The sequence below is a fragment of the Zosterops lateralis genome (assembly GCF_965231275.1).
Source record: "Zosterops lateralis genome assembly, chromosome: W".
Lineage (NCBI taxonomy): Eukaryota > Metazoa > Chordata > Aves > Passeriformes > Zosteropidae > Zosterops > Zosterops lateralis.
In genome coordinates, this window is record NC_139801.1 from 415,012 (window position 1) to 546,407 (window position 131,396).

Sequence of the window (131,396 nt, forward strand, 5' to 3'; positions counted from 1 at the left end):
CATCAACACGATTAAAATTACAAATGGAAAAGTCAGTGAGGTAGCCTCTTTGGTTCTCACTAGAAATAGAAAGGTTTTTTATGGATTTTTTTTTTTCTTTTTTTTTTCCTTTTTTTTTTTTTCCTTTTTCTTTTTTTTTTTCCACACACAGAAGTTCATTCTTGGAAGCAGCTAGTTTAAGGGTTTCTCTCTTTTTGCTTAGCATGGATTATTTTCCCCCCAGTTTAAGTTTTAAGAAGCCACAAAGTTCAGGCAAAGTATCCCAGTGTCTTTTTTTTTTTTTTCCTATTTTTCTGAACGCACAGTTTTAGGCTGAATATTCTTTGCTTGTCCTCAAAGTTCGCTCTGCTGTTCTTACAGGAAATCAGCTGTAGTGCTTTATAGATAATTCTAAATAAAAAATAAAAACTCTACAAGGGTATTCATCCCCGGGTGGTGATGAATAAGTTAAATAAATAAGTTATATTATGAAGGCTTCCTGTGCCATAATAAAGGTGTCACACTTTCTAATCAGGAAAGAAGAGATTAACTTAAATAATTTAAACTTTGATATTTAAACAATTAAAGCTAACTAAAAGAAGGAATCAAAACTAGACTTCTGTTTTAAGGAATGAGTTGTTGCTCCCCTGTCTGACAGAACCTGGCTGCCCTACAAAGCAACACCAACTCTGAGGTGTGTTTACTGACAGGCTTCGCATCCCCGATGCGCTACAACAGTCCTATGGATAAATAAACAGAATTACTCCCAAATGAACTCACAAATGGCTGAATTAAATAGATACAAACAGCTAACATCAGAGCCTGAAACCCCCCCCACCTACATTCAGGCAAAACTCCCACTGAAATCAAAAGCTAAACCGAAACACTGAACAGAGATCTCAGGACCTGCCCTAAGACTAAATTAAATAAATTACATTATCCATAGATAATATATCGGGTCAAAACCCACAAGTGTCTGGGAAAAAAAAATTAAATAATAAAACCATTTGAAGCTTTGCCTTCTTAAAAAATTTAAACAATAAAAATTCCCTGTAATAAATATAAAGGAGGCCAAGTAGAAAGTTCCCCCAGATCATAAAAATACTTAGGGCCTGTGACAAGCAAGGGCAGCACTGGCTGTGCCCGAGGCCAGCGCACTCTTTGCAATCCCATGTGGTTCCCGTGCCTTCCTCAGGGAGAGGAGAGGACAGCAGAGCCCTCCCCTCCCGTGGGGCTGAGCAGGGTTTGCTGGGTCCAAGGTCTGAGTCCTTGAGGTCTTTGGGTTCAGCTGTAGGTAAGAGAGATCCACAATAAAGCTTTGCAACCGAAGGCAGTGAGCACATTCTTTGTTCCTGCACGGGAGATCCAGCAACATCTTGAAAATTGAATTCATCTTGGCTGTGCCCAAGGCTGTGACTGGGAGTTCCTGCCCCAGGAGGTGCTGGGATACTCTCTGTACACACGAGTCTTTGGCAGCACAATAAATAAAGCGACAGGTTACAGACACAGCTCTAGAGACTCATCAGTGCGTGGCCCAGAGAGGAACACGACAGTCTGGGGCTGTGGGCAGAGCACGGCACAGACTCTGCCCACACAGACAGAGAGCTCCACCACAGGCTCTGGCTCCCAGGGAGCTGCTACATAAAAGCCAAGAGAGTGGACAGTGGAAGGGAAGACGTCACACACGGGGCCATGAGAGATGCAGGGATAAAAAATGCAGCAGGATTTTCAGGTGAAAAAATGGATTGTGACTCTTGATAGATTTGAGGCCCCAGCCCAGAGAAGCCTCGTGTTTGAGAGAAGCCTTACACACTTTGGAGAGAATTTCACTGTGGGGAAATTTGTAAGTCATTCAGTACCTGATTTAACTCCCTTTGTTGGGACTATTGGATGAGCTCTGAGCAGGAGCAAAAGGCCCAGGTCTCTGCTCCCAGGCTTCACCAGAAGCTGTGGGCAGCTCCCCTCTGCCTCTGGGGAAGGTGGGAGGCAGAGCTGTGGCAATCTGGACGTCCCTCAGGTGAGATGAGCCTCAGTGAGGTGTCCCAGAGTGCTCACAGGATACCTGGGGCTCACTCCCTGTGGGATACAATTCCTGCCCTCTCCCTGCAGGAAGGGGAGGTGAGGAAGGAGCCCTGGGGGTTTCACTGCTCCTGTGTCATCCCCTGCAGATTTCAGGGGCACATTTGCAGCACAGCTCCCCTGAGGGCAGTGCCCAGTTCATGATTCACCAGGGGCTGGGCTGATGGACACGGGGGTGGGAATGGAAGTGAAACTTCACTGTGAGCACATCGCCTCAGCTGGGCCCTGCTCCACAGCCTGCTGGCTCCAAACTCCACACTCAAATATCCTGCATTTGGGTGAGGAGCCTTCAGAACACATCAGCCCAGACTGGGACCTTTTTTTGGCAACTTTATTCCATGTCTGGCTACAAGGATTCTCCAAATCTCTTTGGAATCTGCCTGGAAATCTCTGCTAAAGGACCCTTTGATTCCCAGAGCAGGCACATGCTGTCAATTCAGCTGTGAGGATCCTGAATTTGCTGTCCAGAAACCTTTCCTGTCCTGAGCAGATGAGGCTTCTTGATTAATTTTCTATTTTAGGTGCAATCACTGGGAAGTGACTGCAGCAGTTCTGCAAAGCAGTTAAAATGAAGCCCTTGTTTAAAGGCAGAGAGGAGCAAGGTGCACTCCAGCTCTGAGGATAAATTTGGACATGCCATGATGTGGATCATCATGACCTGGATCAAACAACGGGGTTAATATGTAATATTACAAGGCTAATCTGTCAGAAACACCTGCCCCAGGAACTGCTGAATGCTTGGGTTTGGTTCAGGTGGAGGTTTGGAGCTGGGCTGTGGCGCTGCTCAGCACTCACAGTGACAGAGATGGGAACACACATGGCAAGATTTATCCCTGGGAGAGGGAAAGGAGGGGTGGAGGTCACTGAACTGATGTCACACACAGGAGGGTGGCTGTTCACAGCTCCAGACACACAGGAGACCAACACACAAGTCACAGCCAACCCACAAGTGTTTCCTGGAGGGAGGAGACGCACCAGCATCCCAACATCCTGCACCTGGAGTCCATGCAGCTCTTGGAGAGACCGTGGGGGGCAGAAACAGGGAAAACAGAAATACACCCACCCTTCTGGCTGCACAGAGACTCACAGGAGGTTACCTGTCCAGAGATCAGTGGGCTTATGTGCATTAGTCGTGCAAGAGGAGAAACAAACAGAAACACAAGTAGTGAGAATTCTCATCTTTGGTATGGTAGCTGTTGAGGTTTTGGTTGCTCTGTTCCTTGTTCTTTTGAAAAAACTGCATAGGCACAAATTAAAGACAATCTTCAACTTTAAGATGACTTGAGTTGTCAAATGAAGCAGCAATTGTACTGGCTTTGCTTTGTTCTCATTCTTGTCAACCCTTTCTTTGAGATCTGCTTCCGAAAATGTCCAAGATGTCTGTAGAACACAGTGTGGGACTCGTTTGCTTCCTGACATGCTTCCTTGGTTTGGTTTTTTTTATTATTTTTTTTTTTATTTTTAAATTTTCATTTTATCTTTCAATGGAACAGTTTGTTGCAGAAGAAGTAGGTGCAGAAAAAACGTTTCTTTGGTTTCGATTAAGTAGCACATAAAAAAAAGTCTCAAGTGTCTCTCGCGGAGCGCGGCAGCGGCCGGCGCCCGTTCCGCCGCCCCGCGCCGGACACGGGGCTTGGGGCTTGCCAGGCTTCCCCAGCCACGACTAAGAGAAATGGCAAGGTATAAACATCTTTGGCTTGCAGAAATCCTGTCTCTTTGGTGTGCTGTGTTCCTGCCGGCTCGGGGAGCTGGCAGGGAATAAAGGAACTTAGGGATGCGATAGAGCGAAACGCGGCACGTCTGAAACGGTTGGTGGCATCTGAAGGGCTCGTTTCTGTTGCTTTTCCTGCTTGGAAGTACCATAAAATACTGATAAAATTAACAAAAATACACTGAAGGCTGAAAAAGGTTTCGGTAACAGCCGTTGCCAAGGAGAAACCGGACCCCCAGAAACTAAAAAGGATGTAATAATGCAAATTAATCGAGATCTTCCAAAACATTGTGTTTGCTCCGTGAACTGCAGCAGTTCCATCGACCTCCTGAGTGTGCATTAGGTACAAGCACGGAGCTTGTGAGGAACTGCCAGCTGTGCTTGAGGCTCATGCCGTCTCCGTGGTGTTCCTGGGATGTCAGGCTGCGGCTGGCACGGCCGCCCTGGGCAGCCCAGGGCAGGACCACGGCTGTAGCTACCGGCTTTGTGCTTGATACTGTGAGCTCAAGAGAACTGAACTTTTCTGATCCGAGAACAAGCTGATCAAATTAAACTAAAAAAAACAACCAAAAAAAAATCTTAAATCTGACTTTTTTTTTTCCCCGAAAACACTTAACAAAACCATGCCTGAGTTTAAAAACGGGAGTGTTGGGATTTTAGTATCCGACTTTGTGCTCCGTTGTGGCGTGGCCGCGGGGTGGTGTGGCCAGCACACGGTGGGCGCCGGCCACGGAAACCTGGGGCTCAGGAGAAACCTGCCTCAAGAACGCTTCAGACCTGCCTCGCCTGTCCTGAGCATTGCATCGTGTGGGGAGAGAGGTGAAGGTGGAGCCTGCGCCTGCCCAGAGTGACGAGAAGCCGTGGGGGTGTCCTGGGGAGCAGCCGGGCTGGGGTGGCTTGCGGGGGGATTGTGCTTTAGGGGCCCTGCGGCGAGGCCGCCCTCTCACGCCTTGGTGCAGGTGCTGGGCGCCGACGAGGAGCCCCCGGAGCTCAGGTCGTCCTGCCACTTCTCCAGGCTGCGCCGCCGGGCGTTCATGAAGAAGTTGCTGACGGTGGTGAGCTCCAGGCCCAGCTGCTGGGAGATGGTGATCTGCATTTCCTTGGAGGGGCGCTTGTTCTCCTTGAAGATGGCGAAAAGCGTTCGGCGCTGGAGGTCCGTGAAAACCAGGCGGGATTTCTTCTGGGAGTTGTTCCGCTCTTTGTTGGGCTCTTGCTCTTTGCGTTTGCAGGCTGAGAGGGGGCGGCAGAGACAGAGAGAAAGTGTCAGGGTAGGCACTGTCACACGGTGGGGGCAAGTGTCACCGGCTGAGGCAGCACCACTCTGGCACATGGCACCAGAGGGCTCCCAGAGGAATCCAGTGGGCTGCGCTGCCTTGACATCCCCAATAGCCAGGAATAACAGCTGTACCTAAGTTCTGTCCCTTTAAACAGCCCAAAGCAAACCCCAGCTACAAAACAACTCTGTGTGACCACCAGGAGGAAAAACCCCCTGGGCCTGCTCGGCCTCCCAGCGCAGGGCTCAGGCACCGGCTCACCTGGTCCTGCCCTGCTCCTCCCCTGCCCTGCCACCACCCCAGGGCACCTCTCCCACTGCCTGTCCCCCTTCCCAGGGCATGTCCCCAGGGTGAAGCCAGGCAGAAACACCCGTCAGAGCTCAGGTCAGGCAGGGCAGCAGTGCTGGACCATCGCTGAGCCATGCTAATGGATCCTAAAACCCATCCGTATTAATAGCTGCTCTGTATTTATTAGCAGAGAGAGAACAGCAAGTGCTGAAACCAATACCACTGCCGGAGCACACCCACACTTAAAAATAGCCTGCCCAGGCCGTCTGCACCGGGCACAGAGAGAAAATCCATATGTTGACATGGTTAGGTAATGTGCTGGGACAAAATGAGCCCAGAGAATTGATAAGCGGGCGGGATTTTAAGCAGCCCTGTTAAATAATTCTGCAGGTCTGGAATGCAAAATGAAGCTGGCCCAAAAGTAAAAGTCAGACTGTGAAAATGTCTGTAATTAACCCAGTCAGGGCTGTAGCTGTGTGGAGCCTGGCTCAGGCACTGTGGCACTGACTGCCTCCTCTTGTGCAGGGGCAGGACCTCCCAGTATTTCTGCAGGAAACTGGAGGATTTTGTTGGAGTGCCTCACCCCGACCCCTCCCAGCTGCCAAATTGCAGTGGCTGCAGCAGAGCTGCCTCTGGGAGGGAGGTGAAGGTCAGACCTCAAAATACCCCAAAGCAAAAGAGAAGGCTGGTCCTGAGAGTGGGGCTGAAAGCCAGACAGGTTTCTCCCAGACACTACCCCAGAGGCAGCAGGAGGGAAGGACCTGGGCTCTCTGACACTGCACAGATAACACCCCACTGCCTGTCTGAGCTGCAAAAGCAGATTTTAGGCTGGGTTTACTCGGCCACGAGTCCAGAATCCACGTGGTGATGTCCCCAGTGCTGGGGACATGATGAGCACCAGCATCTTTGCTGCAGCTTCTAATCGGTTCCGGGACACTGGGACGAGTGGAGTGTTTCCTACCATCACTAATTTATGTCCTGAGATACTCTGCGTTTTACAGTTATTGGTATCTGATAATAAATAATGCAGAGGTAGGTGCTTTTTGATGCATTCAGTAAATACTTTCCTTGAACTGTTGAGTTTGCTCTTGAAAAGGCCCCACAAAGGCAAAGGCTGCACCTGACGTGCATCTCTCAGCAGAGAAAAATGGGGTGAGCACTCTAATAAAATCAAGTGATTTTCCGGGAAGAAAGAGAAAGGTTTTAACAGCAGAGGGAAGGGAAGAGACCATCTGGATTCTAAGCACAATTTGATTTATTAGCTGCGGTTGAACCTGAACACATCCTATGGAAGAAAATGGACAACCAGCAAGAACTGAAAGCCATACTGTGGACAAAAACCTCAACATAAAAGCATAAAAATAAACAAAAAAAATTCTTCTGCATTGGATTAAAGATGCTCTGCCATAGAAACTATACAGGAACTGCTCAGAACTGGAGTCAGTGCTGCCTCCCTTAGTGTGGACCAAAGCAGAGCCCCACGAAGGGCATTAAGAGGGTGCTGTGCTGTGACACCCTGAGTATCATCACACTGAATTCCCTGCTAACAGTTCATTTGTCTGATTGCCTGCAACAATGACTCTGATTTTCCATTTGCCTCCCCACAAGAGAGGAACTTAGCCAGCCCAGGCATTCCAAACAGCCACAAATCCTGAAAAATATCCAGAATATCTAGTGCTCAGCTCAGGGCCACCCTCTGAGCCCTCAGGCACGGAGCAGGGATGCTCCAGGGCTTCCCTTGGGCTCCTACACTTCTCCCGGAGGGAGACAGACATGAGGACATGAATGTCACCAGCATCAGGAGGAGGAAGAGGCCAGGGAGGAGTCCCAGGGAGAACTGGAGCCACTTGCCAGGAAACTGGAAACACCAACACAGCTCCTGTGCCTCTCTGGTTCTGGATGATTTTACTAATGGCTGAAGTGACTCTGCAGTCATGAGACAAAGAGCAAAGGTAAGAAGGAGCCAAGCAGAGACCAATATTCCCTTAATCCAGGAGAATGTCCTCACTCTCCATCGTTCCTAAGGACAAGCCATGAATATTGATCCCACCTCAGTGGTTTGTGTGGGTGCAAAGTCACCCAAACCCAGTTATGTGTCTGATGGAACTAAAACTGCTCCTCAAAGCCACCCAAACCCAGTTATCTGTCTGATGGAACTAAAACTGCTCCTCAAAGCCACCCAAACCCAGTTATCTGTCTGATGGAACTAAAACTGCTCCTCAAAGCCACCCAAACCCAGTTATGTGTCTGATGGAACTAAAACTGCTCCTCTATTGCATTTTGGAGAGGCCTCAATGTGAGGGAAATGTAATTACTCTGCTAACACTGAACACAATGAAATGACCATCAAAACGTTTTCTAAAGATTTCAAATGTTTTCCTTTTGCTGTGATCCACTTAAAGCAACCCTTTGTACATCCCTGTTACTACAATCTCTTAAAAACTAGGCCTCAGAAATCAATCTGATTACCTCTCTGAATTAAGTATGCACGAATGAGAGCGATTGAGATCAATACAAATTAGGTTAAGTACTCCGCTGTGTACAAAATCATTATGGAACAAGGAGCAATCAGAATGAAGATGCAAATAATCACATTGTCGGGGTGGGCAGCCAGGGCTGCTCATCCCAGCTGCTGCACACACATCAAACTCCTCGTTTTTTGAAACCCTAGGAATGCCCTTGGTGGCATTTATCCAGAAAAAACAGATTGGATGTGTAGCACAAAGTTAATTCTGCTCGCTCAGCCATTGCAATGCTGAGGTGTTCCCTGTTTGGAGATCCAGGGATTCCTGCAGTGCCCACAGGAAAGAGAAGCTCACAGCCTGGCTGTGTTTGCAGCCAGGAAGGTGTTTTCTTGGTACCCTCTCAATCCTGTCACAATCCCAGGGAATCCTCTCCCCTCCAGGCCCTACACCCTGCAGCTCTCTGGGAAGAAAAGATGAATTGTTTTGGGGACGTGGCTCCTTTATGTTTCTTCCTGGCACGCCAGAGCTCTCAGGCTGTTAGTCTCCTGTAAATCTGCTGGATGGCTGGAATTGGGCTGTAAATTCTGCTGTAAATTCTGCAACACCCACCTCAGCACAGGAGCCTCTGGGTACCACTGGAACCGTCCAGCACAGCACAGCCCTGGATCCTTCCAGCTGCACTCAGAGAGTCCTTCAGGGCCAACACCTGGGAGATTTATGATTCGTCTTTTGGTGGAGATTCTCCCTTTTGAATCCCTAAATAGTTTCCAGCTGAATTATAGCACTTTCCAGTGACAGGGATTTATATTCCCCTTGCCAGAGCAGAGGGATGAAGCCAGGCCTTCCCCACGCTGAGTGCTCTGCCTGTTGGAGCAGCATCTCCAAGTGATGTGCCAGCACATCCCAGAAATACACAAACACAGCTGTGTCCTTCTCCTGCGGAGACAGGGAAGGACTCTGGGCATCTTTTCCAAGAAAGGGCTGGGAATTTAAAGCTGGGGTGGGTGAGCAAGAGCTGAGTAACAACAGCATGAAATGTTACTGCAAGGGGAAGGACAGATCTAGTGAATCCTTGCTGTTGCTCCTGTTTTCAGGAATTCTGACCCATGGGAGAAAGAAGGACATGAGCATTTCCTTTTACTGCCTGTTATCCATAGGGTGGAGTTAGGAAGAACAGGAGAGCACAGGAGCAAAGCTCTGGAAAGGCAGACCTGTGCTGCCCTCTGAGCTCTCCCTGCACTTTGGCTGATCACAAAGCAAGGGCAGCCCTGTTTCTCCACACACTCAAGTCCCCATTCCCTCCCTCCCGGGGGTTTAGGAAAGCTCAGCTTTAGCAGGAGAGGGTCTCTCCTCCCTCTGGGGCTCCAGAGGGGTGGAGCTGGGGAAGGGAGGGGAGAGGAGCCACAGGAAGGAGTGGGCAGGACAAGCCCGGGGGAAAGGAACACGGAGAAGAAGAAGAAGAAGAAGGTGTGTGGGAAGCTCTCCGAGGGAGGAAGACTTCCTCTGCTCTTCCTTCACCTCCTGCAGCCAGCCCGGTGCTGCTGCCAAAGCTTAATGCCTCGGCTCAGGCCCCGTGCTCCCATCCCATTATGAGGGGATGAGAACTGCTGGAAAATCACCGCTGCTCATAAATATGTTCCCTGCTTACTGAGAGATATTTTGGTCTTGGAGACAATTTGTGTTTTGGGAACCTGCCAGCCTCTATCGCTTGTCTAATAATTCCTCTGTGCAGCATTTACCAGTGGTTTGAGTCTCTTTCTTTTTTTCCACAATGGAGCAGTTTGATTTTATAGCTCAAAACCCCCAAACAACCCCCAAACGCTCCAATTTCTGTTTTGATTGCATTTCTCTCTGCCATCAGCGAGTTGTCTGGCTGATGTTATCACCAAACCCATTTGAGATTAGTCTGTTTGGTATGATTTCTGTGTGCAAACCCCTCTATAAATCACAGAGCCTTTTATGCAGAAGTCTGCAAGATTGATAGAGCTGGATACAAAATCTTTTACCTCGGAAAAAGAGATGTATCATCTGTCCCCTTGGATATAGTGCTTTCCCTGCATATTCATCGCCCAGGTATGACGGGCTTTTTCCAGAGGAGACAGGAGACAAGATGGGAGCCTTAAATACAAACAGGTTGCTATCAGAAGGAAGGGAGTGCTCTTTTTTTTTGCTGTGCCTAGTGGGGATAAGATGAGAAGCAAAGGATTTAAAAGACAAAAAGTGAGATTAAGGCCAGTCATTAAGGGGGTTTTTTGTACCTGTAAGCCCTGAAAGAGATCGCTTAGGTAAAAAATCCCCCTCTGGAGATTGCTGAGGAAAGGGGCAGGCTGTCAGGACAAGTGATGTCGTTTCAGGCCTGCCTTCCCTCTGAGAGCCATTCTCTGCTCACCTGCAGAGCCCCGTTCGGCTCTGAAGGCAGCTCCAGGGGAGCCGCAGTGATGAGAGGAGTGTGAGCTGCCTTTAGCGCTCACAGGCTCGGCACAGCCCTGCGGGTACTGCAGGGAGCTTCTCATCCCCCGGCACGGCTAATTGGGAGGGAAGGGAAAGCTCCGGCAGCTGCTGGATGGCAGCAGCATCCAGGACAAGGGGTTGTGGATAATCCAGCACCGAGGATGAGCAGGGAGCACAGCAAAAACGCCCCTACACAGTGTGGGAAGAACCAATAACAGTTACTGGGAAATAATTCCTTTTGGGAAAAAAATGTTCTCCCCTTTTTGCATTCCTCGCTACAAATAAATTGTGGTGATTTTCAGCTGCAGAGGGATAATTGTGTTTGGGATATTTCAGTTCAAACAGTGATGGGCAAGAGATACAGGAGAAAAAAGAGATGGTGGGGGGAAAAAAATTATAACAAATAGTGAAGAACAGCTTCAGAATGAGTAACACACAATGACCAATTAATTGTTCCTTTTAAAAGTAGGGGGGGAAACACAGAAATGCATTTAATCCAAAATGCACTCAGAATTAACTTTATCAAATAATCAAGAAATCGATAAACCCCCTTTGCTTGGCAAAAACAGGATTCAGATTTCTGTGCGGCAGAAACGCCTTCAGAAATGATGTGGAACCAAGGGCTGGGGGGCAGGATATTATTTTGGAAAGTCGCTACACGAGAAATAAAATTTATCAGCCGGCACCACAATTTACCGCATGGATTGTTCAAACACAACCACTAATCTATAGCTGGAGAGGGCACCAATATTTCAGGCCACTAAGCACCTTTCAAAGAGCCTTTACATACCTGTATATTCAGTTCAAGGCTGAGAAATAGCTTTATAAATAGGTAATGTGCCTGACATAGATGTTACCGCGCCTTCATATTTAGCTGGAGGTACAGACAACAAAATAACCTGAAGATCCAGGGAAGAAACATTTGGTATGGCACAAAGAGGCAGAGGAAGGGTGTGAGACGTCTCCTCTCAGTCTGGGGCACTTGGACGTGCAGGGGCTGAGCCCTGGGATGTGACACTGGCACTGTCACCCACGGGCAGGGACAGGGACAGGGCCAGTCCTCCTGCCCCGAGGTCTTTGCTGGCTGCGGCAGCCGCTCTCCTCCTCCTCCCTTCCCTTCCCTGGTCCCTCCCCGCCGCTCTCCGTGGTCCTGACAGCTCCGGCACAGCTGAACCTTTGATGGTGTTTTGGTACCAAAGCGTTTCACCGTCAATAAGGCACCGCGGAAGGAGCTCTGCTGACCCCGCAGAAATGTCGGGATTGTCCCTCGGCCCCGCTTTCCCGAGCCCCGATTCCCCCGTCCAAGGGCAGCCCCGCTCTCCCGGCACGTTCTGGGCACCAGGTCCCGGGTTTTGAGGCAAAAGCCTTTGTCCGGGGCTCCCAAAGCCCCCGGGTGTCCCTCGCAGCTCCCCCGGCGACAAGACGGGGACCCCAAAAGGTGCTCGGAGCTCCAGAGCACCCAGAACTCCCCCTGACAGAGGAGCCTTAAAGACCCGCAAGAATAGACAATAAGCACAGAAATAATAACATTATTTTAGATTAGGTTAGAATAGACTGGAATAGACAACACTATGTATCTTCTATAACAAGAATAAATACTAAGCACACCCATAGTGCTACTGCTCCCACAGGGAGAGGAGGATTTCCCTTCAAAGACAGCAGGTTTGCACCCCACTTGGGAAAATATTTCCAGGAGTATGGGGGAAATAGCTGGTGGGTCTTTTTTGTTTTGAAAAGCCTGAAATACTTGTGGCTTTCCCCCCACGCTCAGAGGGATTTAAGCAAGTGAGTAAAAGGGGAGAAGGAAGCACTGAGGCAATGGGGCCGCATATTCACACGTGGTAATAAAAGAAAATTAAAATAATCGATTTCCTGAAGGGAGAAGTAATTTGCAAAGGTCTTTCCCGCTCCACGGGGAGTCCCTGGCTCAGCTCAGCACCTGAGCTCTCTCCAAACTTTACTCCTGGATGCAGAGGCATTCGGGGGACTGGTAAAGCAGAGATCAGGATTACACAGGCATAACTCTGCATGCAGCCGTGATTCCTGATTTTCTGCCCCATATGCAAAGCTCCAAGGGGAACCCCCACCCGGGACCAGTGCTGGGAAGGAAAAGCACCAGCCACGTTACTGGAAACGAGCCGGCTCAGGTTCCAGATCAATGAAAACTGGGTCCACGCGTTGATGCTCCCGTTGCCAGCATTAATGCTCTTTTAATCTTCTAAACATTATCTGCATCGATTTCCCCTCTCGATGCGCGTTTGTTTGTGAAGGCGACATCACCGCGTGCTCGGCAAAACACCCAAACCCCTCCCGTCCCTCCCGCACCCCTGTCACAGGCAGACTGGGCTGCAGACAGAGAGGAACCGAGGGATTCCCGCGGGTGCTGGAAGAGGAGTTTGCAGCCGGCTTTAGAGCCCAGGGGGGATCAGAGTCCCTCTCCCGACTGCCCCGCACCTGGGGAAAGCCCCAGCGCTCTCTGGGATTCTGCAGACCCCCGGCCGTGGGTGTTTAACCCGCAGCACCTCTCTCAGGGGTCGGGCAGGGATTACGGCCATCAATCACCCGCGGCTCCTCTTCCTTCGCCCCGCTCCGCCGCATCCCATCCCTGCCCCTGGAGCGGGAACTCTCTGTGCCCATTTCCCCATCCCGGAGACCCCCGTGTGCCCTCGGGCCCCTCCGGGCAGCCCGGGGAACAGCCCGCTGTGTGCCTGCCCACCGCGAAACCATCTGCCCGCGTCGGGATCGATGGAAATAAAAGGACGGACTCGGTGGCACAAATATCCCCGGATTTTCGCGGCTGTCAGAGCAGAGCGCCCCGGCCCCTGGCCCCCGCCCCATTGCTGCGGTCTGCCCCACTGTTGCGTGTCTGCCCGTGCCACAGCCCCCCGTGTCCTTCTGCACCCACGGCCGCGGGGCCCGGTTTCCGGGCACCGGGAGGGCAGCTCTGCCCGCGCTCGCTCGGGACCGGCCGGGGGCGACCTGCGGGCACCCACCGACCCGCGGGGACAGCCGGCACGGCGGGGACAGCTCTCGCCGGCCCTGTCCCGCTCCCCTCCGGTGCAGGCGGTGCCGGGGGCGGTGCAGGGCTCAATACCGGGGTCGGTACCGGGGGTCGGTACCGGGGGTCCCTGCCCGCCGCCCCCCCCGCGGCCCCCGCAGAACAATGGGGGCTGCGGCGCTCCGTGACCGCGCCAGGGGGCGCCCGAGCGCGCTCCGCGGACAATGCGGCCGGGCCGGGCCGGGGGCTGCGGGGGTCTGCGGGGACCGGGGGCTGCGGGGGGCTGCGGGGGCCGGGGGCTGCGGGGGGCTGCGGGGGCCGCGGGGACCAGGGACTGCGGGGACCAGGGACTGCGGGGACCAGGGGCTGCGGGGACCGGGGGCTGCGGGGACCGGGGGCTGCGGGGAGCTGCGGGGTCCGGGGGCTGCGGGGAGCAGGGGGCTGAGGGGTTCGGCCCCCGCCCGCTGCCCCCGGCCCCGCCTGTCCCGGGACGCCGAGCCCCCGCCCGGCCCGCCCCGGCAGCGGCAGGAGGGATGCTGGCCGAGAGCGCAGCTTCAGCAGCTTCAGCACCCGGCCCTGGAGAGCAGCCCGGCAGTACGAGCGGAGCCCCGAGCCCCGCCGGGCAGAGCCGGGTGCGCGGTGCCGGAGCCAGGGGAAGCGGGGTCCGGCCGGCTCCGTACAGCCCGCGGGGAAGCGCCGGGCCGGGCCGGGCCGGTCGGTGGAGGACGGACCGCGGGGCCGGGCGGCGCTGGGGCTCCGAGGGTCGCGCTCCGTCCCCCGGTGGTCCCGGCTCGCACCTACCTGCCAGCCGCAGGGCAGACATCCTCTGGAACTCCGGCTCCTGCAGCCACTTCCACATCCTGCGGAACGTCTCCCGGCCGGACTTGAGTTTACTCCAAGGCTTGGGGTTCCGCAGCAAGTCCGAGAGGGTCCCCTGGGAGCGGCACAGCACCCGCTGGGCGAAGATGGCCTGCGGGATGCTGTAGCGCTTCAGCTCCGCCGTGATCCTTTGTGCCACCTCCTTGGTGTTGATCTCCTCCAGCTGCCCCGCGCCGCTCCCCTGCGGGCCGGGGGCGGGGGGCGGCCTCTCCCGGCCGGGGGGCGGCCCGGGGGGCGCGGGGGGCGCGGGGTGGTGGGCGCCGTTCAGCGGCGGCAGCATGGCCGGGGGCGTCCCCAGCGCCCGGGGCAGGTGCTGCTCGCCCCGCGCCAGCATCGCCGCGTGCGCCTCGAAGTTGGGGCTCAGCATCTTGTCGTGGCCCGGCGGGCCGTAGCCGTGCAGGCCCTGCTGGGCGCCCGGCAGCGGGCCCAGCCCGTTGCCCAGCGGCGAGAGGCTCTGCCCCACGGCCGGCACCTCCTTGTAGGGCCCGTAGAGGCTGTTGACGGCCGGCAGCCCGCGCTCGTCCCGCATCAGCGCGAAGCCGCCGCCGCCGGCGCTGCCCGGCAGGCGCTGGTGGTGGTGGTGGTGGTGGTGGTGGTGCGGGTGGGCGTGCGGGTGGTGGAACTTGTCGGAGACGGCGGAGATGGGCGGCAGCGGCTGGAGCGGCGTCAGCGTGGTGTAGGTGCCGCTCATGCCCATGCCGGGCGGCGAGGCCTCGCAGGGCACGCTCATGGCGTGGTGCAGCGGGATGGAGAGCTCGGGCCGGTACTCGGCGGCGCCGTCCAGCAGCGAGGCCATGCTGGGCACCATGGCGGGCCGGGCGGCGGGGGGCAGCTCCTGGTGCGGCGGCGGCGGCGGAGGCGGCGGTGGAGGCACCCGGAGCGGCCCCGCGCCGCGCCCGCCGTGGTGAGGGCTGGGGCTGCCCATCAGCTCCGGCTCGTGCCCCGCCGCCCCGTGCAGGCTGCCCAGCGGCTCCATCGCCAGCTCGGGGTTCATGGCGCACGGCTCCCCGCCCAGGCACCGCCGGCCGCCGCGCCCGCTCCTCATCCGCTCATCGGGGCGGCGGCCGCCCGGCGGCCCGGGGCCTCTCGCCCCGCGGGCAGCGGCGGCTCAGCCGGGCCCGCCGCGCCGGCCCCGCGCCATGTCCTCGCCTCGCCGCCGCCGCCGCCGTCTGCGGGCGGCCGGAGCTCTCCGGGGCCGCTCCGCTCCGCCCCGGCCGCGCCCGCAGGGCCGGGCCTGCACCGCGGGAGGGCGGGAGCCCGTGAGGGCGGGAGGCCGTGAGGGCGTGAGGGCGGCGGCAGCGCGGGAAACGCATTGGCGGGCGCGCCCCGGGGGCGGGGCCTCCCTGAGGGGAGCGGCGGGGACGGCGGCGCCTTAAAGACCCCGCGGCCTTTGTACCGTGCGGGGCGCCGGCATCGGCCCGGAACCGGCCCGGAATCGCTCCCGGCAGCGGCCGGGGCTCCGCCGTGCCCGTAGAGCGGGGCCGCTCGGCTCTCCTCCCGGCAGGCGGCTCCGCAAGCCCCGGTCCCTCAGCCGGCTGCTCCCGGGGCCCCGCTGTGTCTCCCACAGCCGGCCCGTGCTGTTGGCTGCTGCACACCAAGGTACAGCGCCGATATGTGCTGTTGGCTACTGGTTATTAGTTATTAATTACCTTAAACGCGGCTGAATTGGGGCTCATTAATTCGGTGTGATGGCCGTGAGCCACCCGGGGTGGATTGTGAAAGTCCCACCTCCACTGGGTTCTTCCAGTTACTAAAAGAGTAACTTAGAAATGGGGAGAAATGCCACTTTTTTTTGGCTCTCCATCAGCAGGCCACTCTCCAGAGCACCTGGTATCTCCTTGTGAACAGGCTGTGTGTGACAGCACCCAGTTTCCCTGCAGACTGGATCCCAAAGGATAACGGTCCCTTTCTCTCCAGGCTGCAATCTCAGTGTCTCTGGAGCTCACAGTGTGTGTTTTCTGAGCTGTTTTCGGCACTAATCAGGCGGGTTTGGAGTGGAGTCCCCCCACCCCAGCTACTCCTCCCGCTGCCAGCTTGTGCTGAAGAAGGAAAAAAGAAAGGGAGACAGAAAAGAAAGCCCTGGCGTGAGGTGCCTTTGTTCGGGGCAACTTATGCGTGAAATCTTTTTGTCCTTCCCAAAGGAAGGCAAAAGTTGCAGTTGATTTGGGGAAGAAAGAGGCGAGTGCAGCCCCCCGGAGATGGAGCTGCCTCTGTGGGCAGCGGGTGGGCAGATCCTGATGGGGATCTGGTGCCGCAGATGTGCTGGTGTCTGTCTCCTCTCTTTTCCTCTCTTTTCCTCTTTTTTGCCTTGCCTTCTCCAAAAAATCCATCAGGCCTTTGACTTTTTCTCTCCAAACCTGCACCTGCCGGCTGCGTCCCCTGAGGATGTTTTGTGACATACTGTAGTGCCCAGTTCTGGTGTCTTTCCAAATTCGTGTCAAACTCTTCCAGGGGATCAAGGTGTAAATATCCACGCGTGGTGTGGTTGTACCCAGAGCGGAGGGTCCCTCCCGAGGGGGCTGTGCCTGTCCCCAGAGGCAGGAGGGTCCTTTGTCACCCGGGCTGGGCACGGGGGGCAGTGCCGGGAGCCGGGTGGCGGCTGCTGCTGCTTCCAGCCCAGCGAGCTTCGGCTGCCCAGCGGGACAGCCTTCCCTGCCTGCATGGCTGCCTTTGCTAGAGGCTTTCCCTCTGCTCTTGGGGGAGGGAGGGAGGGAGGAGGGAGTTTCTTTGTTAGCTTTCCTTCTCCTCTCTGCCTGCAGCCGGGGCTCCCCGTGCCACAGCCAGGTGTCCTTGTTTCCCCCCCAAAGAGGGAGCAGTGGGGTGTCCAGGGATGGCAGGGTGGGACAAACCCTGGCCTGGCTGAGCTTCCTTCTGCCCAGCATCCTTCTGCTTTGGGCTGGGGCTTCCCTGGGAATATGGAATTTAATTCCTCTCCTCTTTTGTTCTCTGGGGTTTGTCTCTGTAGTGTCCAGCAGCACTGGCGCCCAAACCACGCAGGAAAGGGTGACTCCAGGGTGACACCTCAGTGCAGGGCACAGCACAGGCACAGGGAGTTCTCCTCTAGAGCAGCTGTCACCAGCTGGCAGGGCCTGCAGGTGTCATTTTCACCTGCTTTTATACAAACCTTGCAAGTGTTATGTTTGGCATTTTGAAACTGCTGTCACAAGCCCGTTCTCTGCAGAGGGAGCAGCTCCAGCCCCTCAGGACACCTTCCCAGGGATGGAGGCACATGGGGCTGGGACTTCAATCCACACTGGCCACTGGCACCCTCCAGCCCCAGCACCAGTGGCCAGCAGAGCCTTCCTCACATTTACCAATGGGAGAGGAAGAAAAGGATTTTTCCTATCCCATCCCCATCCCCAAGTTGGTTTATAGGACTACAAATCCCTGTCTCTCTGCCAAGATGGTCTCAAGGATAAATCCATGAGCTGTGGTGGGTATTAGGGTGGGAGGCACACAGATGGCACAGACTGGCGTGGCGCTGCTCCTGTGCCTGTGCTGGGAGTTCATGTGAACTCCTAAAAGCACAGCAGAATTCCTGCCAGGAGCCACTGGGGACACTCTGCAGTGCTGGAGCAAGCAGCGAGCACCTGGAACAAGTACCAGCAGTGGGCTGTAAGAGGTTCCTGGGGATGTAATTCACCGTAATGAGCCAATCAGCGCCCACATTCCCACACTTTTTATCTCCACGTATTCCACCCGAGTGCAGAATTTGATCCGTCACACCAGGCTTGTTGCACTCCATAATGAAATATAGGGAGCATTAAGCAACACCTTTGGCAACTCCTCTGGTGGAGTTTTCCAGTAAAACCTGTCAGTGGCCCCCAGCAGTTCGGGAAATAACCATAAGGAAGAAGCGGAGGCAGCGCAGTTTTACAGACTCCCAAATGCACAAGAAACCATTTTATTTAAAAACAATGCATTCAATAGGGGGTTATGGCACATGAGGCAATGCTGCAGGCACGTCACACCACGGGCTCACACTGAGGGCTCCCCGATGCTCACGACGAGGACGTGGCAGGGTGAGGAGGGAGCCAGGGCACGGCGTGCTGTGCAGCCAGGCTCCAGCCCCTGCTGGGGACACACACAGCCCGTGTCCTAAACCAGCCCCAGTCCTGAGGCTCTCTGTGGGGCCGAGGCTGGAGCAGCTCCATGTGCAGCACGTCCTTCCCACCGCTCACCTGAGAGGTGCCCTGGCCCTTTAGGAACATCAGCCATTGGAAAATAAACAGTGCTTTTAGCATGGCCCTTAATATTGAAACCTTTATTACAATTATGGCATTTTTTTCTTTTTTTTTTTTTTTCTTTTTTTTTTTTTTAGCATTTCTCTTTTTTTATCGAAAACAACTCCATCAGGCATGGAACTGTAGAACCATTGAAATAAATACACATTCATTTACAGAAAACCTGCTTTTTCCTATTTGCCCTGTTTTTGCAGCCTCCATTCACAGTTAATTCTGTTTCACACTTTGCTTTTTTTGGCTTAGTCCACAAGTAAACCTGGTAGCCAAATGCCTGTTTTCACGTGCCTTGCTACCATTCATTGAGAAGATGCAAGCAACAAAAATACAGACCCAGGATGTATAAAAGAGGAGAGGAAAGATGTATTCCCAGTCCTATGTACAGCCCCAGCACCTTGGCACCCATCCTGTTGGCAGAGGGGCTGGAGTGGGATGTGGCTGCCACTGGACACTGTCCTGGCAGCCCAGGGCTGAGCAGGGGCTCCCAGTGGAGGGAGCTGCTCAGGAGGACTTCTCTGGATTTTGGGACCTCAGATGGTTTGTACTTACAGGTATTGATCATGCTGCCTTAGCTCTGTTTGTTTAGACATTCAGTCATGGGAAGGAGAGTTCTCCCTGAACCATCAGGAATTCATGCAGGAAGGTTTGGGGCCAAAGGGAGGGAAGGAAGAGCCCAGCTGAGGTAATGCAGGGACCACTGGCTGTCCTGAGCAGGGAGGGCAGCCCCCAGCACCTTGTAAATAACAATTAAATAAATAATTAAGATACTTGCTTATTAGTGCAAAGCCATTTCTGCAGCCCTCAAAGAGCCTCTCCTCCTCAGCCACTGTCTGCTCCATCCCCTGCCATCCTCACCTCTCCCTCAGACCCCACCTGGCAAAACAAAAGCTTTGTGCACTTTGCACTTTGAGACGGTTTTCCACCCTGCACCAGCTTGGGCAAAAAAAAAAAAAAAATATTGATACTAAGAAGCAATTTACTTTGGGCTGTGCTGTGCCATCGATCGTGGGGCAGAACTCCCCATTAAAATCAATGATTCTGAAATGTTCAATGTGGGTCTGGAGCATCGATGGGGAGTTTTGCTTAAAAATCAATGATGTAATATGGCGCTCTGTCAATAAGTTTTCTGTATTCCTGCTTCCAAATACTTGCAGTCGGTTTTGTGCTTCCTCCTCTGCATTTGGTGCCTCTTTGTGCCTTGGCAAAAGTTCTGGTGGTGACGCCAGGGCTGTGCCCAGGACTGGCAGGGGGTTCTGACCCTCTTCAGGACCATGGGAGGTTCCAGAAACTGTATGGAGCACACTGCTCCCTGTCTCCTTGCTTTCATGCCAATATAATGATAATAGGTCTCATTTCTTTAATTTGCTGATGAGAAATGATGGGTCCTTACAGGAAACTGGAAAAATGCCTCTTGATAAAAATATCTGGCATTGAGAGGATCCAACAAGGGTCACTGGAGTTTGGGGTGACCCTTCTGCCCCAGTGGGCTCATCACTATTAGGATTAGAATTGCTGGGCACTGCTTTACCCAGTGATGAGCATGGCTGCTGTACAGGAAACAATATCAGAAACTATTAATTCCTGCACTTCATTAATGACCAGTGCAGAGCTCTTCCTTCCCTGTGCAATTTCTAGTTTGGGGCTAAACAATCTGTGTGCTCCTGCATGTGGAGAAGGGTCCCTGCAGAGCTTGTGGTGCCACAGTGAGCACCAGGACACACCTGGGCTGCTCAGGTTGGCTGTTGTGCTTCCTCATCTCCTTTGTCTGATTGCAGGTAAAGAAGCTGAGAAAAGTTAATGTGCCATTTTAAATATTGGATTTTGCATCTTCTTTCATTGTGGGGTCAGTTCTCACTCAGAACAGTAAAAAATGGTTAAATACTTGCCAGCACGCTCATCAGAAACCCAGTTATTTCCCAGGCTCCTTCATCCTGAGAAATAATGGCCAACACTTCCCAACTGTAGGTGACTCTATTGTTTGTCTTGTCCCCAGACAGTTGGATTTCCCGTGGTGCCAAGGAAGCGTCTGCCCTGTCTGCCTCGGAGTGCTGTTGGTGACAGGAAACTGGGGACACTACTCCAGCTGTCTGACTGGTGAGTTAGAGACAGAAATGGGGGAAATTTGGTTATGGCATTTCCACTTCCCTGCACTCCAGCTCTGCTCACTTCCCTACAAAAACCGGTTTTAAAAATCCCAGCACCAGCTTCCATTTTTGCCCACCCTGCCAGTCCCTGCCCCAGCAGAGGGACAGGGTTTGGGACTTTTCTCACCCAGTATGTCTCCAGAGAAGCCTCATTCCATTTATTGTGTTGGTTTAACTTGGAAATCCAATGACAGAATGGTATCAGATGGATGGGAATGAACATGCTTAGAACTTGTCTAGTCTGGACTAGGATCTGTCCCGAATGGAATTAAAACACCGAAGTATTCCAAGAGTGATACAAACACCTAGCTAAGGTACGAGCCACTTTGTGACCTTCTTCTTGTAATTCTTTAAAAAATGTAAAATTCAGTAAATAGGAAAATACCCAAGCGGTGGAACTCAGGATCCACACTGAGGAGCTGGCGTGTGACGACGCGCTGGAAATTCCGAGCGGCTTCCTCCGCCGGCCACGGCAACGCTGAGCTATTGAGAGCAACAGATACAAAAGAAGCAAAACCTTTTAAAAGTAGCATTTCTAGCTCTAATGGGAAGGAACAATAAAGTGAAGAGATTTAGGGCCTTCGGTAGAAGGCTAAAATACCAACAGATATTAAAACATACGGAGTGGCTTATCTAGAAATGCAAAATGTTTCAACTTTGCAGCTGCACAAATCGCATCCACAGAATGGGATAAAAGCTTCTGCACCGCTAAATACGCTGAAAACCCTTGGATGAGCAGCAGCTAAAAAGCATCTTTAAATTATGGAAAAGATTTTAGGGTGGGTTTGTTTCCTTTTTAGAATTCTTATCTGCAGAATGTTTAATTTGGTTTTGGGCACTTTTTTAGACAATGGTTTGGCACTTCAAGATTTAGGTTCTTAGGCACAATGCGACAAGGTGAGTTTGGCCAGTCCTTCACCGTGCATCCTGTAGAGCAGCTGGAACTCTGCAGGCAGCTGGTGGGACTCCTGCCACTTGGTGGTGAACTTGGTTCCCTTCTTGTCGTAGTAGTGGTAGGGCAGGTCCTCCCGCGTGTTGGGGTCGAAGGCGAAGGGCCAGAATCCGTACAGGTGGATCTCGTCACAGATGGCCGAGGCCAGGGTGTACATGAGGATTCCTGTGCTCAGCCTCTTCGGAGACAGGTGCTTGTTCCTCCAGTACCTGGCAAGACAGGAAGGTGAGTCAGAATCCATTTGCACAGAAATAACTAAAAAAGGCAACCTAAACTCTGGTTCTAAAGCAGACACAAAACTTCAGTGGCTCTGAAAACGAGCGGTCCTGACTTGCCACACTGCCTCCCACATCAGGCATGAGGGGAAAAAATCAGTTAAGAGAGATATTTGTAGAAAGAGATGTATTTGTATAGATTAAATGCAAGGCAGGCCCACCCACCTGTTAACGTGCTGCATGATATTCCCTGGCCAAGCCAGCTGGACCTTCAGCTGCCCTCTGTGCTCCACAAAGAAGTCAACCAGTGTTCTCGTGACCGTCGCCGACGTGTGGAAGAAAAAAGCGGGGATCCAAAGAATGGCCCCATCGAGCTTTTTCAAACTCAAAAAGAAGTTGTTGCGATCCTGAATGGTCAGGAGGTTGTTGTAATACTTCTCCAGGATGCTGGGGTTAAAGGTGGTAAGGTTGGTTTTCCTTCCAACATCTTTCTGGAAAGCCTCAGTTGGAGCAAAATTGCACCGAAAGACAAAATCCGATTTATCGATTTCCTGCCCGCACTGGCTCCCGGTCAGGATCCCGCTGTTGCCAACCACTGCACAGATGTTGTAATGCTTGTTCAGGATGGGAGACACGTCAGGAAGCAGAGACTTGAAGTTATTGCTGATGGAGAAAACGTACTTATGGCTGGAGTAGTCGTAGTGCATCAGCTGCCCAATCCGAACGCTGCTCTTGACCAGGGAAAAGTTTTTGATCACGTCGACATGCTGAAGGATTTCTTGCCTAAAACAAGAGCAAAACAACAGAAAACATGGAGTTGTATTTCCCCTTTTTTTGCAGTGGATTTGTTTTCCACCTAGACTTATATTTTTCCTTTTATTTTTAAGTGCACTGAAGTAGTTTCCTGAGCAACATGCTGCAATGGCTTTTAAATGAAGGTAAATAGATGGGAATGAGGGAGCTGGCTCCTCACCTAGGGCTCCACTTGGTTTTACAGGCTGTGCCTGTGCCCCTTGGGATAGTGTCAGGATTAAAATATGGGATTGGCTGCTTGGGACCAGGGTGCAGCTCCCATTACACTCCACAGTCACCCAGCTTTCTGCCCAGGCTCTGTGTGCCTTTCATTCCTGGTGCAGCCACAAGGCACTTAAAGCAAACACAGGATATCCAATTGAATTAACGGCAGACAATTTATATATATATTTATGTTTTCATTAACAAGCTCCCAATCACAAAACCAAGCGGCAGTGGCTGTCTCCATCTATGCAAATATAGTTCCTTAATTCATATTTAGGCAAGCACAGCAGCAGTTTTAAAAGGGTTATTAGGGATACTTACAAAGCAAACAAAACCAAGCCTGCTTGGGAATTTCCCTTGCAGGGCATAAAATTAGAAACTGAATAGGAGTTTATTTGCTTATGTTTATGGAAAACAAACAACCGTTCCTCCAGCTCACATCCTCCAATGTCTGAGCATTAATGGAGTCCCACTGGGTGCCCTAATTATGGGTTCTGGCTGACGGACAAGTGCAAAGGCAGCTCCTGAGGCATCAGCTAAAATCATCAGAGGGGTAGCACAGGCACAGGCTTATGGAGCTGCTGGTGCCAGGGAGGGAGCAACACTGAGGGTGGCCACTGTCACACAGCCTGGGAGGTCCTGGGGAAAAGATGGGACAAAGTGCCACCTCCTCTGTAGCCCACAGCTCCTGAGGGCAGTGTGTGGCAGCACTGGAAGGGAATTACTCGTCCTGCTGTCCTTGGACCGTGGCCTGAAGGGAGGAGAAAAGGCCAAACCGTGCACTGCGAGGTGCAGCAGCCCCATCCTGCCTGGCCACAGAGCCAGATTCCTGCTCCCCAGGTGGGACATGAGCAGAGCCACGAGGCAGGCCCTAAACCAGCAGGCATTTGGCAGGACTAAATAACAGTCCAAGAGGGCAGGAGCTGTCTTAAATGGCTACATGGTTTTACTTTCTTTTATAGAAATGTTTAATACATGTAATCAGCAAATAGATGTATGTATAGAGTACAAAGCTCTGTGCCTGCCCCCGCAGCTGGAGCAGAGCTGGAGGCAGGAGCAGCACTGCACTTGCTCAGAACTGCCAGCAGCTGGGAAGTTTCTCTGTGTGTGTTTGGCCTCCAGAACACAGCCTTTCACGGCTGTTACAGCCCAGAGTGTTTCCAGCCTTAAACCACAGCTATTTATCCCGGAGTAGTGACAATTCCACTTGCACACCAGGAAACTGGGTCAGGTTCTAGTACAGTAATGTGTGCTGCAGCCCGGTGTCCTGCTCTGAAATAATCAAGTCTTTCAGGACAGCTGCAAGTGTCTGGGGAAAAGCTCTGGTTCAGCCTTAGTCTCTCTCTGCTGGCAAATCCTGGGGGCTCAGAGCACTCAGCAGAGGCTGCATTCCCTGACCTGCCCCTGGGAAGGGGGACAGCCCGGGCCCTGCCCAGGGGCCTGCTCACCTCTGGTGGGCGAAGGCGCTCCGGTTGAAGACCCACTTGGAGGGCTTGTCCTGCAGCTCTTGGCCCAGGGAGTTGGTGATGGGGACGAACGAGGGGTCCAGGAACTTCAGGGCAAACTGAGACCTGGAGATGGGCACAGACACTGAAACATGCACACACATGGAGACACGTGGAGACACCCACACGCAGACGTGGAGGCACACACACACACACACAGGGAGACACCTGGAGACACAGAGACAGCCACGAACATCCATGGAGACACCCATGTCTGCACCTGCACACATGGATACACACCCACACACACATGGAGACATTCTCCACGTACCCACCCACCCACACACAGGGAGACACGGAAAGTGCCATGTACATCCATGGAGACACATGGAGACACACACACAGGGATACATATAGAGACAGAGACAGCCACATACGTGGAGGCATCCACATACACACATGCACAGACATGGGGACACGTGGAGACACAGGAACAGCCACATACATCCATGGAGACACATGGAGACACACACACACATGGAGACAGAAACAGCCACATACGTGGAGGCATGGACATACACACATGGGGACACGTGGAGACACAGAAACAGCCACGTACATACATGGAGATACCCACAGACACACATGGAGACACATGGAGATACCCACCCACCCCACACATGGAGACACATGGAGATACCCACCCACCCCACACATGGAGACACATGGAGACACCCACGCGCACACATGGAGACACATGGAGACATCCATACAGCACGCATGAGGACACCCACGCAGGCACACACCCCACACACAAACCACAAACCCCACACACCACACACCCCATATACACCGACCCGCGGCCCCTCACTGGCCGTGCCCGGCCCTCCCCGCGGCCGCCGCCATCAGCACCACGGAGAGCGCCCGGCGGGGCCGCGGCCGTGCCGGTGCCCCATCCCCTCTCCCCGGTGCCCCATCCCCTCTCCCCAGTGCTCCTCGCTGCCCTGTGCCCCCTCCCCTCTCCCCGGCGCCCCCTCCCCTCTCCCCGGTGCCCCATCTCCGCTCCCCGGTGCCCCATCCCCTCTCCCCGGTGCCCCATCCCGGCTCCTCGGTGCCCCCTCCCCTCTCCCCGGTGCCCCATCCCGGCTCCTCGGTGCCCCCTCCCCTCTCCCCGGTGCCCCATCCCGTCTCCTCGGTGCCCCCTCCCCTCTCCCCGGTGCCCCTCTCCCCGGTGCCCCCTCCCCTCTCCCCGGCTCCCCTCGCTGCGGGGCCGGGCCCGGGGCCGCCATGGGGCCGCTGCTCACCTGAACCCCGCGTGGAACATGTACATGCGGGGCCCGGCGGCGCCGGCGGCGCGGGGCGCCCCGAAGATGTTGTCCTTCTTGAGCGAGACGTAGCTGATGAGGGAGAGGATGAGCAGCGCCACGCTGAGCATGACGAGCCCCAGCACGCTGGCCACCCGCACCATCTTGCAGCTCCGCATGCCGGAGGCGGCCCCGCGGCTGGGCGGGTGGCGCCGCTACATCGGGGGCGGCGGCGGGGCCGGGGCCGGGGCCGGGGCCGGGCCGGGCCGGCTCCTGGGTGCGCTGGCAGGAAAATGGAGGGACGGGGCGGTGAAATGGCAGCCGGGAGCGCCCGCACGGCCCCGCACGGCCCCCCCGCTCCCGCGGCACGGCCCAGCGCCCCGGGGACCCCCCACGCCCCCATGTTTCCCTCCCGGCAGGCCTAGAGAGCCTCCGTTAAACCCCTGGGCCACCCCCGGGCCCACCGACAACGCCAGGTGTGCCCTCAACGTCCCCAGTGTGCCCCCAAAAGCCCCAGTGCCCCCCAGCAGCCCCGGGGTCTCCTCCACAGCAGTTCCCAGTGTGCCCACCCTGACACCCCCAGTGTTCCCCCAGCAACCCTCAGGTGCCCAGGCCACCCTTCCCACTGCCTTGGGGTGACCAAGTGACCCCCCCAAAAGCCTGGTGTGGCCCAGCCTGGCAGCCACAGGGACTCCCCTGGAACTTGGGGCTGCAGGGACCCCACAGAGCCCCCAGATATTGATCAGGGCTGAGCGTGGCTCAGCCATGGGGAGCTCAGGCTGCTGGGGACCCTATGCCTCTGTTGGGGACCCTGTGCTTCTTCTGGGGACCCTGTGCTTCTTCTGGGGACCCTGTGCTTCTGCTGGGGACCCTGTCCCTCTGCTGGGGACCCTGTGCTTCTTCTGGGGACCCTGTGCCTCTGCTGGGGACCCTGTGCCTCTGTTGGGGACCCTGTGCTTCTTCTGGGGACCCTGTGCTTCTTTTTGGGACCCTGTGCCTCTGCTGGAGGACCCTTGTCTGGGTGGGTGCACGGCATCCCCAGCTCCCATTTCCCTGTGACACTGTAGATCATGAGTGGCATGTATGGAGCTGTGGGAGCCTGTGCTGCCCAGCACAGATCCTGTGCTGGCTCAGAAGACTCCTTGCTCTTTAAAAGCCTGGTGTTTGGAGCACGGGTCATTAAACTGCCCCCTAAACCACAGAGCAAATCCCATGTGAGCTCCAAGAGAGCCCTCTGCACTCCCAGGGATGTCTCTTATGAGCACGACCCCTGTGTGCTGCATCACTCTCAGTGTTCCTTCAAACTCCATTTTTCCCCTCACAAAGCTCCCCCCAGCCCACTCTGCCTCCAAGCCCCGAGTTCACTGAAGTGCCTCATAAATAATAGATCCTGTCTTTGTAGCCCCGTCCTTGCTCTGGGCTATTTCCTACCCGCTCTCCACGCACGGAGCTCTCTTTGAAGAGCAGGAACATGAGGAGCTCGCAGGGTTGGGGTTTGCATCACTGTGGTTCTTCAGCCTGCAGTGGGAGTTGGGCCAGAGAACGGCCTGAGGTCTAAATCTGGCTGCTGTGGGATGTCTGTGGCTTTGGTGGAGTGAGAGAAGAGGCTGGGAATGCAGGAAACAGCAGGGGTTTGATACAGGACATTTGATACAGGACAGAGGCGTTTTATGTGACTGTCTCCTGGTGTCCCTGATTGTCCACCCAGGGCATGGTGTCCCCAGGGAAATCCTAGGCTTCCCAGGATAAATCAACTACAGATTTTTGCTTTAAATATTTTAGAAACCAGTTCTGTAATATTTAATATTGTCTCCCCTAATTTCTGACCTTGATTCCTGGGGGTGGGAATAAACCTCAGGGTGAGCCTGTGCAGCCCTGGTTATCACAGTCCTCACCACTCTCCTGGCTTTTCTCTTGCAGGAGAGTTTGCAGCTGCTGGACTGGGAAAGACCCTTCAGTTCCAAGCCCCTGCCACGGACACTTTCCACTGGAGCAGGTTGCTCCGAGCCCTGTCCAACAAGAGAAGCAGCACTCCTGCTTTGTGTCACTGCTTTTGGGGACAGCTCACCTGGAGCAGCCTGGAGCTGGAGCAAGGACATTGATGCCACTCTGGTCCTGTGTCTGGACCCATTTTCCCCATGCAAAAGAGATTTGTGAGGACCTTGGGAAGGTGTTTTGGTGAGAAAATGTTTAACCCCTGCCGTGTGCTGCAGCCTCTCCCCTGACCCTCAGTGAGCCCCAGCCCCACCAACAAGTTGCAGTGGAAACAAAGGCAGTTCTTGCTTCAGATTCTTCAGAGATAGCAATATGTCAGGAGCCCCTGGAGAGGCCGAAAGTAAATGAATCAGTGCTAGAAAGTGAAGGATATCATCCGTGCTGAATGGTGAAAAGGAGTCCTGAACAGTCTCTTCATTGATTTTCCTGTAATTGACACAGAGCTCGGCTCGCCGGAGGCTGCGGCAGGAGCGGGGAGGCCTAGGTACCGCTCCCGCCTCAATTAGGCAGCTCGGGGCGGTGGGCAGCTCCAGAGGAGCCGCTGGGCTGGGAGCCCGTGCTCTCACTGCTCACAGGGTGCTCTGCAAGCTGCCTGCAGGACAAAGGGGCACCTTGGAAGGGCTGCCAGCAGCTTCTCACCAGCCCCGGGATAGCCCCGGGTACGCTGAGCCCTCAGCTGGTGAGAAACAGCGGCTCTAAAGTCAGGAAAATCCAGCAGCGGCAGGAAACCTGGTTAGCTGAGATCTGAGGCTCTGTGTGAGACCTCTCAGCTGGGCAGTGGGACAGACCTGCTCTCGGGGCACCCACAGACACCCTGTCCTGGGGCAGAGCCGTGGGGCAGCAGGGCTGGCACTGCAGAGGGTGGGGTCCCATCGAGGAGAAGCACAGCTGCACCACATGAAAGGAGCCAGGAGCATCGATTGCTTTACAGCCCAGCAGAGGAACCAACCACCTGTCAGGTTAGGTGTGCACTTTTAGAAAATGCTCCCACTTTTTCATTTATTCATGCAAAAGGCACACGGTCTTTATAAGAGTGCAGGAAACTTGTGCTTTGAAGGTTTGCCCCCACTGAAATCCACTTTTTTCCAGGCTATCTTTGCAATTTCCCTCCCTCCTTTGAAGCTGGTGTTTGGGGTCTCCAAGCATAAGGGGTTCTCGGTCTGCCTCACAGCACTCCGAGTGGTTTTAAAGTCTCTTTAAAACCAGGTGCTTGTCAGCCTGCTGGGCTGTGAAGATCCATGAATTTATTACCACCCCAGCATCCCCCCGCCTCGGCTGCGTTTAGCTGGATTACAGCAGCTCAGCCTGGGCTGCAAAGGTATTCCCGGGGGAAGGGTGTGAGCAGCGAGCTCCTGCGGCTCCTGGGACACCCTGCTGGGCTCAGGAACCCTCACATCCCGGCCCTTAAGGCAGCGGGAGCAGCCACAGAGGCAGGAGCCAGCGGCAAACAGGGGACACAGCGGGGACACTGCCGGGACCACAGTGGGACCAGGGAGGGCTGGGCAGGATTCAGGCTGGAGCCAGGTGGGATCCCAGTAGGACAAATACAACCAGGTCTGACCGTGGTGGGGCCCTGGCAGGATCCAGGTAGAACCCAGGTGAACCCCGGGTGTGCCCTGGTCCGCCCGAGCCCCGCGTTTCCCTGAGTCACTCCCTGCCCGGAGCCCCGCGTTCCTGCTGATGCAGCGCCGGGGTCACTAAATGCTTTGTTGAACGCCTGCCCGCGTGTGCCTAAGTGCTTTCAGCCTGGGTGGCTGCTGAATCGGGTTTCCTGGGACAATTATTTTGAACATAAGTACCCAAAGTCTGCTCGAGTCCTTTTCTAAGTGCTTACGTTATTTTGTTTTAAAAAACCTGGCGTTGCATCCTTATCCCAGTGGTCAGAGCCGTCCCAGAGATGTACTTATTTTAATTATATTTGGAAAAATGCTTGCTGGGCACAACGGGAGCATCTCTCCACCTGACTCTAAAACGTGCAGTGCTTTCTCTCAGCCTGTGAGCTCTCACCCTTCTGGCAGTGCCAGGAGCCCGCTGAGCCTCAGGCATGGGGTCACATCCCGTCAGGAATCTTTGGGAGTTCAGTCCCAAGCCTCAGTGGGAAACAATGGGAATAACCCTGGTGTGCCCATGAGGAGGGCTTGGGATGTGTGTTGCTGCCTCCTCCACTCCCTGCTGCCCTTGGTGCAGGACCACGGTGAGTTAAGCCAGGCTTGGCAAGGCTGGCAGCTGAAGGAGGTTCCTGGGGGCCCAGGAGAACACAGAGACAGCTGCCCCTGGAACAGGTAAGTTCACTCTTCACCTAGTTAAACCACCAGGAACTTACTGAAGGCTTCAGGATTTAAGCTCATCATTTCTTTTAATAGTTCATTACATTTTAAAACCATCCCACACCTGGTTTGTTATGCTGCATTCATGTCTCCCATGCCTATCGCTTCACCTCCTTCCCAAGGAAACCAGAGACATCCCAGAGTGGGGAGCCTATTCCAGAGGCTCCTGTTTGTAGTGGAGAAAGAGGTGGTGCTGTGTCCCCAGCACTGCAGGGATGCACGGCCCCACATGGATTCATGGCACTGCAGGGATGCACGGCCCCACATGGATTCATGGCACTGCAGGGATGCACGGCCCCACATGGATTCATGGCACTGCAGGGATTCATGGCACCACAGGGATTCATGGCACTGCAGGATTCATGGCACCACAGGGATTCATGGCACTGCAGGATTCATGGCACCACAGGGATTCATGGCACTGCCACTCACCCAGGCTGCTGCTGCTGCTCCCCATGGACTGGCATCCCTTGGGATGTGTCTGCCTGCCTGTGTCAGCTGAGCTCAGCAAGGACAGGCAGCCCCACTGTGCAAAATCCTAATGAAAGAGCTAAAGCTGGGAAGGGTAGGGAGCGATTAGTGGTGTGCATGCAGCGGAGCTTCCTGCAGATTACTCGTCTTTAGACCTAATCCTCCACGCTGGGAAAAAATCCCAAATCTCTTCATTTTTTTTTATGGAGTGATTATCATAGACTGCGGAATGATTGTGTAAAAATTAATCCTGGGGGATGAGATCAGGTTTGGAGCTGCAGCGTGGTGCTGGCCAGAAGCTGGTAAACAAACCTTTCCCGGAGTGAGGGAATTAAGCTCCAGTGGCTCCCTTGTTTTCCCTGCGCTGAGGGGGCTTTATCCAGAGCTCCAGCTGGGAGCAGCCAGGGATGCCCACAGGCCCAGGTCCCCCAAGGCTTTGCAGGGCTTCCCTGAGGTGGGAGGGGGCCTGTGGAGCGGGCAGGGGGCTCTGGCAGGACAGATGGGACAGACCAGCAGTGGTACAGTGCCGGCACCCCCGGCTCCAGGCGGTCATCCATCCACAGGGCTCGGGTTCAAGAAGGTGCTTAAGCCCAGCATTAGGAGAGCACGCCATCCCCATCCCGCTGCCAAGTGTGATGGATCTGTAACTATTCTGAAGCCATCCATGAATATTGCATGTGGATCCACTTATTGGAGCCTCCCCTGCATGGCTGCCTGGGCCTGGTTTAATGTTGGGCTGTCAGGAAATGCAAGCCAGGGAGGAATAACGGGGGATCAGCCCTTTTGGTGCCAGCAGGAGAGGGTGTGGGGGGAGAGGCAGGGAGTGAGCCCGGGGGCACTGCCAGGGATGGGGCTCTGGGCTGGTTTAAATGCCTCCCTCAGGTGTTTGACCCCGGGAAGGGAACAGCACATGGGGCATCTGCCTGCTGGCAGAGCCCTGGGCAGGAGCACAGGGACAGGGATCAGCTCAGCCCTGTCTGGAGCCACTGGAGGGAGAGGTGGCAGTGACTTGATGCAAACTTCTCCTGTGTTTCTCACACCCATAATCAGAGCAGGGCACCCAGCACCTGCTGCAGTGGTGACAGAGCACAAGGTCAGAACTGCTCGTGGAAAACCACCCCCAGAGGGGGCTCTGCGGTGATTCACTCAGTCAGGAGTTGGAGATGAAGCCCGGGTTAATTTTATGCATTAATCAACAAGAGAGGGAACGTTTTATTTTTACTGGATGGCCGGCGTCCCTCCCATTTACACCGCACGGCTCCATTGATTTCATTAGGATCTGCCAGGCAGGAATGAGAGCGGAACTTGGCCCCCTTAATTAAGACGACTGTTGCTAAAGGCAGAATGATGGAAAATAATTAACCCTGTAAAAAAAACCACACGATGCTGAGAAGGAGAAATACATAATTTAGGAATCAGGAGGCCATTATGCAATATTAATTGCAGACAGCATGTCTGAACAGCACGACACACCGCGAGTCGTGCCGCTCCTCGCAGAGCTGCTGGGGAGGCCAATCTGGCTCTTGGTGTTCAACCAAGAGCCCCAAAGTTGCATCTCTGGAATAAATGTCCTGGGTCTGGGTGCATTTGGGAGCCCAGGGTGGGCTCAGGAGAGCCACTAGGGAGCTGCTGTCTCCACTCCCAGAGCTCCCCAAATGCGCTGCTTCTGCTGGTGGAGGCTCAACCAATTTCATTAATTAAAGTTCTAATTGTGCTAAGGGAGCTTTGACCTCCTAGAAGGACCCTTGCCCTTCTTTGCCAAGAAAATTGGATTATTCCTCCTAGTGCTGATTGTGAGAGCCTTCTCTTGCTGCTAAAATATTCTCTCTACTTCCTAATCAAATGACTTAAAAGGCCAAACATGGAACTTTCAACAGCAATAACAAACATACCCATTTATTAAAACAGACACAAGAAACAGCAATTCCATGGGCAGTTTCTGGGGAAGGCTATAAATGGATGCAAAGGGAAGGTCCACTGGTTCCTGGTGATGCTTTAGAGGTTGGATACTGGGCTGTGAAGCTCCTTTCAACAGAAAAGGAACCAGAGCAATGCCCTGGAGATGGGGATGTTGACCACCCCAGGGCTGGGATAGCAGCAGAAACAGCTGGATAATTTCAGGATGAGGGCATTGCCACAGCTGCATGGTTCTTATCTTTATTTCACCTCAGTGAAACCTCTTTACCCCGTTGGTTCCAATGTTTTGCGCTCAGTGGCAACTCCATAATTGTGGCAGGGAAAGGTGGTGGTGAAAAATCAATTAATGTTCATTTCCTATATCATTGTCATTAATGGCAAAGCCGGTAAGAACCATCTTGTAGGAAAAGATGGTTTTCCAGGGGTTTTGGCTGGAGGTTGTGTGTAGTGCACATAAAGCAGGAATAAAATCCTCTGCTTAGCTCCCTGTTTTGCTAACATACCAGAGGACATCTTATTTTTATTTATCTCTTATATTTCGATATTTTACATACTTAATTCAACCTTAAGGCTTCTCCTTCCAGCTCATCTTTCTTGGTCCCCATTGCTGAACAGGCCTAAAGTTGTCTGGACCCAGCAGCAGGTGGAACTGTGTGACACACAGTCATTAAAAAAGTGTCAGCAATTAGTCATGATAATGAACTGACATGGCCATGAAATTGCTACCAAGAAAACAACTTCGAAACCTCCTCCTGCTGCTGCTGCCATCACATCCCAGAGGTGTCAGGCCCTGGGCACTCCTGGGCAGTGGAGCAGACAGGGCCGTGCCCCAGCAGAGCTCAGAGCTCCTCTGTCCTTCAGCCTCCTCTCCCCGCACACTAAATCAAGGCATTATTTCCTAACTGACTGTAATTTTATTTGGTAGCCCTCGCTAATGAGCTCTTTGTGTAATGTATCATAAATTACTTACTGCAAGATATTCTTTTACTTAGAATGGGTAAAAAATCGGCCTTGGCTCCAGCCTGTGCCCACACCGTGCTGGATTTTTCCAGCCGATGCTCAGCTACGCTCGAGCCCTAATTCTGCAGATAAACAGCTTCTATTTCATTAAATGAGCTCGGCGCAGAATGTTTGTCTTAGTTATTTCCAGAAAATTAATTCATAGGGCTTAATCTGTTTAGCATCTGATTAATGGGATTTTTAATCACCCATAATAATGATAATAACGGGCTTAAAGTAATAACCCAGGCAAAGGTGTGTATTTGTCTTTGCTCTGCCCGTTGTCCTGACAGCCATCAGTGCTGCACAATAACTCCAGATATTTGGCATCGTTCCTTTCAGATCTATTGATCAGGTGGGAAAACCAGGCCTATTTTGAATCCGTCTCATTTAACGATGCTTGTAAAAGCACCTGTTAGCAGAGAGGGAGTTTGGGAAGCAGCACTGCCTGCTCCTGGAGCCAAAATGCATCCAAACTGCTCCCTGCTGGGACACAAATGCCATTAAGCCCCGTCTCTGATAATTAAACACCTGCTGCATGACACCTAAAATCAGATTTGTTACCGGGCACAGCAAGGGGCACAACAGGGATGTGTTGGAGTGTGGATTTAGTGTGGATTTAGTGGGACAGTGCCCGTGCTGTGCCAGAGATGTGTGGGCCTGTGGTGTTTCATGCTGGGAATTCCATTTTTTATCTGAGTGCCACATCCCCCACTGCCATCCTCAGAGTCCCACCTAGCTGTGAATAGAGCAGCTGAGACCAAACACAACTCAGTGCAGACGTGGGCAGGGCTCACCCTCCTCCTGTCAGGATTTATTCCCAGCTCCTTTCTGTGCTGCTGCAGAATGGCAGTGGCTGAGCTCGCAGGCTGCCATCCTGGCTGGGAGACCCTTTGCCTTTTTGAGGGGAGAAACTCCTTTTCTGCCTGGCAGAGACCCGAAGGCCAGTGCCTTTGTCTGTGGCAGGTGAGCAGGAGGTCAGGGCACGGGCTGCAGCACTTCCCAGGGAGGGATCGATACCCAGCCAGCCACGCTCCTGCTCTCCACGGGGAGGAACGCGGACAGGCACGTGCTGGGGGAGGCAAAAGGCATCCTCTGCCTCTCCCCGGCTGAAATTGGAAAGAAATGGATCGATCTTTGACTCTTTTCGGGGTGAGGGGAAATTGCAGAATGAAGATGACTTGAAAGAATGAGATGGATGGGAGTAACTGGAGCTCATCCTCGGCGGGAGAGGAAAATGCAGCACAAATGATGATGTTAGCCATCCATCCGTCAGTCAGGGCCTTTATTCTCAGGTCCATCATGGCAGGACTGGAGCAGCGTGGGCTCTGCTGGTGCAGGAACATGTGCAGCCTCCATCACCCATTGCTCCCAGGTGCTGTGTCCTGCTGGGGCTCCCAGGGGTCCGGGAAGGAAAAGATCTCCATGCCAGGCTGTGGTGAGAGGCTTGGAGCAGCCTGGGCTAGGGAAGGGTGGGGTGGCACTGGATAACACCCCTCCCAAATCAAACCATTCTGGGATTCTGTGGTTTCCCATGCCTGGAAATCCTCTTGCACAGCAGAGGCAGAGCCCCCTGGCATCACCATGCCTAGAGGTGAGGCAAAACCTGCCTCCCTTTCCCCCTGCTTTTTTCCATGAGAATTCCTTTTTGCCCAGTGGACAAAGATCTGCTTATTTCTAACAGAATTCCTAAGAGAAGCATTCCCAGCTGTGCCACAGTGTTCCCATCACCGTGTTCACTCTCCACACTTGGAGCTCTTTGAGGGGATGCTGGGCCCGGGGAATTCCCTGTGGGAGCAAACACCCACTCCTAGGAGAGGGCCAGGTCCCACAGCTCCTGTCACTGCTCCTGTGGAAGGGAGGGAGGGAGGGATGAGCTCTCCGCGGCAGGGCAGTTATAAATCCCCAGCATAGCAGGTTCCAGGCTGATTGCCTTTCCTGACGGAGTCTCTCTGTAAATGAGGCTTTTCACAGATGACAGATAGAGCTGCTCCCGCGGAGCATAAATCCTGGCGGCCCAAAGTGCCGCCACAGCCTGTTTAACAGCCCTGCTCCCCCCAGCCCCGAGTGCAGCTCCTCGGGATGACACAGCGCTCCGGTGGCAATTCCTCATCAATTAGCCCTGTCGGCACCGCTGGGCCCCCGCCGCCGCTCGGCTGAGCCGGGCACTGACCCTGCTCCGGAATAAACCTCCGAGGATGGGCTTCCCTCCATTGCTGCGGGCTGAAAGGCCATTTCCCCTTGTGTGCGGCTTCTCCGGGACATCTTCCTCCCCCTCGTCCTCTCTCTCCTTGCGGGCTCTGCCCTGTGCCGTTTGTCCATGTTGCTGACCTCTGGAGCAGATGGCACTGTGGGCTCACACAGCTCCCCGGGGTGTGGGGGACGAGCAGAGGGTCTGTGCTGTGCATCCCAAACAGGGCACCCCTGGCAGGAGCACAGGGATATCCCAGTAAAGGAACTGGCACAGGGATGTCCCAATGCAGGAACTGGTACAGGGATATCCCAGTGCAAGAACTGGCACAGGAATGCTCAGCACAGGGATGCCCCAGTGCAGGAACTGGCACAGGAATGCTCAGCACAGGGATATCCCAGTGCAGGAACTGGCACAGGGATGTTCAGCACAGGGATATCCCAGTGCAGGAACTGGCACAGGAATGCTCAGCACAGGGATATCCCAGTGCAGGAATTGGCACAGGGATGTTCAGCACAGGGATATCCCAGTGCAGGAACTGGCACAGGAATGCTCAGCACAGGGATATCCCAGTGCAGGAATTGGCACAGGGATGTTCAGCACAGGGATATCCCAGTGCAGGAACTGGCACAGGAATGCTCAGCACAGGGATATCCCAGTGCAGGAATTGGCACAGGGATGTTCAGCACAGGGATATCCCAGTGCAGGAACTGGCACAGGAATGCTCAGCACAGGGATATCCCAGTGCAGGAATTGGCACAGGGATGTTCAGCACAGGGATATCCCAGTGCAGGAACTGGCACAGGAATGCTCAGCACAGGGATGCCCCAGTGCAGGAACTGGCACAGGAATGCTCAGCACAGGAATGTCCCAGTGCAGGAATGCTCCATGCTGTGCCAGGGAGCACCAGCAGTGCCAGGGAAGGACTCAGGACTCCATCCATGGTGGTGTAAAGGTCTGTCACTCCCTGAGGTGAACGCAGCCATGCTGATTTACACCCTGTGCCCCACGGGCTGGACCAGGGGGCAGCTCCCTGCAGCCTCTGCCCTGAACCACAAATCCCAAAATCCCAGCCCAGTCGGAGCCCCTCGCATGCCGACGTTGATCCGGCTGAGGCGTCGTGTGCAGGAATCAATTTTGCCAGCCACCCAGGGCACTTCTTCCTGCAGAAACTCCAAGTTTGCAAAGGAAGACAAACATTTAGGCCAGGCTGTGCCTTTCCCAGGGCAGCTGGTTCCTGCTGGCCAGCCATCGGCATTCCGGCCGAGGCGGGAGCCGCAGCCCGGCGCTCATTACTCTGCTCCCAGATGAACAGTAAGTCTCTGGAACAGTACTTACAGCCTGTAATAATATTACTGCTCGCTCTGCTACATGGTCCCTCAGTCATTTTTTCAATTAAAAAAGGCCCAATGCTCTATTAACCTTTTGCCTGCTCCTCCATCCTTCATCTGCCGGCAGCCAGGATCGCAGCCGTGTGTTAAAGAAGGCATAGATTACTGTAAAGCAGCGCCGAGCCCTCTGTCATGGCCACGATGAAGTGTCATTTGTTCATTTAAAAATATGAGCCAGTTTATCAAATTCCCCACCTCTGAACCGCTGCTGGAATCTCTTTGTTACCCGTGCAGGAGGCAGGCAGAGCAAAGCCAGATGCAGTATCTCAGAGCTGGGGCTGGCAGGGCTCCTGCTGACCCTTCTGCCATGGCCAGATGTGTTCTGCCCCCAAACCCTTCAGCAGCAAGTGCTGGCAGCTCGAGGAAATGTAAATAAACACAGCTATTTTCATGGCAGGGATGGCAGGGAGGAGCTGCTGCTCCCGGCTGTCCCCTGCCTGTGACCACCTTGCACCTGCAAAACTTCATCCCATTCGGGTTCCAGGGGGTTTTCCTGGCAGGAAATACAGACCCAGGGGAGGTGCTGCGGCCTGGGGGTGCACCCCATGTCCCACCCCTGTCAAACGTGCTGCGGTTTATTTTATTCCAATTTATTTCTGATTTGCTGCTTTTATTCCTCTCTCAAGGCACCAGCTGCTTGGTTCTAGCTACAGGGACTTGTTAGACAAGAGCCCCAGATGCTCCAGTTTGATTTCCAGGATCCACAAATAACAGTGTACAACACATTATTTGCTAGAAATTACCTGAAGCTCAGCCCTTCGGAGCTCACTGTGCTGTGCAGAAAAGAGACCCTGTTCCAATCAATATCCTTTCCACGGTCTCTGCCTGTCCACTGGCCATTATTTCACTGGGTTTATTTTGCTTACAGTCCCAGCTGCATCAATAGAAGAGCTCCAAGTGCTCTGGAGGTGGGTTTTGAGCTCTAGCCCTCTCCCTGGCAAGGTTACATCTTCTGGAAAAAGATGATATCCATTAAAACTCCTTCAGAAAAGTCCAGCAAAAAATGCCTGTCTCTGTCCCAGCAGTGGAGAGAGAAAAAGAACAGAGAATTTGCAGCATCATCTCCAGTTTGGGCAGTGCCCACATACATCCCCTTCCCTTCCAGGGATGTGTGAAATAGCTGGGATGAGCTGGGAGCCAAACCAGGCAGGGTAAATGGGGATAACTCCGTGTGAGTATTGCTACTGAGCTTTGTCTGGCAGTGCCATACCAAATTCATAGATTGCTCATTTACCAAGGCCTTGGACTTTCACTCCTTAATCCTCCTGGTGCCCAGGAGCGTGTGCCTGTGCCAGTGAGGAAGGTCTCCCACAGCTTCCCCCGGCTCCAATCTGGGGACTCTTTCCTTATGGAGCAGCCTCAGGTGAAAGGTGCCTTGCTATTCCCATTTTTCCTGCAGAAGTTCCCATATCCAGCTAGCAGGGCATTTTCCCCTCTTTCCCTGATGAGCTAAACATGTCAGGCTCTTTCAGTCTGTGGCTGTGCGGTGTATTTTTGGCTGCAGGTAATTTTTACAGCTATTTTCCGTTCTCCCCTCCTCAGTTTCCAGCATCCTTTCGAGCCCTGAGTACCACAACAGGCTGTAGCACTGCAATATCTGGCCACAAGTGCCCCATGCTGAGGCAGGAGTAGCTCACCTGCATTTACCCAGAGCTTCCATTAGCCCATTTCCCCACAGCAGCTTTTTGGGTATCATGCTCCATTATTTATTTGAGGATAAACACCTAAAAGCTGGATGCTTTTCAGAGCTGCTTCTCCCGGAGTGCTCTCCCAGGACACGGAATGTGACACTGCCTCTCCAGCTGCAGGTTTTACTGCAGGAAACCTCCCAGCTCCTCCAGTCTCCCCCTGCTCCTCTGGTGCTGGTCCCTGCAAGTGTTCAGGATGGGGCTTGGAGCAACCTGTCCTAATGGAAGGTCTGTAAGGTCCCTCCCAACCCAAAGCAGCCCCTCCCAGCCCTGGGATGCTCAGCTCCTTTCCTGGCTTGTGCCCCGTCTCCCTCATAATCTCCCTCTCCTCGAGAGTTTCTGTGGATCAGCAGGTCCCTTTGTGTTCTCCAAATGACGGCTGTGATGGGATTGTGCCCACCTTTTCCAGGCTGGATGTACCTCCCTGTGTCCGTGGGCTCTCCCTCTCCCAGCCCTGCTGATCTCCCTCCTCTCCCTCCCTGGCCCCCAGATTTATTATTCTACAGTGATTGTGTTGAATTGCATTTGAAATCAATTAGCACAGGTACTCAGAGATGAATGTTCATGCTCTGAAAAAAGGTGATGAAAACATACCATTTAAATAGAAATCAATTTCCCTTTCATGTATTTCTTCCTAGCTGCTGCCCCGAAATTAATAGTTTTTAGATATTTGTGCTTGGAGAGGAGAGGCTCCCCTCGTAAAGCACTTCCCTCTACTCCTCCTCTTCCTCCTCCTCCTCCTCCTCCTCCTCCCGGAAAACCAAAAAACCCCAGCACTTTTCTGCTAAACTCTCCTGTAAAATCGTGACCAAAGGATCCTTGTGCCATGCTCCACGGATCTCCTGAAGGAGGAGTTTTCCCTGGGCTAAAGCAGCTCTCAGCAGTCAGGAGATGATGACCTTTGACAGGGTACCCTAAAACTGACCTGTCCCCTCATCCCTGGCTCTTAATGCCAAGGGTCTTCCCAACCTGCTTGTCCACAGGGAGCAGCACTTTAATGCCATAATCATTTCATTTATTATCTTCTTTAGGCTACAAAACCTAATCCCCAAATTTAGGCAAGCATCTGTGCTCCTCATTTCCCACAAGGCCCCAAATTATGGCTCAGCCCCTCTGCTACGCCCTGATCCCTTCGATCTGGTTTTCTATCGGTGTTATGATTAATCTCCTCTTCCAATCAGTTTTCCTCACCATCTGTTTTCCAGCAGGACTCCCGTGCTATGGGGAGGACCCTGAACCCTGGGGCTCCCTGGCTCTAATCCTGGCTGTGCCATCCTGACCGTGGCCATCCCAAACCAGCCACTCCCTGTGACCTCCTTGTCTCCCAGGCAGAGCCAGAGTGGAAGTGGGGCAGCAGGAAAACTGAGGTGCTGCTCTGCTGCTGGGCTCTCATGGGGAAATGAAGTGCAAGGGCCAATCAGGTTCATATATTTAGGAAATGGGGGCAGTTTTCCTAACGGTGAGGGTGGTGAGAGCAAGCCCTGTGCTGGGATTATTCTCTGTGGGACGATGCATCTCCAGCTCTGAGCTCTTCCCTGCGGATTTTGTGGATAAGCTGGAGAATGGATGTTCCCCATCCACTCTGGATGGGAAACAACCCACAGGCTGTGCCCCCTCCAGCCCCCCCAGGGCAGCAGCAGGACCCAGTCACTGTCTTGGGACAGAGGCACATTCCCTGATCCCAGAACTGGGCTGTGCCCATGTCGTTGGGCAGAGGTGCCCCAGGGTTCCCTTTCCCTGTGTCAGGACCCCCATCCAGCCTCTGGGAGCAGCTCAGGAGTGCTAAAGGCACAGGGACACCTTGCAGTCAATGCCCTCATTTGCATGGTTCATTTTTAGACGTTTTTGAGCTGTGCCTATCATTTCTCTAAGAGAAATCAGGTTTTGAGCTCAGCCCCTGGTTGCACAGGTCGGGAATAAAAACTGTTCACATCCTCTGTGTTCCTGGTCTCCAGGTATTGATCGCCGTCTCCATTTTCCCCACTCTCGCCTTGATTCCTGCCACTGCCTATTTTTGGTTTATGCTTCCTGCCAGCAGATCCTTCTGGAGCTTTTCTCAGGCTCCTGCTTTGCCTCCCACCGGTGCTGCAGCATCTCCAGCCCTCCCCAGGCCCTCCTGGCCGGCTCCCAGGCAGCCCCAGCCCTGCCCTGTGCCCGTGGAGGGGCTTTGGTTGGTAATTACAGCACATGTTCATCTTTTAATCCAGAGATTTCATTCACCTCCCAGCTAACCCCTCCGTGTTGCTAGGATTTCTATCCCCCCTTTTATTTTTAGATCTAGATATTTGCTAAAAGTATAGATTTTTCACCCTTCTCTTGGGCTGGCAATCACTCTGTGTGGGTAGGACTGCAAATCTGAGTTATTAAATCTTTACATATCCAGAACACCACGCTAAAGGCTTCTTTGGGGTTCTTTTTGCTTACAGGGTGTAAATAGAGTCAGGAGTATCCAAATCCCTGTCCTCCACTCCATCCATTTGTTTTGCTGGGACTGTGATGTCTTTAATTTCCCAATTTTTCCCTCCCTGCGTTATTTGTTACCCGCTCAGACGAAGGCAGGCAGCTGGCAGGCTCAGAAATCAATTCAGCTCTGGAGTTGGAGTCTCAGAAGAGCCGTGTGGGGATGGCTGCCACCTTCCCGGGATGGCCGGTGACAGAAGATAAATCGCCGTGGATTTTTTGCCAACGTGCCATATTTCAAACTCATAATCAGCCCAGCATCACCCTCGGCTTCCTTCAGCATCTCCTTCCCACTGCGGGTGATTTATGGCCCCGGGTACCGCCACCAATTGTACATTTCTAATCCTCTCTTGTATAATTTCTCTTCGCTGCATTTCCTTAATTACCCTCCTTCTGACCTTCCTTTTCTTTCCTTACCCCTGCTTCCAGCTTGCTCCTGGGCTTCCCTGCCCTCGCTTGACTCCTCCATTTAATTTACGGTGTGACTGTGGTTTATGAGCCCCCTCAGCCCCGGTGACACTGGGGTTTTGGGGTGGCCTGTTCCTGAGGCTGGAGCACAGGTGGGAGCAGCCCCTTGCCAGGCTGGATTTGGGCACATTGCCTGGACAAACATCCCTTTCCTGTGTGTAAAGGACTCCTGGTCCCAGCGCTGGCGTTTGTCACCTCTGCTGTCAGTAATTCCAAACAAGGAAAGCCATGGAGACATCCTGGTTGTTCCCTGTGCAGAGGATCTGGGACAAAGCACCCCACACAAATCCATGGCCAGGTGCCAGCTCCAGAAGGGCCTAGAGGAATTGTAGAGTCTCTAAAGGCTGGAAAAACCCTCCAAGTTCATCGAGACAAAATTCCCCCAGCACTGACCCGTGTCCCCAAGGGCCACAAAGCTTTAAATCTCTCCAGGGATGGGAACTCCACTCTGGGCAGTGCTGCCTGGGCTGGGGCCCGAGGGCAGAGGGAAAGCACAACAGTTAACTTTAAGGAATCACTGGAACATCTTCTTCATAATTAATAAATGGGAGATGTTACTGCAGCTAATCAATAAAGTTGTTAGAGGGAATTGATCGCAGGGGGAACTCTTTTTGTGGGTACAGTTTTTCACCTCTGCGGAACAAAGGGCTCCCCGGGGTGCTCTCACCGTGATGGGCACTGGGAGCCTGACCCAAACAGCCAACCAGGGAGAGATAATTAATTAATTAATTAGCTAATTAATGTGAGAGCCTGCGAGAGCCACCAGAGAGTGGTGGCTGTGCGTGGGGTGACCTGGGGCACTGTCAGTCCGTGCCACTCGTGCCACCACCGAGCACAGCCGTGCCCCTGGGATGCTCATGCCAGGATGTTTTCCCAGCAGGAGCCCTGCTCCTCTCGGGTGGATCAGCTTTTCCATGACAAACCCCGCTGTCTGGGCAGGAAACATCCCTCTAGCAGGGACTTTATGGGGTGAGAATGAGCACAAAAAACCCAAAAACCCCTGGGACTGACCTTGACATGAAAGGATTTGCCTTGGGAGATGAAATTTAAAGAGCTTGGTTTGGGTTTTCGACTTGTTTGGGGTTTTGACTTGGTGGCTTTTTTTTTTACTTGTTGGGTTTTTTTAGTGGTTTGTTCCTTTTCCATTTGGAGAGGCTGTTTGTGTCCTACTCCAGCTCAGGCTCAGCTGGTTCTGGCTGAGGGCAGGAGCTCCTTGAACACTTGCAGGGACAGGACCTGGATTAAACCAAGGGCATTATTCTTGGCAACAACTGCTGCCCCAGGTAGCTGATCCCAAAGCAGGAGGTGAACCAGGCACAAACCAGGATGTCCCTGGAGCAGCAGCCCGACTTTCCGGGCAGCCAGTTATTGCTTGTAATTAACTCCAGCAAGCAAATCTCCTCTAAATCAATCACAGCTTGACTAATAAATAAATCTTGGCTCAATCACTACCTGCAGAACGTGTAGACAAGGGTGAATTTCCTGGTGCTGGACTGGGGAATCGTGGCTTGACAGCAGGAGGGACACGGGGATCCGAACGTGCTGCATTATTTAAAACTTCAGGGCTAATAAAATTCTGGAGGAGCCTAGCCCATTAGCTCAGCGTCCCCACTGACACTTCTCCCACTGTATTAGGCGCTGTGTTAATGATTTTATATTCCCTCCTGGCTCCCCCACTCATTTTTCTTTGTCTTTTTGTCATTTTAATGGGGCAGTGGGACGTGTTCCACAGTGACATCCCAGGGGCTGGAGCCTTGTGGAGCAGAGCCCACACCCCTGGTTTGGCTCCTCTGGCCCCCCCAGGTCCCACCTCAGCATCATCACACGGGCCTTGGCTAATTCCAGGGCCGTGTACCTTAATCTAATGACTAATTCCAGGAACCTGTCACTCCATAATGGGCTGCGCCCCCCGGGATGCCCCAGGGAGGCTGTGCGGACAGGGAGGATCCTGTGGGCTCTCAGATGAGAGGGAAGCTTCCCTCATTAGCTCATTAACTCGCTAATTGGGGGGTATTTGTAAAACACAGAACATTTCCTGGAAATGGAGGAACAGGAGGGGAGTAGCCCGGGCTGGAGGCTTCATGGGAGGACCCAAACCCATGGGGCTGCTCCATCTTCACTGTCACTGATGTGGAGAGGGAGGAGGAGCTGTGTGAACGTGGCACCTGGTGAGAAACCCAGTGGAGCAATGGGAGAGAGCTGCAGGAATCCTGGCAGGCTCATCTCCCGAGGTCTGAGCCCCCAGAGCTCCCGGGGGCAGGTCCTGAGCCAGGGATGCTCCTGGAGGGACACATCCCTGCTTTGGCCAGCCAGGGGATGCTCAGGTGGCACAGGAGCCGTGTCCCCTCCACACAATGCAGCCTCGACTCGTGTATTTTTCATCCCAGTTGAGGGTGCAGTGTCAGCCGATGACCTTTGTCACACCCCAGTGCTTTCTGGGATGTAAATTAGGGCCTTTTTTTTTCCCCCATCTGGACAGATAAGACGGACTCTGACTCGCCCGGCTCGCAAGCCGATATTTATTGTGAGCCCACCGCTCCTCTCAGCAGGTGGACAAAGATAATACTGTCATTATGTGCTCAGAAAATGCTTTGTAAAATTTGGTAAAGTCCGCCAGATAACATCTGCCTCGAGGACCGCTCCGCTGTAAACAGGCCTTGGAAAAAACAGCACCCACTGCTTCTCCCCGGGAATATCGATTTTTGGCCTTGGAAAGGGTCAAATTCAAATCGGCGGCACAAAGAGCGGCCGCAGCCTCCCGCTTTTGACAAAGAACAAAGTGATGCGGCGGCAGGAGCGGCTCAAGGGCCGGCGCCTTTCCCACGGGAGCGGGGCAGCTGCTGCCCGCGGGGACCGGCCTGGCCCCTGTCCCCTGTCCCCTGTCCCCGCCTCCCGCCGGGAGCCCCGGGGCTGCACAGGGGCCCAGCCCCGCCAGGAGCGCGGGGACCACACCTGAGCCTCGGCCACACCCCTCCTGATCACACCTGAGCCTCGGCCACACCCCTCCTGATCACACCTGAGCCTCGGCCACACCCCTCCTGATCACACCTGAGCCTCGGCCCACACCCCTCCTGATCACACCTGAGCCTGGGCCCCACACCCCTCCTGATCACACCTGAGCCTCGGGCCACACCCCTCCTGATCACACCTGAGCCTCCTCCCCACACCCCTCCTGATCACACCTGAGCCTGGGCCCCACACCCCTCCTGATCACACCTGAGCCTCGGCCCACACCCCTCCTGATCACACCTGAGCCTGGGCCCCACACCCCTCCTGATCACACCTGAGCCTCGGGCCACACCCCTCCTGATCACACCTGAGCCTGGGCCACACCCCTCCTGATCACACCTGAGCCTCGGGCCACACCCCTCCTGATCACACCTGAGCCTCGGGCCACACCCCTCCTGATCACACCTGAGCCTCCTCCCCACACCCCTCCTGATCACACCTGAGCCTCGGGCCACACCCCTCCTGATCACACCTGAGCCTCGGGCCACACCCTTCCTGATCACACCTGAGCCTGGGCCACACCCCTCCTGATCACACCTGAGCCTCTGCCCACACCCCTCCTGATCACACCTGAGCCTGGGCCCCACACCCCTCCTGATCACACCTGAGCCTCGGCCACACCCTTCCTGATCACACCTGAGCCTGGGCCCCACACCCCTCCTGATCACACCTGAGCCTGGGCCCCACACCCCTCCTGAGCCGGGAGGGGCGGGACGGGAGGAGGAGGAGGAGGAGGAGGAGGGGGAGGAAGAAGAAGAGGAGGAAGAGGAAGAAGAAGAAGAAGAGGAAGAAGAGGAGGAAGAGGAGGAAGAAGAAGAAGAGGAAGAGGAGGAAGAAGAGGGAGATGTGCCCTGGCTGCTCCTGCATCTCACCTGGCAGCCACTGGTGACAGTGACATTTCCAAGGGTTTTCCCTGTCTGTCCTGGCCAGGCGAGTGAGGAGATGTTGGCTCAAAAAACCAGGAGAGGAACCTCTGAGCACTGTGGTGTGTCCCAGCATCCCCCCAGCATGGGACAAATCCCAAACAAAGTGGATGCTTTGGGCACCCAAAGGTGCATCCCAGCAGAGATGGGCCGTTCCCATGTCCCGCTCTGGTGCAAATCCCAAATCCCAGCTCGCTGGGCCCTGCACTGCAGCACCACCCCACAGCAGAGGGTCCTGGAGCACTGACAGCATCGTGTGGGCTGTGGAAATTCACCATCCCAGTCCTGGCCCCTCGGGAACGCCTTGGGCACAGTTCCTGCTCTAACGGGAAAGCAAAAGCCTCGGCAGCAGCAGAAAAGCCAAGGCAGGAGTGGCACACAGGCGACTGGCTGCTGTTTAAAGGAAAGGGTTTTACAAACCCAAGGAGCTCCAGATCCCCTCCATGCACACGGCATTATTTATTCATCTTCCCCTCGTACAGACCGCGGGCTCGGACGAGACACAATCGATCGCTCCCGCCCGGGGAGCACAAAAAAAGGGAACCTGGGCTGTGGGGCCGGGCTGGGAAGGGAGGGAAAAACCACAGTGAGGTCTTGTAAAGCGGGATGGGGTACAGGGAGGAACATCCCACCAGGCAGGGCAGGGCAGGGCAGCCCCCGTGGCACCCCCGGGATGCGGCACAGCAGGGAAAGTGTCCCAGGAGCCCTCGGAGGCCGGGATGGGCCAGCCCTGCAGTGCCCACAGCCCCTCCAGCTCCAGAGGGCACCAGCAAAGGAGAAAAGGAAGTTTAGGAAGGACCCACTGGCTCTCCACAGGGCCCTGACAGCAGTGGGGGAGCCGGGCAGGCTCTGGGCTCTTCTCCCAGGGAACAGGGATTGAGGAGAGCTGGAGGAGAACGTGCTGCTCCCCAAGGCAAGGACGTGCCCTTGGATGGGTTGGGCTCCTGGTGGGAGGCAGGATGGGCCCCCGGCTCCCGCCCTGCCCCGAGCAAGGGGAGATGATGCTCTGTGGTTACACACAGGGGGGAGCTGGCATCTCGTAAAGGAAAAAGAAATGTGTTTCCCACTCAATTAAATGTAACTGGAGGCTTTGGAAAAGCCAGTGGGCTGCTTTGATGGCTTTGGCATGGCAGGAGGGCAGGGCTTTGAGAGCCAAATCGTGCTGGGAGCCCATCTGAGGGAGAGCTGTTTGTTCAGCACATGGGCTGCTTTTGTGGTGTGAGCAATTAACACACAGCACTCAAAGGGACCTTTTCCAGAGCAAACTGCTCCATGTGCTGCCGGAGCAGGGACACGAGGAGGGCAGGGTGACAGTGGGGACACACTGGGGCCTGCTCCGTCCTGAGTGGAGTTTGGACCATGAGGACACCTGTGCACAGCAATGTGTGACAGGGACAACTTCCCTTTCCTTGTGGGTGCACACCCAGGGAGCTGCTGCAGGGACGTGCACTGCTGATCCTGAGCAGCTCCGTGTTCCATGCTCCATGCTCTGTGCTCTGTGCTCCATGCTCCATACTCCATGCTCCATACTCTGTGCTCCATCCTCTATTCTCCATGCCTCATACTCCCTATTCCATCCTCCTTGCTCCATTCTCCATGCCCCATCCTCCATATTCCATCCTCCATGCTCCATTCTCCATCCTCCATGCTCCATCCTCCATGCCCCATATTCCCTATTCCATACTCCATCCTCCGTTCTCCATCCTCCACACTCCCTATTCCATGCTCCATGCCTGTGCCATGGGAAGGGCAGCCCTGGTTGTATCACAGCAGGTTCTGGATGCTCTGAGGCCCATCCCGTGCTTTCCTCCATCCCTCCCTCCCTGCCCTCATCCCTGGATGGATGTGGGAACAGCAGCACCCGCAGAAGGTCCATCTTTCACCTCCAAATGCCCAGCACTGCTGCCACAGAGCCTGAGAGGGGGTTGAAGCCGTTTCAAAATCCATCTCCCGGCTCATTATTATGCCGGGCAATTTTTCATTCATCGGGAATCTACGGCAGCATTTTAATGCGAGAAGCTCCCTGCTCTGTTTCTCTTCCCCTGAAGAAAAATAGCTTAATTTCTGCAGTTTGATAGATTTTCCTGAGCCTTCAAAAGGTAGAGAAAGACTCTTGAAAATCGGTCGTTGAACTATCCACAGGCATTTTATAATGGCCGTAAATAGGCCTGGACTGAATAGCTCTCCAGGCATCAGCTTGAATGGTGTCCTTGACACTGTTATTATTATCCCCACGGAGAGAAAAAGGGAAAAAAGAAAGGGAAAGAAAGTCTGGGAGCCTCTCCACACTGCAGTTGGTGTGTTTCTAGGCTGCAAGAGCTAAATCCCCCCCCGCTGGATCTACACCAACCACCAGAGATGTCGAGTGCTGGTTTTCACTTCCCAGAATTGTCAGAAATTTCATGGAATTTCCTGCATTAAAAAAAAAAAAAAATCTAATCTATGAACTTGAGAAATTTTGCAAACTCCAAAGCAAATGAAGTAGAAGAAGTTTAGGGGAATTTATTTTCTGCCTTTTAGCCCCTTTGCCTGCTGAAATCTGTGGTCGTATTCCATCGGGTAATTCCTTTTGTAACTCCCAAGCTGCCGTGTCCCACTGCTCTTTGCTGAGGAGCAGCCTCTGACCCACCCCCAGTTTTGGGAGGGATATTTTTCAGGGTAACCATTTCCAGCACCCCAACACATCCCCGTGGAGCAGCTCCAGAGGTTCCCAAACCCCATCTGGACCCTCCACCCCTGGATATTCCAACACCTCCACTAAATGTGTCCTTTTCACCTCAGAGCCTGTGGGGTTATGTCACCAGAGCCACTGCAGAAAACCTCCAGGTTAATCAGCAAGAACAATTTTCTCAGTTTAAATGAGGTGCTTTCATTTCTTGAAAGCCACTCGGATTTATTTTTTTTTTTCCAGCCCCCTCACAAGGCAAAAATAGCGTGTCCTAGAAATGTCACCGGCGTATGGATTTCTCCATATGGGAATTGAGCACAGCCATGAGCCCTTGTCTCTCCTGGAGCAGGCTCAGAGCCCTCCCTGTGCCATGATGATGTGCCAGGGTGTGGGCTGTGCTCAAAGTCGGGCAATTCCACCGTGGGTTGGCTTGGAAAGGACCATCCAGTCTCACCTTCCACTATCCCAGGTGGCTCCAAGGCCGCTCCAGCCTGGCCTCGGGCACTGCCAGGGATGGGGCAGCCACAGCTTCTCTGTGCCGCCCTCACAGCCAGGAATTCCTGCCCAAAATCCCATCCAAATCCTCTCCAGGAGGGGTTTCAGCAGATCGGGGCAGAGGGGGAGAATCCCCTCCCTGATCCCCAAGTGTGATCCCCAATCCCTGCAAGGCTGGAATTCCTCCCGCTGGGGAATTGTGAGCTGCCCTTCATCCCACACCCCAAATCTGCACCCCGGGGATGCCCCTGCTGCTCTGGGCTGCTCTGGGGGCCCCCAGCACGTCCCCAGGAGTTTCTCGAGGTGATTTTCCCTGCCCACCCCGCGGGTTTGGCAGCGCCGCCGCCTTTCCCGGCACCGCTAATTGCCGGGGCTCGTCAGGGAGCGACAGCCGCGCTCAGCCCCCCGGGGCTCCTCCGCCGCCTTTCCTGGAAGTGTTTCCTCCTCGGGCCGCTGCAGTTCCGCCTCCAGCCATAATTGATGCCCCGCCGGGATTTCTCGCTGCCTGGAGCTGGGATTTGGGGTGGGACGCTGGAGCGCATCCCGAGCTGGTTTTGGGGACGTGGGTGACACGGATGGGGCTCGTTTGGATGGAAAGCTGCCCTCTGTGAGCTCCTCAGCAGGGATGAGCAGCGTGGGCAGCGCTTGGAGCCTCCTTCCCCCTCCCAAATCCATGTCCAGGTGGCTTCAGCCCTGCCAAACTCCCGCCTTGCAAAGCCCCCGACCCAAATTCTGCATTGAACGTCCCCAGCCCACCCAGGGGTCACACAATTCCCAGCTCCGAGCACTCGGGAGTTTTAAGGCCTGGGTTAATTGTTCTGCCTCCTCCCCGGCAGTGCAGGAGAACAGGCAGAGCAGGCACGGAATGAATCCCACAAAACCGCAGCTGACAGGTTTAAAAATCTATTTTCCTGCACGGAGCTACGGGAAGGACGGGTGATTAATGAAGACTATGAAGAAAAGGTTTTATCCAGCAGATTAATTTCAACGGGTGTTTAAATCCTTTAGCGCATTTGGCCGAGATGCTCCGAGGAGGGGCTGGGAGGGGCTCCCTGGGCCGGCTGGGCACTCGCCCATCCCAGCCCCGTCCCTTACCTGGATCCCCGTCCCTGCTGGGCTCTGCTGCCCTTCCCAGCCCTGCTCTGCACCCCAGGGCTCCGTGCCTTCCCAGGCATCCCCTTTGGCTGCTCCGAGCGGTTTGGGGTGGAATTTGCAGCAATTCTTATCTCCAGGTGTTGATGTGGAAACCCAGGTAAGCACCGTTAGGAATAGAGTGGTGATAATGCAATGTTTTACCAAAAATAGGGAATGTTTGTTAACCCTCCATGTGTGTTTTCCCCAGCAGAGACAACCAAGGAGAGCAGCAGAAGGAATCCGCTGTAGATGGAGGGTGGTCATTTCCACCTTTCATTTGCAGGGAGCAATTAATTATCCAAACCTCCAGTTTGGTAGAAAAAAAAAAAAGCATTTAAGGAGGTGCCCTGTACCCTGCGTGGTTTGGCTTGGAAAGGGCCTTGAAGACCATCCAGTTCCGCCCTCCTGCACGTTGGGATGTTGGGACAGGTCTGGAGCTGGAGCTCTCACTCCTTCCCACAGAGAAACTCCAGGAGCTGCAGGGGGAATGCAGAAGCTGTCCCTGACAGTCAGGGTGTTTATCCTCCTTCCCAATCCCCCACCGTGTGTGTGACACGATTCCAGCAGGGAGCTGCTCTCCTGTGCTGTGTCCCTGCCCGTGGCGGGGCTTTCAGGTCCCTTCCAGCCCAAAGAGCTCCGGGGTTCTGTGCCTCCCCCGCAGCAGCAGCGCTCCAGGAGCAGGTGGATGGCTCTGGAGAACTGAAACCTCCAGAAAATTGACACTGAAAGGAGCAATCACAGCAGCGGCGGCTGCAGCTCTTCCCATTTCCCCTGGCAAAGCTTCCCCCGGGACCGTGTGCGCCTGACCCTAAGCCTTGCCCATTTTCCGAGCCAGTGCACTTGATGGGAACTCATCTCTGCTCTCCCCGCGGCTCCCCGCGGCTCCCGGGCTGGGACACGGCGCTTTCGGCTTGGCTGAACCCCTGAATGCATTTCACAGATTGCTCTGCCTTCATCTGCTCCCGTTCCTTCCAGCCCACCCTCACCTATGGAGCGCTCTGCCTCCTCCCGCCACCAGCACCTTTGCTGTTTATTCCTGGAATAAAGTGCATTTCTACCCATTTTCTTCCTTTTTTAAAATAAAGCCTAATGAAACCTTGCAGGTTGTGCAGGTTCCAGCATCACTTCCAAGCTGCAGCATCGGTTTCCTTTCACTGTGTTGTAATCCGTGAGTAGCTCTGCAGTGGTGAGTAAATGCCTGTTTAAGGTTATTTACATCAATAAATAAATATTTACCCCTTTTTAAGCGTCTCGAGCCCTGTGCAAACAGGTTTCCAATTTACAAAAATCAATTAAAATCTGATATTTAGAATGCACCAGCCCACGGTGATGTTCCCGGAGATGTCACTCAGCCTCCATTCCAAGCCCCACATCAGCATTCCAAAAGCTCTGCTGCTGAAAGAGCAGAAAGTTTCACCTTTTAATTTTTCATAGCGGATTAATTTTTAATTTTCAGACATCAGAGAGAGGGGGAAGTTCCCCAGGAGCCTCTCCCGCTTCAAAGCGCGCTCCAGGCAACCGCTGGATCCAGTGTCAATTTATCACACCGGAGGCTCCCATCCACATTTTTCCTGATTTTTTTTTTTTTTTTTTTTTTTTTTTTTTTTTTTTTTTTTTGTTCAGACAAAAGTATTAATGCTGAAGTCTCCTAAAAGCTGGGAACAGCGTGGCCAGAAGCAAAGTCTCTTTTGCTGCCTCCTCAGCTCCCTGAGGCCACGCTGAGCTCCCAGGTGGAGGAGCAGAAGGGCCGTGGGCTGTTCCAGCTCTGAGCTGGATATTCCGTGATCCTGAGCACTGGAACAGAACGATTGCTCTGAGCACGGACACACAGACACAGCCAGGGCACGGCCAGCAGAGTGAAAGGCCCTGAGCACAGAGAGCAGGGGGGAACAGCTCCAGCTGTGCCTTGGGCTCTCATTTTCCCCCCGAAGGAGATGGCAGAGGGCACGGAGCTCCCCCTGTGCCTGCCCCGCCCCTGGGACAGCAGCAGCACAGCCTGGGCTGGGAATTCTCCAGCTCTGCTCCATGACCTTTGGTGTTTGGCTGTACCCTCTGCCCAGAGCCACCTTGAGGTGTCAGGTGTTAAAAACGACTCTGCCTCCCTCCCTCTCCTGTGCCACCAGAGCATCCCAGCCTTGTCCCTTGGAGCTTGAAGTGTTTCCCTCCTGGCTCCCAGTTACTGATTCCCCAAGGCTCGGCTCTGCCCTGCAGCTGGAGGAGAGGAGAGGCTTCTCCCTCCCTGGATCCCCCCTGGCACGGCCCCCCAGCCTGCAGGGAACAGAGGCTGAACACATCCACACACTCCCAAAGGGGAACAGTCACACAGTTCCTGCGGGCTTTGTGCCTGGAGACTGATCAGGTAATTCCTGACCTGCTCCAGAGCATCCCGCGGCACAGGGGCTTCCTCTACAGGCCGAGGGCTGCATTCCTTAAAATCAGTGCACATCCCAGATCCACAGTGCAGCACAGTCCGTTTAGTTACTGCAGTTAATTCCTTGGGGGGAATTCACCTCTGCTCTGGGACACCTGGGGAGGGCTCCAGGCAGAGCTCAGAGCCCCTGCCAGGACCTAAAGGAGCTCCAGCAGAGCTGGGGAGGGACTGGGGACAAGGGCAGGGAACAGGATGTTCCTTCATATCCTTCCAACCCCAACCATTCCAGGATTCCGCTCTCATTCCAAAGGAAACGGGAGAAGTTTGTTAGTGACAGATTCCCAATGACTGGGCAAAGACTCATCAGCCACACGAACCAACAGGTTTCAGTCCAGCTTTATTCCACGAGCATATTTACACCAGGAATTTTAATCCAGAGAGGGCAGGGAGGGGAATCTGGAGCAGCAGACACTGGGACCGTCACACGGTGACTCTGTCACCCCCCTGTGACCCAGGTGTCCCACTGTGTCACCGGGGAGCCACGGACACCTCCACAGGGACAGGGACAGACACGGCGTCAAGGACAGGCACGGAAAGCTCACGGCGGGATGGGGACAGACCAAAACCTGTGTTCAACATTCCTGAACGCTCTGAGCTTCCTGCTTTGGAACTCACGGGGAACAGCACGGAGATATGGAGTGGCTGGGCTGCAAACCCCACCTGGGCACTACACAAATAACTCCAAATCCGAATCAAACACATTCATTTGCTCTTTTGGAGCCACGGGAAAAAATTAATTCCTTCATTTTTGGGCTCTCAAGTACCATTTTTAGCTTAGTAGGTAGTGCCAGACTCAGGTCTGAGCTCTGCAGCCAAGGAAAAGCTGCACAGACAGAGATATTGAAATAAAAGAGGATTTGAGATATTTTTTTTTCTCTTTCCCATGAGCAGAAACCACCAAATTTCACACAAAATATTCCACAAATCAGATATGTAAGAAGGAAACACAGTCACAGCGAGTGTCACACAGGAATGTTCCTACTGAAGGAGATATTTCAGTACATCCAGTCAATAATTAATTTTTTCCATAATTTTCATCATTTTCCCATTCAAAATGACCCCCTTTGTCCTTTATTTAAATAAATACCTCACCGGTGGCAAAAACCACCTTTCTATACAAATACTGCTTTTGTTTTTTTCCAAGTCTGCCATTTACCAGGAGTTTTAAATTATTTATTTACACATTTTTCCTTCCGGCCTGGGCAGAGCAGCAATTCCAAATCCCCTCAGAAACGGAGACTTCACCCTTTTTGGGATCAGCACGCGGGGCTGTGCCACCCCCCCCAAAATTCCAGCACCCCTTTTTCCAGGCAGCTCCAGAAGAACATCCATGTAAACAGGAGCCTTTTTGGTAAACACTGACACTGTGGGATGGGAAAAGGGCTGGGATGACACTGGGCCAGGAACTGCTGGTCCTGCTGTGCCGGGGCAGGCGCAGAGCAGCCCCCGGTGCCGCCTTCTCCATCCTGCAGGGAAGGAAAAGCTGTCAGGGCCACGGGGCGGGTGGCAGAGCTGGCCTGAGCCCCCCAGCCCCCTGAGCCCCCCGGGCACACCTAGACCATGAAGCGATGCTCCTTGCCGTCGTGGGCCATGAGGATGACGTTGCGGTTGGAGGTCCAGATGAGGCGCGCCAGGCGCAGCGCGTTGTGCGAGCCGGGGGACGCCGGCTGCACCGGGGGCACCTGGAACGTCTTCACACAGCGCAGCTGCGGCGCCGAGTTCAGCATCCCGATGCTGCCCAGCAGGGACGTGTTCATCTGTGGGGACACGGATGGGGGATGAGCACGGGGCTCCTCCTGGGTTTCCGTGTCCCTGAGAGCAGCAGGAGTGGGGCTCCTCCTGAATTCCCACATCCCAGAGAGCACCAGGAGTGGGGCTGTGAGGTTGTGAATTCCCACATCCCAGAGAGCACCAGGAGTGGGGCTCTGAGGCTGTGAATTCCCACATCTCAGAGAGCATCAAGAATGGGGCTCCTGAATTCCCACATCCCAGAGAGCACCAGGAAGCTCCTCCTGGATTCCCACATCCCAGAGAGCACTCAGAGCTGGCCCAAGCAAGAGGCTGCACTGAGGGACCAGGGAATGGTTCAGGTGGGAGCTCAGAGCTCACCCAGTCCCACCCATCCATCCCCACTTCCCATCAGGTTCTCCAAGCCCTGTCTAAGCTGGCCTTGGACACTTTGCTGGGTGTTCCCCTGCAACACTGCTGGTGGCAGCTCCAACTTCTCAAAACTGAGATGCCCCAACCCAACCCCTGGGGACATCACTCCCCATCCCCTCCACGTGTGTGGCAACCCCAGGATTTGTGTCCTGGCCAGCCCTGGGGTGTTTTATTGCTGTTCCCTGTCCTGAATTCCGTCCCTTCTCGCGGCTCTCCCCGGGTGTCAGGGGTGTAAATCACGGCGTCCGGAGCCGGCGGCGTGCGAGCCCCGCTGACATTTTCACAATTTAAATCATCTTGAGTAATAACCCTTTTAGGATGACTAATGTCCCTGATTTTCCTGCATTAATAATCGTGCCAAACGGGACACGGAAGGGGGAAAAAATCACCGGTGCACGAGGTCACATTTGAGAAGAGCAAGCGAGGAGGTTTAACCCCTTGTTGTTGGGATTTTAAGGGTCACCTCATTCCACAGCCCTGAAGGTGGGCAGGGTCACCTTCCACAAGTCCAGCTGTGACCTTCTCCCCCCCCTTAGGGATTTTCTCCACGCTGAAGCAATTGAAAGCACGGAATGAAGGGCTGAGGGCTGGGAAGGTGTCCTCACCTGCCAGAAGCAGAGGTGGCTGTCAGAGTTGGAGTATGTGGCGAGGTACCGACCATCAGGGGCAAAAGCCACGGCAGTGATGGCTCCTTTGTGCCCATGGATAGTCTGGAAACAGAGGAGAGAACAGCACTGTGAGAGATCTGGGATGTGACAGCCCAAAAACAACAGCAGCCCGAGCTCCTCTCCCACTCAAAATAGGATCAAAAAGCCCAATTGTATTAAATCCAAGATGCCCCAGGATTTTCTCCTGGGAAAACCAGCATTAGCAGAGTTCCCGTGCCCATCCCCGGGTTATTAAAAGCCCTGCTCAGTGTGTGAGCCTGATGTTTGAAGAACTTATTAATACTATTAGTGAGTAATAGTGAACCCCAAATGTCTCTCTTTAACAGGATTCCCCACAGTTAATTAGCTGATCCCACATTTAGCCCCATCCCACTCTTTAGTGTTAACAAGCCCGGGAACACTTGTCAATAAAACATGTTTTGGTGAGACAAAGGTAGAAATCAATAGGAGCAGCACACTTGTTGCTCTTTTTACTCGTTCCAGGAAGTACAAATCCTTGGGGGAATCCAGCTGCTTTGTTATTTAAAGGAAGTGCTTCTCTGATTGATGCTAATCCTTTGCAGCCAGGATTTTCCTGGTGCTACCCCTGTGTTTTCCACGAGGAAGTGAAGCCAAGGCTGCTCATCCCAAATATTGCCAGTCACCCCAGGCAGCTGCTCAGCTCTGGAGTAACTTGTGTGAACACACAGAGAGGAAATTCTGTGTGATACCAGTTTGGGAATGTCTTCATCCTGGCCAAAAAGGACAGTGGGATGAAATGCAGCTGCTCCCAGCTTCCCTCTGCCCAGGTTTTTAATCCAGGGGTGGTCACTGGCAGCTGCAGGAGGTGACTCTGCAGCCCCTTCCTGGAGGAGCCACTGGATGAGAGAAAATAAAAATGTTCCCATCAAGCTTCTCCAAAGAATTCCCTATTTTGGAATCCCAGTTAACTCACAGCAGCTTTCAGCACCTTTAATAATTTAATTTATTAAATCAATTAATGAAAATCCCTTCATTTTTTATTGGGCGTGTTTAGAAAAGGCCTCTGGCCTATCCAGTTCAGGTTATTGTCAGTAATTACCTTTTCTCTGAAATTTAGGGATGTGTTTTCCCAGTGAGGAGCTTTTCCTGGCCTGGGAAATGCAGGTGTGGATTCCAGGACAAACACCTTTAAAAAACCAGCATCTTTTCCTCTGTAATTAATTAAGCCAAGCCCACGATTCATTCCAAATGGAATATTAAATCCTTTTTTCTGCCTTCCACATAAATCAAACTTTGCCGAGGCATTCCAGGGCTGAAATAAAATCAGCCCTGCACAATCCAATTAATGCTGGGATTGCTGGGATTTTAATTCTGGAAGGACCCAGGACCAAACATTATTGATTCCAGCCCAGGCTTAAAAGTAGGTTTTTTTGCTTTGAAATAAACCCAAAATAACTTATGTTTCTCTTTAATCTTCCCGGTGCAAATGACCCAGGTTTTAGGTACAAAAATTACATGTATTTCTGAAATGCAGCTCTAAATATTTATGATGAATCCCAAGATTTAATCAATAAAAACGGAATATTTCAGAGTCTCTCCTTACAGACCCAAATATGTTCCTCAAGGAAAGGAAGATAATGAAATAATCTGTCCTGAGGAATTAATTGGGAGGATTTGGGGTCAGACTCTGGTACTCAGCAAGAATTTACCTGGGGAAATAGTAATATTTTCCCATCATCCCAAATATCCTAAAATTCTGTTGCTTGCAATTTCTCTCTCCAGTCTGATTTTAGTGTTTAATTTGATATCTAAAATAGCATTTTCTAACATCAATATTCCCCTGTGTTACTGCACCTTTCAGAGCAGGATTTCCAACTGTGTGTCCATAATTAGGAATTCTTATCCACAATATTAATAATTTGCTCAGAATTTAATATTATTTCTGTGTTTAATTGTGCAAACAGAAGCTTGTGCTCAACGAGCTCTGCTGCCTAATCCTTTTAATACTGTTATAAATTAATTAAAGTGGGAATTATTAATCCAAGCGGTTCATTTTGGGGATCAAACCTGTTTAATCCTGTGTGTTTGGCTCGTGGCTGGAGGTTTTCCAAGCTGGGAAAACAAAGGGCATTTCCAGGTGGAGGAGCTGCTGCTGCTGCTGCTCTGGGAACTGTTTTCCAATTCCCCGAGAAGCATCAATTATCTTTATCAAATCCCAGGATCTCATCTGGGCCCCTGATCAAGATGGAGCCTCAGTGAACATCAAGGCCAGAGCCAGGGAAGGGCTTGGGGAGGAAGGGATCAATAGTCATCATTGGATTGTGCTGCTGCTGGGAGCTCCACCTTTTTTTCTTTTTTTTTGGGGGAAGCTGCTCACGTTTAACCTTTGCCTCACCTGAGGGGTTGGGTTTGACAGGGCTGAGCCCCAAATCCTGTGGGGTGAGCACAGAACCAGCACATCCATCCCTTTGGGATCACAACAGGGAGACAAAACCAGGCTCAGCCTCAAGTCACTGGGAGGGAAAAATCCCCAGCCAGGAGGAGGGGGCTGTTTAAGGGCCAGCAGATTCCAGGGATCCAGGAGAAAAGTGGGATGGGATAAAATATCAGGGTAAAATCACACATGGAGCTTCTCCTGAGGGGCTGGTGCACACACCAACACTCATCCTGAGCCCTGAAATCCCATTTTCCAGCCAGGAATACCCTGCACTGAGGGGTTTCCAATCATCTGCTCCCAAAGCCGCTGCCTCTCCATCCACAACATGGATTCACCAGCACACACCCTACAGAGATTTATTGTCAGCATGATCAGGAAGTTTAGCTGGCTTTGTAAGGAATTCTCAGCTGCAGAATGGGATTCCTACAATCTCTGTGGGGGAGAATGTGGAGGAACAGTGAGTGAGGAAGAATTTGAGGGGGAATATGGGAAAAAATGAGTGAGGAGGAATATGAGAGAGAATATGGAAGGTGAACACAGGATGCTGTTGCTGCCACGTGGGACAGAACCAGGGAGAAACAACCTGCTTTGGATATTGGATTGTGGAAAATTAGATCACAGTGTGTGCATTTGGAATAGTGTAATGTAATCAATTAATATAATAAATTTTACTACTGAGGGGAAACTCCATCATAGAGAAATGCTGGTTTATTTTTTATTAAAAAGGGGGGAGTTTTGATATCCATCATCCTGTTGATCATATTGAGTAATTTCTCAGGCAGTTCCTACAGCCACCTTTCTTAAAAAAAAATTAAAATTACCTGGAAGGGAAAAAAAACCCACCCAAAATGCTTTTCAGCATCTCATAGAAAAGGAAGTTAAACCCCTGAGCTTTTCTCCAATGACACAACTTTTTCACAAGTAATTCCATCCTTTTGAGCAGCCAGGAAAATCTGCAGTTGTGAGAAGTTCTGTATAAAATGGGATTTGGAGGCAGGAATGTGTATCCAATAGATGGTGCTGCCCCACAGTAATTTATCTGGGAAAGTTTTGTATGTCATGAATAATAACTAAACCTGCAAAACACCCAGTCTAATTATCCTGGGATCCCTTTGGTCACTCCCAGCTCTGTTTTCTGTTGTTAATGTGGAAGATTATCAAGAAAAGTAAAGAACCAAACACTGTGAATATTCCCCAGAGTAAATAACTGGGAATTTTGTGGTGAAACAACTCCCAAACTTCCAGATCAGGAGATAAACCTGAGTTTTTCCTCATTAATCCAGTCCCAGCAGGACTCGATACCCTCCAGCCCTTCATTAAACTATTGATCCCCTCGGCGCTGAGCAGGCAGGAGAGGCAGAGCTCTGTGGGATCCATGGGCAGGAATTCCCAGCCATTCCTCCCCTGGCAGCAGCTCCCAGGAGGGCTGGGCAGGGCAGGGATTCCCAGGATCTCCCTTACCTGGCACTTGCCGGTGCGGATGTCGTAGAGCGCCACGGAGCCGTGCCGGGCTCCCACGGCGATGCGGTGGCTGCGCTCGTAGTAACTCACCATGTAGAACCTGGGCAGAGTCACACAGGGAAAACAGGGTAACTCTGGGAGATTAAACACATTTAGGATTCCAGTTCATCATTGGTTAAGGGCTGGAGCAGAGATTTGATTTTAAAATCCACTCGCAAACACTTGGCACAAAAACCACCGATAGTCGAGACGTTACTGTGGAACCTCATCAGATTTATTTCTTTGGGAATAGTCTGTGGGAGCCCTGGAAGTCCAATGGTTAAGTGCCCATCCAACACCCTGAGTGGCTGCAGGGCATTTCCTGTGAAATCCCGATGGAAAGGAAGGAAAGTGGAAGGAGAAATAAGCCAGCTCATCAATTTTTGATGGGCACGAAGAGAAAGGGAGAGGGAAATTCGCCGTCGAACACTCTCTACTGCAATAACACCCTTGGGGTGAAGCCTGCAATAGTCCTTCACACCCATGGGGCAGTTATTGGAATTCCTGCAAAATCCAAGGAATTTCAACACCTTGAAAGTCAAGAGACAGTAAATCCACATTGCAAATTCCAGTCCTTGGGGACGTCACTGTGCCTTACCACAGCAGATCCTGCATTCTGAATTACGCTGGAATTCTGCAGGTAAATTTCCCTCTACCAAAATCTGCCAGAAATATCTGGGATCAGTCTCAAAAGACACCTTGCTGAGCAGATTTAGGGCTTCAAACAACCCATTTCCCAGACTTCTCTCCCTCTTCCTTGGGATTCCCAGTGCCATAAGGGAAAAAAATTCCAGGGATAAAAGGGATTAACCCTGTACAAGTGCTCCCACTTGGGATCTCTGCAGGGATTTGCTACAACCTGCTGGCAATTTCCCCTGGGCTCTGTGATGCTGTCCTTGGGTGCTGGATCATTTTTACACTGCCTATAACCAGGAAATATGACCAGTAATTGCAGAGGATTTTAAAATACTGCAGCGCTATAAATGTACACAGGAATAGGGAGATTGGGCACTAATTCCCATTTATCCTCCCCTTTATGTTTTAAGGGAAGCCACTTAAAGCATCAGGAAGGAGGAAGATCATCTCCATCAGGATCCAACCTGGCAACAGGGTAAGTGTTCTTTCCTTGAAACTATTCAATATTTTAATAGGTTATTAAATTAAAACGTAATGGCCGACAGGTGATTATTAGAATTTATTGGTTTAAAGGATGACTGGGATGTTTGTCCACGTTTAAAGATACTGGAAATGCTTCCATTTTATCAATCACCTTTTTTTTTTTTTTTTTACTCTTTGTTGTGTCATCTAAAAGGCTGTTTCACTCTTCATCAGGAAATACACCCTGCTGGTGATCCTGTCATTTACCTCCCAGTATTCCCAGAGGAAGGGCTCACCTGCAGATGGCTGGGAAACATTCCTGAAGACCCTTTTTCTTCACTAAAGATCCTTCCAGGCAGTACATGATGATGTCCATCACCTTGGAAACAAAAATCACCATCGGCTGTTGTTTTTTGTTCCATAATTAAAGTTCTGAAGGTCATTCCCACTCCAAGCCCTGCCATGGGCAAGGGACACTTTTCCAGTAGATCAGTTTGTTCCAAGCTGTGTCCAACCCGGCTCTGACTTTTTATTGCTTAATAAACCAGATTTACTCAATGTGGTTCAAGTTGAAATAATGAACTACAGCAGATCAGAGCCCCCAGGGGCAGGGGCTGGTGGAGAGGGGCCAGGGCTCACCTCCACCAGCAGGTCCACCACGTCGGCCGGCATCTTGTCGATGAGGATCTCGATGACGCGCAGGATCTCGCCCTTGGCGCGGGCCAGCGTGGTGGTGTGGATGTTCTGCTGGGACTGCGTGTTGGCCGCCAGCGCCGTGTGCCGGTGCACCTGCGGGCACGGGGACTGTCAACACGGGGCCAAAGCCACGGGAAACACTTGGGAATGAAGGGATGGAATGGCGACAAACTTGGGAATAAAGAGCCCAGAAAAACTCTGGAGCGAAATCGCAAACGCCACAAAAACCCCTCAGAAAATGAGGGACCCCAAATCCCACTGGGAACCAGCACAACTGCAGCCACTGCTGATGGCCCCATTCCCATCCCTATTCCCTTTCCCATTACCATTCCCATTTCCCTTCTCATTCCCATTCCCGTTCACCTTCCTATTCCTATTCTTATTCCTATTCCCATTCCCATCCCTATTCCCATTCCCCATTCCTATTCCCTTTCCCTTTGCCATTCCCGTTCCTGTTCCCTTTCCCTTTGCCATTCCCATTCACCTTCCCATCCCCATTCGCCTTCCCATTTCCCATTCCCATTCACCTTCCCATTCCCCTCCCCTTCCCATTCCCATTCCCATTCTCATTCCCTTTCCCTTTCCCACTCCTGTTCCCCTTCCCATTCCCATTAATCCCGGTGGTCTCCATGTTCCTGGCTCTGCCACCGGTTTCACTTTGCTGTGCCTGTTGGAGAACATCTCCCACATCTGGAGAAAGCCTCGGAGTCGAGCCAGTCTCCACTCAAATCCTGCAGCTCAGCGGGGCTGGGGTGGCTCACACCAATCTCCCACCCCACAGAAAACCCCCTTTAACCCTTGGTGCCCCAGCTGTGCTCACCTCCTTGGCGATGGTGGTGATGAAGGTGGGCTGGGGTGGCTCACACCAATCTCCCACCCCACAGAAAACCCCCCTTTAACCCTTCATTCCCCAGCTGTGCTCACCTCCTTGGCGATGGTGGTGATGAAGGCGGGCGGGCGGGCGGTGGCGATCAGCGACAGCGCGTGGCGGGCCGAGCGCGCCGAGTCGGCCGCGGGGCTCAGGGGCAGCCCCATTGTGATGCTAAACCCCGCCACACACACCGCACACAAAGGCAGGCACAAAGGACAGCCCGGCGGTGCAAATATAGAGTGAGAAAGATTAGAAACCGGCTTATAATGTCAGCTCAAGGTCACCGGGAGCACTCCGGCAGTTCCAATATAATGGACTCCCAACAAAGAGCGGTGATTAGGAGTCAGGGTGTTCCAGCATCAACCCCAAATCGAATAATTAACCATGAAGATTGAAAACAGTAAGTGCATCTGTCCAAAGTGGGCAAAAGGCCTTGTTAACAAATTATCTGTATGTGCTGAATACATATCATCCCCCCACGGAGGCCCAGAGCGTCTTCCCAAGGATTTATGGTTTGGTCTTTTACAGTATTTTAAACGCAGCCTGAAAAAATCCCCTGGCCAGAGTAATTCTCTTTAATTCGAGGCTTTGACTGGCTGTGACAAGATAAAAGCAAAAAGCAATAAGGTGCTAAGTGCCCTGTAACTGCAAAAATAAAATTTCTATGTGCCCTGCACGTTATCCAAAAATTCCCTGAAATGTAGAAATGTGGAATCACAGGTTGGTTTGATGTGCAAGAGGTTTTAAGAATCAGCTGTTCCATTCCACCTTCCACTATCCCAAGCTGCTCCAAGCCCTGTCCAGCCTGGCCTTGGACACTGCCAGGGATGGGGCAGCCACAGATTTTTCTGGATAATCTGTGGAAGGGGCTCCTCAATCTTCCCCCTACTCTTTGACTGATTTTTTATTTCCTTTTATTTTCAGTTTATTTTTCCTTTGCCATCCCTCACCATCACTGTATGAATTAAAACTCTTCAATGTGAAACTAAATAAACTGATGTCCCCATTGGCCTGTCCTTGGACAACCACATCTAAATGTAACCTCCAAACTCCTGTCCAGGTGTTCTATGAAAAAGGGATAAGGAGTTCTCCCAGTTCACTTTTGCAGGGCTTCCCAAAGCCAGCAGTGTTTTTCCTCACGGGATGTTTGGCCAAGTGTGCATTTCCCTGGAAAGCAACAGGCTCTCAGGGAATTCCTGTGCTTGGAAGGATGTTGAGGAGATCAGGGGATGGGAATGGCACATTGCAGCCAGGACCAAAACATCCAGACCATTCTATTCCACCAGGCACAGATAAAAACCTGGGGATTGATTTGGAGGTGATTTGCTAATTTGGGGGCCCACTGAAGCTGTGGGTGCCCCATCCCTGGAGTGGTCCCAGACCAGGCATGAGGGGATTTGGGGCAACCTGGACTAGTGGAAGGTGCTCCTGGGGGTGGAAATTGGACGATCCCTAAAATACCCCCCAAGCCAAACCACTCCATGATAATCTCTATGAAACCTGGCTAATTCCAAAAGCAAAAATACATCCTCACCATCCCAGCCAAGACATCAAAGCCTAAAAATGCTGGGAAAACACTCTTTTATCCTCACAACTGAGCAGTTTTCCTGGGCACAACCTAACCTTCGGGAACCAGGACGAGCCGGGCAAGTCGAGGAGTTCCGAACACCCGAGTTTTGCCTAACAGCTCGGATATTCCCTTGATTCAGCAGGGAAAAAAGAAACCCACTCGTTTTTCCTGGTCAATAAATGTGATTTCTTCTTTTCTATCTAAAAAGCAGAAGCTTGACATAAAAGCTCTTTAATAAAACCTCCGGGAGAGGCGCCGGCAGCTGTGTGCCGTTATTGTGTCCGCGGCAAATCCGGCACAAAGCGGGAGCTCAGCGGGGCTCCGCCAGGGTGAGATCCACACTTAACCCCTGCACACGTTGTTGCTCCATTTCTCCCCATCTCCCCTCCATCCTGGATCTGTCAGGGATGTAACAGGCCATTTTCAATCTAAATCTTGTTATGGATTAATAAGCAAACGCTTTCGCGCTTATTATGCAATTTATCATGAGGAAAATTGCGCCGGGCTCCTCAAGGCTCCACGCTGATCCCTTCATTTATTCCCTGCTCTTTGGGGGGAGAGAGAGCCAGACTAATCTTCCTGACAGCTCAGGATGGACTCACACTCAGCAAAAGGACCTGCTGAAGAACTCTGCTCGCTGGGATCCTGGGAGTCGGGATTTACATAAAGCGGGGCTTAGGAGAGGCTTTGGGGAAGGGAGAAGGTGCTGGTGCCTCCTGTCACGCTACAGGGAATAACTGCAGTTCACACCAAAAACAATGCTAATCCAATTTGTCCAGCTTTCTCCTGCCAACACAGGCCAAGGATTCATTCTTCCTAAAACTTACATAAAATGGCCAATATCTACCTTAGATTAGTATCAGAACCCTCAACATGGATGGATGCGGAAACGCATTTCTGGGATTAAAATAACTCCTTACTAGAGGTGTCAATGAACATTTCATGGACTCATGGAGTGATTTGAGTTGAAAGGAACCTTAAGGATGCTCCATGCTCCATCCAAGCTGGATGGGGCAGCCTCTCTGGGAATTCCATTCCTCCCCACTCCCTCCCAGCCCGGGGGAGGCACCCACTTGGCCAGCTGCTTCTCGGCGTCGGCGCAGAGCTCCAGCAGCCCCATGAGCACGGCGGACACGTCCATGTAGGGCTCCCAGACGGTGAAGCCGCGGCCGATGAGGTCGATGGCCGTCCTGCGGATGGTGCTGTGCGCCGGGAGCCGCGCGCTGGGCGGCTGCAGCAGCAGGAATGTCAGCGCCTTGCCTGCAGGGGAGGGGGTAACGGGGCTCAGGGCAGATAGTCCCCTCCCTGGGGACACCCAGTGACAGCCCTGCCACGGGTAGAGACACCTTCCTCTAGCCCAGAGTGCTCTGAGCCTCATCCAGCCCACCCTGGGGACATCCAGTGCCACCCTGCCATGGGCAGAGACACCTTCCTCTAGCCCAGAGTGCTCTGAGCCCTGTCCAACCCATGCTGGGACACCACCCACTGCTGACTCTCCAATGCAATATTTTTACTGTCTAACAAATAAACTTGTAAATGGATTTTGGGGGAAAAAATGGGAGAAGTGGACACACCTAAGTATTTCTGAGAAATGGAGCTTAAGAGGGAAAGGGAGAGAAACATCCCAAACAACTTCAGCCAATCCTGAATCCTCATCCAGGTTCTGCACACTTTGGAGACACTTATCCTGCACGTTTATTTCAAATATTAAGTGTTTCCCAAATGTGCACATTTTGGAAATAGAATGGAAATCCTTATTAATATTTCATTTCCCAGCCTGCTTTTAAATCATACCCATAACTGGAGGAGGGCTGAGCCCAGCAAAGCTCACCACAAATTCATCGTTATCTCTCCATCGTTATTTATTACCCCTCGGTGCTGTTGCTTGTGGCGAAGATAATTACTGATTTTATCAGGTTTTTTTCTTCAACTGTCCTCAACAAGTTGCTCGTTTTGTTTATTAAACAAGCCTCCTGTTGTGTTTTGGGAAAAGGCAACCAGAGTTTTTCCAGTTGATTCTGTGTGAAACAACCCCCAAAATTCCTCCTTGTCGGTTTTATGCCTCCAAAATCAAAACTTTATTAAAAACCCCAATCAAACTCTCCCACCTTTCACCAGGACCGACCCAAAGTCCCGGTGCTGGTGGTTCCCCGGCCGGGACATCTTTGTTTAAAGCTTTGCCTGGGCTTTAAGCGAAGGAATTAATATTGACAAAAACATCCCGGCGCTAATGAGTTGTTCGTTAGGGCAATAAACATGTCACATTAGAGTCAGCACAGCCACGGCGTAATTAGCCCTGGAAAAAGCTCGGCACAGCGGGGCTGGAATATCCTGGGAGGATGATGAGCATCCCCTGGGCTGGAGGATTTGCTGCTGTGCTGCCCATTTATATTCCTGAGATAAAAATTTGGGTGGGATTTGCTGGGCACAATTCGAGCTCAGGGAATGCCATTGCTACATCAATTTGCAATTCCTACATCAATACAAGTGGTGTTCAAATAGAATTTTAGCCCAATTGTTTCATTCTGCATTGGCACATTTGCTCCTTACAGCACTTGATTAACCCAGAATGCTAAAAATTAAAATCAAAATTAACCCCCCAGTGTTAAAATTTATCATTTCTCTTCACTGCACACAAGCCCTTGGATTCCCAAAATGTCTTTCCTGGCAGAATCTCTCTCCGAGCACGAGGCTCCAGGCAGCCTTGTTAGCCCCAGTTTGCCAATGGATTTTAAAAAAATGAAATTATTTCCTCGGGAAAATCAATAGCCCAGGCAGGAATGAGACACTGAGAACTCTGATCATCAACATTCAACTAAATCCAAATGATGGACTCCGAGAATAGGATTTAACTCGATTGTGACCCTCTCTAGATGATTTTTTTTCCCGATTGTCCACAGAGAGAGAGAGCTCCATCAGCACCCCTTCCAGGTGAATTCCTCAGCACATCCCTGTCCCCAGGGGAGCTCTGGGGGTACTCACAGGTGTGCCTGGCCAGGGAGTAGTTGGATCCAGCGCTGGTGAGGCCGAAGCCCTCGGGGATCTGGCTGGAGCTGCGGGGCCGCGTCAGCAGCTTGGGCGGCTCGATCTCGGCGCCGAACTCGGCCCCGATGACGCCCAGCAGGACGATGGCCGTGGCCTGTTTGCGCCTCTCCTCGTAGGATGTGGACACTTTCTTGGGCTGGGGCAGCCCCGACAGGCAGCCTGGAGCACGGGGAGAACCACAGAGGAAGAGGGAATGTTGTGTTAGAAAAGGTGTTTGACTGAGAAAATGAAAAAGGTGAATCGCGGTCTCTGCGATCAGCGGGATTTTCGGGCACGGAGACGACTCAATTTACCTCTAAAAACCTCCAGACGAGTCAAAATATCCCCTTCAAAACCTGCCATGGGGCACCAGAGAACTCCTCAATTTCCAGGTTTGTTTGCTCAGTGATTCCATGGAATTCTAAGTTTATTTTTGGGTTGTTTCTCGTTGACTTTCAATTGACAAGTTGCAATTTTTCTTGCAACTTGCAACTTGGTTTTAGGAGATGGATTTTTTTTTTCAGGCTAAGTTCTTTGCATTATGTTTGATATTAAAAGCATCTTTTTTGATATGGGATCCATCACCACAACCAGCTTCCCATTAAATTTTAGGCTAACAGTCTAATTAAACAAAACTGGTATTTTCATACAGTAAAAACGTCACTTACGGAATTTTAACGATGGGACAAAGCCATAATCAGGATTTTTACATAAAAGTGAAATATGTGTCACTAATTTAACACAGTCTGAATTTCACTAAGCAGAGGAGGTTTGCCCTATTTGGAGTAAAATCCCAAAATCTAAGAAGAAATTGAGTCCACTCTTACCTAGGTGTTCATCTCCAGCATCCTGGGAAATTCCCTTACCACTTTTATTCTATAAAAATATGGAAGTTTTAACCCTTCCCGAGCTCCCTGAGTTGGGAGGAATCACCTACCACAGGATTAACATAATGAATGTCTCTGTTAATGACCTCCACAGGGCTCCAGAGGAAAAAGAAGGAAGGTCCAACCCTCGCCAGCCAAAAGGGAGAGAGAGGAAAAAAAAACAAGGGAAAGCTGAACAATGGGAAGGGAGGAGAAAGAAGAAAAAAAAAAAAAAGGAAAAAAATCAATATCAACTGCCTTTGGAGGAAGAAGGATGAAAAGAGGCTGGAACAAAGCAGGGAAGGGAACAGTTGGAATTGTCCATTTGTGTGTGTGTGTCCCACTGGATGTCACAGCCCAGGGTGGCCTCGCTGCAGGAACCTGAGGTGGGGCTGAACTGGCCCCAAATCCTGCCCCAGGATGGTTTATCCTGTTCCAGGTGCTCAGGAGACACAGAACGGACCCAAATCCTGCCCCAGGATGGTTTATCCTGTTCCAGGTGCTCAGGAGACACCAGAATGGACCCAAATCCTGCCCCAGGATGGTTTATCCTGTTCCAGGAGACACAGAATGGACCCAAATCCTGCCCCAGGATGGTTTATCCTGTTCCAGGAGACACAGAATGGCCCCAAATCCTGCCCCAGGATGGTTTATCCCATTCCAGGAGACACAGAATGGACCCAAATCCTGCCCCAGGATGGTTTATCCCATTCCAGGAGACACAGAATGGACCCAAGCCCTGTCCCAGGTTGGTTTATCCTGTTCCAGGTGCTCAGGAGACACCAGAATGGACCCAAACCCATCTCCAGGATGGTTTATCCCATTCCAGGGGACAAAACTCCCAGACCAGGAGCTTGAGCTCCTTCCTGCTGCCAAGACTTTGTTAATCCCACGAGAAATCCCAACTAGGACAGGCTGGGAAAGATCCACAGTGTCCCATGAGCAACTTGGGATGTGACAGTTGGATCCTCACAGCTGTAGCAGATGATTTTCTGCCTCAAAAATAAAACATTTCCCAAAATTACCAAGACTCCAAGACATTAAAAACCAAACTCCTCAAATACAGCAAAATCTGTCCCCCTGGAAACCTCTGGGTGAGGGAAAAAAACCTGCTTAAATAGAAGGGGATAAAAACTCCTTAATATTTGATTTGTTTTAGGGTTGTTTTTCTAAATTACCAGGGGAAGCCTCCAATTAATAGGAACGATTTTCCCCAGCTGAACCACCAGGCTGAAGTAACACCTGGAAGAGGAGCCCCCTTTGATTTGGCCATGAAAATTTGGTATTTTCTCCCTGCACTGTGCCTCCCTTTAATCACGGCCAGGGCTGACACACAGATCCATTTTCCTGACAGGACCCTTGATCACCCTATCACAGGGAGAAAATTAATAACCTCCAGTAGCTCCGCGTGGAAAAAACAGAAGCTGCGGCGCCAGGAGGACAAAAAAACCGTGGGGATTTGAGCTGCAAAAAATCCCACTTGAGGGTGAGACAAACCAAAATAATCCTGAGAAGATCCACCTGTAAGCACTGAAGGCCTGGAGGTGCAGGAAGCAGAGTGGGTGAAAATCTCTGTGGTTTCCCCAGGCAGGATTGATGGTCAGGCTGCAGTTAAACACTTTGGAGCACTCAGCTCCCCTTAATTGGCTTTGCACACTTCTGGGGAGGAAATTAATTTCAGCCCAGCTCACAATAAAAGGATTAAAGGCCCAGGAAGTTCTCCAGGTTTAACTGGCTGAGGAATATCGATGGGTTTGGGTTAAGGTGGTTTGAGGAGAGGTGAGTTCTGTGTGTGGGAACTCCCAGGGATAATCAATCCTAAAATCCAACCCACCAAATCTGTGTTTAGAACTTTCCCCTGGACCAGAGCTCTGCTCTGAGCAGCCAGAGAATCCCCTGGGGCCAAGCCAGCCCAGCCCAGGGGTGCAGCTACACAACACTTCCATCGGGCTCAGCACTGGGATTCACTCATGGCATGGGCAGAAAATAATCTGGGAGTGCAGAAATAAGAGGCTTCAAATGGAATCAAATTATTTGCTCAACACACAGAGAGAGTTTTGAGGACTCTCTCCAAATAATTCAGAAGTGAAAAGACCATCCAAGAATCCCAGTGACAGGGAAAACGCAGGAGAAAAGGGAAATCTTTTATAAAACCTGTGGTTTACTCATCACCAACCATTCCTACATCCACAGCTCCCTCAGCTGGCCCAGCAGAGAAGGGCCCTGGGAGCTGGAATTCCTGCCTGGAAGGGCTGACACCAAGAGGAATTTTGGGAATCTCTCCCCTGGCAGCCCATCCTGCAAACACACAGAAATATTGGAAGGTGCCTGGGAATTCTGACATCCAGCAGTTCCTGCTCTGATGAGGGAGAACCAAACCTGGATTTCAACCACGACACAACAACATCTTTTCATTCACCTTTTTCCTATTCCCAGAACTTCAAACATCAAGACCAACCCACCTGCAGATGATGATCCATGTCCAGCTCAAATCTGTCTGTGAGAAGCAGCATTTGAGTGCCAGAACGAGTGGGACTGTTTGTGTTTTCTGATTAAAAATGGAGTGATGAAAGACCCCAGCAGGGATCCCCAGGCCTCAGAAGAGTTTTTCCTCCCAAAATACCCAAAATCTGGGGCTGCTTTAAGCCAAGAGTGGCTTTAAATCCATCCCAGGGAGCTCAAACCAACCTGGAGGAAGCTCTGAGTGCTGCCAGCCCTAAATGTGCCACCAGGACTGTCCCAGCTCCACACTGGACTCAGATGTTTGCAGAGAATCATGGAAAGGGCTGGAAGGGATTTTAAATCACCCCAGTTCAAATGGAACAATTTAAACAGAATTTTTCAGTTCCTTGGAATAAAAACATCAGCATCATCCCAAATGGGACATCCAGATTTTGGACTGGTTTGACTGGAGCCTCACCTTTATCTGAGATCTGGAATCCAGCAAGGAATTCTTCCTCATTAATTATTCATCCTGATTAACAGCTTATTAAATCCTGCTCAAAATATCCTGCCTGCCACAATAACTGAGTGCCAACTACTTATTTCTGACAAAAACACAGTGTCAATGCAATCAGAGCTCTGGAATTCTAAAATTGGGAGGAATTTCATCAAGTGCTGGGAGTTGTCATGCATTAGCAGAAATTACAATTTAATCTCTTGAATTGCAGGTGGAAGATGTGCTTTTCCACACAGAGAATGAGGATTTTTTGGGGTTTTTTTTTGCAGCCATTCCCATTCTCCTGGAATTTCCTGCTCCCTTTTTATGAGGGAATATTTCACTGTGCTGCTGCAGCAGCAGCATCTGTGGAGCACAAAATGGGTGAGGATGCTGCAGCCTCTTCCAGGGAAAAAGGCAGAGACAAAATGGATCCTGAGCTGCTCAGAAGGGGAATATCAGACATCTCCCAGCCAGGTTTTAAAGCACTGCCTCCATCTGTCAAAATTTCCCTCTGAGGGGACATTTAAGGCATGATAATCTCAATTTTTCCAAGATCTGTTTATTGCTAATAAGATCTCAACAGAAAGAGCTTTCAGACCAGATTTTTAACATTTAAATAAATTGGATTTAAACTTTAGTGACAAAATCAGTTGGAACAAATAATGATGAGCAAGACTTAAATTTGGAGTGGTTACAACCCAAATTACAGCCAAAAAAAAAAAAAAAAATAAAAGGACTTTCCAATGTAATAAGGCTTTTTTTTTTTAATTCCATCAGATTTTGGAGCTTCAGAGTCATTGGCATCAATTTACCTACAAAAAATTTACCCACAGAAATGGACCCACGGATTGAGAAATAACCATTTCAAAAGCAAAAATGGTTTTAAGGTAGAGACACGACTTCTTAAAATTTAAATTTTAAATTTTAAAATTAAAAAATTTAAAATTCATTTTAGATTACTTCAGATGGGTGGAACCAAAATCAGGGAGTCTATAAATTGCACAATAAAATGCAATTCAAAAAATACTCACAGAATATTAATAAATATTATTTAGAATATTAATAACAAAGCAAATTCACCAAATTCCTGAATTCTGCTGGAGCCAGGGAAATTTATGTCCAACTGGCGAAAAAACACTGCTGTGCATGTGTGAATTATTGAAACAAAACATCTGGTCTGTTTTTAATCACCCAAAAAAACCCTTTCAGGCATTCAAAGGAGATTTGAGGACGGATAAAATTTTCTAAATAATTTTCTGAACTGTACAAACCTGCTGAACCCAAAATTGAGGATGCAGCGCCCTCAAATCACTTCTTCCAGAATCAATTATTTAAGGAATCATTATAAAAAAAATTATGAAGAATTTCAAAGCTTTATTTTTGTAGCACTATTGCTGCTCGTGGGCGGATTTAAGAGCTCCGAATGTGTTAAAACAGATTTAAATATTATTAAAATGATTAAAATGAATGATGTTACTGATGTGAATGCTCACCTGCTGCAATGTCATCATCCACCAGGTCGTGCTCCTCCTCCTGCACTTTGGCCTCTGTCCCTGAGGGATCTGGGCTGGCAGTTGCTGTCTGAAGGGCCTCTGTGGTCACTCCAGCTGCAGGGAACAACAACACCCCAAAATCAGGGATTTGGGGGGGAAAGAACTCCCTGGTTTTGCCTTTTTTTTTTTTTTTTTTTTTTTTTCCCTGCAGCAGCTAAACTTCATCTCATTCCTTCAGCTCCTGCCTGGCTTTGGGGCTCCTTCCAACTCCAACCTCGCACAAGATGCTCAAACCTCATCTAGAAACAGCAAAATGGGATATTTATTTGGTTTTTTGGGGGGCTAACATGGGTTATTCCCCATCCCTGGGAATGTCCCAGGCCAGTCTGGACGTGGCCTGGAATTATCTGGAATCTGAGACGGATCTGAGTCTGCTGGACCCAAAAACCGGCTGATTTTTGCCCCATATCAATATTTATTATTAATAATTTATGTCCCAATATCAAATGGCAGAACTGAGAGGAGAGGAGGATGTAGGACAAAAAGAATATTTCTTTATCTTTCCCATTCTCCTCCCTCTCCTTCTAGCAGAAAATGAGACTTGTGAACTCTGTTATATCCCAAATAATTCTTATTCCCTTTGATTCCTCCAACTCTGTATCCTTAATCCCAAGAGTTTCAACACTTCCCAAAAAAACCTAATCCCAATTTGTTACTTTTGACCCACTGGAATTTCCCTTTGATTTCTCCAAACTCTGTATCCTTAATTCCAGGAGTTTCAACACTTATACAAAAACCTAATCCCCCTTTGTTACTTTTGACCCACTGAAAAGGTTTCCAGTCTAACTTCCTTTCAATTCCTCCAACTCTGAATCCTTAATTCCAAGAGTTTCAACGCTTCCCAGAAAAAACCTAATCCCAATTTGTTACTGGAAAGTTTTCCAGTCTAACTGAGCTCGGAGAAACTCAAACCACATCCTAACAACACCCACAGGATTCCTGCACTCCACGAAGATTTAATGTCCTGCTCAGACACTCTGAAGTCAGTTGGTGAATCACAGAGATCATATTTTCAGGGGAAAACAAACAACTTATTCTAAGGAAGATGAGCCTGTGGAGATGTGCTGGTTGTGGGGAATATCTCGGCGGCCTCGACACCCCTTTGCAGGGGCAGGATGGGGTGGATTTTTGGGAATGTGGGGTTCCCAAAGCCCCTTTCCCCCATTATTTCCCCCAGGGAGGGGCAGCTCCTTACGGGAGATGACGCTGTCCATGTACTGGGGCAGGTAGGGAGCCCAGGTGTCGATGGTCTCCTTGCGCCCCGCCTGCTCGATCCGCCGCAGCTCGGCCAGCAGCAGGGCCTGCGCTGCCTCCCGCACCTGCAGCGCACAAAACACAGCTCAGATTATCCCTGCAGCTCCACACACCACACCTGCAGCGCACAAAACACAGCTCAGATTATCCTGCAGCTCCACAAACCACACCTGCACCACAGCCAGGACATAAAACACAGCTCAGATTATCCCTGCAGCTCCACACACCACACCTGCAGCACACAAAACACAGCTCAGATTATCCTGCAGCTCCACAAACCACACCTGCAGCACACAAAACACAGCTCAGATTATCCTGCAGCTCCACAAACCACACCTGCAGCACACAAAACACAGCTCAGATTATCCTGCAGCTCCACACACCACACCTGCAGCACAGCCAGGGCACAAAACACAGCTCAGACACACCTGTGTGTCCATCAAACCACGCCTGCAGCACAGCCAGGGCACAAAACACAGCTCAGATTGTTCCTGCAGCTCCACAAACCACACCTGCAGCACACAAAACACAGCTCAGATTATCCTGCAGCTCCACAAACCACACCTGCAGCACACAAAACACAGCTCAGATTATCCTGCAGCTCCACAAACCACACCTGCAGCACACAAAACACAGCTCAGATTATCCTGCAGCTCCACACACCACACCTGCAGCACAGCCAGGGCACAAAACACAGCTCAGACACACCTGTGTGTCCATCAAACCACGCCTGCAGCACAGCCAGGGCACAAAACACAGCTCAGATTATCCCTGCAGCTCCACACACCACACCTGCAGCACACAAAACACAGCTCAGATTATCCCTGCAGCTCCACACACCACACCTGCACCAGGAGCTCCACAAATCACACCAGCACCAGGATTTCCTGGTGTTCTGTACAAGGTTAAACCAGGGTTTAACTAGAAAATATCCCCGGACCGGGAATGAAAACTCAAGGGTTGGCGGTGGGAAAAATTATTAAGGGAAAATTGAACCCGTGGGAAATGGATTTGTGGAGGATTCCCAAAGCCTGACAAGGCTCACACAGCCTTGTAGAGGATTCCCAAAGCCTGACGAGGCTCACACAGCCTTGTAGAGGATTCCCAAAGCCTGACAAGGCTCACACAGACCTGTAGAGGATTCCCAAAGCCTGACAAGGCTCACACAGACCTGTAGAGGATTCCCAAAGCCTGACAAGGCTCACACAGCCTTGTGGAGGATTCCCAAAGCCTGACAAGGCTCACACAGCCTTGTGGAGGATTCCCAAAGCCTGACAAGGCTCACACAGCCTTGTGGAGGATTCCCAAAGCCTGACAAGGCTCACACAGCCTTGTAGAGGATTCCCAAAGCCTGACAAGGCTCACACAGCCTTGTAGAGGATTCCCAAAGCCTGACAAGGCTCACACAGCCTTGTAGAGGATTCCCAAGGCCTGACAAGGCTCACACAGCCTTGTGCATGTCTGTGCAAACTCTGAGATAAAATATGCTGACTTAGAGAGGCCGTGGAATAGGACAGACATTGTTGAGGGAGAAACTGAAACAAGTTTCAAACTATGGCCTTGCAAACAGATATTTTGGAGGAATAGAACTGTGAAAGATGTGTTGTGGGGTAATTTTAGGTGATTTGCTTGAAGGCATCAGCAGCTAAGGCCAAACAAACATTTATTAATTAGGAAACAGTTTGGCTTCTGATTGTGATGGATGAAGTGTAACATCTGTACTGCCTCACCCTTTTCACGAGACTAAAAATGGACTAAAGCACCTCTCAGGAGGCACCTGTGGGTCAGAAAAAAGGAGTTTTTTCTGCCATCAAGCCCTGAAAGCCAAGAGCAAAGCCCCAGAACACCCAGGCTGAACTGACCTCCAGACAACGGTCCTGCCAGCGCCGTGCCAACATCTCCAGCAGGGGAGGGCGGAATTTCTCCAGCCCCAGCAGGTCTGGGAGCATCACGCAGTGCATGGCAGCCAGCTGGCTCCAGCCTGGGAAAACACAGCAAAAACCACACCTCTGGGTCAGGGAAAGTGATTTGTGGGGAGGTTTCAGAAATAAATGACAGCAAAGTCCCCGTTATGTAAATATATCCCAGCACTGTTTGCCTGTGATCCTTATTTTCCACCTGAATCTGGATTTTAACACACTTGATCCAGGGGAATTCCTACTGTAGGCAAAACCAGGACAGAAATACAGAGCTCAAACAACACAACGGTTGTGAAATACTCTTTTTATTATATTAAACACATGTCCAATACTATATTGAAATCTCCATCAACACCAAAACTCAGATTTAAATGGTGTGAAACTCCTTTTTCTTTTGGTTAAAAGCCACTAGGAAACCCCTACCCCAGGTACCCCTTAATTCAAAGAAGAACTGCTTTAGGAAATCAAAACAAAAATAACAATGGCAAAGGATTTTAGCTGAAGTAAAGAGTAAGTAGAAAAGTGAGGAAGGAAATACCTTCGTTGACTAAGAAACAGGAATGGAAAGCAGAAGTGTCAGAGTGCCCAGATTCCGTGCTGGAAGCAGCAGCAACTTGCAGAGGAAAGAAGAAGAAGAAATAAAAAAGAGAGAGACAAAAAAAAAAAAAAAAAAAAAAAAAAAAAAAAAAAAAAGAGGGAAGTGAGGAGAGCAGCAGCAGAAAAACGGATTAGTATCACTGGAGGATGGAAAAACAAGAGGAGGCTTGTGATGATCTTCAACTGAAATATTCAACTTAAAAACAATAATATTCAGCTTAAGGAGAATTCCAGGTTTTCCAAGAAGGAAGAGACACACATGCAGCTGCAGAGGAACATGGAGACAGTAAGAGGAACTGGGATGTTCTGAAAGGACCAAAGTGCATCTAAATCAAGTGATTTAAAATTTGATTTTGGGCAGAGGGGTTTGGTTTGTCTTCATGGTTGACTGGGAATTAGAAACCAGCAATTTTACTGCTTCTTTTCGTGCTTTTCCCATATTTCCAAAGATTTAGAATTTGTACTAAAACCATAAATTACAGCTGCACAAACCCAGCCCAGACTGAAATTAAAGCTTCACTCCAGGGTCACTTTCTCCCAATTTGAGGAGCTCCAACCAGCCAAGGAGTGATCCTGGCACCAAGCTGGGATCACTCTCATAGAAATATTTTGGGATGAGTCTGTAGAGCCTTCAGTTCCAGGCTTTGAGCCTCCTCAAAGCCAGAATGGTTGGGAGAATTTGAAATAGGTAAAACCTCTTTGTCAGGGAATGATGTTGTGGCAGAATCAGCACCTTGTATTGATTATTAGACAAATTGTAATCCTCAATAATTTCATTGAGATTAACATTATTTTTTCCTGCCACTCAATCATTTTATCTCCTGATAACAAGGTGTTAAATTCAGAGGGATGAGCTGGACTGACAGAGCCAGGGGTAGCAAAGGAAGATGTTTTTTACCTTGTTTGATTTGTCCCTGTGCTGCGTGGCTGGACACGGGCGGGGGCGGCCTCGCCTTGGCCATCTCAGGAGTGCCCGGCCTGGGTGGCCTAAACACAAAACACCCACATCAGCTCAGCCCCAAAGGCTTTGGGAAGCCCAAACCCAGCTCTAGATTAAAGCCCCGGGTACCTGGTGGGGCCTTTCTTCATGTGGTCCCCGATGAAGGTGGCGTTGGTCATGCTCATCAGCGTGTTGGCCAGCGAGATGACGGACAGCAGGTGCTGCGTGGTCACGGCCCGGGACACTCCGTAGGTGCCCTTTCCCAAACCCTCTGTCACCGACATCTTCCTGCCCAGCTCCTCCAGGGCGGCTTTGCCCACGGGCTGGTTGTAGCCAGGGAGCATCAGGGACATGTGGCCACCGCGGGACAGGAGGCCGAAGGACACGGAGCAGTGCGGTTTCAGCATGCCGAGGCGATCCAGGCACAGCTCGTCCAGCACGGAGTTGAGGCCCCAGGCGTGCAGGCAGGACATGAAGAGCTTGGCCGTGTCCATGGTCAGGTTATATTCCAACAGAGTCAGCGGTTTGGATTTGCTGGAGCGATACTCCGGGTCGCCGTCCTCCCTCCTCTGCCTCATGGCTTCTTCATCCTCATCCTCATCGTCGAGGAGGTGCTCCTTGATGTTCTCCTTGATGGTCTCCTTGACCTGCTGGAAGAGCACGGCGGCGCGTTTGCCCGTCAGGAAGGAGCCGCCCTTGTCGGAGCCGCCCTGGGCTTTCTGCAGGTTCTCTGGGGACACCAGGGCGGCGCTGGGCCGCGACGCCTCCTCCGTCAGCAGCTGGATGATCAGAGCCTCCACGTCAAAGAACAGCACGTGGATGTCGGGGTCAGTCAGGTTGGTCTTGATGGCCTGGACCATCAGGGAGTTGTGGGAGTATTTTGGTAAATTCCCCTGGGAAAACAAGAGAGAGAATTGGAATTGCCATTGGTGGATGAGCCGAGCTTGAAACGCAGCCACAAAGCACAGAAATTCAATTTGCTGATGTTGAGAGCCAAACTGAGCTCTGCAGGTTCACACTTCCTTCTCCTGAAGCCCATGAGATAGTTGGGATGAGTCTGTAGAGCCTTCACTTCCAGGCTTTGAGCCTCCTCAAAGCCAGAATGGTTGGGAGAATTTGAAACAGGCATAAAAACCTCTTGGGCAGGGAATGATGTTGTGGCAGAATCAGCACCTTGTTAAACAAGTCCTAACCCCCAATAATTTCATTAAGATTAACTTTATTTTTTATTTCAAAATTCCCATCTTTAGTTATTAAGCCTAAAACACATTAAATATTTCACACTAGAGGGTGAACTATGGAATCAATATATGGCATTGGAAAAGAAGCTGCTCAGATTCACCTGGATCTGCAATTCATTACTGCACCACTTGATCATTCCCCTTCAGTCCCATCTTCCTCCTCCTTCCCTCCCTCCCAGGGGGAAAAAAAAGGGAGGAGGGAAGGATAAAAGCTGAAGAATGTCAGAAAGGAGACTGGAAACCAGAACATTACCCTGAGTTTTTACACAATATTTTCCCTCACTCCACCTTCATTCCCAGCACCTGGATGAGGAGCCCACAATAAAACACTGCAGCTACAAATGTGACATTCCCAATCCTGCCTGTGTTCAGCAGCAGCAGCAGCAGAGACTCTGAGCACACAGTTTTTAATGAGAACATGCTGGTGGTGCTCTAAGGGAAGGAGATTTCTCCTCACAAACAGCAGGTGACAGCACAAGGCAAAAGAAAAGGATAAATGGGAGAAGTTGGGAATGGCTCTGCTGCACTCTGCTGGCCACGAGCTGTGCCAGGGGAGCTTTGGGCTGGACACTGGGAACAATTCCTCATGGAATTGGGAACAATTCCTCATGGAAAAATGAATGAAGAAGGATGTCATAAACAAGGAGACTGATTGCAAAAAGAGGCTGCAATTCCGAATAAATTATAATAAATAAATAAAACCAAAGAGTAGGATAAGGACTGAAGTGGTATCATGGACAGCAACATACACTGGGGAAGAAACACGTTTAGGCTTTGGAGAACCACATTTGGGGTTTTGGAGAACCACATTTGGGAGAACCACGTTTAGGTTTTGGAGAATCACATTTGGGTTTTGAGAACCACATTTGGGTTTGAGAGAACCACGTTTAGGCTTTGGAGAACACTGGCTGAGAACCTTCTGGTCACAAGGACGGAACCTCCCGGATTTCACCTCTCTCTGCAAAGACAGAGCACACCCACCTTATCGGAGGCCTCGGAGGCCAGCAGGTTGGTGGCCAGGGTCTGCAGCTTCTGGTGGGCCACGTTCTTGAGGGCGGCCAGGCTGCGGCGGGTCATGGCCTGTTTGAGGTTGACGGCGGGGTGGCTGAGCGCGTCCACGGCCGCCGGCACCGCCTCGTCGCAGGCGTTGAGGATCTCCACGGCCGTGATGCCCATCACGCACCTGTCCAGAGCCCCTGCCAGGGGGGACAGGCAGGGACAGCTCAGCATCCCCCAAACAGCACAGGGACAAACTCTGTGTTCCTAAATCTGACACTCCTGGCCTCTTTTTCTGCCAACATGGGGGTTAACGGCACAAGAAATGAAGTTTGTGCTCAAATTTAGATGTTTGTTAATTCTTATCTATATTAAAGTCTCACCAGTTGTGAGTTCTGCTATAACTAACTAGGGTGCAAAATGGATGCCTCTCTATCTCTACAAGGCTTTTTCAAGGATCAGTTGTCTAATTGTGAGCTAACATCTAAATTATTTATGCTTTTAACTCAATAACCAAAAACCAAATGTCTGCAATGCAAACCTTTTCACCCAGTAAGAAAAAAACCACCCAGGACTATGAAGAAGAAGGACTGAGACAATGCCTCAAATCCTCCATATTGCCCAATATATATTACTACAAAATAAACCTTAAATTCTAAGCTTTTCACCCTGTGAGACCACACAATTCTATTCAAACTACACGCTCACAACCTCACAACTCAATTTCAGAAGCCTGTTCCCTGGCCTCGAGTCATATGTAGTGTTTGGCTGAACAGAAAGCCTGAAATTCTCAGCTTCCAGAATTCCAACCCTAAAAAGATGCTATTTTCCCAAAATTTCCATGAGGTTCAGAAACACCCCTGGTGCGATTCTGCGCTGAACACCTGGAGTGATAAATTCCAAATATAAATCTGCTAACATGTTTGAATTCCCTCCCCAGACAGGAGCAGCATCTACACCCATCCCAGATGGATCCATCCCGTGTCTGGGCTCACCAGTGTCCATCTGCCAGACGTACACGGAGCCGTCGGAGCAGCCCACCACCAGGTAGTCATCGGAGGGTCTCCACTTGATCACCTGGATTGGGAAGAGGTGCCGCGAGGCCAACATGATGCATTTCTTCTCCCTCAGGCTCAGCAGGCCCACGGAGTGATCGCTGGCCACCGAGCAGACGCAGTGCTGGACTCTTGCCTAATAAAAAGAAAAAGAAGCTTTATCATAATGCAGAGCTGGTGTTAAAAACCTTTTCCCGCACTGAGCCAAGCAGGGTGACCAAAAGCTCCTTTAAGGCACCTACATCAGTGTTCAAACTCACTGAGAACAGAATTCCCTGAGCAGAAATTCCCTTTAATCCATCCTTAGCACATCGTAAAGAGAAAATGGGTATTAAACCCCATTTTGCTAAGCAAACCCCCGAGTTTTCAATCAATGCTGCTTTGTTCATTAAATCCTATATATTCAGCTAAGAATATTTCAAGACGCAAAATTTTCTCTAATAGGCTTAATATTTTCAATCAAAACATGATGGAAGAAACCATAAACAACAGAATAATCCAGCTTTTTTTTTGTTGAGCTCTCACAAGAGCTGGGTGAGTGCTACACCCCATGTTGAATTCCCATTCTCAGGGAGGACTGAGGTGCTGGACAAGGTTATCTTGCAGAACTCACACTGCAGTTTTCTGGCGGGACGAGCAGCTGGGTGATCTCTCCCCCGTGGACACAGAAGATGTGTTTCATCTCCCCCGAGAAGATGTCCCAGATGATGACAGAGAAGTCCACCCCTCCGGAGATGAGGTAGCGCTGGTCGTAGCGGGAGGAGACCTGGTGAGGGTACAGCAGGCACGTCACCTTGTTCCGGTGGCCTCGCAGCGTGCGGTGAGGGGGCCAGCCTGCCACGGGGAGAGAAAGAGAAATTCAGAGGGATTTCTGACTCTCTGTTTCTCTGGTCTGCAACTCGCACCCCCAAACTGTGAGATAATGTTATATGGAACCCACGTGTCCAACAGTGTGAGGTTTTTGTCTTCTTTTCTTTATACATCAGAGTCGCAGTTTTGCGTTCAGACTCAGTGTTTATTAATTCTTAATTACAGCCTCACGAGTTGTGAGCTTTAACTAACAAGGTAAAATAACTCTTTCTGTGGTTATTTATGCACTCCAATTTAATTCTCCAATAAGGAGATGACACCTGTATTATTTACACTTTTAACCAGTAATAACCACACAAGGTCTGCAATGTGGACTTTTTCAGCCAGTTAGAAAAAACCATCCAAAACCATAAAGAGGGACTTAAATCCTCCATATTGCCCCAATATATATCACTATAAAATAAACCTTAAATTCTAAACTTTTCACCCTGTGAGACCACACAATACTATTCACCTCCACACCCACAACCCCAATGCTATCCCTCAGTTTTGGAAGCCTGTTCCACGGTCTCGAGTCCAACATAGTGTTTGGTCAAACAGAAAGCCTGAAATTCTCAGCTTCCAGAACTGCAACCCCTAAAAAGATGCTATTTCCCCAAAATTCCCACGAGGTTCAGAAACACCCCTGGTGTGCGATTCTGCGCTGAACACCCGGAGTGATAAACTCCAAATATAAATCAATCCCTTCATTTCAGAAGCTTGTTCCACGGCCTGGAGTCAAATGTAGTGGCTTGCTCGAGGCAAGAAAGCACAGAAAGCCTGAAATTCTCAGCCTCCAGGCTTCCAACATGACAGCAGAAGAGCTTTTCCCACGGAGATTTCATCAGCACCCAACACTGCAGTCCCAGGAGCAGAGAGGAGACGCTCACTCCCTTATCTTTGCTCCTCATCTCCAAGCCTTGCAGCTGCAGGGCTTGCCAGCAGGTTTTAGGGTTTGCAGGGTGTCCTACCTCGGCGCAGCATGTGCTCCCCCTGCAGCAGCTGCACGATGGCGGTCTGCGTGGCGGGCACGATGACGATGCTGCCATCCTCGCGGCCGCACACCAGGCGCCCGTGGGCCGGGATGTAGACGCTGGCGGTCACCCGCAGCGGCTCCGAGCCCTGCCCGACGGTGCTCAGCTGGTCGATGATCCCCGCGGGACGGGGGCTCAGCTGGTCAAAGGCCTCCTGCAGGGAGATGGACGTGCTGCTCTGCAGGCCTGACAAAAGGAGGGGGAAATGTCAGGGAAAGGTGGGGGGATTGGAGGGACTGCAAAGTGGGGGGTGCTGGTGAGGCTGTCCTTGAGCGCTGTGTCCTGTTCTGCTCCCTCAGTTTAGGATGGACATTGAGTGCTGTGTCCAGTTCTGGATGTCTCAGTTTAGGATGGACATTGAGATACTCAAACACATCCAGAGGAGGCAACAAGGCTGGTGAGGGGCTTGGAACAACTGAGGGAGCTGGGGTTGTTTATCCTGCAGAAAAGGAGACTCAGAGGTGACTTTATCACTCTCCACAACTCCCTGAAAGGTGGAGTTGTCTCTTTCTCCAGGCAGCACTGACAGAATGAGAGGACACAGCCTTGAGCTGCACCAAGGGAAATTTAGGTTGGATATCAGGGAAAAGTTTTTCACGTACTGGAATGATCTGCTCAGGAAGGTGGTGGAATCACCATCCCTGGATGTGTTTAAAGCAGACTGGATGTGGCACTTGGTGCCATGATCTAGTTGAGGTGTAGGGGTGGGACTTGATAATCTTGGAGATCTCTTCCAACCCAGTCATTCTGTGAATTCTGTGCTGGGAGTTAGAATTGGGAATTTCAGGTCTCTCCCAACCCACTGTGGGATTCTCTGCTGGAAATGAAATCACTACAAGAATAATGCTCATTAATATTTTGAGCACCTCTGCTAAGATGAAGACACTTCAGCTCCTACAGGGAGGTAACAATTAAACTCCAAATTCACGATCTGTGGGAGAACCAGCATGGCTTTATCCAGCAAAAACCACAAAGATCTGATTATTCATCAGGTACCTTTTGCACCTTCCTGCTGCTCAAGGATGTCAGGAATGCTCCAAAGGCTGAGTCTCCCTGAGGAGTCTCCTTGGATTAGGAGCCTGTAGGAAAACTCTCTCTGGCCACAGAAGAACCGAGTCACTGGAGGACAAATAAGGAGCTGTTGGGAAAAAAAAGGAACAACCTCAGACTACTCACAAAGCACGTGCTCAGCTCAGCTTCCTTCTTTTTAAAGCAGCACCAACAGAGCCCAGCAGAAAAGCTCCAAAAAAAAAGATGTACCTGTTTCTCTGCTCTGTCCAGCACGCTGTACAACGAAGGGGGATTCAAGTTCTCCACTGCTTTGCCCACATCCCTGCGGAAGGAATCGCTGGCTGGAAGGCAGCTGGGTGTGAGAACAGAGAGAGGAGGAGAATTCCTGGTGTTAAGAGGGATTCCTACAGCAGGACATGGATGCTGCTCCCACCCTCGTGCTCTGATCGTGTTCCCACTTGATTTATGTGGGAATATTCAAGATAAAACACTATCTGTACCCAGAACAAACACACCATGAGGATGCCAGAAAGAAATCTTTGATTTTACTTGTTATTTTTAACCTCTTTGATGCCAAATTTTGAATTAATTTTATAGTTTTGTGTTTACATGTCTTCCCCTACTGGACCCATCTTCAATTATCTCAGTTCAATCCAAATGAATCAAAAATGAAATAAATGAGGCAGTCCTTTGTTGAGTACCTGGCTGGTAATTTATAGATGAAGCTTTGTCCATCCTCAGTCCACACAATCACTTTATCAGCTGCCACAAAGTCCCCACCAGTCCAGGTCTGCTCATTTTCACTGGGCACTGAACACAAGAGGGAATAATCTCCAGCATCAAAAACCTGAGAGGAAACAGGAAACAAAGCCTGTTGTTATGAACCAATTAATTACACATTAAAATGCCCAGGCATCAGCTGATTTTGGGTTCAGTACCACAGAACCACGGAATGGTTTGGGTGGGAAAAGACTTTAAGGGTCACCTTGTTCCAAACCTGCACCCCAGACAGAGATTTGGATTAAATATCTAGAAATACATGAAGTACATACTAGAGGTGCATGAAAGAGACTTGGAGCTTCTTGCCCTGACTGTTTTCCTGCAGTTTAATTGAGATTCCTGAGGGAGAAGGCCCCAGGGGCCCTGCCTTACCCTCCAGTACTTGGAGCACACGACCAGGAGCGAGCGCTGGGTGAAGGAGCAGAAGGAAATGCTCTGGCAGTTCTCGCAGTAGATGGGTTTGGATTCCTCCTCAAACACCGGCGTGGTGTCCTATACCAAACACAACCAATGCTCAGCCAACTCCTTCCTGCTCCATCTGAACACAGGGAAAACACTGGGGACACTTCTCCAGGTGCCAGATTCTATGTGATTCTCAGTGATTTCTACGGAAAACCCAAGCCCTCAGAGCAGTTTCTATTCCATTCCTCCTCCTAAGCAGATCTGCAGGAGCACGTGGTGTCCTCTTTGGGCACTGAAATCTCCCAGGACAGATTAGTGGTGCTGACCTTGCAGCCAGGCAATGAAGCAGATTCCACTCCCAAAATGAAAGTGGGTTTTCCTTAGTTGAGAAATATCTTTTACAGGAGGTTTTTGAGAAGAGCTGATTACCACAGGTCTGAGATCTTGGGGCAAATCTCCTTTATTAAAGACTTTTACAGATTTGGAAAAATTGGACGTAATCCTGCACTTAATTGGGAAATCAGCTCGCTGAGAAGTATTAGGAATTCTGGTGGCAACTTAAATGAGTAAAGGAAAATTCAGGCAGTTGATTTTCCATGGCAAAGAGGAGAAGGAACATCAGGAGCAGGAAGTGTCACTGATCCTACCTGCAGCCGATTGACGTCCGAGGTGACGATCCAGACCTTGAGGATGCCGGTGACGGACACGGCCACCACGGTGTCCTCTGGGAAACACAGAAAAGAGGCTGAGCCACAAGAATTTCCTCACCTGAGCACTAATGAACACCTGATCCAAGCACTCCTGGAGCATTTGAAATGTTTACTTGTAAAGATGGTCATGGAATAAATTAAATTAGCAGGAAACACTTCATATCAGAGCTCATTTCCAGGTGTTCCAGCAATTTATCTCTTGTAGGAATAAGAGCTGAGCTTTCCCACCCCAGGATTTTGGCAATGCTCAGTTTAGAATTGTTGCTGAGCCTTAACTCAAAGAGAGAAGTCCTTTAGTCAGGATTTTCTCCCCAGTGCTACCCAAACCTCTCAGCAATTCCAGTCTCCACGAGACACCAGATATGAAAGCCCACCAAATTAACACCAATTAGCAGAACAAACCCACTCTGTGCCCCTGGAAACGTCCAAGGCCAGGCTGGATGAGGACAAGAAACAATCACCTTGTGTCCTGTCAGACCTGATGATGGTCATGGAGCTGATCCAGTCAGGAGAGATCTTGGAGATCAAAGAATAAAGGACCTCAAGGCTGGTTGCATCCACCACCAGGATTTCAGGGTAATGCCCGTGGCACAGCAGCCTCCCTTCCCGCTGGGTGCCGACTGTGAACTGATAGAACTGCACAGAGGGGGACAAACACTAATTAGAGTTCACACAGGACAATAATTCCTTCATTTCCCAAAGCCATTCTGCTCCCTGCAGGGGGACAGTCCCTCCCAGCACTCACCTGGATGCCCGTGTGGGCACAGGCCAGTTTGGTGAACTCGATGCACCTCCCGTCATTCACATCCCACAGGCACATCTCCCTAAAACACAGGGAAAAATATGTGGAAAACAGGCCAGATTTCCAGGGATTTAAATCCCTTCACATTGGGAGGAACTTCATTTCAACCCTTTATTAGAGATTATATAAAGTGCATTGAGAGAAACTCAAATTCAACTGCTAAATCCTCCTGTTCTCTGTGAGGATAAATTACAGAACCTGCAGGAGTTCAAACGAGCAGCTGTTACCTCCCTTTTTACAGTGGTTTTTAATTTAAAACTTTCTATTCAAATTTAATCAGAACAGAATCTGAGGTGCTTTCTCCTCCCCTTTATCAGATAGATAAATTCATAATGAAAACACATTTTGGTTTTAAATCCCATGGGAAGAGATCACTTAGCCCCAAAATCAGCCTAAGGTGGACACATTCTGACACATTTTGACACATTCTCTCCCCTCAAATTCCTTACTAAAAGGTTATTTAGGCAAATCATTCCCTACCTTTTTAGGATTAAAAAAAAAATCTCTATTTGGATATCAATTGCACAAGAAATCTTTCCTGCTTCCACCTGTTGCTCTACGATTAATAAATAAAACCAATGAAAAAATAAAATGTGTTTGCTGAGGAATTTTATCTTGAGCATAAAAATCAAACACAGGGGTGAAAATATGGATAAACTGAGGACAAATTCCCATTACTGCAGTCCTGCACATCAAACAAACACTGAGAAACTCACCCACTCTCTGATGCACTCACTATATATTGCTTGTCACTGGAGGCTGAGGCTTTGGATAAACAAGTCACTGAGGCTGTGTGACCAAAGAGCAGAGCTCTGGGATTGACCTGAGAAAAAGAAAACAGGGAGTCAAAAATCCCACAAATCACCAGAATATCCAGAATATCCCAGAATATAAATGACCAGAATATCCCAGCTCTCTACTTTATGTGTTATATACCCATTAATAAGTGCACACACACATTTAATTAGCACAGCAGTTGATGGATCATCTTAGATAAACTTTCTACTTCACACAGGAATGAGAATTTCAGAGGGAAATGCATTTTTCTAAACTCCATATTTACAAATCAGGAGTTGAATTTGGCTCAATTCAATTTAAATTGTTTGTTCGTTTCATTCAGTTTGGCTGAATGAAAAAAACTGTGTTGCACATTAAGAGCTTTCCCCAGGTCAATTCCTGTATATCCATAAATAAGGGGAGACCTCAGAGCCCCTTTCCAGTGCCACAAGGGGCTCCAAGAGAGCTGGAGAGGGAATGGACTGCCAGGAAAAGAGGGAATGGCTTCCCACTCGCCAGATGGGATATTAGAAAAGAATTCCTTTTCACAACACAAGCGACTGGCTTAGAGCAGCAATGAATTTTAAAACAACTTCCTACAGGAGCAGCAATGGCATCCAAGAGCCAAAGCAGCTGTGGGAGAGGGAGGACATGCCCTGGGCAGGGGAACTCTGCGTCCCCCGTTACCTGCAGGTCGGGGCCCAGGTCCCAGAGGCAGATCTGGCCGTCGTGGCAGCCGGTGACGATGACGGAGCCGTCCACCAGCAGCAGGGAGGACACGCAGTGCGTGGGGGCGCGCCGGCCCCACAGCACGATGGGCAGCACCAGGCTGTTCCCGGCCATGGCCGCCGAGTGCCTGGAATTCCAGCAACAGAGTGATGTCAGTGATGTCCCTCTGCTCGTGCTTTTGCTGCCTTTTCCCCTCGTGGTTCTACAGTCCTGTTCCCTTTAATCTCTGTCATTTTGTCCCCTTGTGTTTCCTGCCTTTTCCCCCTCACGTTTCCCACCCTTTTCCCCCTCAGGATTTTCCCGCCCTTTTCCCCTCACGTTTCCTGCCCTTTTCCCCTTGTGCTTCCTGCATTTCCCCCATCATGTTTCCCACCCTTTTCCCCTCAGGTTTTCCCGCCCTTTTCCCCTCATGTTTTTCCCGCCCTTTTCCCCTCAGGTTTTCCCGCCCTTTTCCCCCTCACGTTTTTCCCGCCCTTTTCCCCTCATGTTTTTCCCGCCCTTTTCCCCTCAGGTTTTTCCCGCCCTTTTCCCCTCAGGTTTTCCCACCCTTTTCCCCTCACATTTGAGGGGTCCCAGGATGCAGCAGAGGGACAGACAGACATGACCCCCCCAGATAGGAGGCAATGGGGCCATTAATTTTCTTTGGGTAAGGGTATTTACCTTTTTTGCTCCCAAAATCCAAAATATTATCCTTTAAACCAAAAAGGAAAGGAGTGGGGGCCAAACAGGACATTCCTGTGCACATAAGGATTTCTGCCCAAATCCCTCTTTTTTAGAGTAATTTTGATGTAAAAAATGTTCTAAACGCCGAGGCTGAAGCTGTTTTTTTATATCCCTGATGTTATTATGTCCCTGCTACATTCACGTTGGAATATGGAATATCCTGCCTTAGGTGAAATCAACCTCGTATAATCCACTGATAAACTGGAAACTCTCCAGCAGGAAACAGGTCCAGTGCTATCTTTACAGCAACAATTTCAGATATTCTGAACGTATTGACACCAAAAACAAAGCAGAATTTCAATTGTCCCCCGGCCAAAATGGTCTCGGCGACCGGGAATAGAAACTCAAGTTGTGGCAATAAAACCCACTTGGATTTGCACGAGATTTAAACTCCAAAACAAGCCCTCTGTTTGTGGTAGAAACACTCCCGGCTCGCTGAGCACTTCCATGTTTTCAGACCTGAGGTTTCCTTATCGATGAAAAGGTCACGTTAAATAAATAACCACAAACTCCTCGTGGATTATCCAGGGCAGGTTTATGGTCTGAACTAGAGGATCTCTGATTTAGAGGAGCACGAACACACCAAAACAGGTTTTAAAATATGTGGTTTTTTTAACAGCTACATACACATTCTTCTACCTTGAGGCACCCAGCAATATTTTGCATTTTTTTCCCCAGATCTGTAAATCCATTTCCTAGCACTTCAGCACCTCATTTCTGCTCCATCCTTCGTTAAATTAAGAATTTAATTAAGAGCTCAAGTTTTATGCTCAGGATCAATAAATACCAAAAAAAAATCCAGTCTTTGTCCACCCTGCAAACCACACCTGGCCCTGCAGAGTTAATTGTTATGCAATGCTGGATCAATTGCTCTGTCTGGACCAAGAGAAATTAATTCAGCATTTTAAACAACACAACAAAGAGCTGCAATTAAACCCGGGCTTGATTTGCAGGCAAATCATCATAAAAATAGCATAAAGCGTCCAGATGCGACAGAACAAAATGCAAATATCAACAACGAGAACAAAACCACCCGCGGCAAACAGAAATACCCAAACCAAAAATGACTAAACCAAGAGCTGAGAAATGCCAATAAACAACCCCAAAAAAAAATCCCTTCCCACTCCTCTGCTGTCCTGCTGCTCCCGGTTTGGGGAACAAGTCACTGTGTTCCTGTGTCAAAAACAGATTTTTAAAATAAATTTAATTTTTTTTAAATAAATACAGAATTTTTTATATTGTATTTTTAAAATAAATACAGAATAAATTAAATAAATAAATGAATAAATATTTTAAATAAATAAATAAATTTATTTTTTGAATAAATAAATCCTCTACAGGGGCACAGGATCACTGCTTGACATCCTGCATTTTTCACCAATTCTGCATTTGCAGCCACCTCTGAACACTTCCAAACCACTCTGAATAAAAGGGGATTTTCAAAAAGGAACATACGGGAGGGTATTACAACATAACTAACCCAACAGAGTCACCACTTTCCATGCAGAAAACACATCCTGAACCCCCTGACAGTCCCATTTCAAACCCAGCTCTCAGAATATTTCACAGCAAAGCTCTGGGAGAGAGACAGAGAGAGGGAGGAAAAAGAAAAACTACCTTTTTCCTTCTAGTTTTTGACCATGGCAGCGCAAGGCCTTCAGAAAAAACTTCCTTTTCAGGAAAAGCCACATTTTAATCCCCCCCAGGAATTTGGATTCCAAAGCTCAGCCCGGGCAAACACCGACTGCAGCCCCTGGTCGGCACCAAAATCCCTTTTTGTCTGAATACAATCAATAATTCCATTTTTTTTTTTTTTTTTTTACATCAGTGATGAGCAAATCGACACTTGCCCCGGTGCCAAACGGGCCCTAAAAGCAGGAAGGGAATAATTTCACACCAATTTTTACATTCCAGACACTCAGATCTCCCCCAAAAACCCAAAAAGAAAAGGGAACTCGGAAGTGGAAATGGAGGTGCCTCTTCCTGTTCACATTTTTGGGGTAAATTCGTCCACAAGTGGCAAAATCCTGGTTTTCCTCCCCCAAACCACAATAAATCAAATTATTCTGTTAGTCCATGTACACAGAATAATGTACACACATAACCTACCTAATCATCCTTGCGTTTAATTCCTTCACTTTAAATTTTCTGACATAAAACTTGGCAAATAATTATAATAATAAATAATATAGAAGAGAATTCTGACCTTACAAGAAGTGCAGGGATGTGGGAACACACAATAAACAGAACAAATGCAGGGATGTGGAAAAACACCTTCCCGAAAAGAGGATTTTTAAAACATTTAAACAGAAAGCAATTACTTCAATGAGAAAGTGAATAAAAAATAAATTTAAATTACGTTTTCACCCCACAGAAACAATCCAGTGACTCTCTGAACTGCTCTGCTTTAAAGGTGGGATTTGGGCACATTTTAATAATCCCGGATCAATTCCTATTTCAGTAAAGCCACTCAAGTGATTTCTTTTCAAGCACAAGGTATTAAATACCGAATCCAAAACTAAACACATATTTCTATGCCCAGAAATCCACAATAGCGATTTTTTACAGCCAGAAAAGCCCCTCAAAGAGAATAAATCCATGGGAGAAAGAGGTAAAAACCCCAAAAATAACCCCACACCTTCCCCTGTTATCCAGGAGGCTCCAAACCAACACAAAGAAAGAAAATGTTAATTTAGGACACGAAATTCGAGTTAATTAACGCCTTTAGAAGCCACTCTCATCTTTTCCTGCTGTTTAATTCGATGACACACCGATGAACCCATAGGGATTTTTTTTTCTCTTTCAAACTGTCACAAAGGACAGTTACCCAAAGCAGCCGGAGAACCCCAAATCCCATCTCTGGGTGCTCAAGGGAAATAAAACTGGGAAAGGCTGCGAGGTAGCAAAAAAAAAAAAAAAAAAAAAAAAAAGGAATTAAAGAGGATTTAAGAAGATAGACACCCTCGGGTAAGGCTCCGTTAGCAGAGATGGCAACCTCCATCCATTTAATAACCCTGCGCTGGTTTTGAGGTGAAACCTGATGAAATTAGGTAACAACGCGGGGCCGGTCCCGGTTATCCCGGGCTCCCCGAACCCTCCGGTTCCCGGGCAATCCCTGACCGCTGCCGCAGCCTCCTCGGCTGGTGCTCAAGCTCCTCCCGCCCCTGTTGTCCCCGCTCGCACCTGTCCGGTCTCGGTGCCTTTCCCGGCCCTCGGCGCGTCCCGGGAGCCGCGGCCCCGCCGCGCTCGGTGCGGCAGCGGCCGGACGACACCGCCTGTCGCGACACCGCGCGCTTGACGGCAGCCGCCGGGCGGGCGCGCTTGACGGCAGGCGGCGTCGCCGTGGTAACCCACGCCTTCCGCTGAGGGCGCCGCTGGTTTAATTAAGCCGCTTGTTTAATTATTTAGTGATTACTGTAAGTCTTTTAAATGACAGCGGGCGGGAGGGGAATGCTGAGGATATTATTGGTTTTTAACAGGAAAAGATGAGACATCTCGAAGTGATAATTATTATGTTGTAAAGTACGTTGGGAAGTTGTCGGTAATGACGCTGCAAATGGGATCGGAGAAAGTCCTGGGGTTTAATTTCGGGTTTATGTTGTGACAAACATTTATTCATTTATTTCCCTCTGTGAAAAAAAAAAAAACCACGAAAGTTCGCTCGTAGAATATTATCCCCTTTTTGCTTCAGCGTTTATTTCAGAATTCTTTACAGAATCGCGACCGCTTGGCTCTATTAAAAACCATAATTTAAGTAAGGTGACAAACATTTACATCAGTACTGCCTGTATGATAGAAAGGTCATCCCTATAACGATACTATACACTATAAAACGAGATAATGACGAAAGTAGCGCTAAATTTTTTTGTATTAAAATTTAAAGGCGCGTCTCCCCTCACGGAATTCCCGCCTTTGCCCGTACTCAAAATGGCCGCCGGTGGCGTCACTTATTACGTCATTGCCCGTACTCAAAATGGCGGCCAGGGGAGTCACTACCTTACGTATTGCCCGTATTCAAAATGGCGACCGGCATCACTCCCTTATGCGTTGCCCGTACTCAAAATGGCGGCCGGTGGCATCACTCCCTCACGTCCTGCCCGTTTCCAAAATGGCGGCCCTCTCCCTCACGCTTTCCCGCCCTCCCGTACCCAAGATGGCATCACCCGTTTCCCTCTCCGCCCTGCCCCGCGGTGGCGGCGGCGCCTGCGCCCGTCCCCCAGCGGTGCATGCCGGGCGCCCTGCCCGCCGTGACGCTGCAACATCGCGGCCGGCACCCGCCACCGGGGCCCGCGGCCATGGCGGGCGTCAAGGTGATCGCCAACGACACCGAGTTCCAGCCCGAGCTGAGCGCCGCCGGCTCCCGCCTGGCCGTTGTCAAGTTCACCATGAGGGGGTGAGTGAGGCCGGGACCCTCCCCGGGACGGGCTCCGCTCCCGCCGTCTTGTTGTTGTTATTTCGGGGCTTCCGCGTCAGTGTGTTCACAGCAATCAGCGCTTTTTATCACCAGTTCCTGGAATAAATTCCCGATTTTCCCGCCAGAGCTCTGAGGGAGCTGCGCTGGTTTAAAGCCCCGGCAAAGGGCGGGCAACACTAAAAACACCTAAAAACTCCCCAAAAACATCTTTTGCCCCATCAAACTTGCCTGGATCTGCACCTCATTTACCCAGGACAAGTAGATTTATTTATCCCTTTCCCCCTAAGCAGGGAGATGGTGAAATGGGGATGAATCTGTCACCAAAGAAACCTCAACATCGGAATAATTCCCATTAACCTGCGAAATCAGAATAGTGAGGATAATCTCAGGAATCTGGGGTTTAATATAGCACATCATTATTCTTTGGCTGCTGCCTCTCGGTTGTGGTGGGGTTTATTTTAATTTCAATATTTATTTTAATTTCAATATTTAATTTCACTTTCTCCTTCCCGGCGAGAAACTCCCTTTACAGGAACCGGTGCTGCTGAGCCCTTCCTCCCTTTTTGCTGACACACAATAAGTTAAAAAAAATACACATTTCAATGCAGTTAAATCAGAATAAACCAGCTCAGTCCTCCCAGGGCTAAATAAAGATATGGGAATAAATGTTACAGATGTGAATGAGATTTATTGTGGGAAGAATTTTATCATCCCTGAAGCTTTGATACATTAAATATTTATGTGTAAATATATATATTTTTTGTAACGTTGTGTAATGATAGGAGTTTTATTTCGCTGATTTTGTCCTCCTTTGTATAATGATAAGAGTTATTTTGTTCATAAATTTTTTTTTGCTGATTTTTGTAACACTTTCTCGAGCAGGACTGTGGTAAAAAAATGCTGCAAGTAAAGAGAATAAATTGCATCTTCCTACATGTCACCTTTCATTGCATTGCCAGGTGATTTTTACAGCAGGGGAAGAGCAGGAATGTTCTGGTTCTATTTGAAAAATGAAATAAAAATGGAATTAAATGGAATTAAATGGAATTATTTTTCCCTCAGGTGCGGCCCTTGCTTGAGGATCGCCCCAGCCTTCAACGCCCTGAGCAACAAATACCCACAGGCAACATTCCTGGAGGTGGACGTGCACCAGTGCCAGGTCTGTGTCCCAAATCCTGCCCAGGGAAGGGGAAAGGAGCAGGGAAAGGCTCAGAGAGAGCAGAGTCTGTGCCTGGTGCACCACAGAGAGCTGTAAATTCCCCCAACCAGGGAGAGCAAAATCCCTCTTAAGGGAGAAATCTCCCTGCAGTGCCCGCTGTGTTTACCCTTCCTTTGGGCAGAGTAAAAGTAATTAATGAGCACTTACAGCTCCCAGTGCCTGCGTTGCTGAAATTATAAATATGGGAATTAAAAAGAGCCTTTCCAGCTAAATATTGGTGCGATTCTCTGTAAGTAAAAAGGTAAAAACTCCATGAGTGGGTTTATCAGTGGGGTCAGGCAGTTCCTAGAGGTGCAGGGACTCAAGGAGTGATCTCATTTCTGCTCCCAGGGCACGGCTGCCACCAACAACATCTCGGCCACCCCCACGTTCCTGTTCTTCCGCAACAAGGTGCGCATCGACCAGTACCAGGGCGCCGATGCCGTGGGCTTGGAGGACAAGATCAAACAGCACCTGGAGAACGATCCTGGCAACAGCGAAGACACAGACATCCCCAAAGGATACGTGAGTGTCTCCCCAGAGTGTTCTCGGTGTGCTCGTGGAGCTCTGGTGTAAAACAAAAATAAATTTTTAAATGTGGTTGGAGGATTTTGGGTAAAGCTGCCTGAAGAAATCGCTTGTCTTGGCTTTTTTGTCCAGGAAAAAAGTAAAATATTGACATAGATATGTTTATTAGGAAGGAAAAATCTCCCTAGGGATAAAAATGAATTTTGTGTGCCATGATAAACCTTTTCCTTCTCAGCCATCCCAAACATTACATAAACTGCAAAAAAGTCTCACTCTTCCTTTTCCTAATGTTTACTGGGGTGGATGCTCCTAAAAGCAGCCCCTTTGTGTTTCTCTGTGCATGTAAAAGAACAAAACCCAAACAGGCTGGCACAGCAATCCTTGGGAAAGGTGATGTATCTGATGCTGACTTAATTTATTGGTCACTCACCAATAATTCTCTCTTGTAAATGGTTTGGAGAGCAGGGCTGATCCTCCTGCTCGGTGTTTGTGATCCCTGTGGGGTGTGCAGCTCCCAGGGCAGCTCCCCCATGCCGTGCCCTGTTTCCCCAGATGGATCTGCTGCCCTTCATCAACAAGGCTGGCTGCGAGTGCCTCAACGAGAGCGATGAGCACGGCTTCGAGAACTGCCTGCGCAAGGATTCCTCCTACCTGGAGTCCGATTGTGACGAGCAGGTACAGCCCACACCTCCCCACATCTACCTGCAGTCCTGGGCTGCTCTCCTGCTGGGGAACACAGCACTTTCCACACTGAATGCCCAAGCAGAGCAGTATTTGTTGGGCCAGAATGTGTGACCACATCGTTGTACTCCAGAGCTCCCTTGATTTTATTCCCTGTGCTCAGTTGGTTTCCAATGAAGAAACCAGTGTGTAATTGTGATTTTTTTTTTTGCCTCCACAGCTCCTTATCACAGTAGCTTTTAGCCAGCCTGTCAAGCTTTACTCTATGAAACTTCAGGGGCCAGACAATGGTGAGAACTATTTGTTACTGATCGATAGAAAAGTCTGTAGTTTGATACACAAATAAATGTATTTATTGCAGTTTGATACACAAAGAGAAGTGTTTATTACAGTTTGATACACGAATAAAGTATTTATTATAGCTTGATACATGACTAGAAGTGTTTGATACACTGATACACAACTAGAAGGGTTTATTATAGTTTGATACACAAGTATTTATTACAGTTCAATATGCAATAAAGTATTCATTATAGCTTGATACACAACTAGAAGTGTTCATTACAGTTTGATACACAACTAGAAGTGTTTATTGTAGTTTGAGACACAAATATAATTATTTATGGTTTGCTGCCCTGCCAAGAGTCAGTGGGATGTAATTCCAGGCTGAAGTGAGAGCCCCTGAGAGCCTCACCTCAGTCTCTATGTAGTGACTCTGTTGTACAGTGACAACTTCCTACTGCTCCAGGATTCTGGCCTTACATTCCCCAGGGATTCACATCTCTCTCTTTTCTCCCAGGACAAGGGCCAAAGTACATCAAGATCTTCATCAACCTGCCCCGCTCGATGGATTTCGAGGAGGCGGAACGGAGCGAGCCCACGCAGGCCCTGGAGCTGGGCCCCGAGGACATCAGGGAGGACGGGATCATCCAGCTCCGCTACGTCAAATTCCAGAACGTCAACAGTGTCACTGTGAGTGCCCCTTTCCCTGGGGGAGCACTTCTACCTGCTGCTTTTGGGCTGCTTTTCTGTCAGAGCTGGGATGAAATGATCGAGAAATGGCTCTGCCTTTCTTTCCAAGACCTTTTGAGTACAAACTGTCCCAACTGTGTCATTTCACCTAAATTATTTTGACTTTTAACCCAATAACCAACCCACCCACCACAGTGTGGACTTCTCTCTCCAATTACAAAACACCACTCAGACCCAGGAAGAAAAAAGAAAAAAAGACTCAGCCCATACCCTAAAATCTCCATCTTGCTTTGTATATATATTACTGTACTCTAAACCCTTAAACTGTAAGTTTTCCACATCACACACTTCTATTCAAACTCCACAGCCACAATCCCAGTGCTGTCACTCAATTTTGGAAGCCTCAGGTCCAGTGCAGTGTTTCCTTGGTCCATTTTCTTGGTTTTCTTTCAATATCAGTGCCTGTGAGCAGGGAAAGCCTGAAATCCTCACTGCCCAGGGTTCCAACAGAAAACCACAACTCTGGGAGGGATCTGCCCAGGAGGTGTCTCAGTCAGTGTCAATAAATGGATATTAATTCAATTTTTAGTCCAGATCCCAGTGAAGTTGTGACTTCTTATGTCCTGGGTTTGGTGAATGTGAGAAGTGGAAGCTGGAAAAAAAACCCAGGAAAACAATACTTAGAAATTCTCTAAATAATTACTGAAATGAAGAGGACAGAGCCCTTTATAGTTGGAAACAAACCTTTTATTTGGTCACTTCACATCTCTTGAGCTGCTGTTACTTTAGGTATTAACACAGGGATGAAATTAAAGCCCTTTTTTTGTCTCTTTTTCCTCCTCAGTTGTTTGTGCAGTCCAATCATGGTGACGAGGAGACGACACGAATCACGTATTTCACATTCATCGGCACTCCCGTGCAGGCCACCAACATGAACGACTTCAAACGAGTGAGTCCCTTGGTAACCACCCCCCTGGGGGGAAAAAACACAATTCCACACTCGGGGGACCTGGGGAAATCTGTCCTGGAGTGTTCCTGACCTTCCTACAAAGGTTTTCATCATCAGGTTTAATCATCAGGTGCCAAGAAACACTGAGGACTGAAAACACGAGTTACACACACCAAAGGCAACTGGTTTTTTTAATAGCTGTGAGATTTGGGACACTCTTTTATTGTGAAAAGTTTTATTTTAAAATAAACTGCTTCAGTAATGAATTTATGGTACAAATACCCTCTAAGGTCAGAAGGTTAAAAGCACTAACAGCGACATGGCACCTCCTTGATTTTTAGCAGCAAGACTTGATCTTGACTAAACTTAAAACTTAATTATAAAGGAGTTTATCAGCTTTTGCTGCCTGCACTGCCATTCAAGGTCATGAAAAATTGCTCCACCGTTCTAAAATAATTACAGATTTTAGACCTTCCTCATTCTCTCCAGACTAGAAATGTGAAAATTGATTTTTGGTCTCCTTTCTTTGGGTGTGTGTGGACACAGCACCCAGGGAATGGTGCAGGATGGGAAGGAACTGCTCAGAAATCCAGGAGCTGGTGATTCTGCCTCAGTAACACTTTCCTGGACAGTCTGTGCAATGATAATATTCTCATTTTCCCTCCTGAACATGGAGGAGAACAGAAATCTTTGCATTGGTGGAAAGGAGAACAGCAGGGAGAAACTGCAGTGGGTCCATGAGCCTCAGGGCTGGGAGGGGTTGGGGTTTGTTTTTTAATCCCTGGATTAAAACCCATGAATTTCTGGATGATTTCCATGAATTCTCCTATTTTAATTTATTCTGGGGGCTGCACTTCAATCTGCCTCGACCAGATTTGAAACTTCATTCCTGTTTGTTTTTTTTTTCCTCTTGCAGGTAGTTGGCAAAAAAGGAGAGAGCCACTGAGGGAGGTGAAGGCACTGGAAGGACTGACCCCAGTCCGAGGTTCCCACTTTCCTGGATGATTTTTGCCTGACCACAAACCAGAGACTGTCCATTTGATTTCCTGCCTTTTCCAATAAATCGTTGCTTTCAAGCTGGAGTGTGTTCCTGGTGTCCTCCTCCCCTTCCTCCTCCTCCTCCTCCTCCATGGATTTGTCAATAGAATTCCTGATTTTTTCCAAGTGGGATTTTGTTATTCCAGCAATTGTGGCTCTTTTTTTGTTCCATTGAAACTTCCCCAACTCTGCTGAGCTGTCAAATAACGAGTGAGATTGGATTGTCACTCCCACAAAATACAAATAATTCTTGAATTAGGAATAACTAGAGCTGTTTAATTTAATTCCCACTTCCCTTTAAAATCAGAGCAAATTTTCCATCATCATTCCATGGATTTTCACCAATTTCCAGGAGTTTTCAGTGGTAGAAATCCCTGAGCTTGTTGTGCAGGTAAGAGGAGATTTGGTTTGATCTTCAATAGGAAATATTTATTCCAATTGGAATTTTGGTCCAGAGTGATGTTGGTAAGTCAGGAATTGCCTTTAATTTTTATTTTTCATTTTCATATTTTATTTTTAAATTTTTTATTTTGTTTTTTTACACTTCTATTACTTGATTTTCTACATTCTCTATATATATTTAATATATATTACATTCTATATATATATATATTTAATATATATAGAATACAGAAATTAGATTTTTTTTAGGATTGAAATGTTGTAAATAGGGATTTATTTTATTATAGGAGTCAAGTGTTGTAAATAGGGATTTATTTTATTGTAGGAATTCATTTGTATTTAGTTTAAAATAGGAATTTATTTTATTTTATATATATATAGAATATAGGAATTAAATTTTATTATAGGAATTAAATCTTTAAATAGGAATTTTTACTTTACAATATAGAAATTAAATGTTATGATATGAATTAAAAATTTAAATAGGAATTTTAGTTTTAATATAGAATACAGAAATTAATTTTATAGGAATTAAATTTTAATAAGAATTTTACTTTAATATAGAATATAGAAATTAAATGTTATGACAGGAATTAAAAATTTAAATAGGAATTTTAGTTTTATTATAGAATATAGAATATAGAAATGAATTTTTATAGGAATTAAATTTTTAAATAGGAATTTTAATTTTCATATAGAATATAGAAATTAAATGTTATGATAGGAATTAAATTTTTAAATAGGAATTTTAATATAGAATATAGAAATTAATTTCATAAGAATTTAAATTTTAAATAGGAATTTTAATATATAATATAGAAATTATACAAATTAAATGTTTTAAACAGGATTTTATTGTATTTTTAATCTATACAGATACACAAATTAGAAATAGGAATTAAGTGTTTTAAATAGGACTATTATATTTTTAATATATACAGAATATACAAACTATTGGAATTAAATGTTTTAAATAGGAATTTATTGTAATTTTGATATATAAAGAATATACAAATTAGGGATTATAGGAATGAAATGTTTTAAATAAGAATTTATTCTATTTTAATATATATAGAATATAGGAATTAAATTTCATTATAGGAATTAAAAGTTTAAATAGGAATTTATTTTTAAATGTTATTTAATTCATAAATGTTATTTAATTCCAGTATAGGTATTTATTTTTATATATACATAGAATATAGAAATCAAATTTTATTATAGGAATTAAATATTTTAAATAGGATTTTAAATATATAGAGAATATAGAAATTAGATGTTATGATAGGAAATCTTTTAAATAGGGATTTGTTTTATTTTTAATATTTATAGAATATAGAAAATAAATGTTATGATAGGAATTAAATGTTTTAAAAAGGAATTTATTTTTTATATATATAGAACATAGAAATTGAATTTTATTATAGGAATTAAATGTTTTAAATAGGAATTTAAATTATAGGAACTGAATTTAATTTTTAAAAAATGAAAATTTAAAATTTCATTTTTATTTTAAAATGTTTAATTTTTTTTTTTATTTTTCATTGGTTTTAATTTCATTTTTATTTTGACCTGTTTTATTTTATTACTTTTATTCTTATATTTTATTTTGGTTAAAATTATTTATTTATGTATTTATTAATTTAAGTTATTTTATTTATTTATTTATTTATTTACTCTTTATTTAAGATTTTTATTTTATTTGTTTATTAAATTTTATTTTATTTATTTTATTTATTTTATTTATTTTCTATGTTCCCCCATCCCGAGTGGCGCCGCCTCGTGGGGAGCCCCGGGCACTGCAAGGACCCTCCAATTTAATAATAATAATAATGATAAATATTAAAAATATTTAAAATATTAAAAATATTAAATAAAATTGAAATAAATGAAAAGAAAAATAAAATACAAAATTTAAAAAATAAATAAAAAGGAAAAATAAATAAACAGCTCAAAACATGTAAAAATTACATAATTAATCTTAAAAGTAAAGCTAAAAAAAGAAATGTAAAAAAAAATTAAAATGTAATTGACAAACAATTAAGAAATAAAAAGGGAAATAAAAAAGAAAATAAAATAATTTAAATTTAAAAGTTAAAATAAAAACTTTAAGATAAAATGTTTTTAAAAGAAATTAATAAACCTCTAAAGAACAAATATATAAATCAAAGTTTAAAGTATTAAGAAATACAATAATACAAAATGAAATAAAAATAAAATTCAATAATAATTTTTAAAAATCAAGTGTGAATGAATTTTTAAAATAATAAAAAATAAGCTTAGAAATTAATATTTTATTATTATTTATAATTTTTAATATAATTACTACTTCAGTAAAATTTAAATTATTTTTATTATTTTATTATTAATTTTTATCTTTTGTGATTTAAATTTTAATATATATATATATATTTTAAAATTTATTTTTCTTTATTTCAATTTAATTTCCTATTTCTTGTTATTTATTTAATAATTGGGGGATTCCTTTTATTTCCCCTTTCCCGCTGGGGGTCCCTGCAGTGCCCGGGGCTCCCCACGGGGCGGCGCCACCGAGCGCGGGGACACCCGGGGCAACATCAAATACAATAAACAGCAACAGAAATAAATAAATGAACATCCCAATAGTTTAACATTTCAATTAATAATTATTCTTTTTTATTATTATTATTCATTTGTGGGTTTTATTTTTTTACTTTATTTTTTTTTAATTTTAGGGGTTTTATTTTTGGGTGGGTTTTTTTTAATTACTTGAATTTTTATTGTATTTATTTATTTTATTTTGGTTTATTTTTTAACCTTAGTTCTTTTATTTATTTACTTATGTATTTATTTAATTTAATTTTCATTTTTTATTAATTCTATTTGTTTAATTTATTTTATTTATTCTATTTAATTAATTTAAAAATTATTAATTTAAAAATTATTAATTTATTTATATCATTAATTAATTTATATTAATTTATTTTTATTTATTAATTTATATTTTATTTATTATTTTATTTATTACGGGTTTTTTTGTTTATTTAATTAATTATTTCATTTAATATATTTTATAGATTTTATTGTATTTTATTTTGACCCCCGGGCACTGCACGGACACCCATCGGGACAGGGAAAAAGAGAGAAAGAACCTCCTCCAATATAATAATAATAATAATAATAATAATGAAAAATAATAATGAAAAATAAAATATAACCCCCTAAACTTTTAAAAATATTTAAAATTAATTTAAATTTTCAAATGTCTTATATTACTTTATTTTTACTTTTTATATTTTGTGATTTTTAATTTTTTTAGTTTTAATTTTAATTTTTTTATTTATTTCAATTTTATTTTTTATTTATTCTTATTTATATATTTTATAATTGGGGGCATTAGAGTTTTTTTTATTTTCCCTTGTCCTGACCGGTGTCCGTGCAGTTCCCGGGGGTCAAAATAAAATACAATAAAATAAATAAAATATAATAAATTAAATGATGAAGAAAATAAACAAAAAGTTCCTTGGGCTCCCCACGAGGTGGCGCCACAGGACCGGGAATGAGGAACCCGCAGGGCAACCCAGGGTTAAAAACAAATAAAATGAAAAACAACTTAATACTTTAAATTTCAATTAATTATTATTCATTATATATATCATTCTATTAATTTGTGTAATTTTTTTATTTATGAGTTTTATTTTAATGGCTTTTTATTTAGTGTAATTTTATTTAATTGATTGATTTCTCTGTGTGCGGCGCTACCGCGGATCCGCCACACGGTGGCGCTGCAGGAACGGCGGAGACCAGAGGGGACAGAGGGGTCACCCCGAGGGGACACAGGACACCAAATGTGTCACCCCAGGGGGACACAGGACACACAGGGGGGGAACACAGGACACACAGGGGTCACCCCATGGGGACACAGGACACACAGGGGGGACACAGGACACACAGGGGTCACCCCCAGAGGGGACACAGGACACACAGGGGGGGAACACAGGACACACAGGGGTCACCCCGAGGGGACACAGGGGTCACCCCAAGGGGACACACAGGGGTCACCCCATGAGGACACACAGGGGTCATCCCATGGGGACACACAGGGGTCACCCCAAGGGGACACACAGGGGTCACCCCGAGGGGACACGGGACACACAGGGGTCACCCCAAGGGGACACACAGGGGTCACCCCATGAGGACACAGGGGTCACCCCATGGGACACTTTCCCCCATTCCAAACTTACCCGAAACCCGAGTTTTGTGTTAATTGAAATGAATCCCTCCCTTGGTGTCCCCTCTTGTACCCCAGGGAATTTATCCCCAATTTTCAGGCACCTCCTGGACCTGTGGGCAGCTCGGATGGGAACCAGGAGCTCTTTTATCCCCCTTTATTAATCACTGATCATCGATTAATTATTAATAATTGACCACGATTATCTCTCAGTGAGGGAATTCTGAAAGGATTCCGAGTTCCCAGCCCTGCACTGGGATGCAGGAACTGAGAGAATCAGAAATGTGGGATCATGGATCACACCCCTGAAGGCCTTTCTCCCTCCAAAAATGAAATTTAAATCACCAAACGTGCTGAATTAACCCCACTCTCACCAATAGTCCCCGTGGTCCGGCCTGGATTTCCATTCCTGGTTCATTCTGTGCTTCCCCGAGGGTGGGAAGAGCCCCAGGGATGGATAAAACGGCCCAAAATCTCCACCCCGGGGCTGAAATTCTTGGGAGACTTTAATTTTTATTTATTTTATTTATTATTTTTTTATTCGTATCAAGATTAGGTCACCAAATAACTCACACGGACACGGAAAAGGGAAAGGGAAAAGGGAAAAGAGAAAAAAGAGGAAAAGGGAAAAGAGAAAAAGAGGAAAAGGGAAAAGGGAAAGGGAAAAAGGAAAAAGGGAAAAGGGAAAAGAGAAAATGAAAAGGGAAAGGGAAAAAGGAAAAGGGAAAAAGGGAAAGGGAAAAGGAAGTTTGAGGTGGTTTCTCTGTTTATTACATTTTAATGTCAGTGGAAAAAAGGGAGACAAATGGTGACATTTGGTGACATCTCCGACCACCCGAATTTAAAGCTTTTACCCTTCCCGAGCAGCTCCGGGGGGAATAAAGATGTTTTTCCCCCTCAGTTGCGCTCAGAGCACGGAATGACTCCACTTGTCCGTGAAAACAATGGCTTTTTTTAGAGGATTTCACGAGCCATTATTCCCCGATTCGGGGGAAAACCTGAAATATCCAAACACAAACTGTATTTTTTACCCACCCCCAGGTAAAAGTGAGCCCGTTCCCAATTATCCCTCCAGATAAAAACCAGGATTATGCTCAGGCACCGAGGCATGACCGACATCCCGCTTTTCCCTAGGAATAACTCAATCCCTGGGAAGGTCTGAGGGGCCCGGGGGTCCCGGGGCCGGGCCCGGTGACAGCAGATCCCGGGAGAGGCGCCCGCAGCAGCCGGGCCGGGCCCGCAGAGCTCCCCCAGCCCCTAATTAGTCTCTCGGTGAGTTTTTAAAAAAGCTCTCGCGTCATCTCGGTGAAGGGAACATGTTGGACAGCGCTACCTGCCCGGGAGGGGGGAGGCGTTTCTCCATTTCTCGTGTCAGACGGAGGAAAAATGGGCCTGGAGAGATGGGAACGACGGGGGCCACCACGGCTGCCAGTTGGGCCGTGTCACCGCCGTGTCCTCGGGGACATTTCCCCTCGCTGGGGTCACCTGGGCCTGCTCGGGGGAATAGGAGCAGAGACACGAGTGTAGGGAACGGCATCGCTCCTGGGAATGGTTCAACGTGGAGAGAGAATGGTCCCAATCGGAGCTGCAGATCCCTGGGAATGGTTTAACGTGGAGAGAGAATGGTCACAATCGGAGCTGCAGATCCCTGGGAATGGTTTAACGTGGAGAGAGAATGGTCCCAATCGGAGCTGCAGATCCCTGGGAATGGTTTAACGTGGAGAGAGAATGGTCACAATCGGAGCTGCAGATCCCTGGGAATGGTTTAACGTGGAGAGAGAATGGTCCCAATCGGAGCTGCAGATCCCTGGGATGGCTGGGAATGGTTTAACACGGAGAGAGAATGGTCACAATTGGGGATCTCCAGCTGGGCAGATCCCGGGGATGGCTGGGAATGGTTTTACATGGAGAGAGAGAATGATCCAAACTGGGGATCTCCAGCTGGGCAGTCACCCCAGAACTGCAGATCCCCAGAATGGTTGGGAATGGTTTTAACATGGAGAGAGAATGATCCCAGTTGGAGCTGCAGATCCCCATGAATGGCTAGGAATGGTTTTAATGCAGAGAGAGAATGATCCCAATTGGAGCTGCAGATCCCCAGAAATGGTTTTAATATGGAGAGAGAATGATCCCAATTGGGGATCTTCAGCTGGGCAGATCCCCAGAGATGCCGATCCCCATGAATGGCTGGGAATGGTTTTAATGCAGAGAGAGAATGATCCCAATTGGAGCTGCAGATCCCCGGAATGGTTGGGAATGGTTTAACATGGAGAGAGAATGATCCAAACTGGGGATCTCCAGCTGGGCAGATCCTCAGAGCTGCAGATCCCTGGGAATGGTTTTAACATGGAGAGAGAATGATCCCAGTTGGGGATCTTCAGCTGGGCAGATCCCTAGAGATGCCGATCCCCGGAATAGCTGGGAATGGTTTTTTCATGATCCAAACTGGGGATTATGAGGGATATCAGCCCCAGAGGGATCAAGCGGAGCCCAGGATCAGGAACAATCCCTGCAGGCCTGGAAGGATGAGGGACACGCTGGGGAATCATCTGGAGCGTGTCATCCATGGGCTCCTGGCAGAGAGCGGCATCTGCGGAGCCGCCCGGGGGAGGCCGGGCCGTGAGTTACCCCTCGGTGCTGGGGGCTGTGAGCCAACACAGCCTCGGCTCCTTCTCCAGGGGAACCACAGCCCGGCCCAGCCCGGTGTGTCTGATGCCTTCTCCAGGGGAACCACAGCCCGGCCCAGCCCGGTGTGTCTGATGCCTTCTCCAGGGGAACCACAGCCCGGCCCGGCCCGGTGTGTCTGATGCCTTCTCCAGGGGAACCACAGCCCGGCCCGGCCCGGTGTGTCTGATGCCTTCTCCAGGGGAACCACAGCCCAGCCCGGTGTGTCTGATGCCTTCTCCAGGGGAACCACAGCCCGGCCCGGTGTGTCTGATGCCTTCTCCAGGGGAACCACAGCCCGGCCCGGCCCGGTGTGTCTGATGCCTTCTCCAGGGGAACCACAGCCCAGCCCGGTGTGTCTGATGCCTTCTCCAGGGGAACCACAGCCCGGCCCGGCCCGGTGTGTCTGATGCCTTCTCCAGGGGAACCACAGCCCGGCCCGGCCCGGCGTGTCTGATGCCTTCTCCAGAGGAACCACAGCCCAGCCCGGTGTGTCTGATGCCTTCTCCAGGGGAACCACAGCCCGGCCCGGTGTGTCTGATGCCTTCTCCAGGGGAACCACAGCCCGGCCCGGTGTGTCTGATGCCTTCTCCAGAGGAACCACAGCCCGGCCCGGTGTGTCTGATGCCTTCTCCAGGGGAACCACAGCCCGGCCCGGTGTGTCTGATGCCTTCTCCAGAGGAACCACAGCCCGGCCCGGTGTGTCTGATGCCTTCTCCAGGGGAACCACAGCCCGGCCCGGTGTGTCTGATGCTGCGGCTGAGCCATGTCAGATCAAAGCGGGCGGGAACTGTGCGGCAGAGCAGGGCTGGCCGTGCCTCAGTTTCCCCGGTGGTGTCTCGGCGCTGGCCGTGCCTCAGTTTCCCCGGGGGTGTCTCGGCGCTGGCCGTGCCTCAGTTTCCCCGCGGGGCGGGGGGCTCGGCGCTGGCCGTGCCTCAGTTTCCCCGGTGGGGGCTCGGCGCTGGCAGCCGCGGCGGGCGCGGGCGGGGCTGCGGGGGGCGATGCCGATGCCGGTGCCGATGGCGATGGCGATACCGGTGCCGGTGCCGGTGCCGGTGCCGGTGCCGATGCCGATGGCGATGCCGGTGCCGGTGCCGGTGCCGGTGCCAAGCCGCGCTGCCATCGCTTGGCAACGGCGCGGGCTGCGGGCCCGGCTGGGCCCGGCACCTCCCACCCTCCTCCCGGAGAGCCGCTTCCTTCTATCCCTGGGACCCCCGGGCTGCGGCTCCCGGGGCCACCCAAACAACAACAACAAAATAAAAGTCAGGACGGATATATTTCAATTTTCAAAATTTTTTTATTATTATTATTTTTATTTTTTTTTTTCACATCCCAACTCGGCGGCGCTCAAAGAAACAAAACACTTTCTTTTTTTTATTATTTTCTTTTTTTTTTTTTTTAACTGGAGCATATGCGGGCGCCGGAGAAGGAGAAGCCTCACAATGCATCTGCTGCGGGACCAGAAGGCTCCGCCGAGGTGTGAAGTGGGAGGAGAAAAAAAATATATAAAAAATTTATAAAAAAAAAAAAAAAAAGAATTCCGAGTGGATGGATGATGCCAGCGAGGAGTGCGGAAATATTTCAGCAGAAGGGGCTGTTGTAAACACGCGGGAGACGGGAGGGGTGGCACGAAAGAGGCGGCGGGCTCGGGGATGGGCACCGACATCTCCTCTCCACGGGCCGTTCCCCAGCCCTTCCCCGCTGTCCCCGGGGCTGCAGAGGTGACTCTGTGTCCTGTTGGCACCCGGGGAGGCCCGGCTGTGCCCGGGGTTGTGGCCGCCGCCATCCAGCGGCATCTGCTGCCATTCCGGGATGAATCGCCGTGACCTTTGCAGGCGCTGCGGCTGCAGCTGCCGCGGGCCCCGCCGGGCTCTGCCCGGGCACACGGAGCTCCCTGACCCCCAGGGCTCCTGCTGGGGGCTCCCTGACCCCCCAGGGGCTCCCTGACCCCCAGGGCTCTGCCGGGGGCTCCCTGACCCCCCAGGGGCTCCCTGACCCCCCAGGGGCTCTGCCGGGGGCTCCCTGACCCCCCAGGGGCTCCCTGACCCCCAGGGCTCTGCCGGGGGCTCCCTGACCCCCCAAAGCTCCTGCCGGGAGCTCCCTGACCCCCAGGGCTCTGCCAGGGGCTCCCTGACCCCCCAGGGGCTCCCTGACCCCCCAGGGCTCTGCCGGGGGCTCCCTGACCCCCCAGGGGCTCCCTGACCCCCCAAAGCTCCTGCCGGGGGCTCCCTGACCCCCCAAAGCTCCTGCCGGGGGCTCCCTGACCCCCCAAGGCTCCTGCCGGGGGCTCCCTGACCCCCCAAAGCTCCTGCCGGGGGCTCCCTGACCCCCAAGGCTCCTGCCAGGGGCTCCCTGCCCTTTGGTGGGCGGCAGGAATGGTGTGGATTATTTCCATCTCTGCCTGTGGATGACTGGGATTAACCGGGATGCAGCTGCAGGGATGTAATCCCGCTTTTCCCAAGGTCATTCAAGCAGTGTGGACCCGCTTTGGGAGAGGAGGGATGAAACACCCGCAGGGAATCCTGCACACGCAGGTTTATCCCGCCGAGGATGAACCAGGGGGAAGATGTTTTTTTGCCCCGCTAAATGAAGCTCGTTACGGAGCATTTCCCAGCCCCGGGAAGGAAGGAAGATCCATCGCGGCCGCTCCTGGAAGAGCCATCGCAGCACCTGCAGCAGGAGGAGGCGGCTCGGGCTGTCTCTCCCGGCTCCGGAGCAGCCAATGGTTTGGTGGGAAGCGTTTAATGACTATTCCCATTCCCAGCGCCGCTCCCGATGCCAGCTCGGCCCGGGAACACGGCGCAGCGCTCGGGTTTTCATTCCTAAAGCAATTAGTTCGCCGGCGTCTAAATGCCTCTTTTTATCCCGGGCAGATCACTGCGGCTGCTCTAATGGGGAGCTGCGAGGGGAGGTGGAAATGGGGCTGTTATTTCTAGGGGGGATCTGCCCCAGTGTTGCCCCTGGAGCCCTGGCAGTGCCCAAGGCAGGACTTGAAGGGACACTGGGAGCTGTCCCTGCTCCCAGCGATCCTCAAATCCCACCCAAAATACGCTGGCAGTGCCCGTGGAGGGAGCAGAGCCATCCCTAAAGCAGGACAGACACACGGCACCCCTTTTGTGGGGCTGGGAAATGATTCCCGCAGAGTCACTGCTCCGCTCAGCCCGAGCAGATCCCAAATTCCGCTTGGATTGCTGCTTCCCTCGTGTAAGAGTGTCCTAATGCACGTCCCTGCTAAAAACCAAACCGCTTCCCTCGTCTGAGAGTGTCCTAATGCAGATCCCTGCTAAAAACCAAACCTTTCCTCATCTAAGAGTGTCCTAATGCAGATCTCTGCTAAAACCCAAACCTTTCCTCATCTAAGAGTGTCCTAATGCAGATCCCTGCTAAAAACTCATCCTTGTCTAAGGATGTCCTAACACACATCCCTGCTAAAAACCAGATTCCTTCCCTCGTCTAAGGATGTCCTAATGCAGATTTCTGCTAAAAACCAAACCTTTCCTCATCTAAGGGTGTCCTAACACACATCCCTGCTAAAAACCAGATTCCTTCCCTCGTTTAAGGATGTCCTAATGCAGATCCCTGCTAAAAACCAAACTCCTTCCCTCGTCTAAGGATGTCCTAACAAACATCAATTCACAATACACAGAATTTTCTATGTAGTACCCATCACATTACAGAATCACCTCATATATATATATACACACACCCCAGGATTTTCTGACCTTTACGAACACACCCCACGTATGAATTCGCTGAATTCCCGGCTCTGGAGCTGCTGCTCTCCCAGGCCTCCATTTGGAACGAGTCCAGGCAGCGAAAACCCTCTGGAAAATGCCCCCAGGCACGGGAAGCTGTTGTGCCATACCTGATAAATCCACATTTTAAAGGGCCACCGACTATTTTTGGGAGGCCACAGACTCCTAAACACCTCCAATTTGACTTATGGGAGTGTGTAACTGAAGTGCCTTTAGGTGGACAAATATTTTGCTTTTTTTTTTAATGTTTCTCTCATTGACACAAAGAGACAAACCCAGAAGTGGGAACAATCCTGCAAAGATCCCAGAGCCTGGAGTGGAGTGGAAATAAAATCTTACGGGGTTGGTAACAGCCACCGAATATTTTTTTGGGGGGTCAGAGGCTCCCAAACACCTCCAAATTTGACTTATGGGAGTGTGTAACTGAAGTGCCTTTAGGTGGACAAATATTTTGCTTTTTTTAATGTTTCCTTCATTGAGACAAAGAGACAAACCCAGAAGTGGGAACAATCCTGTTCATTGACACAAAGAGAAGTGGGAACAATCCTGATTATCCCCTGCAAAGACCCCAGAGCCCGGAATGGAGCAGAAATAAAATCTGATGGGTTGGTAACGAGCTCCAGAACGAAAGGAGAAGGGAGGCTGGGGAAAGCAGAGCTGGCAGCAGCAAAGCCCGAGCCGCTGTGCTCCCTCCCCGCTGTCCGAGCAGCTGTTGCCGGCCGCGGCCCTGCAGGTAACGGGCCCGGGCATTAGTGCTGCTTGGGCGGCTGGTGCGGGGAGAGGATGCGTAATTACATTAGCAGCGCTTCAGCTGGCGGCGCTGGAGATGCCGCTCTCCCTCCATCCCTCCCTCCATCCCTCCATCCCTCCCTCCCTCATCGCCGCTGTTTGTTTTCCGGCCCCGCTCCGGGGAAAAAGGGAGCCGCGCACCTGGCAGCGCCTTCCAGCCTCCTCGCCGATTTGCGCAGGGAAAATTCTGCTTTCCAGATGGTTTCCAGGAGATCCTGGGAGGGTTTTTTTTTATTTTTTTTTTGTGTGTGTGTGTGTGGTGCTCGCTGTACCTCATGAGTCTCCAGTGAGGGAAAAAATTGTGCAATTCCTTAGTGGAAATCCTGAGAATGAAAACTTTGAATGGAGAAACCTCCAGCCCCCTCTCGGGGGGTGAGTCACAGCTCGGTCAGCTCTCTCCAAAACCCACAAAGATTTTTAAGCGTGTTTCCAAACTCGCCCCCACACTTCCTACCCCGCATTCCTGACCGAGCCTTCTTGATTTAATCAGATTTATTTCACAGCTCTAGCTTAGAAAACCCGCGACTTGCCTCCATCAGAGCCTCAGTCCTGACCGAGCCTCCTTGATTTAATCAGATTTATTTCACAGCTCCAGTTTAGGAAACCCGGGATTTGGATCCATCAGAGCCTCAGTCCTGACTGAGCCTCCTCGATTTAATTTCACATCTCCAGTTTAGGAAACCCGGGTTTTTCCTCCATCAGAGCCTCAGTCCTGACCGAGCCTCCTTGATTTAATTTCACAGCTCCAGCCTAGGAAAACTTGGGATTTGCCTCCATCAGAGCCTCAGTCCCGAGAGGTGGCTTCAAGACCGTGTTAAATGTCTCTAGGGATGCTGCTGGATTCTAAATGCAGCTCTGAGGAGCCCCAGAAATTGAGAGACCCTTAAAGCAAGTGCAGGGCTTTGCTGCCGTCCCAGCCCAGTGACCCCAAAGCAGGAAAAACCCGGATTTTGGGGTGGGATGTGCCCCTTTTCCTGGCACAGAGTCCCCCTGTCCCCAGCCTGGCAGGGGGAAGGAGCTGCCAGAGCCCCAGGGCAGCTCCCGGCTGAGCCCAAACCACGGCGGCTTAAAGAGACTTAAAGGCCTGGGATCTTCCCCCTCCGGAGCGGGATTAGAGGGTGTTTGTCCTGCAGATTCACACCAGAAGGAGAGAAGTTTAATCTCCTCCAGGGCCTTGTTATCCTCTTTGCCGAGACTCATCCCCCCGTCGGATGGGAAAGCCTCTCCGGAGGTTCCCGGCGGGGGGAGCTGGGCTGTGGAACCGGGAAAAATTTATTTATTTATATCTATATTTATCTATTTATTTATTTATTTTTATTTAAAAGGCTGGAGAACCTCTCCATCACCTGGACCTGCTTTTTCTGGGACCAATTAACTCCCCCATGATCCACATTCCCCCGAGGGAGCTGCGATGTTTTTTCTGTGGGATAAACCTGTGGCTTCCTCCACCACCCCTCCAGCTATGGGATACCATTAATTTTTTCCAGTGATCTGGTACTTCCCGTGGATAATAGACAAGGGGGGGATGATTAATTCTCTCTTTTTTTTTTTTTTTTTTTTTTTTTTTTTTTTTTTTTTTTAGAGAAGATGAGGAGAGAGCTCGGAAGGAAGGGAAAGCTCTAATGAGACACATTCCCATGCAGTTACATCTGAAGGATCACAGAGTACAGCTCTCTCTTTCCCCGTCCTCTGCGAAGCTACAAAAAAAAAAAAAAAAACATTTCAAAAGGACATTCAGCCGGGGGAAGAGAAAAAAAAAAAAAAAAAAAAAAAAAAAAAAAAAAAAAAAAAGCTCTCGCGGTTCATCCCCTCATTCCACCGTTCCCCCGATGAAAAATGAAAAATTCCGAGAGCAATAAGAGCAGGGAACTGGCTGTGCCAGTGGCAGAACGGATGGCTTGGCGAGGGGAGAGAGGAGGGGAAAAAGGAAGCACTCAAAACCTCTCATCAGATGCTCCGAAAAAATTATTTCAGCTGCTAAAAATGCTAAACAAATTTGGATTTCAAAAGGACATGTTCCAAACCCTTCCCCTTTGATAATTGCTTTTTTTTTTTTTTTTTTTTTTTTTTTTTTTTTTTTTTTAAAGCCATCTGTCATAGATTTCATTCCAGTCTCGGCGGGCCGATGTTCCCCTCACGGAGCGCTCGGGATGGGGGATGTGGCATCTCCCCAGAGAGGCTTTGGGTCCTTTTTCAGCGGTTTCAGGGGCTCCAGGAGAGCTGGAGAAGGACTTTGGACAAAGCTTGGGATGCCAGAACAAGCGGGAGCGGCCTCGCTTTGCCACAGGGCGGGACATCGGGAAGCAGAGGGTGCCCGGCTCTGGCGCAGGTTTCCCGACAAACCAGCCGCTGTTCCACCCCTGGAGGGGTGTTCCAGCACAATTTGGAGTTACCTGGGCTGAGGGAGGCGGCACGGCCATCCCTGAGGGCGCCCCCGTCCCTGAGGGCGCCCCCGTCCCTGAGGGCTCCCCGTCCCTGAGGGCGCTCCCCGTCCCTGAGGGCGCTCCCCGTCCCTGAGGGCGCCCCCGTCCCTGAGGGCGCCCCCGTCCCTGAGGGCGCTCCCGTCCCTGAGGGCTCCCCGTCCCTGAGGGCGCCCCCCGTCCCTGAGGGCTCTGCCGTCCCTGAGGGCGCTCCCCGTCCCTGAGGGCTCCCCGTCCCTGAGGGCGCCCCCGTCCCTGAGGGTGCTCCCCGTCCCTGAGGGCGCCCCCCTCCCTGAGGGCGCCCCCGTCCCTGAGGGCGCTCCCGTCCCTGAGGGCGCCCCCGTCCCTGAGGGCGCCCCCGTCCCTGAGGGCGCCCCCCTCCCTGAGGGCGCTCCCGTCCCTGAGGGTGCTCCCCGTCCCTGAGGGCGCCCCCGTCCCTGAGGGTGCCCCGTCCCTGAGGGCGCTCCGGTCCCTGAGGGTGCTCCCCGTCCCTGAGGGCGCTCCCGTCCCTGAGGGTGCTCCCCGTCCCTGAGGGCGCTCCGGTCCCTGAGGGCGCTCCCGTCCCTGAGGGCGCTCCGGTCCCTGAGGGCGCTCCCGTCCCTGAGGGCGCTCCCGTCCCTGAGGGCGCCCCCGTCCCTGAGGGCGCTGCCGTTCCCTGAGGGCGCCCCCGTCCCTGAGGGCGCCCCCGTCCCTGAGGGCGCTGCCGTTCCCTGAGGGCGCCCCCGTCCCTGAGGGCGCTCCCGTCCCTGAGGGCGCTGCCGTTCCCTGAGGGCGCCCCCGTCCCTGAGGGCGCTGCCGTTCCCTGAGGGCGCTCCCCTCCCTGAGGGCGCCCCCGTCCCTGAGGGCGCCCCCCCCGCGCTCCCGGGGCTTCCCGCCAATTCCGTGAGGGGAGACCGCGGGACAGCGCCGCCTGGCGGGCGGCCCCAGGGCGGGAAACGCCGCCGGACCCGCCGTGCCGGGACGGGGATGGTCCTCTCAGGACAGGGACAGTTCCCTCAAGGCAGGGACAGTCCCCTCGGCGCAGGGACGGTCCCCTCAAGACAGCGATGGTCCCCTCAGGGCAGGGACAGTTCCCTCAGGACAGCGACAGTCCCCTCGGTGATAGCGCCGGTCCCCTCAGGGCAGGGACAGTCCCCTCAGGGCAAGGACAGTCCTCTCAGGACAGGGACAGTTCCCTTAGGACAGCGACAGTCCCCTCAGGGCAAGGACAGTTCCCTCAGGGCAGGAACAGTCCCCTCAGTGACACCGCCATGGTGGGGACACCGACAGTCCCCTCAGGGCAGGGACAGTCCCCTCAGGGCAGGGACAGTTCCCTCAGGGCAAGGACACTCCCATGGCGGGACAGCAATGGTCTCCTCAGGGCAGGGACAGTCCCCTCAGGATGTGGACATGGCAGTGACACCGCCAGTCCCCTCAGCGACACGGCCATGGCAGGGACAGTGACAGTCCCCTCAGGGCAGCGACAGTCCCCTCAGGACAGGGACATGGTGGGGACAGCGACAGTCCCCTCAGGACACAGACACCGCCATGGCGGGGACACCGACAGTCCCCTCAGGACAGGGCCATGGCGGGGACAGCGACAGTCCCCTCAGGACACAGACACCGCCATGGCGGGGACACCGACAGTCCCCTCAGGACAGGGACATGGTGGGGACAGCCACAGCGCCCTCAGGACAGCGACATGGCGGGGACAGCAACAAACCCCTCAGGACAGGGACAGTCCCCTCAGTGACACCGTCATGGTGGGGATACCGCAGGTTCCCTCAGGGCAGTGACACCAGCAGTGTCCCCATGGCAGTGACACCACCCGCTGTCCTGAGCCACCCCAACCCAGCCTGTGACACTGCCAGGCCCAGCCCACCCTCCCAGGGAGGAATTCCTTCCCCAAACCCCACCCGAAATGGGCAGTCCAAGTCCACCAGCTCCGCCAGCCCTCAGGGCTCAGTTATATTTTATTCCCAGAACGATGTGGAGATGTGCAGAATGTTTTTTTGTTGGAAAAAACATTCGCTGCCGGCTCGGATGTTACATGCCTCGCCCAGGAATGAGGAGCAGCCTTTTCCCACCGCTGGGGAAGTGGGAGGAAAGAGAACAGGATGTTATTGCCTGACGGTTCTCTTTTGGGGTTAGAGTCTCAAATATCGCTGGCAAAGAGCGGAGCTCGTGCTGCTGCTCGCCAGATTTTGGTGAATGAACATCTCGGAGCACTCGTGGCTCGGCTGAGGGAGCGGGGAGGGAAATACCAGGATTGTGGGTGTCCCCTGGGAGTGCCACCCTCGGGGTGATGCTCCTGCTCCCTTGGAATGGATCCCACACAGGATTCCAGGATTCATTCCCAGCTCTTTTCCTTCCACGTGCTGAGATCATTGGGCTTTGTTTTCCTAAATCTGAAATATGATGGCTTTGAAATATGATGGTCCCAAGGGGCTCTTTTGACATTACGGCAACATTTTGGATGGGAATCCACCCGAGAGGGGGAAATGTGGCGTGTGCTGAGCGGTGGCAGTGCCAGAGGAGCCCCAGATGGAGCAAAAAACCCCAAAAAATTGGCACTGCTGAGGCCAGGCTGGATGTGGCAGCAGCTCTCGAGGGAGGGATGGATAAGGGATGGATGGATAAGGGATGGATGGAGGGATGGACAGAAGGAGGGATGGATGGTGGGACATCAAGGCATGTTAGAAATCCTGGAAACTCTTCCCTCCTGCTGTACAAGAGCCAAGTCCCCAGATATCAAAGCATTTCCAAATCCCAATAAAATCAGCTCTTGTGGCACTGGGCTGCTGCAGAAAACCCCGTGTGGGGAGGAATGTCCCCTGTGTGCCGCTGTCGGGGAATTGGTGACAGAATGACCCACATCAGCACTGCCCCATCACCAGGGCAGGTGGGATGGATGTCCTGGAGCAGTCAGGGGCCTTTCCATGCCTCCAGGACACCAAGGGACTGGCCTAAACCCACAGTCTGGAGGGTGAAACGGGGTGAAGATGAATTCCTCCTTTGTTCTTCAGTTTACTGCTACCAAACAAGCGACTTCAAAGTGTGAAACTTCGGGGCTAAAAATAGCTCAGCTGTTCAAGTGGTGCGTTGGTCTTGGGGAAGAAAAAAACCCACTCCTCTATTTCAATCAGCTCTTCTAACAGCCATTCAAAATTACAGTTTTTAAAAATAAACTTCACTTTTTTCCTTTTTTTTTTCGGTGGGGACGACTCATTCTTCCAACTCTCCAGCCCTTCCCTGCCTGTGCCTCAACCTGCACTGAGAGGGAACTTGCATTTCCCCTCGTTTCCAACGCATTCGACTCTCCAATTAAAGAAATGAAGCTGCGCTCACAAATGCAAATGAGACTTCTTCCAGCCCATATCCATGAGAAAATTCCCGTTTTCTCCTCTCTCCACCCCTCAGCTGGGTGACAAGGCTGACCAGCGCTGGCTGCAGGGCCGTTCTCCACGAAGCCTGTAATCCAATCCAGCCCTTCCTACAACAGCACGCCGCGATTTTTTAATTTAATTTATATATTTTTTAAGGGATATTTTCTATTTTCATCCCGTGATCCCGTGTAATACATCGTCTTGGCGTCCCTTATCACTCCCAGCCATGCCTCGCGCGGGTTTTTTCATGTTTGTTCCAAATTTCAGGGCTGCGCGTCCCTTTTTGCCTCAGACCAAAAGCCTATCGTGCCGTCTCATCATTTTAATTAAACGAGGGCCAAGGCAGGGCAAATGTTTGATTCTGACTCCAAAGAGGTGCATGCAAATCATTTGATTCGGGCTGGGGAAAAGGCTCCCTGCTCCATCCTTTTCCTGGAGAAGGAACGGAGCCGCCTGCCAGGACTTTGGGCTGCCAGGGAAAAGCTGAATTCCCCACGTGAAATTGGAATAATTTTTTTTTAACGTCCAACTGCGGCGTCAAACTTGGGACTTTTTCACTTCTTTCATCAGAGCCTGAAATTTGGGTGAAATGGCCACGGGAAGACAAAAATTCCCTGGAATGGGAATGATCTCCAAAGGGCAGCTGGAAGGTGGGAACTGGCCAAAAAATGCTGTTCCTATCCCAACAAATGACAATTCCTGATCTTCTGGGGATGTCCACAGAGATCTGAATCCTTGTGGAAGCACCACAGCTGCTCCTTTTTTACCACCTTTCAATCCTGGAATGTTTTTGGCCATCAAATTCCACAAGACTGAAGATGTGGAGCAGTGGGAAATCCTCTTTTCCCACCTGTTTCCTCCTGCTTTTTCTTTTTTCGCAGCCATTGATATTTTTTTTTCCCTGGAAATCCTCATTTGGACGTGTAAATGTTCCCTCCCTCAAAAAGCCATCGAGGCAAAAATCTCTTTTTAACTGTGCCTAATTACGGAGGGAGCAGCCGATTATTTCCCTCGCAAAGGGGAGGGTGGAGGGGAGAAAAAAAAAAAAAAAAAAATCCATAAATTCTTTCTAATGGGATCTTTAATAATAAAAAAGAACATAATCGTTACCACCCGAAGACGGATGGCTTCCGTGGGGCTTCCTCGGCGGCGCCTCGTCTGATTAATTAATTATTGGAGGCTAATTAGGCGAAATTGCGATGGGAAACCCTAATGAAAACGGGGCTGCCAAAGCCCCCAAACTCCTTTGGCTTCTCCCTTTTTTCTCTCTGAAGTTTTCTCGGGGCGTTGTGGGGCCTCTTGATTGGCTTGGAAATGGTGTTTTTGATTTTGTTGGGTGAGAAATGCCTCGATTCCTGTGTGATAACCCAAATTTTAGGTGTCCTCAGAACCTTGTCCCGTGTTTGTGGGACATTCCCGACTTGGTGCAGCCTCCAATGCTCAGTGATGGGGATAAAAATAGGAAAATATCAGGAAATTGTGTTCTTTCTTTTATTGGGTGAGAAATGCCTCAATTCCTGTGTGATATCCCTGATTTTAGGTGTGCTCAGGACCTTGTCCCGTGTTTGTGGGATATTCTTGACTTGGTGCAGTCTCCAGTGCTCAGTGATGGGGATAAAAATAGGAAAAAAACAGGGAAATATGTTATTTCCTTTGTTGGGTGAGAAATGCCTTGATTCTTCTGTGATATCCCAAATTTCAGGTGTGCTCAGAAGTCCAGAACCTTGTCCCATGTCTTTGGGACATTCCATCCTTGGTGCAGTCTCCAATGTTCAGTGATGGGGATAAAAATAGGAAAATATCAGGAGTGATGGGGATAAAAATAGGACAATATCAGGAAATTATGTTCTTTCCTTTGTTGGGTGAGAAATGCCTCAATTTCTGTGTAATAACCCCAATTTTAGGTGTCCTCAGAACCTTGTCCAGTGTGTCCAACCTGACATTCCTGGTGTTTGCTGCTTTTCTCCTCGTGTGCTCAGCCCAGACACAACCCAGACTCCTTCCCTTGGATCCAGGCCCTCAGATCATGAAAATAATTTTTTTTTTGGAGAGCCCCAAAGTTGAGATTTACCATTTGGATTTTTTTGGGTGTCTGATGAACCCCAACACTCCTTGACCCTGCAGGATCCACCTGCTGCTCCTGCACTCCCATCCCCGCAGAATTAATTAAAGATTGAATAAAAAAAGGGAAGGAAAAAGCCTCCTCAACCTGCTGGGAGCTGCTTTTTCTCTTCCAAGAGGAAGAGCCGGAGTTTTCACCTCCTCTTCCCCCCTCGGAGACTTCCAGCTTTTTTTTTTCCCCCTCATTACCTAAGAAGATTAAAGGCTTTGGCTTTGCAAAAAGTCCACTCTCTCTCTCTCTCTCCTCCGTGGGTATTTAGAGGGTGTAATTCCCGATTAAGTTTCGCTGCCAGCAGAGATTTCCCCTCTTTAGGAGTGAGATGGGGCTGCTGGATATCCCCCTGTAATAGTGATAATATAATAATAATAATAATAATAATAATAATAATAATAATAATCTGCCCCCCAAAGCCGCTCCCATCGCGCTTGAAAATAATAAAGAATAAAAGCAAAAGGGCTGAGAGGGAGGGGAGATCAAATCGCTGCCTGTGGAGGGGAAACCCCAAGCCAGGAATAAACCCAGGGGGGTTTCCTTGATCTTACAAACCTCTCCCATCGCTTTTTTAAATTTAATTTTAAATTTGATCTATCGCCACGGCCTTAAAGTTCCCTAAGTGCAGGTTGAGGTGATAATTCTCATTTTTAGATTCTCTTTTTGTGGGTTTGGGAGGTGCTGGGGAGAAAATCCCACCAATCCCACCCTGATGCCCGAGTCAAGAAACTGCACGTTAAAGTCGATAGGAAAAACTCCTGGAGGAGAAAAAAAAATAATATAAAAAATAGGAATTTTCATCCCATAATCAGAGCAGAGTTGGACCCGAGGCTTTTGACAAAGAACAGATTTTGGGGTGAGAAGGGAGCGAGGCTGAGGTGACACTGCTGAGTTACTCACCCCCTACTCCAGGTGTGGGAGTTACTCAGCACTGGCCACGCTTAAGGAGATTATTCCCCCCGGATTATTTTCTCAAACCGTCTCGTTGTCGGGAGGAGAGAGTTGATCCCTTGCTCAGGGGAATTAGTGGAATCAGCGCCGTGGTTTCCCCCCAGTGAGGATATTCCTCAGTCAGCAAGGGCTGAGCCTCCTGCTCTGGCACCTGTGCGGAGTCAGCGGGAAATGGGGATGTGCAGGATGGAGAAAAAAAACAACGAAAAGAGATTTAAAACTTTTGGGTGTGGATGGAGATAGAAATCAAGGAAAAAGAAGATTTAAAACTTTGGGTGTTGTGGCCCAGCTCAGGGCAGTCCTCACGCTCCTGGTGAGGATGGAGGGGACGCCACAGGGGAGTCCCAAAAACCATCCAGCTCCAGGCCTGGGCGGTGAGAACTCCAGGGTGCATCCAGCTCATCCCTGCCCACGGATGGGTGCGGAGGGAGATTTAGGGCCAGCTGTGGATTGGGTGCTGCATTGGGTGCTGTGGGAGCTGTAGGGTCAACAGTGCATTGGGTGCGTTGGGTGCTGTGGGTGCTGAGAGAGTTTTAGGGTCAGCAATGGATTGGGTGCTGTGGGTGCTGAGGGTGCTGTGGGTGCTGTCTCAGGGTGCTGTGGGAGCTGTAGGACCAGCAGTGCATTGGGTGCTGTGGGTGCTGAAAGAGTTTTAGGGTCAGCAGTGGACTGGGTGCTGTGGGTGCTGTGGGTGCTGTAGGGTCAGCAGTGGATCATGTCCCAGGTGGGTGCTGTGGGTGCTGTAGGAGCTTTAGGGCCAGCAGTGGATTGGGTGCTGTGGGTGCTGTAGGACCAGCCCTGGATGGATCCCCAGGTGGGTGCTGTGGGTGCTGATCCAGCAGTGCACTGGGTGCTGTGGGTGCTGATCCAGCAGTGCACTGGGTGCTGTGGGTGCTGATCCAGCAGTGGAGTGGGAGCTGTGGGTGCTGTAGGGTCAGCTCTGCACTGGGTGCTGTGGGTGCTGATCCAGCAGTGCACTGGGTGCTGTGGGCGCTGTCTGGGGTGCCAAGCACCCATGGGCGCGGCGCTGGGGGAGCCTCTGTGCCGCCTCTGCCGCCGCCACCGCGGGCAGATTGGCCGGCAGATGGTACATCCCACTCCCGGAGAAATATTTGAAAGGCCAACAAAATACAGCAGGAGCCATTTGACAGCCCACATGGCTCGGGGAGGGATCACCCAGGCACAGCCAGCGCTGGGCAGGGCTGGGGACACCCAAACAGCCCCAAATTGTCATCCCAGCTGCTCCTCCCTGCTCTGGGGATGTGCCCCATCCCTCAACTCCACATCTGGACATCCCCAAACACCCCCAAATTGTCATCCCAGCTGCTCCTCCCTCCTCTGGGGATGTGCCCCATCCCTCAACTCCACATCTGGACCACACCAGCCCTAAAAACATCCCTGGGTTTGCCTCCAAGCTCTGCTGGAAGAGAGGGGGAAAAATACCAGGAGTGATTCCTATGGAGAGGAGAGGAGAATTCCCAGCCCTCTGGAGATTTTTCCCACTCATTTGGGACACTGGGGAATGTTGTGAGTGCTCAAAAATCTCTTCCCATCTAACTCTGGGAAAAAGGGGCACAAGGGATGACACCCAAAATAAAAAACCAGGGAAGGAGTGATGACCTGGAGAAGGGAGGGACTCAAGGAGAGCTCAGAGCCCCTTCCAGAACCTCAAAAAACAAGGATGGGACACAAGAAATGGCTTTTCACAGGCAGATTTTGGGATTTTGGGATATGGTGACACTCTTCCTCAAGGGACTCCAGGAGAATCCCTTGGAATGGCTTTTCACAGACAGATTTTTTTGATTTTAGGGATATTGCCACCTCAAAACCCACCCCAAAGCACTCCCTGACCCTACAAAAAGCAGCCCCGAGTGTGATTTTGGCGAGGAATTTCCCCAATTTGCCTTTTTTCCTTTCCTCTCTCTCTTTCTCTCCTGCCCGCGAGCTCGAGGAGGCAACTGCTGACTGGAACGTTTTTCCATTGTGGAGTTTCTGCTAAATATGCATATCTTAATTGCATTAGTCAAAATAATTAGCTAATATTTCTTCTTTTTTTTTTTTTTTTTTTTTTTTTCCCCTCCCTGCATAATGACGAGGTAAGCAAATATCGCCCGCGCTCAGCGCTTCGTGCCTGAGTAAATTTGGGGGAATTAATAAGGCTCCCATTTCCTAATTATCAGCCTTTTATTCCTAAACTCAAACCACTAAAATGCTCTTTTTTTTTTTCCTTATTTCTTCTATGGAGGGAATGGGAAGGATCTTTTCTCCCTTTCCCCCGTTTTGGGTTTTAAGAGTGGATGATCCAGCCAAGGATTTTGGAATAAACTCCTTCCCCAAGGGGAGGATCAGGTTGACTATCAGGAAAAATTCCCCTATTTTTTTTTTTTTTCCTATTTCTTCTATGGAGGAAATGGGAAGGATCTTTTCTCCCTTTTCTTGTTTTGGGTTTTAAGAGTGGATGATCCAGCCAAGGATTTTGGAATAAACTCCTCCCCCAAGGGGAAGTTATTAGGAAAAATAAAAAGAGTGAGGAAAAGGCAGAATGGAAGGATTTAAATCTTTGACTCCCAGCCCCCAGAGCAGGAATCCCTTGTGGATCCCCAAGGCTGTGGGATGGAGTTTCCCATCTTTCCTGCAGGAATCTGCCCCTGCTCTCCCTCTCCTCCCGCAGAGTGTTGGGGATCTCTCTCCTGCACTCTGTTGTTGTGGGAAATGCTCTGATCTCCCCGGCAGCTGCTCCTCAGCCCCCGTGGCGTTTTTCCATCTTCTGCTCGGCTGGGAATTCTCCCCGGAGCCGGTGCCGGGCTCCTGCTGCCTTTCCCTGAGCCGGGAAAGCTGTGAGAGGAGAGAAAAGCACGAGGGAGGTCCCTGCTCTGCTCCCAGGAGGAGATTTGGGGCTGAGGGTGGTGGGCAGGGATGGGATGGTGGGATGGGCCTGAAACCGGCAGAGTTTGGGTTTTGTGCAGGGGTTTGAATGGTCAGTGCTGCTCTGGGTGGCTCCTTTGGGATGGTCCTTTTCCTTCTCCTTTTCCTTTTCCTTTTCCTTTTCCTTTTCCTTTTCCTTTTCCTTTTCCTTTTCCTTTTCCTTTTCCTTTTCCTTTTCCTTTTCCTTTTCCTTTTCCTTTTCCTTCTCCTTCTCCTTCTCCTTCTCCTTTTCCTTCTCCTTCTCCTTTCCTTTTCCTTTTCCTTTTCCTTTTCCTTTTCCTTTTCCTCCTTTACTCCTTCTCCTTTTCTCATTCTCCTCCTTTTCTCATTCTCCTCCTTCTCTTCTTCTCTTTCTCCTCCTCCTTTTCTCATTCTCCTCCTTCTCCTTTTCTCCTTTTCCTTTTCCTTTTCCTTTACTCCTTCTCCTTCTCTTCTCCTCCTCCTTCTCCTTCTCCTCCTTTTCTCCTTCTCCTCCTCTTCCTTTTCTCCTACTCCTTCTCCTTTTCTCCTTCTCCTTTTCCTTTTCTCCTTCTTTTCTCCTTCTCCTCCTCTTCCTTTTCTCCTTCTCCTTGTCCTTCTCCTTCTCCTTTTCTCCTTCTCCTTTTCCTTTTCCTTTTCCTTCTTCTTCTCCTTCTTTTCTCCTTCTCTTTCCCTTTCCCTTTCCCTTTCCCTTTTCCCTTTTCCCTTTCCCTTTTCCCTTTCCCTTTTCCCCTTTCCCTTTCTCTTTCCCTTTCCCTTTCCATTTTCCCTTTTCCCTTTCCCCTTTTCCCTTTTCCCTCCCCGATTTCCCTACCAAAGGTCATTTCCCATCCCTGACTGTTTTTCAGCCTCTGTTTTATTGCCGCTCATCATTATCTCGTTCTGCCCTATCTGCTCCCAACGAGGCGCCCATTAAAGGCCTCGTATTTCATCTCCCACTTTATCCCTGAGAGTGAAAAACGCTGCCTAAAACACCCACAGGCTCCTCCCCAGCCCTTCCACCCCCACCCAGGGATTCCCAAAAAATCTGCCTTTTTTTTTGCTGCTCCATTTTTTTTTTTTTTTTGGAGGGGTCGCTTTTCTCTCTCCTAAATAGAATTTTTTTTTTTTTCCCCCCAGGAATTCTGCTAAAGCCTTTCCACCAGCAGGAAAAATAACTCCCCACACTCCCAACTCACACCCTAAAACCCTCAAGGCCCAGCTGGGATCTCTCCTCAGCTAAAAACAGCAGCGAAAAACCCAAAAAAAGTTCTTCTTTTCCCTCCCGAGTGGGGAAAGACAGTAAATTCCCACTGCAATCTGTTCTCTCCCTGCTGCCTGGGTTATTATTAACCACCACTATTCCCTCCGTGTCTGAGCTGCAAGCCCTGAAGGAAATTGGGCGGAAAAAGGAAATTTTAGGGGGAAAAAGGGTCAGAGTGACCTGTGACCTACAGAGGTTCAGGAAATTCATCAAATTCATCAACTGATTTTCTAATTTATCCTGGAAGGGCGACAGGTCCGTGGGAATCACTGCTGTGGTTATTTAATAATGTAATAAACGCAATAAAGTGGGTTTTATTTAAAGGAATCAGAGTTTCATCCTTTGGGAATGAGGATGGGAGAAAGGGCTGCAGCGAGGAGAGGAGGAATTATCCCGAATATTGATAAGTTACGGGGTCGTTCTGCGGTGTAAATGTTGATGTTTATGGAATTCCCCCTGAGGAATCGATCAATCAATCAATTCGAGGCTCCCAAATAATGGTTTGGGGCTGAGAGATGCCAGGAGAAGTTCAGGAGGGGACAGGGGACAGGGGACATGGGGCAGGGGACAGGGGATATAGGACAGGGGATAGGGGACATGGGGCAGGGGACAGGGGACAGGGGATATGGGACAGGGGACAGGGGATATAGGACAGGGGATAGGGGACAGGGGATATAGGACAGGGGACATGGGATATGGGACAGGGGACAGGGGATATAGGACAGGGGATATGGGATATGGGACAGGGGACATGGGATATGGGACAGGGGACAGGGGACAGGGGACAGGGGACAGGGGATATGGGACAGGGGACAGGGGATATGGGACAGGGGACAGGGGACAGGGGACAGGGGATATGGGACAGGGGACAGGGGATATGGGACAGGGGACAGGGGATATAGGACAGGGGACAGGGGACAGGGACAGGGGACACATCCCAGGCCTACAGGACACAGCACAGGGACCAGGGACATGGGACATGGGACAGGGGACAGGGGACAGGGGACAGGGACAGGGGACAGGGGACAGGGACAGGGGACACATCCCAGGCCATAGGACACAGCACAGGGACCAGGGACATGGGACAGGGGACAGGGGACAGGGGACAGGGACATGGGACAGGGGACAGGGGACAGGGGACAGGGACAGGGGACACATCCCAGGCCATAGGACACAGCCCAGGGACCAGGGACATGGGACATGGGACAGGGGACATGGGACATGGGACAGGGGACAGGGACAGGGGACAGGGGACAGGGGACAGGGACAGGGGACACATCCCAGGCCGTAGGACACAGCAGAAGGACCAGGGACGTGGCCAGGCCCATTTTCCACGGCGGCTCCTGCAGCTCCTCTCGTGCTCCGTTCCCATCCCCCTCGTGCTCAGCCGCGCCGTGTGCGGGCACAGATGGCCCCATTCATCTTTCATCATCCTCCACTGCCAGGAGGGGACCGGGGACAGCCAGCGGCTCCTCCGCGGTGACAGCCTGCCTGGGAAACGGGGCTGGGCCCTGAGACGCCTCTTCTCCTGCTCCAGATCCTCCAGGAGCTCTCCAGCCCCTTCCCCGGACACCCAGAAGGATTTTGGGTTTTGGAATTCCCACCAGAGCCTGGAGATACCAACACCCTCCATTCAGCTCCAGACAAATCTCATCTGGAAAAAATTGTGGAAAAATCTCTGATCCTCCTTTTCTCCTCCAGGAATTCTCCAGCCCCTTTTCTGGACACCCAGAACCATCTGAGGTCTGGAATTCCCACCAGACCTCGTAGATAAACACCAGCCCCATTTCAGCTCCAGACAAATCTCATGTGAAAAATCTCTGATCCTCCTTTTCTCCTTCCCCAGATCCTTCAGGAGTTTCTCCAGTCCCTTCCCTGGACACCCAGAAGGATTTTGGGTTTGGAATTCCCACCAGACCTTGTAGATAAACACCAGCCCCACTTCAGCTCAGATTTTTCCAAATCTCATCTGGAAAAATTGTGGAAAATCTCTGATCCTCCTTTTCTCCTCCAGGAATTCTCCAGACCCTTCCCTGGACACCCAGAAGGATTTGAGGTCTGGAATCCCAAAATTCAGCTCCAGACAAATCTCAGCTGGAAAAAAATGTGGAAAAATCTCTGATCCTCCTTTTCTCCTTCCCCAGATCCTCCAGGACCTCCCCAGCCCCTTCCCTGGACACTCAAAACCATTTTGGGTTTGGAATTCCCACCAGACCTTGTAGATAAACACCAGCCCCACTTCAGCTCAGATTTTTCCAAATCTCATCTGGAAAAAGTTGTGGAAAAATCTCTGAATCTTCCTTTTTTTCATTCTCCAGCCCCTTTTCTGGACAACCCAGAACCATCTGAATTTTGGGATTTGGATAAGGGCAGCCCCCACTGGACTGGGACTTCTCCATCCTCCCCAAAACTTTGGATTTCCCCCCCAAAATTTTGAATTTTCCCCCTCCAATGAGTTGATGAACCCCACCCAGGTGTTCACCCAATCAAACCAAAAGAAAAATTTAAATTTAAAACATTAATTATCCTTTTAAATCTTGCCCAGGCAATGAAAACATTCTCTGTCTCACAAAACACTTTAATTTCCCTCCTCAAGAACAAAAAAATCACCATGTCCACATTTAATCCATTTAATTGCTGAGTTTTTCCCCCCTTTTTCCTTCATCCCATTTCCTATTAAATAATCCATTAATTAATTAATAATCCATTTTTTATGCTGGGAAAAGCCCCAAAAATCACCCATTTTATAGTGGGAAAAAAACCACAAAAATCACCAATTTATGCTGGAAAAAAAACCCAAAAATCACCCATTTTATGCTGGGAAAAAGCCCAAAAAATCACCAATTTTGTGTTGGGAAAAAAGAAGAAAAAAAGAAAAATAAAAGAAAAAAAAAAAAAAAAAAGAAAAAAAAAAAAAAAAAGAAAAAAAAGGGAAAAAAAAAAAGAAAATAAAAGGAAAAAAAAAAGAAAAAAAGGAAAAAAATAAAGAAAAAAAAAAAGTGGTAAAAATTGAGATTAAACTCCTGAAACCCTAAAAAAAGGAGGGATGAGAGTTGGGATTAACGATGGTAATGCGGAGATTTGGGGAAATTAGGGGAGTTTGAGCTGGATTTAGGATTTAAAACTCCTAATCCCAAATCCCTGCGGGGGCTGCGGGATTCACATTAGAACAGTTCAGGACTCGGAGCAATAATAATAATAATAATAATAATAATAATAATGCCCAAGGAAGGATTGTTTGGGGTTCCTCAGGGAGGGGATCAAATCCCTTAAGGGGGTTCTGTGACCTCAATCCATGAGCTGGTTGAACCCAGTCCCAGAATTCGGATTTGAACTGAATATTAATAATAATAATAGTAATAATAATAATAATAGTAGTAGTAATAATAATAATAGTAAAGCCCGAGAAAAGGATTGTTTGGGGTTCCTCAGTGTGAGGGGATCAAATCCTTTAAGGGAGTTCATGAGGTGGTTAAACCCAGTTCCAAGATTCAGATCCGAACTGAATAATAATAACAATAATAACAATAATAATAATTAATAATAATAATAATAATAATAATAATAGTAATAATAGTAATAAAGCAGCCCAAGGAAAGGACTGTCTGGGGTTGCTCAGGGAGGGGATCAAATCCCTTAAGGGGTTCTTATGGGTATTGATGGGTATTGATGGGTATTGGTGGGTATTGGTGGGTATTGGTAGGTATTGATGGGTATTGATGGGTATTGATGGGTATTGATGGGTATTGATGGGTATTGGTGGGTATTGATGGGTATTGATGGGTATTGGTGGGTATTGGTGGGTATTGGTGGGTATTGGTGGGTATTGGTGGGTATTGGTGGGTATTGATGGATATCGATGGACATTGATGGGTATCAATTGATATTGGTGGATATCAATGGATATTGTGATATGGATGGGTACGGATGGATATCAATGGATATCAGTGGATATTGATGGATATTGATGGATATCAATGGATATTGATAAGTAGGGATGGATATCAATGGATACTGATGGACATAGATGGGTAGGGATGGATATCAATGGATATCAATGGATATTGATAGGTATTGATATGTATGGATGGATATCAATGGAAATTGATGGATATCAATGGATATCAATGGACATGGATGACTATAGATGGATATCAATATCAATGGATATTGATAGGTGTGGATGGATATCAATGGATATTGATGGATATCAATGGGTATTGATGGATATCAATGGATATTGATAGGTAGGGATGGATATCAATGGATATCAATGGACATGGATGACTATAGATGGATATCAATGGAAATTGATGGATATCAATGGATATTGATAGGTAGGGATGGATATCAATAGATATTGATGGACATGGATGGATATTGATGGATATCAATGGGTAGGGATGGATATCAATGAATATCAATGGATATCAATGGATATGATGCATATCAACAGGTATTGATGGATATAGATGGGTATCAATGGGTATGGATGGACATCAATGGATATTGATAGATATCAATGGATATTGATGGACATGGATAGGAAGGGATGGATATCAATGGGTATTGATGGATATCAATGGATGTGGATAGATATCAATGGATATTGATGGATATGGATGGATATCAATGGATATTGATAGGTGTGGATGGATATCAATGGATATCAATGCACATTGATGGATATGGATGGGTACGGATGGATATCAATGGATATTGATGGGTTGGGATGGAGATCAATGGATGTCAATGGATATTGATAGGTATTGATAGGTGTGGATGGATATCAATGGAAATTGATGGATATCAATGGATATTGATGGGTATTGATAGGTATGGATGGATATCAATAGACATCAATGGATATTGATGGATATGGATATCAATGGATATTGATGGATATTGATAGGTATGGATGGGTAGGGATGGAGATCAATAGATATTGATAGGTAGGGATGGATATCAATGGACACTGATGGATGTCAATGGATATTGATGGATATTGATGGATATCAACGGATATTGATTGGATATCAATGGATATTAATGGGTGTCAATGGATATTGATGGATATCAATGGATAGGGATGGATATTGATGGGAAGGGATGGATATCAATGGACACTGATGGATATCGATGGATATTGATGGATATTGATGGATATTGATGGATATTGATGGGAAGGGATGGATATCAATGGACACTGATGGATATCGATGGATATTGATTGGATATTGATGGATATCGATGGATATTGATGGACACAGACATCCCACAGGCTGGTGCCCAATTCCAGGTCAGACAATTTGTAATTCCAGATGTGCAGCATCTCCTTAACTCTGAGTTACCCATGGGACAGGACACCTCCAATATCCCAATTTCCACAATTTTATTTGTCACCTCAAAAAAAATCCCCCTTTAATTCTCCTAAAAGAACCAGGAAAAAAAAAATCAACTCCGAATTCCCCTTTAAAAACCTTCAAATTATATTTTTCGATGACGATTTTTTTTTTTCATCTAATTAAAAAAAAAAAAATTAAATTTAAATCATTCTTTTGCTGATGTTTAATAATCTCATCATGGACTAAAAACACAAACCCACCGTGGCTGGAGAATTGGGCACTTAAACCCTGGAGATGAAAAGCTCCCACTTTTCCTCCCGAAGCTCCAGGAGGGGAATAATTGACTCTTGAGCTTTTCCAGCAGCTGCTGCTCCTTTGTGGGAATAAATGAAATAATGGGACCTCCAAAATATTCTCCCTTTTTTTTTTTTTTTTTTTTTTTCCACGTTGCTCCAAATTAATTTCCAGATTTTTTTTTTTTTTGGGGGGGGGCGGGGGCTGAGACAAAAAAAATACAAAATAAAATGAGTGACGATGAGGCTGTGCTTTCTAAATCCTAAATAATTCGAAATAAATTCTAAATTCTAAATAATTCTACATTCTACACCCTAAATAATTCTAAATTCTACATTCTAAATAATTCTAAATTCTAAATAATTCTAAATTCTAAATAATTCTAAATTCTAAATCCCCTGGAAACGTCACAGGGTGAGATTTGAGACCCTGGATTCGGATCCAAAAAAATCTCTCTTTTGACAGAGTTTTGGGCCTTTAAATCCAACATTTAAAATTTTTTTTTTCTATGTCTGATAAGGAGAAACTGAAATTTTGAGAGGTTTAAATGTGAATTCCCTGGGAAAAGCCACTTTGATTTTTTCCCTCCATCTGAGGCAGGAAAAGGCTCCGAGTCCCGTTCGCCTCCAGCCCCTCCAGATGCTGCTTTGTCACTTTGATTTAGGCCAGAAACTCGTCAGGGTCTGTCTGGAATTAATTCCTGCTGGAAATTCCACCCCCTTCCTTTCCTTTCCTTTCCTTTCCTTTCCTTTCCTTTCCTTTCCTTTTCCTTTCCTTTCCTTTCCTTTCCTTTCCTTTCCTTTCCTTTCCTTTCCTTTCCTTTCCTTTCCTTTCCTTTCCTTTCCTTTCCTTTCCTTTCCTTTCCTTTCCTTTCCTTTCTTTCCTTTCCTTTCCTTTCCTTTCCTTTCCTTTCCTTTCCTTTCCTTTCCTTTCCTTTCCTTTCCTTTCCTTTCCTTTCCTTTCCTTTCCTTTCCTTTCCTTTCCTTTCCTTTCCTTCTTCCTTTCCCTTTCCTTCCTTCCTTCCCTTCCCTTTCCCCTTCCCTTCCCTTCCCTTCCTTCCCTTCCCTTCCCTTCCCTTCCTTCCCTTCCCTTCCCTTCCTTCCTTCCTTCCCTTCCCTTCCCTTCCCTTCCCTTCCCTTCCTTCCCTTCCCTTCCTTCCCTTCCCTTCCCTTCCCTTCCCTTCCCTTCCCTTCCCTTCCCTTCCCTTCCCCCCTTCCCTTCCCTTCCCTTCCCTTCCCTTCCCCCCTTGTGAAATCTCTTTTTTCCTTTTCCCAACCATCAACGAGCTGCAAACAAAACAAAAACTCCTTTAAACACTCAAACAACCTCAAGGTCTGAGCGGCTCCTCAGGGCCGTTGTGTGTTTTTTCCCCTTTCTCCCTTTCCCTCCCCAGCAGAGTCACTTCACTAAAACACAGAATTGTTTCTATAGAGATCCCCATGGAGACAACAACTAAATAAATAAAAATCACAAACAACCTCAGCTCAATATAAAACCCCTCCTGGGGCTCAGGGACCCAAAATTCAAGTTTTCACACCAAACTTGGGGAGAACTTTCCCCCATTCCTGCAGGGATTTCCCATTTTTCCTGTAAAAATCCCATTTTTCCTGTAAAATCCCATTTTTTCCCTATAAAAATCCCACTTTTTCCTGCAGAAAATGGGACCAAAGTGGGCACAAAATGGGCACAGAATGGACACAAATGGGAAAAAAAATGGGCAAAAAACAGGCAAAAAATGAGCAAAAAATGGGGGAAAAAGACACAAAATGGTCACAAAATGGACCCAAAATCGACAAAGGTCCACAATGTCTCCCACTCTTAGAATTTTCGGTTTAATTGCTCATTGAGCTTTAATTGTCCAATTAAAACTTTGTATTTTGAGCTCCCATCCTTCTTATTTCCTCCCTTCATTCCACCACAGTTTGTCCTTTTGGGCCTGAAAACTCGTATTTGGTCATGAAAACTCATCTTTGGTCATGAAATTTCTTCTTTGGACCCAAAAATTTGTCCTTTTTGGTCCTGAAAACTCAACTGTGGGCCTGAAAACTCATCTTTGGTCATGAAAATTCGTCTTTGATCATGAAAACTCGTCCTTTTGGGTCTGAAAACTGTTTTTTGGTCCTGAAAATTTGTCTTTGGACCCAAAAATTTGAACTTTTGGTCCTGAAAAGTCGTCTTTGGTCTTGAAAACTCGTCTTGGTCATAAAAATTTGTCTTTGGACCGGAAAATTTGTCTTTGGTCCTGAAAACTCATCTTTGGGCCTGAAAACTTTTTGTTGGTCATGAAAACTCATCTTTGGTCCTGACGATTTGTCTTTGGTCCTGGAAACTTTTTGTTGGTCCTGAAAATTCAACTTTGGGCCTGAAAATTTTTGTCTTTGGTCCCCAAGCTGGTGTTTGGTCCCGAGTTGTTGTTAAAGCACCCGGGGCGGTTTTGGCACCCTTGGGTGCCCCCGTTCCGTCCCCGCAGCTCATTAAGGACCCAATAAAGCCCTGGATAATTAATGAACGCCGAGCCCGCCCCGCCCCGTCCCCAACCTTCGTTTGTTCCCTTTCTCGGGGTAATTAAAAACTGGCATCAATTAAAAGCTCCTCCTAACGAGGGGCTGTTTTTTGTGGTGTTGTTGGTGTGGGGAGATGAAACACCTCGATCCCGTCCGGCCAATTAACGGCTCCGCTTCGCCGTCGTTTGTTTGATTTTATTGTTCCGTTCTGCGCCTCCTAATGAAACCAATCGGACACTTTGGAGGATCTTGGTTTAATTAATTTGGAGGCTTAAAGGCCAGCTCTCCTTTTTATTTCTTTTATTTTCTCTTTTAAAAAGCGGCGATGCGAAGGGAAATTAATTTTTTTTAAAATATATTTTTATCTCTCCTTCCTTCTTTACGTCAGTTTTAGAGAGTCCTGGAAGGTTTTTTTTGGGTTTCCAGGAGGAGCAGGAGGAGGAGCTGAATGAAAAAATTCACAACTTGAATGAAAAATAAATAAATAAATAAATAAAAGGAGTTTTGGAGGGAAGGGGAGGATAAAGGGGGAAGGGAAGGGAAGGGAAGGGAAGGGAAGGGAAGGGAAGGGAAGGGAAGGGAAGGGAAGGGAAGGGAAGGGAAGGGAAGGGAAGGGAAGGGAAGGGAAGGGAAGGGAAGGGAAGGAAAGGAAGGAAAGGAAAGGAAAGGAAAGGAAAGGAAAGGAAGGAAGGAAAGGAAAGGAAAGGAAAGGAAAGGAAAGGAAAGGAAAGGAAAGGAAAGGAAAGGAAAGGAAAGGAAGGAAAGGAAAGGAAAGGAAAGGAAAGGAAAGGAAAGGAAAGGAAAGGAAGGAAAGAAGAAGGAAAGGAAAGGAAAGGAAAGGAAAGGAAGAAGAAATGAACAAACCCCCTCTGAGGTGTCTGAGCCCCCCTGGACAGGACATTTCTCACCCCTAAAAGAACAAACTCAGGAACAAGAGCAGAGTTTGCTCCCTGAGCCGCCTCTCCAACCATCATCAATAATTAAAATTATCCCAATTAGGGCCAATTATCACTTATGGCAAAACCACCAAAAGAAAATCCCAAAAATTGTGGATTGTGAGGGGCTCCAGTGAGGAGATTGATGGGAATGGCAGGAGACGGAGCCCGAGCTGCCAAATGGAATTAGAGCCAAATTATTGATGGATGAGGATTTGCTGAGAGCTGGAGCTCGGCCTGGAGAGAATCTGTCACTGTCCCCTCAGTGCCACCTCTGGGGACACAGAACTGTCACCTCTGGGGACACAGAACTGTCCCCTCAGTGCCACCTCTGGGGACACAGAACTGTCCCCTCAGGGCCACCTCTGGGGACACAGAACTGTCACCCCTGGGGACACAGAACTGTCCCCTCAGTGTCACAGAACTGTCCCCTCAGTGTCACCTCTGGGGACACAGAACTGTCCCCTCAGTGCCACCCCTGGGGACACAGAACTGTCACCTCTGGGGACACAGCACTGTCACCTCTGGGGACACAGAACTGTCACCTCT

General features: G+C 49.7%; 4 protein-coding genes across 4 annotated transcripts; 1 reads left to right on the forward strand and 3 right to left on the reverse strand.

Annotated features, from left to right (window-relative positions):
- Window positions 1-4,677: 4,677 nt before the first annotated feature.
- Window positions 4,678-15,169, reverse strand: LOC310922206 (one cut domain family member 2-like; the record flags this gene model as incomplete). The annotated part of the gene is made up of 2 exons (XM_083882644.1): window positions 4,678-4,999; window positions 14,047-15,169. 2 exons carry the CDS (start codon window positions 15,167-15,169, stop codon window positions 4,713-4,715), a joined length of 1,410 nt encoding a protein of 469 aa, XP_083738770.1. The 3' UTR covers window positions 4,678-4,712.
- A 5,283-nt stretch (window positions 15,170-20,452) lies between these two features.
- On the reverse strand, window positions 20,453-25,621 carry LOC310922208 (alpha-N-acetylneuraminate alpha-2,8-sialyltransferase ST8SIA3; the record flags this gene model as incomplete). Its single annotated transcript, XM_083882646.1, has 4 exons — window positions 20,453-21,670; window positions 21,902-22,459; window positions 24,142-24,264; window positions 25,443-25,621. 4 exons carry the CDS (start codon window positions 25,619-25,621, stop codon window positions 21,388-21,390), a joined length of 1,143 nt encoding a protein of 380 aa, XP_083738772.1. The 3' UTR covers window positions 20,453-21,387.
- A 26,708-nt stretch (window positions 25,622-52,329) lies between these two features.
- On the reverse strand, window positions 52,330-86,564 carry LOC310922188 (WD repeat-containing protein 7-like; the record flags this gene model as incomplete). Its single annotated transcript, XM_083882601.1, has 28 exons — window positions 52,330-53,475; window positions 53,563-53,766; window positions 54,775-54,879; window positions 58,697-58,796; window positions 60,130-60,212; window positions 60,473-60,622; window positions 61,454-61,571; window positions 64,044-64,230; window positions 65,953-66,174; window positions 71,295-71,408; window positions 72,550-72,673; window positions 74,471-74,589; window positions 75,066-75,140; window positions 76,023-76,111; window positions 76,194-76,957; window positions 78,287-78,501; window positions 79,297-79,492; window positions 79,970-80,190; window positions 81,177-81,425; window positions 82,236-82,377; window positions 82,500-82,602; window positions 82,952-83,097; window positions 83,403-83,522; window positions 84,080-84,156; window positions 84,604-84,778; window positions 84,888-84,966; window positions 85,661-85,767; window positions 86,409-86,564. The coding sequence occupies 27 exons, from the start codon at window positions 86,562-86,564 to the stop codon at window positions 53,563-53,565; spliced, it is 4,440 nt and encodes a 1,479-aa protein (XP_083738727.1). The 3' UTR covers window positions 52,330-53,475.
- Window positions 86,565-91,421: 4,857 nt separating this feature from the next.
- On the forward strand, window positions 91,422-96,991 carry LOC310922278 (thioredoxin-like protein 1). The gene is made up of 8 exons (XM_083882724.1): window positions 91,422-91,566; window positions 92,650-92,746; window positions 93,137-93,310; window positions 93,866-93,988; window positions 94,215-94,284; window positions 94,794-94,966; window positions 95,811-95,915; window positions 96,832-96,991. The coding sequence occupies exons 1-8, from the start codon at window positions 91,469-91,471 to the stop codon at window positions 96,859-96,861; spliced, it is 870 nt and encodes a 289-aa protein (XP_083738850.1). The 5' UTR covers window positions 91,422-91,468; the 3' UTR covers window positions 96,862-96,991.
- Window positions 96,992-131,396: the final 34,405 nt, after the last annotated feature.

Bases quoted from the DNA above. Each gene is read 5' to 3' on its own strand.
- LOC310922278 (XM_083882724.1), top strand. From the start codon at position 91,469: ATGGCGGGCGTCAAGGTGATCGCCAACGACACCGAGTTCCAGCCCGAG. The intron at 93,311-93,865 runs GTGAGTGTCTCC...CTGTTTCCCCAG, and splicing joins CAGACATCCCCAAAGGATAC to ATGGATCTGCTGCCCTTCAT. The intron at 95,916-96,831 runs GTGAGTCCCTTG...TTCCTCTTGCAG, and splicing joins ACATGAACGACTTCAAACGA to GTAGTTGGCAAAAAAGGAGA.